General features: G+C 40.6%; 1 protein-coding gene across 6 annotated transcripts; it reads left to right on the top strand.

Moving 5' to 3' along the window:
- The first annotated feature begins 9563 nt into the window (after positions 1 to 9563).
- add3a (adducin 3 (gamma) a) lies at positions 9564 to 114369 on the top strand. Of its 6 annotated transcripts, none has more exons than XM_030743607.1 (16): positions 9564 to 9736; positions 65921 to 66034; positions 79608 to 79850; positions 90938 to 91076; positions 91697 to 91848; positions 92775 to 92855; positions 96925 to 97074; positions 97505 to 97648; positions 98342 to 98440; positions 100232 to 100408; positions 101823 to 102080; positions 102314 to 102418; positions 103580 to 103666; positions 105888 to 106011; positions 108873 to 108965; positions 111330 to 114369. In XM_030743607.1, the coding sequence occupies exons 3-16, from the start codon at positions 79656 to 79658 to the stop codon at positions 111578 to 111580; spliced, it is 2055 nt and encodes a 684-aa protein (XP_030599467.1). In that variant the 5' UTR covers positions 9564 to 9736; positions 65921 to 66034; positions 79608 to 79655; the 3' UTR covers positions 111581 to 114369. The 6 variants fall into 6 exon arrangements, with proteins under 6 accessions (XP_030599467.1, XP_030599475.1, XP_030599458.1 ...); XM_030743598.1 differs by lacking the exon at positions 9564 to 9736 and adding an exon at positions 40275 to 40406; XM_030743615.1 differs by lacking the exons at positions 9564 to 9736; positions 65921 to 66034 and adding an exon at positions 40263 to 40406.
- The last annotated feature ends 13276 nt before the right edge of the window (positions 114370 to 127645 follow it).

Genomic DNA, 127645 nt, shown 5'->3' with positions numbered 1-127645 from the left:
AGGTGGTGTGAGCACACTGTCAAACAAAATCAACAACTTCTTGTCAAGAATCCTCGCTATGTAGCCTTGGATGGCTACCATGAATTTTATTTTTCCAGTTTTTCCTGTAACATCATTTACTGTCACATGTCAGATGATACTTTACAAAAATTGCATTTGGCCACAGTGTTCATCCACGTCAGAGCTTTCTGTATGTGTTTTCTTGCAACACATTTTTGAAACCAGGTTAATTGCAATGTTTATATGCTGTGAGCATTACATTCATGCTTTGTGAGTTTCCAGAAGGATGAGTTGCCCAGCAAGGCTATAGAGGAACCTCACAGTTTAACCTTTCTTGATGCAGGTGGCACAGCTCTTTGAATATGTCTGTAGTTCCATGATCCATTAGTTCCTTTTAGGCAGACTTGAGGGGGAAAAAATGAGAGAAAATGGCAACATCATCTAAGAATAGCAGCCCGATGGCCTGACATTGTGAACGGTGGCAGGCTGTGAGCTCTTTACGTATTTGAAGAGCCTTTGAAGTGGTTCAGGTCCCTCACTTGGCTTGTTTCGATTGCTGATTGCAGCAGGGGCTTGAATCACGACATGGCTGTGTCTCTGTCCTTGCCTGCACAAGGTTTGTCATTTGCACGTCTTGGGTCTGTGACCCAGTCCTTTCTGTCTTGGAAAAATCAAATTCTGTTAATGTCCCTGTTTGATTCATAGTTTATTGTGGTTTTTGCCACAGCGGCTTTTATTGACAGTGGGGAGAGACAGGAAATGGGGAAAGACACCCAGGTAAATTGGCGACAGGCCGGGACGCGAACCTACGCCACCTGCACCGCAGCGCGGCATATGTATGTGGTCGCCGGCTTCAACACTAAGCCACCCAGGCGCCCTTTTTACCCTTTTTTTTTTAAAGTAATTTGATCCTCAGACCTTCTTAGTTTTGTTTTCTGATTTCTGTTTATATGTATTTAATTCATTTCCTTGTGTTCTGTGCATTTATCATGATTAGTCATTTCCTGTTTTATTTTCCTAGTCTCTTGTCTCATGTGCATTGTGTTTAGTTTTGCTTCTCCTTGTCTCATTGGTTTGATTCTGTTCACCTGCCCTCAATTTGCTTTAGTTCTTTGTTGTGGGTTGAGGGTTTGAGCTCATGAGTCCCGTGCTGTTGGAGCCCCCAGAGGGGCCTCACCACCACCACTGACGTCGTCCCCCAGCCAAGCCACCGGACCCTAGCAGGTCTTCATCACCATGCCGACCATCTGAGGTGTCATATCCGCTGATGCCAGCCTTCAGAAAATTTCCTTTGCCATCGTCAGCCTCCAGCCAAGCCACCAGAGGGGTTCTGTTGTTATGGTCAGTTCCCAGAACCATTTTTCTGTTTTTTGGACTCTGGTGCACTTAGTTTGGCTCATTTGGTTCCACTGCTGGTTTACTGGCCAGTCCCCAGGGTTGCCTCATCTCTGCTGCTGGCCACCTGGCTGGCTCCCAGAGTTGTTTAATCTCCTCCTCTTTGAGTCCCCTGGTGGACCCCTGAACTATTCTGTTTCCTCTGTGGGTTTCTTGCTCGACTGCCGGAACTGTTTTGCCTTGTTTGCTGGTCCCATGGGTTAGGGTTAGTTCAGGATATGTTCTGGTTTGTTTTCTGTGAATTAACAGCAGTAAAGTTAAGTTCTGAGTTACAACTTTGCCTCCAGAGTTCTGCATTTGGGTCCACCCTCTGCCTGCCACACAGCCAACACATGACAGCATACTCACACACATGGTTAAATTAAATAGTGGCTGCTAAATATAGGCAAAATGGAAAGAGGGCAATCATAGCGGTTACAGTCATAGTAGCACTGCACAGGATGCATGAGAGTGTAGTAAAAATATTAGAATAGTCAGAATAAAAAGAAGATTTTCTATATCTCTGCTCTCACTTGACTCCATAAACTGTACTTCTGCTTCTATTTAATTGTAAGAAACTTTGGAAGATATTGGCATAAGAGGATATAATGAACAGTTTTTAGTTCACAAACAGCCCACTGATTCTGTGGTAAAGATAAGATCCACATGGACACCCAGGTGGCTCAGTGGTGAAGCAAGCGACCACATGTATATGCTGGTGTTGCGGTGCAGGTTCAAGTCCTGGCCTGTCACCAGCTTGCCTCCCTGTATCCTTTTCCCATTCCTCTCTCCTTCTACTGCCAACAAAAGCTGCTGTGGCTGATAAGTTACCCATGGACAATTTGTTTTAAGGAATTTTAATATTAAAGCACAAAGACCTATAGTGTTATGGTTTGGTTTCAGACATCATTGCCCCATCAAAAATGTCATATTCTGATACATCTAGAATTTATTCCATTGATTAATTGAGTAATCGGATGAGACATACTTTTCTCTCATTAATGAGCAATAATAAATATTCAAAAGAGAAAAACACAGGTCTTTTAAAATAAACTGCTCAATTCAGTTTCTAAAAAAGGGAAACCAATGTTTCCAAACATGGTTCCTATTTGCTTTTGGGATTCCAAGGTACTTGTCACTCTCCTCAATGTCTGCAATGTTGCCTTCTGGTAGTGCAATCCCCTCAGTTCTGACTGCCTTCCCTCCCTCTGCCTTCCCTCTCCCTTTCACTACACTTCTCCAGTCCAAATGATGTTCCAATGTCATTGCTGTAGTGTGTGTGTATATACACTATATTCTCAAAAGTATTCACTTGTCTGCCTTCACATGCATATCAACTTGAATGACATCCCATCCTTAATCCATAAGGTTTAATATGATGTCGGCCCACCCTCTGCAACTTCAACTTTTCTGGGAAGGCTTTCCACAAGGTTTATGAATGTGTTTATGGGAATGTTTGACCAATATTCCAAAAGCGCATTTGTGAGGTCAGACACCAATGCTGGACGAGAAGGCCTGGCTCGCAGTCTCCGCTCTAATTCATCCCAAAGGTGTTCTGTCAGGATGAGATCAGGACTCTGTGCAGGCCAGTCAAGTTCTTCCTCACCAAACTCACTCATCAATGTCTTTATGAATCTTGCTGAACAGATGAGTCATGCTAAACAGGAAGGGGTCATCCCCAAACTGTTCCCACAAAGTTGGGAGCATAAAATGTCCAGTGTCTTGGTATGCAGAAGCATTAAGAGTTCCTTTCACTGGGACTAAGGGGCCCAGCCCAAATCCTTGAGTACAACCCCACACCATTATTCCCCCTTCACCAAATTTTACTCTTGCTCACAGTGCAGTCAGACAAGTACCCTTATGCCAAACCCAGACTCATCCATCAGATTGACAGATGTAGATTTGTGATTTGCCACTCCAGAGAATATGTCTCCGCTACTCTAGAGTGGTGGCGTGCGTTACACCACTGCATCTGACTCTTTACCATGCATTTGGTGATGTAAGGGTTGGATGCAGTTGCTTGGCCATGGCAAGCCATTTAATCAAGCTCTCTGTGCACAGTTCTTGATCTAATCTGAAGACCAGATGAAGTTGGGAGGTCACAATGGTCAGTGAAATAACTTGAAACTGACAAAATTAATATTAAATACAGATTTACTGAAAATTAACCAATGAAAATTCAACATTGCTTTTGAACTGTGGGTCAACAGAATTATAAAAAAAAACAAAAAAAACTAATGAAACTGGTCTAGGCAAAAATGATGAAACCCCTAAAAAAGTTTGAAAATATGTTGGGTATGGGGACATGTAAAACTAATGCGTGTCTTGTAATTAGCATCACAGATGTTTTCTAACTTTAATCAGTCAGTCTGCATAGTTAAATGGTTAAAAGTAGTCATGTGCTGTTTGGTATCATGGTATGTACCACACTGAACATGGACCCCAGAAAGCTAAGGAGAGAACTGTCTCAAGAGATGAGGAAGGCAATTATTGACAAGCATGTAAAAGGTAAAAGCTACAAAACCATCTCCAATCAGCTTGATGTTTCTGTGACTACAGTCGCATATATTATTTAGAAGTTTAAAGTCCATGGGACTGTAGTCAATCTCCCTGGATGTGGCCACAAGAGGAAAATTGATGAAAAATTGAAGATAATACGGATAATATGAATGGTAACCAAAGACCCCGAACAACTTCCAAAGAGAAATCAAGGGACATCAGTGTCAGATCGCACCATCCATCGCTGTTTGAGCCAAAGTGAAGGAGCCACTGTGAACTTAAGATGGTGCAACTTCAGTTTGTAGGTATATAGTGTGTTCTTTATTTGCTATCATTGGTTGTTGTTGTCACTGCTTGTGTAACGCCTTAAATGGCATTACATTTGATGTTAAAAATCCATTTGTTCTGCTGCTCTAGTTAGCTATTGAATGAGGCACTGTGCATGCTCACTAGGACACAGATGTTAGAATTGAAGTGTGGATTAGCGGCAGAACCAAGTGCGGTGTAAAAAGGTTTTTTTGACCGTATTGCAACTGTGATTCAAGATTGATGCTGTTATAATCTGGCTACCATCTACAACGTGGATTATCTTAGGGATATTTTCATGTGTCTGAGCTGAAAGAAGCTCGGATGTATGTGGATGGAAATGTAACCTGGATGAACAAGATGGTGGAAATAAACACTCAAAACTATGACCTGGTTCTTATTTGACTGGAGTAAGAAGTAAGAATGGTGCGTACAAGTCAAGGCCATCATTCTTGCCTGCTCCTAATATCCGTGAGTGGCTTTGAAATTACATTTTAAGTTTGCCACAACAGTGAACTTAATGGAAGACGACCGAGGAGGACACTACTGTTGAAAGCAAATCATAAAAAAAGAAAGACTGGAAATGACCAAAATGCATATTAACATTGAAAATTGATTCGATTACGTGAAACATTCAAGTCTGACAAATATGCAAAAAAACTAAGAATTCAGGAAGGGGCACAAAACTTTTTCACAGCACTGTAAACCCAACCAGGGCCGGCCCGAGACATTGGCGACATGCATAGGGCCCCAGGGGGGCCACCAGGGGGCCCCCAGGCTCACCTACTTTTTTTTTAAACATGTCAATGTCCTAAAAGAAAGAAGAAACTATTGCAGCAATCCAACATTATGCAATTGTAGCAATACTAATAATACTAATACTAATTAATAAGTAGACTACTTGCTGACTGACTTTGTGTGTCAGCGTGCATTTGAGCAGTTTAGGCAGTGCTCTAGGTGACCTGATGGTCTGTCAGTTACAGTCATTTGTGGATGAGGCTACAAAACAGAAATAACATATTTACAGCACTTATAGCAGTGGCCCCAATTGCTGACCATTTGTATTTGATATTATTCCATTGATGCTCAGCAATTCTGTATGCTGAATAATAATTATTTATATATTACAAATGGGTTATTTACTAGTCTGTAATTAGGTGCATTTACATGGTTATGAAAAATATACATCTTTTGGATGAAAACGCATGCCCGACATTTCCAAAAGCAGGTCAAACACCCTAAATCAGATATTTCCTAAAAAGCCTATGCCCTATAGATTGAATATGGCATGTTTTGATACTTGTCCCACCACTCAAAGTCATGGACATGACATAGTTTCACAATGTGTATCATACTGAAATACACTTTTTTTTAATGTATTTATGTACATGGGGCTGAAAAAGCAATATATCCTCCCAAAAAGTATATTCAACTTCAACCCTCCAGCATTAATAATCAAGTGACAATGGAGTATTATGAAGGGGGCCCCAAATCAAATTTTACCTAGGGCCCTATCAAGGCTTTGTGCCAGCCCCAAACTCAAGTGTAAGTTCTGTATATTTCTCGCGCTCCGCTGTGCCTACTCCTGCTGAACGACTCGATATTCCCCGCGAACTGAGAAGGAAGAGACGCGGGAGACGTGCGGGCATAGGTCGTCGTTGCCAGGGGAGAAGGTACAGGCCCGTCATCCCGTCCATCATCATGGGAAACGTGAGATCTCTTCCCAACAAAGTGGACGAGCTGGCGGCGCTAACGCGACATCAAAGGAGCTACCGGGAGAGCAGCCTCATGTGCCTGACGGAGACGTGGCTAACCGAGCTAACCCCGGACTCACACATAAACATGGACGGCTTTCATTTGATCCGTGCCGACAGAACCAAGGAGAGTGGTAAGAAGAGGGGCGGGGGTCTGGCTGTGTTTGTAAACGATAGATGGTGCAACTCCAGACATCTAACCATCAAAGAGACGCTCTGCAGTAAGGACATTGAACTGCTCGCTGTTGGTATGAGACCGCACTATCTTCCTCGGGAGTTTTCACGTTATTGTGATAACTGTGTATGTGCCGCCCTCTGCTAACGCTGCTGCAGCCTGCGATGTCCTCCATGCTACTACCAGCAGACTCCAAACACAGCACCCACAGGCCCTCTTTCTGATCTCAGGGGACTTTAACCACGTCTCCCTGTCCTCCACTCTCCCCACCTTCACCCAGTATGTCACCTGCCACACCAGGAATACCAACACACTGGATCTACTGTATGCCAACATCAAGGAGGCATACAGCTCATCACCTCTGCCTCCCCTGGGGGGCTCGGATCACAACCTGGTTCATCTCCAGCCTGTGTACAAACCCTTGGTACACAGAGAACCAGTTGTGACACACACAGTGAAGAAATGGTCTGAGGAGACTGAAGAAGCTCTGAGAGACTGCTTTAGCTCCACTGTGTGGGAAGAGCTTTGTGCCCCTCATGGGGAGGACATCGACAGCATCACGGACTGCATCACTGATTACATCAATTTCTGCGTGGAAAACACTGTGCCCACCAGGAGGGTACGGTGTTTTTCAAACAACAAACCCTGGATCAACTCTGAAATAAAGGCTCTCCTGAAGGAGAAGAAGAGAGCCTTTAGATCAGGAAATAAGGAGGAGCTGAGAGCCGTGCAGAAGGATCTGAGAAGGAAAATCAGGGATGGAAAAAACATCTACAGGAAGAAGATGGAGGACCAGCTACAGCAGAGCAACATCAGTGGGGTTTGGAGGAGTTTGAACTCAATTTCAGGCCACAAACCAAGCCCTAGGGTTGTGGGAGACTTAGAGTGGGTTAACAACCTGAACCAGTTCTTTAACAGGTTTGACCAGCCACCCACCCCTCCCCCAGCCCAGTCCCCCCTGCTGTCAGCCCCACCATCTTTAATGACTGCCAACCTTTCTTCTTCTTGGGACCTCACACCTCTCAGCTCTCAGCCATCACCCACCCCCTTCACTTCTGAGGACTCCATCTCACAACCCCCATCCCCCACCTCCATCTTGTCCCTCTCAACTCATCATGTGAGGAAGGAGCTACGTAAGATCAAGGTGCGAAAGGCTGCTGGTCCAGACGGCATCAGCTCCAGGCTCCTGAGGTGCTGCGCAGATCAGCTGTGTGGCATCATGGGATACATGTTCAACCTGAGCTTGAAGCTGGGGAAAGTACCACAACTGTGGAAGACCTCCTGTGTGGTACCGGTACCAAAGACCAAACATCCAAAGGATCTTAGCAGCTACAGGCCGGTAGCCCTGACATCGCATCTAATGAAGACCCTCGAGAGGCTGGTCCTCAACCATCTACGCCTCATGGTGTCGTCTTCGTTGGACCCGCTGCAGTTTGCCTACCGGCCTGGCATCGGGGTGGATGACGCCATCATCTACCTCCTGCACCGAGCTCTGACCCACCTGGAGAAGCCTGGAAGCACTGTGAGGATCATGTTCTTTGATTTCTCCAGTGCTTTTAACACCATCCAGCCAGGACTTCTGAGAGACAAGCTGGAACTGTCAGGAGTGGACCACCACATCTCCGAGTGGATACTGGACTACCTCACTGACCGCCCACAGTACGTGAGGACACAGGGCTGTGTCTCTGACAGGCTGGTCTGCAGTACGGGGGCCCCACAGGGAACTGTGCTGGCACCGTTCCTCTTCACCCTCTACACTGCAGACTTCTCCATCAACTCCCCACGCTGCCATCTGCAGAAGTTCTCTGACGACTCTGCCATAGTTGGCCTCATCACAGGTGAGGATGACTCAGAGTACAGACAGTGGACTCAGGACTTTGTGGACTGGTGCCAGCGGAACCACCTCCTGATCAACGCCGCTAAAACCAAGGAGCTGGTGGTGGATTTCCGCAGGCGCAGACCCACCACACGGACACCGGTGAACATCCAGGGAGTGGACATTGAGGTAGTGGACTCTTATAAGTACCTGGGTGTTCACCTAAACAATAAACTGGACTGGACTCATAACACTGATGCGCTCTACAGGAAGGGTCAGAGCAGACTCTACCTGCTGAGAAGGCTGAGGTCTTTTGGAGTGCAGGGGACACTCCTGAAGACCTTCTATGACTCTGTGGTGGCATCAGCCATCTTCTATGCAGCAGTATGTTGGAGCAGCAGCTTGTCTACAACTGAGAGGAAGAGGATAGACAAGCTCATCAGGAAAGCCAGCTCTGTCCTAGGATGTCCTCTCGACTCAGTGCAGGTGGTGGGAGACAGAAGGACTCTGACCAAAATAACATCACTGATGGACAAGGTCTCCCATCCCATGCATGAAACTGTTGCTGAGCTGGAGAGCTCCTTCAGTGACAGACTGCTGCATCCTAAATGCACAAAGGAGCGTTACCGCAGATCCTTCCTCCCAGCAGCTGTAAGACTGTATAACCATCACTGCTCCCAACAAAAACCACAATAGCCTACACAATGTAGGATAATATATAATATACTGTAAATAGTCCGGCACATCATGCACATTGTATATAGTGTTATTATTATTAGTAGTATTAAGGTTAATATTGTTTGTTGATTTTATATATATTCTTTTCTTAATAGTGTGAATTATTATATCTTTATTTATATTTATAATAACTGCGGCTGCTGTTACACCCAAATTTCCCCTCTGTGGGACAATAAAGGCTGTTTCTTCTTTCTTCTTCTGAATTTTCATTCAAAGCAGTTGTTTTACATTTATTTTACCAGCAGATGGAGGCATTGCAGCATGAGTTATGTGCTCTTATTTCTACAGGGGCTACTCAGTCTTGGTTGAACACCTTTTGTTTCTAAACGTCCATGCACGCCGGAGAAAACATGCAAACTCCTGATGGTGGATTCAAACTTTCTTGCAATGGTGCTAACCACAGCCTATCCTGTATTAAACATATCACATTTAACACTCCAATATGAACTGCTGGATGTTTAGTGAGAAAAGCAAACGTAACATCACAGATATCATTCAGACACATCCAGTATATTAAAGAGTAAATAAGTTGCAGTAAGTGTAGCAGAATCCCCACCAGACCTATATTATCTGTTAATGTATTCCTATGCAGTGTGTGATTAATAATTAGTCATTCATAGCATATTTAAAGCGTCCAAAGTCTATTTTAAATTTATGCTCATCCAATTGGCCATATTTAACCTTCAAATTATGAAACAGTGCGTCTTATGCTCAACTTTTGCCTGAATCAAGACAAAACATAAATAATAACAGCGCGCCCGAATCACGTGCGCGCTGTCTCCAGCGAGGGATTTGCGAAAAAATGCACCGCGTACTTCAGCAAACGAGATTTCACTTCCTGCTACATTGTGAGCCGGTGTTGTGTTTCCGCTTTAGCCGGCATATGATCTCTGCACCACGCGTGCTGCTTGCACTACCCGCTGGGAGCGGGTAAACACCACCGTTTACATTCAACGTTAGTGAGTGTTACCGGACATCGTCGTTACAGCTGAAACACTGAACGTTAACCGTGAGTTAGAGACAGAGAAGGTCCGGGACAAGTGTATGCCTGCAGAGCTACTGGCAGCTGCAAACGTGAGTCCTTCTTATAACAGGTATCTGAATGATTTATTCATATGTTTTGGACCACACACTGAATGTAGTATATTTACGGTGGATGCTGCTTTGTAATTGTGCACAGTTGCCTGCGTGCGGGTTACTTAGCCTTTAATTCAGTGAAAGCTGTCCAGTGACAAACATCCGACCTTGGTAGTCCTTTCTTGAGGCTTTATAACTGTGATGTACAACATTTTCTTTCTGAGGTGAGTTTTTTTAAGTTGAAGAAGGTCAAGGTCCGGCTACAGTATAGTATCACCTGCACCTGATAGGCGGTCACTCGGTGTCCTGTTCTGATAGGCTTAAACCAGTTGTGAACCTCTGGACTAAAACCAGTATTTAAATTACAACTTGGCCAATAACTAATTCCATTACCAACATTTTATTTGTTCTCTTTTATTGTTGTTTTTTATGCTGTTTATGACTATCATAAAAGCATTTAGGGCTTTATCCAGCCAGCTTGCAGGTGATGTGACATAAAAGTTAAACAAAACCGGCTACAGGGACCATATGAACTGGAAGGGCAACCAACTTTAACCCTGGGGGCATTTGGCTCAAGTCACATTGCTTATGTTGCAATTTTTTGAGTAGGGTCATGCTTTAAAACCAGCTGCACAAGCTGAAATGACCTCTTTTTAGTTTCATAGAGACATGAGGGATACGTCCCAAAGTCTGACCTACACTGACCCGTCCATACAGTGTTCTCCTCAGGCATGCTGCTTACTGGGTTCTGCAGAAGCACTAAACTACTGTGGATTGAATAACTAAACAGAGCAATAATCTATCACCAATATGGGTATTTACCTTTGTCATTACGAAATTATATGAATTAGTGTAACTTATAGTTGAAGTGTATCAGTAGAATTCAGCTGAGGGGGCACAGTGACGTTACTGGGCAGGCCTGGACCCCCGAGGCCCATCCATAACACACACTGACCTGTTGTCATCAGTCAACGGGGCCGAAACGTGTCATGTGTGGAGCATTCCCAATTTTTATTTATGTCACATGTTAAGGATGGAAGGAGCACAATTTTTGAAGACAACTATTTAATACGTTTATACTCAATTTTAGCATATACTTGTAATAGTCGCTTTTAGGTTGCCCAGTGTCTGGATGTGGTTGTGGGTCATGGGGTTTTGTTTGTGTTTGCTGTTTCAGAATAGGGTGATTTTTTTTTTTTTTTTTCTATTCTATTTCACATCTCAAAATCCAGCATGTATAGGAACTTTAAAAAATAATCTGCCTGAGGAGCTGCTTTTGAAAAAGAGTCGACCCAAAGGAAAATATCACGAGGCCTGTTGTGGCTTTTAGTCCTTTTTTTTTTTTTTTTTAAATTTACAGCATAAAAACACATGAGTTGTTATCAGTTTTTCATAGATCAGTAATTAGTCCAATACTTGTGGTTCAGCAGCAAATCAGCTCTATTTTTCGTGGAAAGCTGGTGACCTTTTGCTCTCCTGATGTCAGTGGAAAACAAGAGAACAGAAAGTTTTAGTTTATTATTACTGGGAGGATCATTTAGTCAACAATAAAGCCTTTTTTTTTTTTTTTTTTTTTTTAATAAAAATGAACAGCTCTTTCTCCTGCAGAAAACACCTCCTGTTGGTAAAAACTTTGTGATATCTGGTTTATTTACCTAAACTCTCTGTAGGGGTTCAAAATAACTGCCCAGATAACTTCCCTAAGCCAAGATGACTGTCAAGTGGTACAACTTGCTTCTTGAAGGACAGTTAAATGATAGCAGCTGACTTTCTGTGCAGGCATCCTTTATAGTTCATCACTTTCTGTTATTTCCTCCATACTCGGAAGCCTGGAAAAGGCCCTCCTCCATCCCTCTCTCCCTTCTCTTGCCCCTTAATGTCACCCCATCTCCTCGGCACCTCTGGCTGTGAGATATTTCGCAACCTGTAATGGCTCTCTAAGGATATCCATTTCCACACCAAAGTCTGGATGTGCGAACTTAAAACAGCCCCAGACAAATATGATAATTGTCTCCAAAATGCCTGTACTCTGACGTGTTTTTGTTTTTTTTTTCTCCTTCATTTTTGTTTCTTCTTTTCCTCCTTTCATTTTGCTCTGCAGAGCTCTCTGAAAAGCTGTGAATGTTCACCATATGGACCTGAAATCGAAAACGGCATTCCCCTCTTTCTCTGATTTACTTGGATTGAAGGGGCCCTTCTTCCAAATTCTTTGGGGACTTCCCATAACTGAGATATTTAACCCAGACCAATGACTGCATAGATTAAAAAAAAAAAAAAAGTGAACATATTCTAAATTTATTTTTACTCCACCACCACACATCCTCCTCGATGTAAACTCCATTTTCTCTTGTGTTTTTTGCTCCAAGTGTTTCATAAGGCCCTCATGAATATTGCAGTTGCTGGAGACTCTAGGGAGGTGAGATGGTGAGGTTTCTGTCTCTTGTTTCTAATGTTAGTTTACTGAAGAAGAGGAATATTACAGATTACTTAAGGTTTAAATTAAAGTTGTTTTAAATGGGATAAAACCGCTTACATTTATCAGTTGTAAAAATCAAAAGTTTATGCAGGTTCATTAATCTAATCCCAGACTTTTTGCAGGCAACTAATGGTTTGCTTTCTGTCATGTTCTCCTGAAATGGTTGTGAAAATTTGTCAGTTGCTGTAATTATATTTTTCCTCCTGTTTCCCATCCTCCAGCATACCTGGCTTTGTTATGATATGGTATTATATTGTGTGGCCTTCCTTGTGCAATATGTTACTGATACAACATGCAGCTGGATTTCCCAACCAGTATGAGTTACTGGGTGTCACTACTTCACGACTCATCTTGGCGGCCCTTATCAAATGAATGTGGGTAAAGTGAGTTAGTTAGTACCACAGTCCAATAAATAACTACATAAATCCTGCGTTTTTGTGGGTATTGTCTTCTTTTCGGTGAACAGACATTTAGATATAATTGTATCAGACCTTTTGTTAATGTGGGAAAAGTTGCAATAATGGGTTGCAACAGTACTACTGAAATATAGTGTAGTATTTCTCTTTTTTATTATTTGCATTTTGGAAAGAGAGCTGACAGAAAACATTGGAACATCCAAGAGAACAGATCACATCGCTTCTTAATGAACCTATAATGTTTACCTGTGTATCGCTCATACAGTTACATTTGCATAAATCAAAACCTTTACGAGCCAAGGAGAGGGGAATCTTTGAGTTCAACACAAAGGCAGTCTTTCTGTCTGAGCTGCTCTCTGTGGTTTCTCCTGATGAATGGTTTTGCAATAACACAAGACGTGATTGAGTTGAGTTAATCTTCAGATGAATGCCCCGGCACAGGAAGTACAGTGTCCACCGTGCCGGGCGACCGGACTGACAGCCTCATAGATTAAGTGACTTAATAACAGAGTGGCAGTGACGGGTTGAGTGGGTGCAGTCTGTAGGGACTGTTAATGAGGCGTGTCCATAGTAAGTCTTGATTGCTTGGGAATGTTTTGTGGAAAAGGGAAGAGAAAAACAAGGAGGCGGATACGAAGACTGAAGGTGATTGATTGATTGACACAGCTCCTTTAGTGAGCCTGTGCTGCTGCACCTTTATTTCCTGATCTTAATACCTCCCACACACCTAAATGTTTTATGCAGCATTTTTACTGTGTAGAACTACACAAAGAAGCACATATGTGTTGGTGAGCCCGAAGCTATTTAAAATGCACACAGCCCAGTGAATTTGAACCTGTCCAGAGGACAGAGATGACTTCATCATTACCTCACCCAGCTCTGCTAGAGGACTTATCAAAAACATGTGGCTCCACTCTCCCTTCTCACTGCAAATTGATTGAGTCTTGGATTCCAGTGTTTTCCTTTTGTTGGGGAATGTGTGTGTGTTTGTGCACATGCTGGCTTCATTTTATTATCTTGGATTTTCTTTTCTCTCTGGGTTTTAACTTCATCTGTCATTCATTTGGCATGTTTCAGCGAGTTGTGCTGGGTTTGGTCAGACAGGCCAGAGGCCTGCAAAGTTGGATGGGATGAAATGCCATGCCTTTAAGCATGTGTATATTATTTACTGTATTATTACGCATGTAAACAAGACAGCTTTTTAGACTTTGAATCTGAAATTTAAGGTTTATTATTTGTGGCTTGTGGCTAGCCCACCTAGCATGGGTAGGATAGTTTGTTGGCTACACAGAAATGGAGACTTACACCCTAGTGCTTTGTTTTATGCTGTTTGCCATCAGTAATACAGTGCCAGCACATTCACTGGTCATATTGATGAAAATTTCCATTGGTGTCTGGATACAAATCTCCACTTTGGCTCAAGACAGGGAAGGAGACAATGCCTTTCTTTTTCTCCCATTAATTTTGGCCATAGTTTACATCTAATGCATCAATGGAAGTGTGTATGTAAGACTGTATATTGATTATGTCTATATTCTGGAACATGTATACTTACCTTTTTAATGTGTGGCCTTTACTTAGACTGTGAAGCACTTTGTAACTGTGTGCTTTAAAGCATGCTATACAAATAAAGTTATTATTAGCAGTTGCACCTTCTAAACCAGGGCTCTTCAACTCCAGGTCTCGAGAGCCCCTGTCCTGCAGGTTTTAGATGTGTCTCTGCTTCAACACACCTGAGTCAAATATAGAAGTCATTAGCAGGATTCTGGAGAACTTGCCTGCATACTGAGGAGGTAATTCAGCCATTTGATTCAGGTGTGTTGGATCAGGGACACATCTAAAACCTGCAGGATAGGGGATCTCGAGGCCTGGAGTTGAAGAGCCCTGTTCTAAACATTTACTGGGTTGCTTCTTAAGGATACAAACCAAGAAAGTAGGAAAGTAAGAAGACTTTATCCATTCTGGACTCTTTGGCCTACCTTTCCATCAAGGGTTAACATAAACAAAATAGCTTCCTTTTGGTCAATTACATTAATTTATTGTCCTACAGTAAGTCCTGTAAATATTTTTATGCACTGACTCCCCTGACTCATGGAATCAGACAGAGCCAAACAGTCCCTTGTTTTATGCTTTTGTGCTTCCACTGTCAGTGTTGTTTGATGAGATACACATGTGGGCTGAGTGTTTAGATTGCACATTTGTTTTGTTGCCAGAGGTCCCAGCGGGGTGGGGTTAGAATAACCTTATTATACACTTGTGGGTGGATGAATTACTCAAAGCATCTGACCCAGCGTGGAGTAGAAATGACTTTATACAGCTTTAGGGAGGGCTGTACGTTCATATTCCAACACACTGTATGTGGATGTGTACTGATATTTACATATGTGTGTTTTGCATTAGTTTCACTGTATATTTGTATACTTGAATGTACAGAGGCCTTTTTTCTGTGTGTGTGTGTGTGTGTGTGTGTGTGTGTGTGTGAGGACAGACCCTGACATAGGGTCAACAATGGTTCTACTGATGCAGTTTGAAGATGTTTGCATAGATATTAGAGTGTAGGAACTATGGCAACAGAGCCAGACAATGACCATGGGTGAAGGAGAGATGCCGGGTTTTGAGCCAAATAAACCTTTGAGGCAGACATTGGCTCTTTTGAGCCCCCCCACCCCCCTGGTGGTCACGTTATTAAAAGTCTCTCTCTACGGGTCAAAAGGTTTCAGATCCTGAAAGGGTGCAGCAGACATTGAAATGTCAACCTGACTAAACAGAGACATTTTTAGTCATGTAGAGTGTTGGTGAAATTACTTCCATGAGGAAACTCTAGTTTTTTAGAATCAAGTGGTAATTATTACACAGCTAAAAGCATTATGTTAATTCTTTAAGAGGCTAGATTCATGATGACTTGAATCCTTGTTCAATCATCAGTATTAACTGTAGGAAAAAGAATCAGTTTGTAGCCAAGAAAGACACTGCTGTTTTGCCTGGGCTGCTTGTGAGTGTGCCCTTTAGTGTGCCCCAAGGTTGAGCATGAATATGGAGATTAGATGAGAAATCTTCCAGGTCACAGAATCTACTCAATTAACAGAGCGTCATTTTGCATATTTACTGGCATAGCAAAAGTATTACATGTGTGATGTGAATCCATTCCTCACTGTGTGTGTGTGTGTGTGTGTGTGTTTTCAGGCATGTGAGTAGCTTCTATGGATGCCTTCGTGCCATCATTATGTGTGTTGATCCCCTTGCTGAGTGGGGATCTAGAAAGGATTCACCACTGCTATTTCTGAGTGTGACTGAAAACCCAAATTGTCTGTGTGTATGCACTGTATGTGAATTCTTGTTCTTCTTAATATCTGGAATTCAGTTTATAAATACATTTATGGTATAAATATATTCATGCTCTTTCAAAGTTAGTCTTTTTCCCAATGCAAAAGGCCAAATAATTATCAAAAAAAGTGCATCCCTATATCTAGTATTCACGCAGTACATACACAGAAAAAGCACACAGTTCAGCCCTGTATTCAGCAGAGGATGATATTTTATTTATAAAGTCAATACTGTGCTGGTGATTAAAAACAAAATACTGTGGCATTTGTTTCCATCTTGGTTGATTTAATGTCAGTTGAGTAATTTTTGAATTTCTGAACCCATTATGAACTTATGTCACTTTGGGCCACTGTATTTGAATCTAGTTGCTTTTTTTGGTTGTTGTATTTGAATATGATATTTTCTTGGCTGAATTTGTGGTTGATTTAAGCTCTGTAACTGTTTTTATTATTCTTTGCTAATTTGTGGATATCCTTTGGCATGATTTCTTTGGTATGGTCAGCTTGTTAAATGTGGTTTATTTTGTCCAATTCTTTGACCTTTGTGTGTGTGTGTGTGTGTGTGTGTGTGTGTGTGTGTGTGTGTGTGTGTGTGTGTGTGTGTGTGTGCGTGCGTGTTCGCGCACGCGTGCAAACTCTGGTTGGCCTTGTTTGTTGAGGAAACACACTTTATTGCCTCTGTGACCAAACAGCTACATTTACCACATCATCTGGCAGGCACACCCTTGGCTCAGTTCCTTCTTTTGGACACACACACAGGCGCACACCATGGTATTGTCACATCACACACTCAGTGTCAAATCACAATAAGAGCACTGAGCTCGGCTAGCTGCTGAAACCTGGTGTTGATGTGAGTATGTACTGTCCTGTGCTCCTCTGTCTTGTCTCTAACTAGGTCAGCTTGTTCATTAAACTGTGCTGCTCAGCTAAAATGCTGTGTCAGCACTGTCAAGCTTGGCCCTGATCTTGTGTTTTGGCAATTATTAGTTGTCCTTAGTCATGCTTTAGTTTGCTATATTTGAATGTGTGGTGTGGTAGGGTTACAAGACATGACATGAATCTGAATGTCATCTTACAAAACAGTGCTGACGTTTATATGGCACACAGTGAGAGTTGTTACTGTTTTGATTTTAATGACACTGAGAATCCCGCACAGTCATCGCTGTGGTTTTCTTGCACCTCTGCTTCCCAGAGATCTCTTATCAATCATTAGTCATTGTTATTTTAAGCATACTGACAAAGCTAGCCTTAGTGAGACGGTGTATTTGAAGGTAACCGGTACTACTAAATGGTCTTGACAGTGAGTGCTGATGACAGGGTCACAGTGGAGCTGGTCCATACTGTAATTCCTCTCATGCTGGATAACAAAGAGCCAGTTCATTTTGTGTGCATTCTGCATCAGTGTTGTAATGTGAATTCAAAAGAGGATGTTTTAAAGTGGCACATGTTTTCAGATTGCTGTACTTTAAATGGTTACATCTTACAATTCAACTGGACTTTTAACTTGCACGTTGTTTTTAAAATGCTACTTAACATTACTAATAATTTCTCATTTACACCACAGTTTTAAATTCTAATTTTGACACAGTTATGCAGAATTGTACTCCAGGATCTGACTGTACGCAGTGACATAACTGTTGGATGTAAGCAGAGGTGCAGCAACCTTGACAACAAACAAGAGAGTGGAATGCTGCTTTTCACTATAGTTTTTTTTTTTTTTTAAGTATGAACTCCAGATAATGTTGCAAGAATCAGGTCAGAACATTGTGTGAAGTTGCCCTTTTTTTCACTTGTAACTCACAGCAGGAGATGGTCCACTTTAGCTTCTGGAAATAGAGCTCGGGAATCACAGTAGATTGTGGGTAGTTGCTGCCATGTTGTTGTTCATGCAAAACCAAAACAAAGATGGACACCAACAGGTAATAAGGAGGCAAGCATGCTAACAAACACTGAAAAAAACAAACAAACAAAAAAAAACCCCACCACACAATGACTTCTGTGTGTCCGAGGTGTAATGATAAAACAGACGAAAACAGGAGCATGATTATTTTCTTTGATTCTAGCTATGCTGCCATGTAGCTACAGACAAGAAAACTGCCACATCTGAGGTAATAGCAACAGCACTCTGATATGTAACTACAACAGTCTAATGTGTCATAATTGTAACTTACCAGTTTGACATTGGGGTGATCACACAAACATAATTTCCAAAACGTTGTTTAAGGTGACATTTTTCCTTCTTCAAACTGCTACCGAAGCCGTGTGTTGTTGGTTCCTTCTTGCTGCTTCCAAGCTGGAAAATGCAAAGAAGTCTTACTCTATTTTCTAAAGTACTCCCATTCCGGTCATACATGCAATTCAGTTTCTAGTGTCCACAATTTAACTTTCAAACCCCAAATCTCTGGATATCTCTGTATATTCCAATATCAGCTCAGACTTTCATGAACAACTGCTCCATAATTGCGCTGCCGTGTACTCAGATTTATTTAGTCGTGGGCAGTTGAGCATGTAGGAGTTACATGTGCTACATCTAATTGTTTGCTGTGAATCCTCTGGGGAGCTACCTGTCCAGCTGCACTCATGTGAAAACAGAACATCATACCAACTACGTGCTAGGGAGCTGGAAGGTTATAGACTGTTTAATTTTAAATCCGACTGCATTAAATATTTGCATTCTCACAGGCAGTGTGTAGAAAAAGTTCCCATGTGTGAAAATGTCTTTTGGCTGAAGTTACTCTTTGAAATTCTGATTGCATTGGTACGATGTGTACAGGTCAGATAGTTATGAAAGTACTGACTGACTGAAATCTAAGGAAGAACACATTTTTGTAAAGTGTTCTGTGTAACTTGATGGAGGAAAAAAAAACCCCAAAACAATTACGTGTACGGAGTCACGTAGCTCATAAACTGGACTCTCGCTTCAGTCTGTTTCTTGAAAGTGAATACTCAGTCAGCTCAGGATATCATTAAAACAGCTTTTAAATTTGCCCCTGATGTTCAACGCGGCCCTGACAGACGGTCAGAGGGTTTCATGTGTGCTTTGAAGTCATCTCTAAAGCTGGGACCGTACCTCATTCTGAACCGTCACCTCAGTCTGGTATTGAGGTCAATGGTTCTGCAAGACAAATCACATTACTGTATGTACAGAAACAGTGTGTTTTTACAGTGTTGTTGTTGTTGTGCTTCTACTTTGCTGGAGGGCTGCTGCATGTTCTGCAGATGCTCCACCCCTCCGAATGTTTCACAGTAGCCTGTGTTCACCTGCATCGTGTGTTTCTTTGCACATTATACACTTGTGTGTATCTATGTGGGGTTCCTTTAAGATTTCCTTGACACATTTTTATGCAAAGTATAAATGTTCTTCTTAAAGGTGGTGTCTGTTGGCGCTTCTTACTTTTTAGGCACTAGCATTACATCTGAAATTTATAGCTTCTCCAGGATTTGTCTTAAAAAATACAAAAGTATTTCTGAAATTGATTAATACTAAGGAAAATCATAAGGGCAAACAGATATATGTATGTTATGTTGCAGCATAGGTACAGCACCATCTGTTTGTTGTAGCTCACTCATCCTCTTAAACTCTGTGCCCGTGTTAGTTTCTCAGTCTTTATAGAGGGAAACCTGCTGAGGCAGAACAGAAATAGATTGCACTGTGTCACAGCCAGTGTTCCCTATGTCTTATGAGTTTCAGTTACTCAAGGAGCAATGTTGCAATATCCTGTTTATTCAGATGGCAACCCTGCTGTTCTATAAAGGAAAGATCCACCCTAAAATGATTACGCAAAGCTTGAGAAAAATGGCACTTGTATTTGAAGGTCTGTTAGGTCATGTAGATGTGTAGATTTAGATTTGTGACTTGCTTTTTTATCACTCATTCACTGAATCTTTTTTTTTTTTTTTTTTTTTTTTTTTTAAATCAGCCCAACAATAAATTGCCAGAATTATTGTGGTGCACCTTCAGTTTAAAAAATTAGGATGACAAGGTACTATTTACATTATACATAAGTACAAATGTGTTTTGCAGTGATACCGTACAAAATCTTAATATACGTTGTAATCGGTGATTCTAGTTCAGAATAGAAGCATGATGATGGTTAAAAGGTGGTTTTATAATTTTAATCCATTATTTATCCTACTCTAGCTACTTTTGGCTGCTCCCTTATTTACAAGGGGTCACCACCGTGGGTAGCTCTGCATGTTTGATTTTTGCCCTGCCTGGCACAGGATACACAAATCTCTCGGGGGTTGCATATCCCAGCTGGAGACTATATTGTAAAAATAAACAGGTTATAGGAGCATTTGCCCATTTTTTAAATTTTTTTTAATTTTCCTGTGGTATAATTAATTGAATAAAGACAGAAAACTGTTTTTCTGAACAGTTTTGTTTTGAAAGGTAGCCCCCAGTAAATTCTAAATTGTCTATATTTCATTAAATTATTTGAATCTTTTTTTCTTTCAAGCATTTGCACAGATTTGCATCAGTTCGCCCTCCTCATGAATGGAGAGAGACACATACACACTCTCACACTCTGTTTCCACTGAGGATGTATCTGTTGAAGTCAAGAAGAGATACACTATCAAATGTGTGTGGTGTTGTGTCACATGTCTTGGACTCTTGTCACAGAATGGGAAGTATGGGAACGCTCGGTTTCCTTTACCTCAGCAGAGGAAATCTCTGGAAGGGACCATCTTTTGTTCTGTCCTTTTCAGGATGGTCACTGATATGTTTTGGGCAGGAGGTTAAACAAACACAACAAGGTCATGTGATACCCACAAACTGTGTGTTTGTGCCCTTTATGGGCTGGTAACACAGTATGGTGTTTCAAGAACGGTTGTTTTTAAGTTGCATGAGTGCCATTTGTCTGGTGCTCAAAGCAGCGCTGCTAAAGGTGTCAATAGTTTGAATCTAAATCTGTTTTTATTGCGCTTGAAAAGTCTGTTTCATGGCCAGTGGAACATAACAGTAAGGGGAAAAGATGACAAATCGATTTGTGACACATCTGTGTGGGCGTGTGTTTGACTTTTCAAGTCCAAAACATTTCCATCGTGGACATAATGAGAGTAGCAATAATTCAGTTGATGCTTGTGGAGATGACTTCCATAAGAATCTAGAAAAGAAATTATATTTGTCTATTTTAATGTAGTATTAAAGTGTTGTGTATTTCTAAAAAAAAAAAAAAGAAAAAAAAAGCTATCTCAAACTGTTAATTTTTCTTTATAATATAATGAAGAACAGCTTAAAAATTTAACAATAACCAGCAGATAAGCTGGTTATTGTTAAGTCTAGGATCTTAATGGGCAATGGAAGTCATAAATCTTTGGATATTTAGCAAAACAGGCTTTGTAAATGTGTGCTGGTATAAATCCAAATTGTTTGGATATATCTGGCGGCACGAGAGAGTAGTCATTCATGTTAGTGTTGAGTTTTATTGGAATTCTTTTAATTGGCAGAGCTTGAAATGCAGCATAACTGCGACAGGAGTCTAAGCTGGTTTAGAAAGATAGGTGTAAGTTTTTCCACAGCCATCTGCAAACTAAAATCAAAACTACATCTGCACACAGGCTGTAAGTAAGTTTAAGTAATTTTGTCAGTCTCTGATTAGAGATGGGTAACATTACAATATCATTAAAAAAAAACTGCACCAGGAAAGGAAAGAAAAGACAGGACAATGTAGAATAGAATTAATAATAATAGATGTGCCAGCTTTTTGGGTCAGCATCAAGACGAATATCTGATCCAGCTATCGGATCAGTGTTTTAACTAGAAACGTGTTTTTCAACTTACTGTTACATGATTAAGCTCTGATTCTGCTTAAATGCTTTTATCAATACATCTTGCTCTTTTGTTTGAATGTATATCAGCTTCAGCTGCTGTATGGCTGAGCTTGACCTCTAATCTACACGAAGAGCAGTGTTTATCTTCTGGGATTAATAGTGTATCACATTTTGAAGTTGTTGTTATTAATAAAATAAACTGTTGTATCCAGGCTAGTTTTGTCATGTACTTCGCCTGAACCCATCATTCAGCAAGACTCTCTTCCTGTTAATACAGCTGTCTAGATGATCTGTTCAGAAAGGCTTTGTAGAGCGTGGCTGAGTGCCAAGACTGAACAAGACAAGATGAACCTGAGAGAGCAGGAGAAGGCTATGACACTGCACAAGAGCAATTGTCAGCATTTAACAATATTACTCTTGAAATGTTATCTTTAAAAAATATGATTAGGACATAGGTCAGTGAGTTTATTTTATTTAATAAATGCTGTTGTCAAGTGTTAAACTGATGAAAAAGATTTCATTTAACACCACATCAGCTGTTACCAGGGTCAAATATGTTTTTGCTTTCATGTGGTGCTGGTGCTCCCCCGAAGCCTGTGTGTTGATGTTGTTCTTCAACATCAGCATTCTTCATTTGATGCCTAATTAATCAAAATCGGTTTGTCTTATTGTTCGTGTCGAAGGGGAACTGTTCCTTTTGTGCGGGGTTCTCAGTTTAAGTATGTGTATTGATGCAAGTCATCCTGCAGGTCACCCTTCATTTTAATAAACCTTATTCACAGAATTCATTTTGACTTTTCACACTATGGAAAGCACAGGTGTAGTATAACTTCACTCCATAGACAATTACTTTTTTTTTTTCGTTGTTGTTGTTGTTGTTTACTATTCAGTGGTATTATAACAAAGTGGAAGCAATTGGGAATGACCGCAACCTTTTGGTACAGAACGACCGCTTGCTAGTGCTAATGGCCGCACTGATAGCTAACTGTAATGATAGCGATCCATTTCGGTAGCTAAAAGCGGAAATTGTCAGCCTGGTGTGACGCTGCCTCGGGTGCTAGATAGAACCCTGGAGACAAGTTATCTGGAGTGGTGAATCACGCTTCTTTGTCTGGCGGATGGACGAGTCTGGGTTTGGTGGTTGCTAGGACAACGGTACTTGTCTGACTGCATTGTGCCAAGTATAAAGTTTGGTGGAGGAGGGATTACGGTGTGGGGCTGTTATTCAGGAGTTGGGCTTGGCACCTTAGTTCCAGTTAAAGGAACTCTTAATGCTTCAGGATAACAAGACATTTTGGATAATGTCATGCTCCCAGCTTTGTGGGAACAGTTTGGGGATGGCCCCTTCCTATTCCAACATGACTGCGCACCAGTGCACAAAGCAGGTCCATAAAGTCATGGATGAGTGAGTTTGGTGTGGAAGAACTTGACTGGCCTCAACCTGTTAGAACACCTTTGGGATGAATTAGAATGGAGACTGCGGGCCAGGCCTTCTCGTTCAACATCGGTGTCTGACCTCTCACATGCGTTTTTGGAAAAATGGTCAAAAATTCCCATAAACATGCTCTTAAACCTTGTGGAAAGCCTTCCCAGAAAAGCTGAAGCTGTTATAGCTGCAAAGGGTATGCAGACATCATATAAACCCTATGGATTAAAAACCCGCTCAAGTTCATATGCATGTGAAGGCAAACGAGTGAATACTTTTGGTAATATAGTGTACTTTGGGGAATTTGTACGTGATAGATCTTTCGACTCGAATGGGTCCATAATTTAAAAAAAAAATTAAAATCATGAAGTCAGTAAGTTGTGAGATGAGGAATTGAGCCATTAAATTCAAAAGGAAAGTATTAAGGTCTCAGCTCAAGGGAGATGAAGAGTTGTTTTCCCATAGACTTCTAAACAACTGGACTTCTATTTGCAGTGAAAAAGTTGCAAACCTATGTGTCTATGCACGTTTAAGGCAATGATTCTGACAAAAGTGTACTTGTACTTGTCAGGAACATTTAAAAGGTGGGTTTCAATAACTACCTGTACTGTATTTTAAGGGCCAAGCATGAGGAGAAGAAGAGGAGTATACAATATACAAGCACTAGATTCTGTGAGCTGCATTAATAGAGTTGGATGAATCTTAGAATGCTTTGTGGTGAATTTTTAAACTTTTCTTTTAGCTTATAGAGATCCCACAAATTATTTGCACAACTGGGGCTTGAAGTATATTTTAATTTATAAATGGCAGTAGTAGCGTAATGGTGGACACATTTATGCACGCACACTCACCCACATCTGTAAAAAGCAGTGTCAACAGTATTAAGCTTAAGGGATTTATAATTTGCAAGGTAGCACAGATAGACTCACATTATCTGACAAACTACTGTCACAATTCAAGAAGAACAAAGAGTGAATGCCAAGAAAGATAAATATATTCTCTCTTTTCTAATCTGATTTCCACTGATTTTAATTTGAAAATTCTGGAAAGTAATCCTGTATACTGTAATTAAGTCAGTAATAGAATCTGTAGAAAAGGTAAAGGCTTTCATACCTTTGTGCAGCCTTATTAGCTGACTGTTGGTCTTGTGTTTATTTGGATAAATGGGTTGATTTTTCACACCTGAATAACATTTTAAAAACTGTCATCTGCTGACTCATCCTGCTGAATGGGCACAGTTCTGATGGTTCGCCTTATCTGCCATCTGTTTTGAGACTGGTGGTGAAGATAAACAAATGCGTGCCAGCATTTGTTTTAGGTTGTCTTCAGAATTTGACAGCTTTTTGCTTTCTTGTGTGTCCCGGTTTCTGGCTGTCTACCCACACTTACTTTTTACTTTTTTAAAATGTCAAAGTCACAGTGTGGACAAACTAGCTCAATAGCAGTGGAAGGAACACCTGTCCTCTTTTGCATGAGTCTGAATTTAAATACTGTCAGACTTCCATTGGGGTTTTCAATCTCTCTCTCTAAACCCATGTGACAAAATTGAGTTGCTGAGGTTGTTGTGTAACTGTTGCAAAACTAACAAGACGACAAGCAAAGTCAACTCTCATCTTGTCCGTGTGCTTTATTTATTTATTTAATTTTTTTAAGTAACACGTTCTCTAGAAGACCTTAAGGAATTTGATGGCCTGGAGGTGCTATCTCTCCGTTTGAAGTGACCTAAGATAAGAACTTTATTAATAACTTCCCCTAATAAGGCTGAAGAACTAAATGGTTGAAAAGTCACACTTAATTTGTCTGGACTTTATGTAATAAGGCTAAAGGGGCCATGCTGCGTGATTGGACAGTCACATCCACCCAATCAGTAGGGCCACCACAGTGGTCAGCAAAATAAGGTTATGTAACTGTCCCTCTGCATCTCACCCAAATAAAAAATGATTAGTGTGTTAAGTGCAGTGCCCGGCTTTGTTAACGACTTGAAGCAGAGTTCTTTCTGGTTGTTCCAGTTTCTCTAATGCAAATTATTCTGCTGACCGTGTGAAACTGAGCAAGCACCATAGCCCAGGAAAATCATTGGCTTCACTGCTTTTCTGGCATGAAAAATGGTTCATAAGATTTGATGGGTATGATGATGGTAAGAGATCACGTCCTCGTCATTGCGCTAGTGATGCCCACTGGTTAGTTTGTCTGTTTGGCAGCAAAAAAAAAGAGGAAGTTGGTCAAGAAACAAAAACGGACCTCATCAGAATGTCATAATGCTGACTAAAGGTGGGTTCTCAAAATATATTTAAGTTGGCCTGGAATCTGTCACTGCACAGGCAGGTCTTGATATCTTTGGTCACTGGAAGGTCTAAACAATGCAGATACTCAGATGAATGTCGAGGTCTGAACAAAGAACCCGAGGTTTTTCTGTCGGATCACTCAGCCAATGAACTCAGTGGTCTGCTGGCTTCTTCTTTACTTTTTATGTAACAAGGGATATCAGAGCTATGAAAGAATACAGACTTCCTCTCAATGGGCTTTGTGCTTCGCACACTTCTCATGTGTGTCCACACCTGAGAACTGGAGGAAAATTCTTTTCTCCACCTCCACTGACAGAAAAAACATTTTGACCAGATTCACCAGGTGGTTTCAATTCCTGTTCTCTCAGCCAACCTGGACAGACGTGTGTTTCCACAACTGCTGTACCATCTGGGGCTTTTTACATTTATACAGCCTCATGCAGCGCTCCAACAACACACATTTCCAGAACCAGCTGACAATTCCAGTCATTGTGTCCACAGTTAGGTAATCTAGACAGCAGGAGCTCCTCTTCTTTTTCTGAGACTGACAGTCCAACATTCATACTCACGTAAGGTAGCGATTGACTGGCTGTATGAATGTAATATTGGATTTATAGTTTGTGTAGTGTTGTTCTTTGGCTGCTTCGAGAGAAACACACTTGCATACAGTCCGCCAAAAAAATTGAATAGCATTTCATCTGAAGGTGATAATGCTGTGCATAGGCCAAAAGCTGATTGGTTTAAACTGAACAGTACAGGGAACAACCAAAACAGAGTTCTCTGAAAAGAGTAAAAGCACAAAAAGAACAAAGAGGGAATATTGAGAAACCCAAACAATGGATGCAGGGGACAGTTTTATATCACGCTGTTTAATTTCACTGCAAAGATGTATATTATGACTATTAAGCTAAAGAATCAACAACTACACAGACAAACAAGTTTGACTCACTGGTGATTCCTTGTATTCTTGACAGTGCTCCCAACTAGTGGTAGACAGAGACAACATATAGACTAGGGTCTATAAACTTATGGGTGTTAACCTAAAACGCAAAGCACCTACAACTTCCATAGACTACCATGTACATAGAAGATGGACTAACAGCTGTGATGTGAACCAATCATTTGAACTCCACATTTTGAATCCTCCAGTTGAAGCTTATGGCCTTCACCTTCTTGACATTTCTGGAGACACAAGTGGCCATATTTAGACTAGAGTGTGGAGCACTAATGCCGCATTTCCATTAGTACCTACTCAGCACGGCTCGACTCGACTTGGCAGCAAAAATAAAATATTAGGATTTCCTTCATCAAAGGTGAAAGACTTCTTGGATGGACTGTATCTCATAGCAGGCAGTATCATTGGTCAGATAATTCCATTATAAATGCTCCAAAAGGTATTCAAAGGTCTATGTTAGTGACTCAAATTAGCGGAGGTGATGCCAAGCAGACAGCAGTTGGCGACAATTTCCTGTCCCGGCTCACCTGTCGGTCAAACCAACCACATCCCCAACTTTGAGTTTTAGTGGTGATGAGTAATACAGAAATTAATCCCATAGTAATTTATTTTGAATTATTTGGTTGAATTAGCCATAGAGACCAAAAACCATTGTGTACCAGGCTGTAAAAATGTTAATTTAATATCTGAAGTTGGCATTTTAGATTTGAGCCTACTTTGAATTTTGAGTTTGCATTTGAAGTGGCCAATAGCAGCTGCTGTTTTTTCACACTTCAGTGGAAAACCACCATACATGGACCTTAAGAAAGAAAGCTGTCTTTGAACTTATGTTTAGCTTTCTACTGTGTTCTTTATAATTCTGCCGCTTTTAATGCATGTGCGGCTCTAAATGTTTTCATTAGTGTCTGGAAAAAGAGACTATCTAAACAGTATTGTTCACCTTGCTGGCATATCAGTTCTCCTTTCAGTGTGACCACTATACACATTTGATCTAAATAAGGATAACAAACCCCCTGGTTGCGAACACTGTTTTCTCACTAATTGTTCCGTATTTATTTAAACACTTTTGTGATGTTTTTGGTGTGATATTTTGGGGCAGTCCCTAAATTCCCAGTAACCAATTATCATTCTAATGGAATTCAGGCGTAGCACCCTCAGCAATAACATATTTCACTTGTTGTCAATGAGTGTTCGTGTTCTTCTATGGTGACCCGTGCTCCCTGGTGTTGACACAGTTGGTGTTTGTGCAGATGACATAGATGGCTATCAAAGGCAGACTGAGTCCCTCAGGCCTCCTGCTGCTTGGTGTAGTTGCGCTTACAGTAGAGGCACAGCCTATTCTCCATGTTGGAAACTGCTGACCGCTGTGACCTAGAACACACACAGTGCAATTGCTCATACATACACTTTAATGAGTTCTAAATGAGCCACATCCAGAGATGGTCAGGGTACTACTGGGAACTACTGGTGAGGGCATAATTAAAGTACACACTTAAATGTTTGAGATAAAGGAAAAAAACATTTAATGTTGCCTTTGTAAGGACGCTGGTTAGTCACAAGGTCAGGTCCTTCTTAGTATGGGTAGGCTGGTTTGTATTTTAAGCTGGGTACTTAAAAAAAGATCCCTAAAGCATGGGAAGTAAAACAGATATCACAGCCAGTCATAATCTTTGTCAGATAATTCAATAAAAAATACTCAAGAGAACAAAAACAGTAGACGGGTCCAGTTCAGTGACTTGAATTAGTGGAGGTGAGGCGTACAGGACAGTAATCTGTCACCTGAAGGAGCCATGTCCCTAAATTTAAGTTGAACAAGTTATCCACTTGGGTGAGTTATAAAGGAAAAAGCACCTCTTCTTGTATTTTATTAACTAGAGACCAAATCCAATTTTAAGCTAGACAATAAATATATTAATTTCAAGGATAAAGTTGGGCATTATAATTGTGAAGTCTATGGGAATCAGTTGGCATTTGAGAGCAGCCTGAAGTGGCCATTTTCAGCTCTGGATGTTACTGCTTGTTGGTAATGCTGCTTCATCTGTGCGCTGTTGGCCAACAGAGAATATATATTTTAATATAAGAACTTGTCACAGAAATGTAATCACATGTTTTGATAGTTTTATGACTAGTTTAAAAAAAAAAAGAAAAAGACCACCCTTGTTCTCCTGATGGAAGTTCATGGGGGATTTCAGATTGTGGCTAACATTAAATGTGGATTTTTGGGAGTGTTTCACATATGTTGATTTACTGAGATGGGATAATGAAAAGGTTTCAGGCTTGAGGACACAAAGTAAACTTTACTGTGAGAGCTATCTACCTTTCATTTTAGGTTTCTGTTTCACTCATTCTTGGCTAATTTGTGGTATTTGTACCTTAGGATTACAAGCTTCACTTACGCACAATGAGTAAATAATATTTAAACCAGTTGCATGCATCTGCTTCTAACGGTGTCAGATATCCTTGCTACAGACACATAATGTGGCTCAGTTTTACTGGACTTGGAGGTAGAAAGTAGAATGTGTTTGTCTATTTTTGTCCTAGTTGGCGAGACGTCATTACCTCAGCCAGTACCCAGAGAGGTAAGAAGTTTGACCTCAGCACGCGCCATTTAAGCTCCTCCTCAAGCTTTTAAAACACCTGCTGACTGCATAAACAGCACAGCTCTGTTTTGAATATAATTTTATAACATAACAGTTGATTGGGAATAAAAAAAAAATAGGGGGAGATCTCAAATGTATTGTTGAGTGCAATGGAAAGTTGTTTTTTTTTGGGTCTGTAGTCCAGATGTTTCCAGCCTCTTCTATGGTTTTGTCAAGGACGTGGGAGGTACATGGAGAGTAATACTGAGCACTTTTTGGAGAGCCTTGAGTTAATGACACAGCTTTGGTCAGTGGTAAACTTCTGGCCAGACTTTTTACGCACTCAGTTATTTTCTGTAGAAAACAGTACAAGGCCAAAGAGCTCAAATTGTAATCACTGCTTAGCATGCTATACTTCCACCTTTGGTAACTGTACAGCTTAAAAAATATATTTTTAAGCCTATTTGTAAATCTGTTGTTTATCTGCTCCATTCAGTACAACTTTTAAGTCAGTATCAGCGTTATAGTGGGGAACCTCTGTTTATTTCACTCCCAGTCATTGAGAATTTGAACATTTTAGAGCTAATGCACATGACTGCATAGGCCACAATGTTAAAGCTTCTTTTCCACTTTTGATAAGTGTTGCTTTTTTTTTTCTTCTTTTTTTAATATAATTCAAATTCACCTGCCTGACTGTCTCTTTCCTAGTTTATCATAGTTTCTCTGTGCATTGTCAATTTTCACTTCCAGTTTTTAGTTGTGTTCATTGCAAATTGTTAGTGATGTTGTATCTATGTTGTATGTTAAACACATGCATGCATAGCTTCTGTAAGGTGTAACTTTGGCTGTGACCAACATCTTTGAATCTTCGATACATGCAGTTTTCCAACAATCCAAAGTCAGGGTCATCATTTTTTTATATACAGCCGTCGGCATCTAGCATATTTTAATGATACTGGATACACATTACAAACTTTTCTGCTTCTGTGCAGATTTTTCAATTCAAATGGAAATGAACCTTGTGGTTTGTGGTTGCCATTCTTCTCTTTTCAAATGTCAGTCCTTATATCCTTGAATTTTGTTCTCATTATCTTGAATAAGCTTTCACTTTCCTTGGAAACTGTAAACCCTTTTCCACTCCAAAATGTTCAATACTTCTTCAGGATGTTTGCCTGTCTTCAGAGTTTGACTCTGCAAGACTCTTCAAGTCTTCTGTTGCAAGCAGAAGTGTCTGTCCTGTAGTTAACTGACATGACTGAATAGGTCCAACCATGATGATTTTTCTCTCTCTCACTGGCTCACTCATTTACTTTCACTGTAATCATGTTTGGTCAGAGACCTTATCTTAGAAGGTTGTTGGTTCGGTGTAACACTTGATGGTAAGCTTTTATTATAGTTATGGTAACATAAGCTATTGTTGTCACTGTGATTAAATATTCTTTTACTTTAGCTCTCTCCTGTCAGCTGCACACCTGTCTGCAGCCATCGTTTACTGACTGTAAACGATGGCTGTAAATAGCAGTAAAACTGTAAAACTTGTAATCTGTACTGCCACTGTTGTGACTGGCTAAATAAGCCATATGCAGAGCACGGATCAGGCTCCACGAATATACTGCAGTGGTATTTTTTTTTAATTGTTAAAGAAACTAGCATTGTGTGGCATTGCTAGTGATGCATGAATAGCTCTACCTTGATGAGGAGCAAAACAAATAGTGAATTTGGGGTTGGCAATGCTGCTCCGACTTCCCGAGTTCAAAGTCCAACTTGTGGGGGCATTCCAGTTGAAATTCCGACATTTTTGTGTTTCTTGTTAAAGGACATTTAAATTACTGTCTTTGTGTTCAGCACTGTAACATTGTTTATACTTAGTGCTTTTGTGACTAAGTGAATTTAGGGAATTCCCATGAGTTTTCATCCCCTAGCCACAGTCGTTCCTATCTGATAAATGAAAGGATCTTCTTCTTTGTTTATAACAGTGGTGTGCTTTGCGTTTTCTGGTTTGGGCTGTAGACATATGAGTGACACAAGAGCTCCCTCCCTCCTCTTTCACTCTCTGTATGTCTTTACTTGATCTGTCTCTCGTTATGCAGCTCTCAGTCTGTCTTATCTTACCCCTGCACTCTCTCTCGCTCTCTCTCTGTCATATATTTTTAAAGGCGCTCTCTCAGATGTAGTTGGGCAGATTTCCCAGGTCCGGGGCTTGCGAGGTCAGAGGAAATCAGTGTAGCTCTGCTTGCTGACGTGTCTCAAAGTGTTGAATACCAATCTTCTGCTGCCGCAGTCTTAAGTGACACTAGTGCGTGTGTCTGGTTCTTTTACTCCTGTATGTGTTTCAGTTCCCACCAAGTTTAGCTGCAGAGTGTTGTCTTCAAGATTGTGTGCATCTCTGATCACTCCTGGAGGTCAGTCTGGCTGATAATATTATCCGCTGTGTGTATTTAGATATCTTATAACTATACACAAAGTGATTAGGAAATTGCTGCTGTGCATGTCTTTCACAGCTGCAGTTTTTATTTTTATTATTTATTATTTTATTGTAACAATTCTCTTGTACAAATTGATTTAGTATTATTATTGATAGGGATTCAGCTCCAGTGGGAATCTGTGGCTGACGGCTTTGTGATTTGGACATGTTTGCCATTTAAAGTGCAAACTGCAGCTAAGCCATCTGGCTAAGCTTCTAATGCTCCATTTATAAATTATAGCACAATAGAAAGTGGATTAACGGCTGTTGATGTAATCCTATAATGAGTTTCATAGTGCTTTCTGCGATTTTAGCTTATCCTGCACTGATAGCAGGGAATTCAGAAGTAATGTACACTATTGAATGGAACTAAGCATCTTTGTTTTTAGCTTGTTGGCATTTAGACGAGAATCAAGTCCAAGTTTTTGTCTTTCCCCGTTATTGAGCGCAGCATTCATTGATATTTTTGGCCCCCAGTGTCAGTGTTTCAAAGTGTAAACACTGGCATATTCATGTCTAATAAATATGGTGCACATGCAGCAAAATTTTACTGCTCTGTGTGTTTTTGTTGCCAAGAAGACATGAGCAAGCATTTGGGTGCCTTTGGAGACGTATTTCTGTCCAATGTTTTATCTATTTATTAACTTTTTAAGTCAAAGGTTTTTAGTGTCTCCCAACTTTGAGTGAAATACACAGCTTTTCCACTCTGCCGTGTTCATTAGCTGTTGCTAATTTTAATTGCTTTTTTTGTATTTCAAATCACTGAGATTTTTAATTCAATTTGCTATGAGGGCAGTGAGACAGTAAAGTAAAGATGCTAAAACACTGCACCACAAACCCTTCGGCCACCTCCTCACACACATGCCGTGACAGCAGAGGAGACAAACTATGACAGATACGAGCACAACTATAAATAAAATCTCTGTAAATGAATCTGTTACTATGAGTAGTTAAAAGTTTAGGAAACCCTTGGGTATCCCCTAATAGTCAAGGTCTGTGTAACTGGGTAAAAACAATAATGGATACTATAAAAACCAAGCTGCCCAGTGTCTACGAGCATGCCAGCACAGACAGGGAGGCTGACGGGTAAGTAGCTTAAAAAAACAAAGCAAGAGATCTGAGATAAAATAAAACCACATGGCTGCAGGAGTGTTTATGGGAAAAGGAACGCTAAGGTCGGAAATTTCCATCTGTCACTTTGTTTCTCTCTAATTTCTTGTTTTACGACCTGCTTGCCACTGCGTATTTGATATTGTTTTCACCTTGTTAGTGTGGATGTGTGCGTTGTCACTGGCAAAATGTCATCCTGGTTGCACCCACTGTAGCAGGAACTACCAAAAGCAGTTTGAAGTACTTTGTCAGGTGTTTGTTTTGTCAGCTCGTCTATCTTTTGACAGGTTTTGTCAATAAAATGGTGTCATTACCACAGAAGATAGCGTCATAAAACTTTACAGATGTAGTGTCATCCTCCCTCTTCCAATTTCTCTCTCTTTTTCTCCTATTTTACATTTCCTTCAGTAAGAGGAGGTGTCATCTATACTGTGGGGCGCTAAAGCGATGTCTTCTTCGTGTTGGGAAAGTCTCCTCACCTTGTGCCTCAGTGTTCAGGCCCATAAATTACCTATAAGCATTGAAATGTTTATAGGTAATTTTGCAGAAGACATGTCAATTCAGTGGCTTACTTGGTTCACGTTTCATGTAAATATTAAGAATATAAATTTAAATACCATGTACTTTTAGGGAAGAGTGGTCTAATCATACCTGATATTAAGTCTTCCTAACTTTTCTGGGTTTTTACCTGCTTAAAACATTTTTCTTGCTATATTTAAAATTCATATATATCGCACACAACTCCACTCCTTAAAGATGGGCACAGTTGAGGAGTTGTGCAACACATCCATTCTTCTGTCTCCCTTCTTCTGTCTTTGCCTCTCACTCACTTTCTCAAAGACAAGTCAAAAAAAAAACATGAGAAAGTTGAGGGAATCTTCAGGATAAAGGAGGTTTGAATTATATAATTTTAACAACATCCTCACTGCAGAGATGACCAGTTTTTACTGGGCACAGACAGGAAATATAAAGCTGCAGGCATTCAACAAAAGATGGATTTTATAGATGGTGGAAATTAAAAACCCATGCAGTTCTTGAACTTTCAGGGAGAGTCTTTGGTGGAAATTACAAAAGGCTGGGCATATCTAACATGGATAATGGTATAATGATGTTCAACCCAGCCCTCCAGCATGGCAGGACTGAGCTTGTTGTGGTGATTTGTGTATTGATGTTTTGGGGAGGGGGGCTGAATAGGCGTTAAAGTTAAAATGAGTAAAATGACATCACAGTAAAAGGCAAGATGTGATTTTTCTGTCCTTTTTTTTTTTTCACCTTGTAACTGGCTGCTCTCTCTGTAGGCACAGGCAGATTTGTGTTGACCACATTTAACAATATTAATCAAAAGTGGTGTTTCCAAGGACCGACACACTGATTTGTAGCTATAAACTGTTTTAATTATAATCAGAATGGGTGTCTCCCTGATGAATAACAGCTGCCTTCTCTGTGACTCATAAGTCCTGACGGCAACCAGAGGAGTTGGTTGTTTTAGTGTGTGTTTGTGCCTGTACCTGATTGTGCATATACTGTATTTGATTTGCTTTACAGCCAAATTTGATATGATTCGATACCCTCTGCTTTTCAGTTGTGTTGCGATGGAAGAAAGGGGGTCCGGCCTGGTCTGGCAGCTGCAAATGATCAGATTTATGGATGTCTGTTTGTGTGCCATGGTTTTGTGGTGCAGATCTTTGGTTTAGAGCCACATGATGGGTGTTGTAATCGTCAGTCACATCCCAATGAAACGCAGACTGGGAGTATGTGGCCACATCTTGACCACATACACAGCTGCACATATGAAATACAAATAGGCTGCAGTCAGTTTCTTTATTATTTTGCTTATTTTGCATACATAAGCACATATTTCGCCAAGGATATAACATATAATGGATAGAGTTGCAAACTGACACAAGTTCTTCGTTCATCACTGGTGGCTTGTGGGCCTTTTGTAGTGCTGAGAGGCAACAAACAACTGCTTTGTGCTTTGCAAGGCTGAGAAAGTAGGACCACACTCACATGCATTTAAAAATGCAAACACACACTCATGTACGTGCACACTCGCACACTGTGGAAGTGTCAAAGCCAGTGCGGAGTTCTGTCTGCACAATAGGCTGATTCATTAGAGCCCCCTCATGACACTAGAGCAGAAAATGGACTTGCAGTAAAGGGCGTATGAGGAGACGGGAGTGTTACAGCTCAGCGCTCTGAGGCTGACATGACCTGACAGTGGTCAAGTCTGTATTAGATAGATGGCTTCACTGACCTGACAGTGGCCCAGTCAGTTTAAAGGAAAAAATACATCATAAAATACCTCCCTTTTTGTGTGTGTGTGTGTGTGTGTGTGTGTGTGTTTTCAGTAAATATTTGTAAGCTGCATTAGCACTACTAGCTTTATTGGCTTATACAAATACAGTGCACTCTGGGCACACTAGGTTCAGTCTTCACTTGACTGTACTTGACTAGGTTCTTGGTAGCTGACGTCTTGTGTAATATTCTGTAATATCCAATGCTTCTAAATCAGGGGCTCCTAAAGTTTTGATGAGTGAAAGCCAATTTAGGCCACCAGCATGTTTAAATTGAGACTAGTTTTTTAATCATTACTTTGGTGGCTGTTGCAGTTCTAGTTGTACAGCTGTATTCACCAGTGTTACAGAAGGTTATTCTGCTGTGGTGGCTAGAACAGAAGAAACCGAGGAGAGATGCCCCCTTGGTCTGCTTCTGTGGCGCTTTTGTATGACATGAATCGTGGGTGGATGAAATGTATAGTACTGCACTTGGTCCTTGTTATGCTGCTGGACTTCTGAGACCCTTGGCTGTAGATCTTGTTTTTCTGGCCTAGTTCTGTTTTGAAGTGGATTGTTAAACAGTCAAAAAGATATTTTATGTAATTTTTGTTTTATTCTTTGCACTAAACAAGCAACTTACCTGGAACTCAAGCAGACAATTACAAATGTTAGAATTTTTTACTGTCTCTGTTGTGGCCCACCACGGCTTACAGGGTCCAAATGTGGAGACTACATAACTACAGTTGGCTATAAAAGTACACCACCAAAACTTTTTTACTAGCTGGTTCATCTAATAGTTCCAAATGTACAAGGTAGTGACAGTCATTATTATACATCGTTATTCACAACAGAGCCACACTATGATTCTAAAATATTTACATTCTCAAGTCATTCTCTCATCATTTGAAAAACCTGAAAATGTCCAATCTATTTTTTTTTTCCAATACCTCATCACCAAATTAATATACAATGTGGGACAGATTTTAAAAAAGAGGTTGTTTTTATTTAATATTGTCATTACTGAATCTGGCAGCTGGCAGTGGAAATGTGCCGTGGAGTGGGTGTTATAAGTAACGATATTTGGCAGTGATCTGTGTTTGTCTCAATCTCTGGATCGCTCCATTGGAGTCAGACTTAAAGCCTGGGCTTCACGGTCTCACAGTCCAAAGCCCACTTCAGTTATGGGTGAGATCTGCTTCATGTCATAACAGCTCCCTCTGGACCGCACTGGGAGATGGAATTGAATTTTAATTTTCTGGCATATATTAGATTACTTATGTTTTTGCTGTAGCTGACTTTTTTTTTTCTTCTTTTTTTTATACAATATTAAAACACTGTTTAATTTATTTGCACAGGAGTAATATGTGTTTAACTTTAAGTTAGTTCTATTAACAATATACCTTTAGTTCTATTCTAAAAAGTCAGTTAAACTGAGGTTCATGCTGTGTACCTCCTAACCTTGTGCCAAACATAGACTTGTTAGTGAATCACCATGCTTACTGCTGTCACATGACATTGGAGTCACCACGGGGAATTAAAGAGAGCCCCCCCAATCCCTACCCTACATAGGCCAAGAGTCTCTACACCCCACACAGGGAGAGAAGGTTGCCTCAGGACACGGGTAGAGTCTGTGAGCAAATAAGGGAAAAAATACATCTGGATGATTAGTAAAGCAGAGTGCCCGAGGCCCCTTTTTGTCAGGTTTAATTATGACAAAAAAAAAGAAGCTATTTTACTAATGAATAATATATTAAAAGCTGTTGACATGACTAGAAAACAATAAACCTTATAGGCTCCTTATGAGATTAAAAAGTAGGAAATGTGTTTTCATTTTTTAAGAGAGTACTTTTGGTGAAATGATTCCACATCCATTTGTAGTGTCAGCCCTTTCTGTGCTATGCTTCATTTTCTTGTCTGGTGAAAACAATCAGACACAAAGGCAATATTCTTCATTGTGGATGGCTGCTTTCTGTATTAATTGCCTGAGTGGTTTGACAACATATGCCTCATATTCTGATACAGCAAACACAATAAATCCATGTAACAGCCATTGCTTCTCTTTTTCTCAGCCATGCTTTATTTCTAATGCTGGATGCAGGCCAATAGACCACTGCAGACTCTGCAGGTGAGTCCTTGCACTTCCTCTGGGTTTTTCAGGGGATTTGAGCTTGCGTCAGCACTTGCATTGCTTTGCTATCCTCTTGGGTTTGCAGGGAGTAGAACGGGTTTATTCACTCCAGTTAAATTCTGGGTAGAGAAATTTTTTTTTTTCTTTTCTTTTTTTTTCCCCCCTTAGCCATTTAATCTGATTTATATGCCTATTTTGTACTTGTTTGAAAAGAATGCATTCTTAAGTTCAAAGAAGAATTTCTTTGTGATGCTCTGTTTCTATGAGGAGTTTGTACTGCTCCTGGCCAAAACTTTGTTGTTTTTGATGAGGAAATGCTGCATTTTAGTCACATTTAGCAGTGGAAAGAACTGATGATCATATCCAAGAATCGTTTATCATGGCTGGAAGATGGAACAAACTGCAAATTGAAGGCCATACAATGTCAATAGTGTACTCAAAAGCAAAGCAGTAGTCCAAATCCTAGGGGATGAAAAATTCTGAGAATGAAGGCTTTAAAAATACTTGTTGCAGACCTCTGATCTTTAAGTTGGCAGAGAAAATAATGCCTGTTTACTTAGACACTATCAGCAGTTTTGTGGCAAAAATGTTAGAAGACATGACTCGGAATGGAGTTCAGTCGTCTCTATTAGGACTGTCTGCTGGATGGAGTCTGCAGTTCTGAGCAGAGCAATATTATGTGTTAAATCAAGATTAATGGACTGATACTGACAGGTAAGCACCGTAGAGTTAGTAGATTTATGTGCACAGATGACAGGTGTGCAAACACAGGTACACACCAGTCTATATTTACACCTTTATTGCCATGTTAGAGCTCATCCTGCTTTACTCCAAGTGCTTATTAACAAAATAGCATTCACACACTATATGCCATTTGTAAAGTGATCTTCGCCATCTTCATTCTTCCCCTATTTAAGGGTTAGTGTTGTAAATGATCTGCACCCAGCAATCCACCCCCATAAATAATCTAGGTGTGCATCCCTTTTTTACCCATTGAGACTGCCAGGCCCTGCACATTGAACTCAAATATCTGCTCATGTTGGACCAAAGTGTTCAGCTCCAGCTATGCTGCAGGAGGACAGAGGGAAAGGTTTATTTTGGGACAGGTATGCCCAGCCTAAGAAACTTGTAAGTACATTGTGAGAATGGATTTGTGAAGACTTCTTGTGAATCGCGTGCTATTTTAACAAATGCATGTTTGAGGTACAGGACAATGGATGCTGACGATGTTAATGCAAACATGAACCATTAGTCTGCTACAGACATTCATAACAAGTCAGAGGATTGCATTTATTCCAGTGCATTTTGAACACACTACTCCTTGAAAATAGTTTCCAGTGTGGGGATTCACTACTTTTAGCCATGAGGGATGGATCCTCTTGTCCTAGGCCTAGTTTGACAAAAGTAAAACCACACTCACCGCACAGACAAGCAGAGCAAGCTGGAAATCCTTGCCACTTAGAGACTGACAGCTGTGTATACAGTAGCTTGACATGGCTGGTTCTTCCATAAATCCCATACTGCTTGAATAATTGATTTCAGATTGATTTATAGACTCAACTGGCTCATTTGCTTCTTGTACTGGGTATGAACACCAACTTGTATTTTTGTTTCCTATAATTATTGTCTGCTTTGGTCTGCCAGCAATAAGGCCAAGGTTTTACCCTCAAAATGGAAGCATTTTCCACAAAAGCACCAATTAAATATTCATTTGGATGTGTTTGTTTCTCTGAGTAACCATAAATTAGACACCTCAACAATTTCCTATACATGATGGAAGTTAAATATCAGGCTATGGCCATTTTAGTTCTGCTGTGCAGTCCTTAGAATATATCTCATTGCTTTTCTACAATATCAATCTCTCCTTTTTAAAAGGGACCTATTAAGTGTTTCCTTATTTGTCATATGACCAAACTTTCAATCAATGAGGTTAGTTTATGTGCAAAAATCCCTAAGCAATCTAAAGCCTAAGCTTAATATAAAATAATGGAGATTTAAAAAAAAAGAAAAAAAAAGAGCACAATGGTTCAATTTAAAGGTGTGTTGCATGCAGGATATGAGAGTGCAAATCCTCAGTGAGACAAAGTTTGTTGAGAGTTATGGAAGTCAGGGTAGTGTGAATGGATGCGTCCTCATCTGAATGTAGCATGGATAACCCTGTCAGGGTAAAGGCAGAAAGTGAGCCTTTCACATCCTAATTTAACATCAGTGCTTACGACACTGAAGCATCATTGTAAATCGGGTCTAATTTTTTTATTTTTTTTTTTTTTTTACAACAATATAATCCCTATAATGTTCATGAACAAGTCGTACTTAAGATTTTACCATTTTTATCCACAGCACTTTTTCCAGTCTTTGTACTGGGCTTAAATTAACACCTGGTAACCCTACAAATGGCTTCATAAATTGCGTACAAAGAGAAAGAGAGATGAAAAGATACTCAATTGTCCAACATGATTAAATATTAAGTATTTTACTTAACTATTCATTTAATAGACAAGGTGTGGTTTAGCTCATCTATGTATTTTGAACCTAAACAGCAATTTCTAAATAAACCGCTCCTTCCTGCTTTCTTCGCATCGTCAAATGCTTTTCCAAAGTCTTTTGTGTCGAAGGAGATTCCTCACATCAGGAGGAAGTTAAGCTGGTATCAGAAAAAGACCTGGATGTCATCTGGAAGAGTAATGAGGAGGAAGGGAGGGACCATGGAGTGGAGGAAGAGAAGGGGAAGGGCGGAAAATTTGGCAATATTAATTGTAAATATAGGAGAAGAGACTTATAAATTAAAAGGTTGGTCTTAAATAAGACATTTCAGGCAAGTTAAATGGGGAACGGGAGGGAAAAATGGAAGGAGTAAGTTTAATTTATTGCACAAACATCTAAAGTTTCTGTCCTCTTTCAGTCTGAATACTCACTTTGTTCTCAAGTTGTGTCCAGTCTATACAAATGTTTAAAGGAAGGACTGGCTAAAAACACCTTTTGAAGGTCTTTTTCCCAAAAGATCTCAAATGACCCCGTCATCTCACTCCTGTGTGTCTGTATTTAAATCAGTTCTACCCCTCCCCCCCCTTTCCATCTTCAACCCCTCCACCACTGTCAGCACCCTGCTGAATCCCCCCACCCTCACCCCGCCACATGCTGGCCAGTCCTCTGCAGCTCTTGCAGCAGATACGCTGTTTTCTACCAGACGTAACAGAGTGCGTCCTGCTGAAGTAGGGAAGCAAGAGCAACTACAGGGGGGGGGAAAAAAAAAGAGAGATGCTGTAGGAGGAGCGTGAAAGAAAGAGGGCAGACGACGCAACAGTTTTGCACTGTTTAGCTTCAATGGGAGAGGCGTGTTAGAGAGAGAGAGAGCGAGCAGTACCGGCAGCATAGTCGCTGTAGTGCAGGTGGATCACAGCCGTCTGAAGAGGAAGATTTGGCGGCAGTACTCTGCTTTGCTTTCCAGCAGGTTTGTACTGCAGATTCTTTACAACTGTAGCCTTTTATTCTATGGTTTGTGCACATCTTTGTGTTTTCTGTGACTGAATAGATGCTGTGTTCCCCTTCATAAGAATGGCTGTATCACTGCTGACCAGTCTTGTGCCATTCCCTAGAGCTGACAGTGCCAAAGAAAAGTTTGTGCATCCGTGTTAAACTGTTTGTTTTTAAGTTGAGGCATGTACTATACTTTTTGGTATCTTATTCACAGAAGTTCATTTGACATAAGGAAGTTTAAAAGAGATTCTGCTTTGGTAGCTTCAGTCTGTCCCGCATGCTAAATGGAACAGCAGAGGTCTGATTCCCTCCTTTCAAATTGAGAGTTCTTTTACTGCGGAGAAGAATAGAGCTGGGAGCTTTGAATGCACCCGAGATGGCTTTCTGTGTGCTTGAGAGGTGCCGCCCTCTCAAGTGTCAGCATGCTTATGGGAAGGTTGCGGGCGGGGGGGAGAGATAGGTTCATGTGCTTGTATTTTGCAGAGGGGGCTGGGATTTCTGCATCTGTGCTGTATTGATAAGACATGAGTTATTATGTGTGTTTAGTCTCTTACGTATTATAAAATGTAAGTTAATGGTTAAGGAGTTATAAAGTTGCTTTTTTTTTTTTTTTTTTTTTTTTTTTTCTTGGTGTGGTTCCTTTATCTCTTGAGAGGAAGGAGTGATACAGTCAAGTGTTCTAGTGAATCTGTCTTTTCATAGGTATCTGTGTACTGTCAACTGAACAGCGATAAGGAGCCATTAGGAGCTGCATGTTTCTATTTCTGTGGTTTTTTTCTGGGTATTCCTGTGAAAGGCCCCCTTTCATGGTTGGATAAATGACAGACTGATGGGAAAAGCTTGTGGTCTTTTTTTTTTTTTAATCCTCCCTGAATTTTCTGCTTATATTTGCTTCACTTCATTAGATTTATAAAGCTTTAGGCATTTTCCGTGACAAAGGCAATGTGTTTTAAGCCTCAAGGTTCTGGATCATTTCTGCTTGTTTTCTTTTTCTTCTCAAGAACTAGCAGAGAAATATGTACACCATTTCAGATCAACCTTCTCATGTTTCAACACAGATTTTTTTTTTTTTTTTTTTTTTTTGCCACAACTGTTTCTCCTCTGCTGTGCAGCTTATCCGAGAGCTCCCACACTGTGTGTGAAGGAGATTTGGGAGCAAACTGAATCATGATTGTGCTGCAGTTCTTTTTTGAGGTGGAGTAAAAATCTCAAGTTGGCTGTAAGCGTTCTACAGTGCAACGAAACGTATGCATATGTGAACTGAGTTGTGATTAGGTTACAAAGCTTAGGGATATCACTTTTATGCCCACATAGATCAGTTACCTTTGTTGAATCTATTTTTTGTCCTACTGCCATCGCTCTGAAAAGCACAGCTGACAACGTCTGGCTTGCTTTCACGTTTGTGTTTCAGTGCTGAAGTAACAAAGTCTGATTTACTTGAGCAACACAGTCACCTGCCTCCACAGTGTTTCTTCATAAAGTCACTGACCCCACATATTGTGTGTACGTTTCTTCACTAGCCTATTCTTGTTGTCTTAACCGTGGTACCCAATGCTTCTATAACAGTGTGCAAATAGTCCTCACAGGTTTGTCTTTGATGGCTGGCTCACCTTTATCATTGTGGCTGAATGCAAAATACTGCACCGCACACACTCGGTGCTGTAGTGTGCACTGTATTGCACAACCTCAACAGATTGTCTGTGTTTTAGAAAAACATACCTTTATAATTTCTACTGCTTGTTATTGTCCAAGCATGTTAAATCTTGCTTCTGATGAAAAGAACATTGTAGTCGCTTTGATTTTTTTTTTTTTCCCTTTAATTAATTGAAATGAATTCCTCTGAAATTTGACAGTCATCTTTTCGGCAAGTCTTAAACCACCATCAAAACACACATTTTGCAACTTTGACTTAAAATCTAACAAATTCTCGATGAGGAAGCCTCCAGTGCACATGTCAGCTGCAATTTTATATACTGTTACTCTTTAACAGAAGCATAAAATGTTCCGCTTTGAGATTCACTTCTTCTGCAGAGCAGATTATTAGTTACGTACACAGTCAACTTGTTGCCATGGTGATGGCCTTGGTGCTCCAACAAATCCTGAAACGTCCAATCAAATATTTGTCCTGAGTTCTTCTGCAGAAAAAGCAATAAAAAGAGGACCCTCGCTGCAGGCTTTGTTTGGTCTCCTCTGAGGTTTCTCATTGTTTCAGGAATGACTTTGTGTGCTGGGCCCTTGAAGGAAATGTTGCTGCTTCAGGGTGAATGATTTACTGTCCTTCTGGCCTTGATTTCCTCTCCCAAGGCATGTTTAGTATGAATTTACACCACATGGTTGCTCTCAGGTCAGGGTTTTGAGATATAACTTAGTGGTGAATTAAGATTGATTTCTTGGTGTTACATCGGATTTATTGAGCTTTAACCATGTAGTTCAATAATATCCAAAGAAGAAGAAGAATTTATTCCCCCCTCATGCTGAGGCTGAGGAGGTGAACACAGAGTACTGTGAGGCTGAAGTATTGTCCCCGTGTCTCAATCAACCCCAGTGACCTCACGGGCTTCACTCCTTATGCTCCCACTATAGGAGAGATAATTAAGTGTGTGTGTGTGTGTGTGTGTGTGTGTGTGTGTGTGTGTGTGTGTGTGTGTGTGTATTAAATAGCTTGGCTATCCTTCCCGCAATTATGTCATACAACATGGTTTCCAGCTGTCTGTGTCAGCTGAACTCAATTTTGCTTTCAAGAAAGTCATCCTTAGCCACAGTCCATGTGTTTGTGTTGTTTTTTTTTTCCTGTGTTTTTGTTCATTTTTGTGCATGTGTGCCTGGTTTGTATTTGTCTGTGTGAAAGTACACACTGAAAGTCTGTGGAGTGTCACCTGTTGGCTTCCTCAGCAAAGAAGATCAGACTGTGAGTAATGAAAGCACTAAAGCTATTCCTTTTTTTTTTTTTTTTGGTCTTTTTGATGATTGTGAATTGGATCTGATTGAATACTGTGGTCCAACTCTAAATTAAACCAAATGTATTTGGGCTGGGTCCCACATAGATGGGCTAACATGTGAGCTGACAAAATGGCTGCACACATTTCAGCATGAATGCAGGTGCTCACGTAGTCACAAAGCAGAAACAACATTTTTGAACCAGAAATGCCAATATTATTATTTTTTTCTTTCAGTCTTGATTATCTAGGAAGCACTGAGGCTTTTCAAAAATTTCTAAAGTATTTACATAGACAAGACTAACTCCTCAATTTTCTCCCAGGCTTGAATTCTGATCTCTCTTTTTTCACATGTTCAGTCATGTTGCAAGCTTGTTATTTAATCAGATTCCCATAAACACCCCCTAAAGAGACGGATTGATGCTGTGTGGTTTGCTGATTTACTGCTGCTATTAATATCGGAGTCATCTATGAGAGACGTCCAAAACAGAAAACTGCACTCACTACCGCCCCTGTGTAATCCCCTGGATAATGATATCAGCTAAGTACCTAAATGGCTTGCTCTTTGCCCAGCAGTGGCTAGACCCTACCAACCTCAGGCTCCCAGTCTGCCCTTACCACACTGAGCTGAGGCTTAAGGGGTGAAACCAATAATGATTTTGAAGTTCTCCCAACACTTTTTTATAGGCTGTGCTGTCCAGGTCAGAGTTCGTGGGAAAGATTTCTGAAACTGACTTTACCAAGCAGCTGTATCTCCTGGCAGGTTTCTTTCATGATTTGTTACTAAAATTAGATCTCATTGTTAAAGGACTGGTGGTTATCATAACATATTTTTCTACAAAGTGTAAATGTGGAAAAAGTAGTCAAACTGATTGAAGGTTTATTTGATGTTACTGCATCTATGATATTCAGTTCTTCTTTTTTTTTTGTATGGTGCATTCCAGTGATGCCTACAGGGAACTGGAAATTCCATTGCAGCTCCATACTTTATAGTTGAAGCTTCAGTAAATCCTTAAGACTTTTGAGAGTTTGAGCCACACTACTGTGCTTATATGTTCTGGGTAGTATTTATTTTAGCCAAACAAGTGCAAGGACAATTTGGAGAGCTATAGGTCTCTTGTGCACTGGCTCAATGGGCGAATCTGAGCACGCCTGCTATTTTGGTTCATTCGTGTGCAAGAGCGGAAAGTGTTAAAAGGTTAGCGGTAATTTAACTTAATAGTTTAATAAATTCACTCTTTGCCAGTAATATTACTGCCTTTACTGTCAGAGCTGACACATAGTATGGCTTTTTATTTAACTTGTACAAATAATAAAAATGTTGCTATTCATATGAGTACATTAATACTTTTACAGTGTCTTTCTTACATTGAAAATAATCTCATCATACCACAAACTTTAATGCAACAGCCTTTATGCATATATGATGGCATATGATGGCTATATGGACAAAAGTACTGGGCTGCCTAGACATTACACCTACACGAGCTGTTCAGCCATGCAAACCATGAAGCTCCCAGCGCACAGTTTTTGTGCAGATTTTAATGCCAGAGGAGGTTTGGAATTCTGTGGTTATTGAGTCAGTAGCGTTGGTGACTTTTATGCACTATACACCTCAGCACTCGGTGACTCCTGCTCCGTAAATTTATGTTGAGTTAATGTAGTTTCCAATCACTAACACTTTGCAATAATACCACTTAATTCCACATGGAATGAGGGAAGAAATTTCACAAACTGACTCAGTGTAACAGTGGCGTCCTATTACTGCACCACACTCAAATTCAGTGAGATCTTTAGAATGATCCTTTCTTTCACAAATATTTGTAAAGATAGACTGCATAGATAGGTGCTTGATTTTATACACCTGCAGCGACGGGACTGCAAACATGTGAATTCAAAGATTAAGAGGTTTGGCTCAGTATTTTTGTCCTTATAAGTCAATGTAGTAGGAAAATCAGTTTGTTTGTTTTTTTTGAATACCATTAAAAATACATTAACTTGCTTGTGGTTGATATAAGACCGAGTTTAAAAGAAAACACAACTAAATTTGTGCTGCCTCATTGAACCTCCCACCTGTTTGTGCTTTGATTTCCTCTGCAGTCTATCTGTGCTTGGCTCCAAAGGACCTCACAGATGTGCAAAGCAGAGTGCAGTTTATGTTTCCCCCCACAGCCTGTGTGGCCTGACACTGTATGTTGTTTGTCTTGTGAACCCGATGCAAAGTGCAAGCATCGCTGCTCCATCCACAACAGTCTGGACCCACTTGAACACTAGACAACACGGGAGTTTAGAGGCTATTGATAGAACATGAAAGACTGTATGCAGTTAAATACTTAAAGAGACTGAATAAAAACACCCTTTTATGTTCTCTTTGTCAGGCTTACATTACACTTACTGACTGTATACGCACTTGTGTACTGCACCTTTGACATGAGATGCCTGATGAACAGTTTGTTTTGTAGCTGTAGTTTTTTTTTTTTTTTCTCATCTGATTAAAAGCAGTCTATACTGATCTTCTATCAAGCAGGAAGCCACCACTTGTTTTGTTTTGTTTTTTTTCTGTAGCCATGGTTGAAGGATTGAAAGGAGTTTCATTGGCTGTTTATAGTAATGTCTTATGTCCTGCTGACTTTCACTATAAGTGTTTACAAATGCCAGGTAATAAGTACTAATTTCCCAACTACCTGGAATAAAATCTCTTCCCAAATTCTCCTTTTATTCTCTTTGAAGCTCTGAGAACAAAGTGTGAATTTCACAGTAAAGGGAAGTGAAAGAATGTTTCTGACAAATATTTGCTTTCCAGATGTGGTGTGTGTGCAGGGATTTATAGCTCAGTGTAATGTGATGTGTGACAGGTTGAGGAGTTAGAGAAGACTGAGAGGAGCTCAGGAAGAAGGATATTGCTTTACTCGTCCTGGCCTTAACATTTCTTCCTAATAACAGCAAACAACCAGTACAAACTTATGAGCAAACTTGTAGCATATCCCTGGGGTATAATGCAGAGACCACACGCAGGACCGACAATTTTATTAATTAGTGGGGAACTTCCCACTGTATCAAAATAAACTAGGGAACCAAAGACATGGATGTTAAGTTAAATGGTGATCCTAAATTGGCTGTAGGTGTGAATGTGAGTGTGAGTGGTTGTCTGTCTGTGTGTTTGCCCTGCGACAGATTGGCCACCTGTCCACGGTGTACCACACCTCTTGCCCTATGACAGCTGGGAAGGCTCTAGCCCAACTGGACCGTTAAATTTGATAAGGGGAGTAAAATGAATGGATTCTCTGTCTTGGTAAATATTAACTCGCATGGTAAGAAGGCTCAGGACACAGCCTTCCCAATTTCCTTGTTAAATCTCTTTACTTTTCTTTCCTTTCCTTTTCTTTTTTCCTGCTTTTCTACTTATTAACTACAGCCTGGAAGTTATTTATAAAATCAGGATGGTGTTCTGCCTGTTCAAAAATGGATATATGAGTAGAGATCAGTGAATAGGGACTAAAGTTTGACGTCCCACACCTCCCATCGAGGGGATTGCATCAGAGTGGAGCTAAAGAGCTCAATACTGGAACCAGCTGCGGGTTGATGTTTGGCTCTAACCAAACCTAGTTGCTAAACCACAGACTGTGTACCAACAACTGGTTCCAGCACTTTTAAACAGTGTGTTCACTAAAGTAAAATAGGTGACGTTTCAGTGACATTGGTGTAGCGACACTGTTCATAATAGCGTAAGGAATTTGAAGCGCAGAGTTCAACTTTGCTTTTGGTTTTCATGCAGTGCGTTATTTAAATAAGGATTTAATTGAAGTTGAAGGATGCTCAGAAGTGGCCAAAAGAAGTTCATTTTATTCCTTTAAACAGTAAATTTGTACAAACTGCAGGCAAGATATTTCAATAGGTGGCTCTTATTTCCTTTTTAAGCAGGTCTTTAATGAATTGATTTTTTATTCACTAATGAAGAAATCCTATTGTATCATTTGCCACCTGCACTCTCCAGAGGGAAAAAAATTCTCAAAGAGCATGTTTCAGTACCAACCATTGTCCTCTTTATATTGTTTGTTCCCATCCTTAGTGAATCCTGTCAGTTATGAATTCATACCTCAGCTGTCAGTTTCTTTCCTCTTATCCATTTTGTTTGTTGTAAATTAAGATTAGGAGATTAATTTATACTATCATTGTACTTATTTATACTGAGTTCCCCTTCTTTGTGACAGCGTCTGCTTTTATGCTCAATTTGTCAGGACATGTTAGGATGTGGGCTGTAACTCAGGAGGTAGAGCGGGTTGTCTGCTAATCAAAAGGTTGGTGGTTCAATCCCCAGGCAAGCTGCTAAACCCCCGATGCATCCAGAATGTGAATGTTAGGTTTAAAGTACTTACGCAAAGATAACAGCATTTCTTGTAGTAAGAAAGCTCTTTGAGTGCTCAAATAGAGTACAAAAGCACTGCAAGTACCGGTCCATTTTACCATTTGAAGTTAGCATTTGCTTGTATTTTTCAAACTGAAATTGAAGGAGCCTGCTTGGATAAAATGCAGTGTCAGGGATTATCAGGAACAGGCTTAACTGCTTAGCAAGTTCTATACACATGCAGAACCTTTTTTAACACATGCAGAACAATGAGGAACAGGGAATTCTTTTGATAACATTGAGGCATAAAGCTCCAATATTACAAGACTGGGGGAGTTTTGGGGGGTCCACACCCCAAAACCTACTAGACTTGAAGACTTAAAGTTAGAAAAGTTAGAGAACACATCCCAGATTCCTTGTGCGTGAGAGAGGATGGGGTCCGGAGAGGGAAATGGGGGGAAGAAACCAAATGTGCATGTGTGTGATTTTTTTTTTTTTTTTTTTTTTTTTTTCCCCTGAGTTTGTGCAACTATCAATTACATGGGTCAAGGGTTGCAAACTTAGAGATGAAACAAGTAGAAGTGCAGATTAAGAAGTGGGGTGGGAGGCTGAACAAGTTATATAGGCAGAAAAAAAAGGCCGCTTTGGCACACACAAAGGGAGAAATGAGTGAGTGAGTTAGGAGCGTGGGTAGGTGGGAGGAGATGTTATGAATCTCCCCTTCTATTGTCATTTCCTCTGCAGCTGGTCCCGGGTTGAGAGGGAAAGAAAAACATAACTTGGAGGATCTGAAATCTAAACAGTGGTCCTGCCAGTGGGCTGGGTGTTCCCCACTTCTGACACATCTGTAATAAAACACATTGTCTGATTTTGTAATGTGGTGTTAATGAAAGTGAAGAACAGGCCCGGCAAACTAAAGATGCACGAATCTAACAAAACATCTGAATACTGAAGAATCTATGTTGTTAAAGGGGGAAAAAAATCCTTTTAACAAACAAGATAGTCTGCTGATTCGATTTTATGTGGGAAAGGAAATTGATAGTCTAGAGTTTCCTCATTTTGCTGAGTTGTTTCATACATGTACCGGCTGTTTTTGCGTTTCTCGCTGTTTTAAATAAGTCTCGGGATTTAGTCTAGGAAGACTGTTTTCTAAGATTTATTGCCCAATCCTAGCCCTCGAAAGAGACCTTCATCAGCCTCTTGTGTCTTCTCAGGTCAGGTCTCTGCAGTTCAACCTGACAGCCTGTGGTCATGGCACATTAAAATCCAGTCATTAGGGATTTTAATCGCCTCACAGTTAGCCTGCAGAGGTCTCTCATAGAAACACACTGATGTACAAATTTGGAATGGTTGTCTATACATAAGAGATCACAGAACTGAATGATTAAAAAAATGGCATTTTCTGAGATACCTGCAGCATGCCAAAAATAACTATAACGGATTGTCCTTCGGTGTTTCGGTGGTTTATCATGCTGGCTATTTCTTTGGGTCCTTTGTAAAACAGAGTTTTTACATAGCGGCTGGCCCATTGTGTGCAAAATGAAAAATGAGCAGCATTCAAATCTCTTCCTCCCCAGCAATCTTTTAATTCTTCATATAACAGTTTCTGTCATTTTTTGTGATTACAAGTGCGGTTATTGCCATAAAACTATGAGAACGTGCTAACCATAAATGTGCTCCAGTATTTCAGTTTGACTTTGACTCTCAAAAGATTCATTTGTTTTGTGCACCAATGTTTGAGGCAGAGTGATGTTGCTGGAGGAGGCTGCAGAAATGAGCTTGAGCATCGGGGGACTTATAGAGGTGTTGTCTACAGTATTATTATTAGCCACAAATGTTGAGTCGACCATTTTAGCATAGTGATGGCGTAGTACAGAGACATACATAATTTGGGGATACTTACAAGTAGGGCCGCTGCATTATGGGTCACTGCATGCTGTGTGCCGCACTCATAAATCCTTGACTTACCGCTGCACATTGAGCAATACACTGGGCCATTTAATATTCCCCTTCCCCTGATCTATTTTCATGCAGTACTTTGTGTATGTTTAGGGAGAAATCTGTTGCAAGGAAGGTGGCATAATGCGACTGTCTTAACTCAAATTTATGGCTACTTTTTCATCTATTCTACAATATACTGTTTCCCACAATTGTCGGACACTGTATATTTTTAGCTCATAGATTTGTCCTTATAACATCTCACTGGACTGGTTTCTTTCAAAGCTCCTTAGTGCTTCAAAGGATACTACTTGGCTCAGGCTCACAAAGCTCGTCATCAGTGCCGCTAAACTGTCTCGTTCAGAGTCTGCTGCTTCCCTCACGCTGCCTGGAGTTTGGCAGGTAAAATGGTCAGAGTTATGGAAGTCATTAAAATTCCTTGGGAACACGTGGACGCTTGTTTATTTTTCCACCCAGGCGGGTGGGCGGAGGGCTGCCAAGATGCTGCACTGTCCATCTCTCAACAAGAACGTGTGAGAGAGAAGAATAACCTGGTGGAAGATGAAGGAGATGAAAGACAGATTAAAGGAAAGGAGACAAGGAGGACACACAGGTGGAGGGACTGAGGGATGGATGGAGAGCAGAAGTGGTTTAAAGAGAAAAATTTAGGAGGGACAGTGAGAGAGAGAGAGAGCAGGGGGCATAGGCCAACACCCTGTACTGGATTCCAAACAAAAGGGTTAAACAAATGAACGCTGAGGCTTCAGTGAGCCGTACAGGATCAGGATTAGAGACGGATGGATTCACACACAGGCTGGAGGCAGAAGAACTAAGACAAAGAGGGATGTAAGAATCCCAAATAATAGCAGAATCCACCAAAGCGACATGTAGAAAAACATATACTTTTCCCCCTCCTTGTCTCTATGATTTATTTTTTGTGAGTTATGGGTGATAAATCCTTTCATTGAATCAATGTCTGCGTGTGTTATTAGGGTGGGAGGACAACTCGGTAAGTTTCTACTTTGCACTTTATCTACTTTGCTAATTCTTTTACAACCCAAAGTAACGTGTTAAGGCTATCCCTCACTTTTTTTTTTTTTTAAATAAAAGTCTGAAAGAGACTATAGCAAACTGTTAACTCTCACAAATCTTAGCTCAGTATAAGGAATAACAGGAATAACTAGAAGTCGCTCCCTTTAATTAGCCCAGAGTATCATGCGATTAAATCATCATGATCCAAATTACCATTACATTTTTACTTTTTTGTCAATCAAATCTGATCCAACTGCATCTACAAGATCCAGATGAAGTAGTTTGTTTTTTTTTGTTTGTTTGGGGAATTTTTGAGATTTAAAAAACATTCACCCTGTGGCATTCTTTGTTTGTCCTCCAAACTCGGATCTTCTACTTGATGTCAGTGGCTTCAATCCTCCTTTGGCCAGCTTCTTATCCCAGCAGGGTATCTGACAACTTCTCCAGTCCGAATGACATTCCAATGTCATTGTTGTAGATCCTGGTGGTGTGGATCAGTGAATCGATATCTCGTTCACTCCATATAGAGGAGGTGGCTGATGTTTGCTCCATTCTGTAGTCAGTATCCGTAGCCAGTCTTGTTGATGATCTGGCTGAGGGGGTTCAGGCCTATGCAGAACAGCAGTGGGGAGAGAGCATCTCCTTGGTAAATCCCGCACTTGATGGCGACTTGTGCAATTGGTTTGAAGTTGGCCTCTAGTGTTGTTCTCCACATCCCCACTGAGTACCTGATGAAGGCTCTTAGGGTCCTGTTAATCTTGTATAGTTCGAGGCATTCCAGGATCCATGTATGAGGCATCAAGTCATTGGCTTTCTTGTAATCAATCCAGGCAGTGCACAGGTTAGTCAGTCTAGTCTTACAGTCTTGAGTGACTGCTCTGTCTACCAGTAGCTGGTGTTTTGCTCCCCTGGTATCTCTGCCAGTTCCTTTCTGGGCCCCACTTATGTTTTGAGCCATGTGCCTGTTTAGGCAGGTTATTAGCTGGTAGTTGGATAAGACTGGTCCCTTCTGGGGATCCTTGGGAATCAGGACTGTCCGGCCTTCAGTCAGCCAATCTGGGTGTGTCTTAGCCTCTAGCAGCTGGTTCATTTGTGCTGCCAGGCGCTCATGGAGTACAGTTAGCTTCTTTAGCCAGTAGGTGTGAATCATGTCAGAGCCTGGTGCTGTCCAGCTCTTCATATTTGAGACTCTTTCTTGGATGTCTGCACAGTGGAGCCTGTTCAGGGAGGTTGCTTTGGTCCAATTGCCACTGAGCATTGGTATTTGTGTTGCATTCTTCTCCCATATGTTCTTCCAGTATTGCTCCATCTCCAGCCTTGGTGGGGGTGCTTTTCTCAAATTGTTCCCCTGCCACTGAGAGTACACCTTGGATGGCTCAGCGGAGAACACGTGGTTTATTCTCCTGGCTTCTATCTCTACTGTATGCCTCTTCAACTGATTAGCCAAGCCTGTGAGTCTTTGTTTGGCAGGTTCTCAGACCTTAGGTATGGACAGCTTGTTGTACTTCTTAGGCACCCCTTACTTCATCATACCTTTCTGCAACTTGGATAGCTTGCTAACTTCCCTCCCTGCTGCCTTGATCTTAACCTCTAGCTGTCTTTTCATGTGGAGGGTACTGCTCCTTGTGGCTGTTCATCTAATAGCCAAGCATCTCAATCAAGGAATCAAGCCTGGGGACCCTTACTGGATGTATGCCCTGAACCCCCATTTATACGCACACAGAGAAATGGCTATAAATTCTGACCAGACCATCAGATTATTTCTCCTTTCAAATTCTGGACTTGTCATTCCACCATTGTCTTCTGTTAAAGCCATACAACATTGTGGGTTGTTAATAAGAGCCCTCAGACGGTGTCTCGTTCTTTGTGACTGGTTAGTTTCTCCATGTGCAATACCCGGTCAGACTTATATCGCCCACCTACCAGTTATAAATCTTCCCTGCCTTCATTTTAAATGTGGAAATATCCTTTCATGGTTGTCTTTAAACACCAGATCCAGGAGGGGCCTGCTGTGCTGGTGGGTGGGTTTTTTTTTTTTTTTGTGATTTGTTAAGCAGAGAGGAAAGATTGAAAGGGATCTTGGTGCAAAGTGTTACTCAAGGATAACTGGCATTGCAATGTGCTGTGAGATAAAAACAGAAATGACCGCTCTGTATGTTCCATCAGGCACCTTGTAAATGGAGTCTTGTCACAGCCTCAGTGGCAATTCTTGTCCAGAGGTGCTACTCTGTTTACTGTCTGGTGTTACAGTAGCTCGATTGTTGAGAAATCTTTCACTGACACCAACTGCTGTATCCAACTGTCTATATTTTAGTCTAATAACCAGTGATGATGTTTAAGGAGATTGGCGGACACCACATGGGGAGAGATGTATCTGCTCTAAGTCTCGGGGGATGAAGCAAAAGAAGGGAGTTGTGGAATTTTTCAGTGCATAGCTGTGGTAATACCCTGTGCAGCTGAAAAATGTATCAAAGTGATTTCTCTCACTGCCAATACTCCCCTCATCACAGGCCAAGAGACAGAATGCAGCAACAGGCCGTCACTGAGGACACTCTCCATCTCCAATTGTCTTTCCCCCCTTTCTCTAACACGGAAAGAAATGTGTCTACCTTCCTGTATTTGTTCAGTTTTAACTGGAACTGACACGGAAATGTGGACCCTAAGGGTGATCCATGCATTTACCTGCCTCACCGACAAATCGTGGCTAATTAAGTTGTACCATGAGAACTTGCCTCCCTCTTGCCTGAATGCTCTTTTCCAGAATGTAGTGGTCTTAGACATAGATCCAAGATTGGAATTACATGTCTGTAATGCCAGTTTAAATTATTACACGGTATGCCTGCAAAACTGACATCACAAGACCTTGGGTCAGTCTCGTTTCTTTATAGTAAAGACATTTAATAGGTTAAAGTTAAGTCTGTTCAATTTTGCTGAGGTTGCCGTGTTGAGAATCCTTCAGGAAATATAAATAAATGATGCAAAGTTAATCTTAGGGTTGTATGCAAGTGATCATCAATGCATCAAGTTTTACCTTGATCATCAGGTATTTCATTGATTTCGATTGTAGTAGGAAAGACAAATCTCTTTGGGTTTGCATCTGTTAACATATGGTTACTTGTACTAATGGTTACAGCCTTAATAAAAAATATTTTGTAGCTCAAAATGACTCTTAATATGGGTCAGAGTTCTTGTGGAGGCAGCATTTAATACCTCTTAGGGAAACTGTGGTGTAAAATTCTTGGATAAGTGAGCCGAACTAACTGAAGTTGATGCTGATGAACAGTGACACTCTGTAGTTCTTGGTAACTATTAGCCCGCAGGAGTTTTTCTAGAATTAATGTTTCAGTAGTCTTTATCCTAGTGGGAAAATAATCAGACATTTAAGTCTTAAGGTTGAAAAGATAATCCCTCCTGCTTTATGATTCACCATTAGTTGTGTAATCCTGCCATTTCCTGCTTTGCTCTTGTTCTGCCATGCTCCCATCTACAGTGGCTTTAAGATGATTGTCATTAGATCCAATGGAATGCACCCTGTCTTTGTCAAGTTGACACTGACACGTGTGGTGTGTTGCAGGCATGCTGCAAGTTGACAGCAGAGAATTTAAAGATCTTCATGGCATGATATGAGGCAGATTTAAAAAAAATAAATAAATAAAAAAAATCAAGGCAGGCACACACACAAATAGCATGGGTAAGCACTACTAAGCAGAACTAGATCTCTTAGTATTTTGCCTTGTTGTTCAAATTTTGGTGGAAATTTTTCAGCTGTACTTATTTTCAAAAGGGCCTTATTTCACAGACAAAAATCTGTACTATTACCCAGAGCAGTCTGAAGCCTGAGTTTTTTAGGGATGCACACATGATGGCTTTATAATTTGAAGCTTTGGTCAAAGTTTAATATGAGCATCCACCATTGTAATGTGTCCTTTAATATTCTTTGCCATTTTAACAGTTCCTGGAACCATGAGGTTTACACTTGGAAAAGTAAGGGGAAACCCTTGGCTGAAAAGGGGTCATTACAGTTGAAGCTGAAATGTTGTGATTCCTTTTCCCATAACATTCCTTTTTTTTCCTTTTCTCTTTTTTTTTCTTTTATATCTTCCTAATCAGTAAACAATATTCACTTAACTACACATGAAACCAAATAAGAGAAATTACCCATGAAAACTGCGGGAGAGCTTGAAACAGTTTGTTTGAAGTCACTATGTGGCACATAGGGAAATAGCAGTTTCACAGAAAATATTTTTCAGCCCTCGCTCACTTCACGTTTGCTCCAAAGTTTTCCTTCCTAATTGGATCACTAGGTTTCAGTCTCCGTGGTGACTATGAGTCATGTAGGACACTGGTTGTCCGGAACAGTTGGATTCTAAAACAATACACTTCTTTTCTTTCAGTATCCTTTATGCTCATTCTGACGGGAAAGGATGGTAGTTTGTGTGTGAACTGGTTTATAATTGGAAGCGTGGAGGGTGTGTGAGGAAACAGCTGGATGGAATTCTGCAAACACAACCAGGGTAACACTCATCTGAATCCATAAAGCTGAAAATGACTGAGGTCATTTCATTTGAGGTCATGCATTTCTGAAGAAAAAAGTATTTTCCCTTAATCTCACCAGCTTAAATGCAAAATGTTAGATGCTAGATTCAACTCATTGTCATTGTGTGCACAGGGCACACAACGAAATGATCGTTCCAGATCATTCATCCAGAGATGAGCATCTGCGGTCATGCAGCCAGAGACCGGTGCTACTGTTGTAGGTAAAATTGGATAAAATTGAAATTCAGTTCCTTAAATTACTACCCTGCTTACTGTGGTCATGTCTCTCTGCCACACTATGACCTGAAAGTATATTTGTGCAAATTAAAAAACATCATATGAAGCTGCTTGGGACATTATGTGATAGTGGAACTGGAAAGATCACATTGTTCTCTTTATAGCCAGAAACCTTAGACTCTATTCTGCTAATTATTTTGTTTCTAAGAAAAGTCTGATTTCATAGTGTGCATTCATCACAAGTCCAATTCGTTGGTGTGTCCTGTGAATATCCCTCTTCCTTCCTCTTCATTTCTTATTTTTCTAAACATTACTTTTTTGATCAATAAAATAATAAATCTTGCGCAGAGCATCACAACTTGTACACTGTTTGCTGTTTTTGTGCAGCTGTGAGAGAGAGAGACAAGCATGAACAACAGTGAAAGGAATTGAAAATACAGTTTGTTGAGATAAAGAGAAGGAGCTTGAAATGAAAACAGTATAGCATAGATGTGAGTGGTAAGGAAGAGAGGGCACCTCTGAGGCCCAAGCTGTGGACTATTTTTCTCCTGCCTTGGTGGTCTAATTATGTGGAGTCCCTATAGACCAGTGAAGCCCTTTGCTATGACTGACTTTCAGGATAGTTGCTGTTAATGGTCATTTTCATGTTTATTTGAAGTTGGCCTAGTAAAGTTTTTATGAATGAAGGCTGTGCTACAGTATGAGCCTGGAATCGCTTTGATTTTTGGTGAAGAATTACTTAATGATCATTGATATAGCTCTAGTGAGACAAAGTATTCTCTGTGGTCAGAGCAATTAGGATGCGGACAATTGCAAATAAATGCATGCACTAGAAGGAGACGCACACGGGTGCACACACAAACCTCGTCGCACTTGGTCTCAGCAGAAAGTTATGACTTCTGGCCATGTGTCGCCGTCCCTCTGCAGGACCCCACATCCTGACAGGAAGTTTGTCCTTCCTACACGCATGCACGCACACACACACACACACACACACACACACACACACACACATGCGATATGTGTGACAGCAAGACAGTGAAAGAGAGAAATACAGTAAAGCACTGCAGGCTACTCACGAGCAGCTGGAAAATGACAGTGATAAGGAAACGGAGATTAAAAGAAGGATGAATAGGTTTAATTACAGACCACAAAAGTGGGAAAATACTGCATGAGTAAAGATAATATCTTCTAAGATTTTTAAACCCATGTTAACCCAAGTTAATTTCAGCGAATCTGTACAAACCGCAGATACTGTTTTTTAAACTTCTTTTATATTTGCTGATCTGATTTGGGTTACAATTTGCAATAACACGCCAGGTTCAATTTAGCAGGGGAATCATACTTCTAAGATTGAGTAAAACAATTATTTTAGCCTCTGTATCACCTTTATTTTAAAAATTGACCAAACCTTATGTGAATTGGTATTATACTATTGTTCAGGATAACTAGTAGATTATTTTTAAATCCAGTAAAACAGCCACTGCTGGAATACCATAAAAAATCATGATTTGATGACTTTTTCCTTTGAAGTACTGGCAACAAGTGCCATCTCTAGTCTAGTTTCCTGTTTAGCACAGACACGCTAGTTCTTGTGACAACTATTGCAACAAAAAGCTTAAAGACCTTTTATCCTCTAAGATAAACTTCTTAAACTTCTCTATTGCCGCTATGCTCAGTAAATTATTTGTTGACAAGACTAGGAAAGGATCCCAGAGGCCTGTGCAGCAAGATGCCTGACCTTCTAGATGTCGTCAGCATCCCTTGCTGCCGCTTTACTTTCCATGATGGATGCTTTTTATGACTTTGTGTCGCAACCCCTGAGGCTCGAGCCTGACAGGCCCGGAAACACGAAGGGACGTGTGGACAAATGCACGCTCCAGAGGCTCTCTTTTTCCTCTGACAAAGTGTTATTGAATCGTTTGATATGTTCACAACATAGTGACAGTGGCTCAACATGAGAAGAACTGCTTGTTTGCTTTCCTGGAGCTCGTTTCATATTATACTTTTAGTCTGAGTCAGATTTTTTTTTAAAAATTTAAGGAGAATATAGTGTCAACCTTATTTATACAGTACAGCCATAAAGCACATATACGTGTGGTCCTCTTGCATTTATTATGCCCTAGGCATGGACAGGTTCAGTCACCCCTAACCTTTCACCAGCAACAACAGAGTAACATGTTCTATGACGGCAGGATGGACTTCCCAAAACATGGGAAAATGCCAAAAGTCCAAGTAGTCAAACTTTTTCTTCTTCTGTTATTTTTTCCACCCAACCAGCAAAACATCTACATGCAGGGATGCTTTTAATCTGCGGATGTGGGTGTTTTCAACCCTGACTGACCTTGGAAGTTGCTAAGCCTCAAGAACTCTTACGCACAAAGCTGCATGTCTATTGTTGGTGTGTTCTTCTTTCGTCTTTCTGGAGTTAAATGAAAATGCCTTTTGGGAGGCTGGTTGAGTTACGGTCTCTGTGTGTTCTGTATTCGACCTGTGTGGTACAATAACATAAAAGGCTTGTGGGATACTCGTGGGATGAGGATGTTTCACAATTCCTCAGTCTTCTTGTGAAACTGAGGCTTTCCAAATGACTTAACAAGAAAATCTGGTTTTAGATGTGGAGCTTTTAAGTATTAAGAGTGGGTTTAGCATTATGAGAATACAGCTTTTATATATAGCATATAGATAGTAAGAGTTTCTTTGATGCTCCTATGAAAGAGCCTTAGGGAAGGCATAAAGTGAAGCATATGTGGTTGCAAATTCACATGTGATGGCCCTTCATTGCTTTCATCTCACTTTCAATCTTACTTTTACTTCTGTTTTTGCTTCTCAGTATTAGTTCCTCCCTCTCTTCTGCTAGGGTGGGGTCACCACATGCACGGACTGTTTGTTTGGAGTTGCCATAGAAACTCATGCGAGCGTGCGCGCGCCTGTTTGTGTGCTCATGCTCAACTGCATGTGTGTTTGTGCTGGTGCGATGGGCCTGCGGTTCTGCTTCATGCATAATGACCTCATCCAGACGCAGACTCTGACATATCAAATCTGTCTGCTTCCTCGGATTGTGTAATGGATAGTCCCCCAGAAACGCACAAACAGAGCAGCTCCCTGGTCGACGCCCACTCGGTGTTTTGCCTCGTTGCTTGACCACGGACGAGTCCTGTGGCCCTCAGCGACAATGGCACAGCTCTCTTTGACAGCAGGAAGGATGTATAATTGCTTGATAATTCGATTTCATATGCTGCATCAGTACGTAATTAGATTTATTTGAATAGAGTTCTGCATCACATCTCTTTAGAAAAGGTGGAACAAAGTTCATGAACTTACAATGAACTCCTGAACTTCACTTATTCTCATATATTATTGTGTATGCTGAATATTAGTGTTTTATTTTTTTACTAAACTGTTTCTACTCCCACTTTATCACCTGGGGTCAAACTCCCGACATTCCACAGCTGTTAATCTCCGACGGTGTGAATATTTGGAACCCAGCCCGAGTGTTGATGTGCATTTATTATAGCTGGGAGTTAAGTCATTGGTAAGAAATCTTTTCCTTGTGGAAAAGAATGCTCCTCTCTGTGAGGGGAAAAGTTCTGCTTCATTTCACAAAGATTTCTGGAAGATGTATTTTCCCCTGAAGCATAAACGTACACACTTATTAAAGGCCTACTTACTGATCTGCCATGTGACTGTGGTCTTCCATGAAAATTCTGTGTACACTGTTCAAAAGAGCTCATTCAGTAGCACTGCTGGGGTGCATTCTCTATATGATGGATTTTTGCTTCTATGTTCAGTTAGTCCTCTTAGTTTTCATCAGTTTTTGACCGTTACCATTTTTGCATAACTGTTTTTAATAAAGCATGGAAAAATAAATCCGCTACAGTTGGATGCACATGATCACAAGTGAGATTCAAAATGTTCAGCTTTTCATATTGGAAAAAATAGCTTGAGTTCTTCTCACCCTACACCCTACATGCATCAACTCTGTCTGTGAAGCACAGAAATCCCCCAAAGTTTCCATTATGCTTGGTGGATAATTTCTATGTTTGTTTCCACATGTTTATTCAGGCAAAGTGTGTTTACTCACCTGGTACAGACAAGGGTTCAATTTAATTCAATTCAAGTCAATTTTATTTATATAGCACCAAATTACAACAATAGTTGTCTCAAGGCGCTTTATATTGTAACAGGAAGAAACCTCCGGCAGAACCAGGCTCAGGGAGGGGCAGTCATCTGCCGACCGGTTGGGGCTGAGGGGAGGGACACAGGACAAAAGACACACTGTGGAAGAGAGCCAGAGATCAATAATAACTCATGATTAAATGCAGAGTGGTGTATAAACACAGTGAAAAGAGGTGAGTGAATAAGAAACATTCAGTGCATCATGGGAACCCCCCAGCAGCCTAGGCCTATTGCAGTGTAACTAAGGGAGGGTTCAGGGTCACGTGATCCAACCCAAACTACACTCCCCTCTGCAGGAAGAGTGAGGCCAATCCCTTTATTTTTGCTGTAGACTGAAAACATTTGGGTTTGACATTAAAAGATGAATATGAGACAAAAGATAAATATTTTAGCTTTTATTTCCAGGTATTTACATCTGGATCTGATGCACAGTTCAGAGGATAACACCTTTTGTCTGAATCCACCCATTTTTCTTGAGAGCAAAAATATTGGAACGTGTGATTGACAGGTGTGTTTTGTTGCTCGGGTATGCCCTTTTACATTAATTATTCAAATAGTAAATAGTGCTGAATGTCTACGCTCAGTTTTGCATTTATAGTTAGAGGAGCCACTAACATGAAAACCAGGGAGCTGTCTGTGGGTGAAAAACAAGCAATTGTGAAGATGAGAGAAGATGGAAAATCAATCAGAGCCATTGCACAAACATTGGCCATAGTCAGTACAACTGTCTTACTGAACGTCCTAAAGAAGAAAGTCGTCACTGGTGTGTTAAGTAACAGATGTTGAACAGGTAGACCAAGGAAAACAACATTTGATGACAGAAGCATTCTAAGTGCTATAAAGAAAGACCCTAAAACAACTGGTCGTGACCTCAGCAACAACATCCAGTGGGCAGGAGTGAGGGGATCCGAATCTACTGTTTACAGAAGACTCTATGAACATAAGTACAGAGGCTTCACCAGAGGATGCAAACCACTAATTAACAAGAAAAACAGGTAGGCCAGGCTGGGATTTGCCAAGAAGTACAGAGATAAGCCTCAGAAATTCTGGGACAAAGTTTTATGGACCGATGAGACAAAGATTAAACTTTACTAAGGTGAGAGAAAGAAAGAATCTGCTAATTATCCCAAACATACGAGCTCATCTGTCAAACACAATGAAGGTAATGTGCTTTTCATGGAGTTTTTAGAACAACCTGATAATAATGAATAAATGCATGAACTAGTTTTTCAGCATCACTCTGAGACAGGATGTTTCTAATTTTATAGATATTGTGCAAATACAAAAAAAAGCAGTGTTATTTTCACAAGTACTATGTATTTGTTTAATATGTGCATTGAAGGACATATCCTGGTCAAAAGCGATTCCTCACAGTGTTACTAGAGGCCAAAATAATGTCAAGTATGTGGTTAGTATCTGGTTAGACAGCATGTTTATAATATTTGTAGGGCCGAGTACAATAATCTCAGTTTTATCCAAATTTAGAAGCAGGAAATTAGAGGTCATCCGGGCCTTTATGTCTTTAAGACATTCATGCAGTTTAACTAATTGGTGTGTCATTTGGCTTCATGGGCAGATAAAGCTGAGTATGATCTAGATGGCAAAGAAAATATATGCTATATATATATGCCCCATCCCATGCAGTGCCTTCTAATAATACTGCCAGGGGGAAGCATGTATAATGTAAATAAAATTGGTCCTAGCACAGAACTCTGTGGAACTCCATAATTAACCTTACTGTGTGAAGAAGACTCCCCATTTACATGAACAAATTGGAGTCTATTAGATAAATAGGATTCAAACCACTGCAGTGCAGCATGTTTAATACCTACAGCATGCTGTCATCTGTGTAATAAAATATTATGGTCACCAGTATCGAATGCTGCCCTGAGGTCGAGCCAGACAAGCACAGAGATGAGTCCACTGTCAGAGGCCATAAGAAGATCGTTTGTAACCTTCACTAATGCTGTTTCTGTACTGTGATGAATTCTGAAACCTGACTGAAACTCTTTAAATAAACCGTTCCTCTGCAGATGATCAGTTAGCTGTTTTACAACTACTCTTTCAAGAATTTTTTAAATAAAAGGAAGGTTGGCGATTTTCCTATAATTAGCTAAGACACCTGGGTCAGTGATAGCTTTTTAAGTAGTGGTTTAATTACTTCCACCTTAAAGGTCTGTGGTATAAAGCCCATTAATAGAGAGAGGTTAGTGTGGAGTGATTGGCTTAAAAAAAAAATTGCTCACTTTTATGGCATGACCGCCATGATTCCTTAAAGCTGTGGTTTTCTGATTTCCATTGTCTGCTAAGGGACATCAGTGACAAATTCCCTTTTATTTTAAAGGACATCCCTTGTATTGATTTATTTTGTCATGCTGATGTCAGTGACTGCTGCCAGTGTTACTGTGATATTGACACAGTCCCGCTCAGTGTTTCCTCTGAGACTGCCTCTTCAAAAAATAGCTTAATTGTCTGACTGAAATTCAGGACATGAGTATATTCTTGTCTTCTGCAAGGAAATCTACGTAAGCTACTGTAGCATAGAAGAAAATCCCTCACGATGCTGTAAATATTACAGGAAAAATAAAAGAGACAAGTTTTTTTTTTTTTCTCATCCAAGTTTTGTTTTTATTGCAGTTTTCCAGTTTCCATTTTGAAAACTCTTTATTGAAAGGATCAGTTTTTCCATGATATTACAAGATTATACTACAGCTATTTTCATGCTTTTAGACCTTATCCCGCAGGAATTTATTTAAGAACTCAAATGTTCAGTGTAGTCATACCAAATATTAAAGACACTTTAACCTGCCAGTTCTGTAGGACAAGGTCTGTGTTATGGCAGGTTATTGCAATGTGAGGGCAGCATGACGGTGCAATAGTTAGTGATGTTGCCTCACAGCAAGAAGCAAGAAGGTCCTCTGTTTGAAGACTGGGGGCTTTCTGTGTGTGTTCTCCTCGTGTCTGTGTGGGTTTTCTCTGGGTACTCTGTTTTCTTCCTACAGTCCGAATACATGTATGGATATAGGTTAACTGATTATCCGAAATGGTTGTCTGTCTCTGTGTGTTAACACCTGCGACAGGTTGGCGACCTGTCCAGGGCGTAACCTGCTAGGATAGGCTTCAGCCCTCCCGTGACTCTGAATTGGATAAGCAGAAGAAAATGGATGGATAGAGAATTTGAATTCATACTGAGCAAGTGAGCATCTTATTTTGCCTTCTACCAATGTGTGGCACACATACTACCTCAATGAACCAGAGTATTTCTAGTAGTAAGGACTTGTCTTTTCTCACAGCAGGAAATAGAAAACTTCAGACAGTATGTAAACCTGATTTTTCCAATCCTGTCTGGAGTTTGTATGTGCAGACAGCTTTGTGAACAGTAGAGCTAAGTCAATTAACAGTTTTGCTCTGTTTTCTTTTAGAATTGTTCTTAACCTTGGCTTCCCTCAACAATTACAAAAACCAATGCAACATTCACACAAATGTAGTAGTTGGCACTAGGCATAAGCCAAGTGCAAGGTTGCAAAGTGGAAAGCTTGCTTTTAGCTTATACTGTATATAAGATTTATCAACTGTGTTCGGTAAGTTGGAAAAATAAAAAGAGGCCCACATTGGAAGTGTTATTTTCACAAAGTTAACTTTAGTTTTCTGTAAAACTAAAAGGCAGCTGCACCCTTGAGCAAAACATTTAGGTGAAATGTGAATGGTGCTCATAAGTGGTCATAGTCCGCTGATGGAGCTGAAGCTTTGTGTACAGAGACTCAGTGAATACTGTGATTTGAATCCTAAGCAGGGGCCATTAAAAAAAAATAAAATAAAATTTTTTTCTAAAGTGAATTTTGTTTTCTAAGCGAATCAGGAGGTAGAATCAGAACGACAATCCAAATGGTTTTGCCAGTCTCCTTAAGTCAGGCATTGATGCCAGCAAAAGCTTTGAGAAAATGTCAAGTAATTCACACCAAAACTAATGCAGTACACAGCTTGTGTTGTGTAGCCATGGAGCAGCTTAGGCCACTGCTGCTTAGTCTCTACCCAACGATAAAGCCAGTGTCTGGTGGTGAGGACATACGGTTGCAGTTAGCAGCTGAGACGCCCGGCCTTGGATTGTTATTGTTTGTGTGGGTGAAGCAACAGGGGCCTGTTAAAGAGTGTCTATAGCTCTCTCATTACCAGCTATAATTACAGGGTGATTAGCAGCCAGCTGTGCGTGCGTGTGTGTGTGTGTGTGTGTGTTGGTCTTGCGTTATGGATGACCTTAATTTGGCATGTGATCTGTTTTTCAGAGGAACTGTACAACACCATCCAGATTGTATCATTAACTAAATGAACGCCAAACTTTTCTTCTACACATGAACCAGTAAAAGTTTGGCACTGGTTGCGACACAGCTGCGATGATGTTCATCGACTGCACTACGCATCACGCATCTCATATAATGACTTGTTTTGTAAACAGAAGTCATTATGGCTGAAAGATAATAATGGCACATGGGTGGCAAATGTCTTGAAAGAAGCAGTGGAAATGTGTTTGGAAATCGTAACTTTAGGCAGAAAATTTAATAAACAAAAAAAATGTTAAATTTTATTTGCTGAGTGAAAATCTTTAATCACACTGTCACAAGACTGCTAAATGGTATTGACTGCTAATTGTTATGATGTCACATAGTGCTTGAGGACATGCCTACACATAGCGACATACACTGTATTGCCAAGTTTTTGCTCGCCTGCCTTTACATGCATATGAACTTGAGTGACATCACATTCTTAAGCCACAGGATTTAATATGATTTTGGCTCGGCCAAGCCCAACTCCTGAAAAACAACCCCACACCATAATCCCCCCCCCCCCCCCCCCCCCCCCCACCGAACTTTACACTTGGCACACAGTAGTCAGACAAGTACTGTTCTCCTGGCAACTGTCAAACCCAGAAAAGTCCATCAGATTGCCAGAGGGACAAGTGTGATTCATCACTCCAGAGAACTTGTCTCCACTGCTTTAGCGTCCAATGGCGGCATGTTTTACACCACTGCATCCGACGCTTTGCATTGCGCTTGGATGCAGCTGCTCGGCCTTGGAAACCCATTCCATGAACCTCTCTGTGCACTTCTCGTGAGCGAATCTGAAGGTCACATGAAGTTTGGAGGTCTGTAGCGATTGACTCTGCAGAAAGTTGGTGACCTCTGCGCACTATGCGCCTTAACATCTACTGACCCGGCTCTGTGATTTTATGTGGCCTACCACTTTGTTGCTGTCGTTTGTAATCACTTCCACTTTATAATACCACTAACAGTTGATTGTGAAATATTTAGCAACAAGGAAATTTCATGACTGGATTTGTGGGCTTCCTGTCACGGTACCACGCTGGAATTGACTGAGCTCCTGAGAGCGACCCATTCTTTCCAAATGTTTGTAGAAGCAACTTACCTGCATACCTAGGTGCTTGAGTTTTTATACTCAAGAATACTTTTGGCAATATAGTGTTAATATATTTTAACTGGCAATCCTCTTTTTGTTGGACCATGTGTAACATTAAGTTGGGCCTATTTGTTTGCAGTGTTGGGATCATGAGGGAGAAAATAAAGATAACTTTAGTGGAAATAATGTGATTTTTTTTTTTTTTTTTTCCTCCCCATTTTTAATATCATGAAATAAATGCATTAACTGATTAAGAGCCTGCTGAACTTAAGTACACTATTTGAACAAAAATATTGGGTCACGCCTCTTAATTTTTGAATTCTGGTGTTTTTAGTCTCGTGGCCACAGGTGTATAAAATCAAGCACCTAGTCATGCAGTCTGCCTGTACACACATTTGTGAAAAAGTGGGTTGTTCTAAAGAGCTCACTGAATTTGAACACGGTACTGTAACTGGATGCAACTGTTGCATCAACTCAGTTTGTAAAATTTCTTCCTTCATAGCTATTCCGTGATCATCTGTAAGTGGTATTATTGCAAATTGGAGGGGTTTAGGAACCACAGCAACTCAGCCATGAAGTCGCAGACCACGTAAAGTTACAGAGCGGGGTCACTGAGTGCTGAGGCGAGTCGTGCGTAAAAGTTGTAAATGCTCTGACTCAATAACTGTGTTCCAAGCCTCCTCTGGCATTGACAGGGGAGCATATAAATTGTGTGCTGGGAGCTTCTTGGCATGGGTTTCCATGGCATGTAGCCCCTGTAGGTGCTATGTGTACGTGGCTCAGTACTTTTGTCCATGTAGTGTATGTGAAAGCCCATATTTGTGAAAAGAGGAAGTCATATTATTGGTAACATTTTTTTTTTTTCTCGTGTAGTGTGGACTCAAGGCGTGTATGGCATTTTGTCAACAAGGAGTGGAACAAGTTCATTTGTGTGGATTTGAGGTCATCTGATATTCTGTGACTGTTAAGAGCAACGACACCACACAGGTATGATATTCTCTGTGCCTCCGCACTTGTGATTTAAAAACTACATGTAAAGACATTACAGTGCACTAGATCATCAGCTGGAAACTCAACAAATGTTTAGGTTACCAATAAACCTAAACATTATGAATTCCTAATAAATTCAAACTCCAAAATATTTGAAGTCTTCCTTATTGTTTAGGTTTCAATGCAGAAACCCCAGAAATGCTGAGGCATTGAAAGCACTGTTTACTGATAGTAAGGTTCACTAAAGTATCTACACAATCTCTCTACACTGACAGTGAAACAAGAATTACTTTAAAATCAAACATAAGCTGTACTCAAAAATAAGAACAAACATTATTAGTTAATTGAAGAAATAGCCTAAATGTTCACAGTAGCTAAAGTGGCAATGGACTTGGGTTTTTCCTTTGACTTATTATTCTATGGTCAAGTCATTGTGCAAGTTATTTCATAATGATGATGCAATCTTTTTTTTCAGTTAAGGTCATAAATATTTTGCAGATGACGCTGATAGTTCATTTTGAATTCTAGGTGAGCATCTGTGAGCAGAGACATTATCGTATCTGTGTTTGAAACTTCCTCCAGACAAACACTGTAGCTCCTAAACACTCGAGTGTTTCTGCCATCGACCTGAAATAGCACATTTGACCAAGATCATGCCTGGGTGGTGACTTCCCATTGTTGCCCCTAGGCCACATTTTATCTCTGTCAATGGAGGAAACAAACTTCTTAAAATACACACACACATGCACACTGCTTCTTTGCTCACTCCCTGTGCCTCCACAGAAGTTTATTATCTCTACCTGAACTTTGAGGCAGAGGCAGGCTTCCCTGTTCACGCTTGAGTAGATTCATGCGTTGGTCTCTGCTTTTTTTTTAAATTTTCCTTTCTCTGCGCTAAATAACACAGCTGTTCAGACAGCGACAGCTTTGTTACCAGCGAGCACTCCATGAAGTGAATCTGAATGTGTCTCTCTGCGTTAAACATTAGCTGAGCTCTAAATGCCCATTTAGCCCTCAAATATGGAGTACTGGCTACTTAGTATGACTCCCATACAAGTGTAAAACTAGACAGGCTTTTTAGAGCTGCATAAATATGAGAACTTTACAGGTTTGTTTGTGTTTGACATGTACACCAGATGACATCGTTTTTTTTGTTTGTTTGTTTGTTTGTTTGTTTTTTGGTTTAGTTTTTTTCCTCGGCCTGCAGGGTGATCAAGATTAAAGTGTACTTCCTGGCAACTCTCACTACCAAAAGGCTGTGATTTGGGTTGTTTTTCTGAACATCACCCACTGCTTGTACTCGGTTGTGGTTATTTATACCCCCCCCCCCCCCCCCCCCCCCCCCCCTGTTATCTGCTCTTACTCTGGATAAGAAGCTGAATGTTTGCAATACTGTATAAAGGACTGTAAATTACTACATTTAATTTAAAATTGATGACTGTAATAATAACATTGTCACATTAGGCTCACTCTTAGTGAAGAGGAGAGGATGACCTGAATCTACAGTTTGCCTCATCCTGATTTGTGGGCTTGTTTGTCAAACTCTTTCTTTTCAAGATGTATAGCTGATGTTTCATATGAGCTGACAAGCAGTAACCATGCAGTAGTTGGATGTTGTCCTGTGGCTTTTTACTTCCCTTGTGGGATAAACTTGACCTCCCTGACATGTGGGCAAATAGCATTTGAAGTTAAATTCAGTGGGGTTTCCTCACAACCATTAACTCTGCTGGTTTTATTATCTTAAGAAATTCCACATCCATCAGTTTCCCATTGAGGAGTCTCCACATCAGGCCATTTCTTTTCTTTTTTTTTTTTTTTTTTCGTTCCCGGACATGAGTTCAAATGTTTGTACATTCCCAATAGTTAACATCAGTGAAAGTGCCCCTCTGCTGCTCTCCTGTTACTGCTCGGCGTTTGGTGGGAAATGCTGACAGACCGCTGATAGCAGGCCTTTGGCTGTAAATGGATACCAGCATGCGGACGGTCAGGCCCTCGCCTCTGTTGTTTTCTGTTTTTGTCCACAGCTTATCACAGGGTTCAAGGAGTGGATAACTTCAACAATAATGTGGGATTACTTGAGTACTGTAGTGTGCAAAGGACTCATTAATCTTTAAACTTAATAACAGTTGTGTAGGGAGTGTGTTAGAGCATTAATCAGGCATTTTGATGTATGGGATTAGTAGAGCCTTGTTTGTCATGTGTCAAATGACTCAACCTAAGGAAATAACAGTAATTTTGGTTTCCACACAGCCATAATTAGCTGTTGTTCAGAGACAAGACTGCTCTCATCAGCCAGTGAGCTATATGTAGGTGCTTGGGCACAGTCTTGAGACTCTCCCACCCGGTTGGGTTCCCTTTCGCATTAGTGCTCTTTTGCACTCACTGTGATGGCAAAACAAAAGCTGCTTTCACACATGCACTGCAGCCCTGAACTTTATTACCCAGTGGAACTTTATGTGAGAACACAAATGTCCAAACAGCACAAAACAGTCTCCAAATGAACCTATGTGCTCTGCTCAGTGCAGTTTTGCAACAGGAGTATTACTAGACTTGTTGCATAAATCTGAACTGTATGGACACACATTACTAGATAGGCAGGCACGTGATTGCAACCCCTGGCAGCTAAATAACCAAGAAAGAAGTTAAGCATCAGCAGACTTCCCTGGACCTTTTCAGGCTTTTAGCAGATTTTGTTGAAAGTGAGGCTGTCTCCATGCAGGATCAGAGGGAATATGAGGACAAGGATCGCAGAGATGGTAGGGTATGAGCATGTTGACGGGCGACACTAATGGAAATGTGGAAATCCCTTATATGTTTATTACTAGCACTGTGTCCAATTTTGCCACAATTATTTTTGTTATCTGCATTCTGTCCACATAACAGAAAGCTGATGAGATTGTTGAAGCCAGCAGTCACATCTTTGTAAAGTTTGTTAGTTGTTTTGTGGTTCATCTTGGGTAGTTATATATTGTTGTGTTAGAACCCTGCCAGATATTTGCAGATAGTGTGCAAATATTATAGTTCAGATATTATATTCCATAGTGGTTGTTTGAAACTGTCCAAAAAGCGTCAACGGCTGAGTCACTTGTAACCCTCTAGTAAACTGCAGATGTCTCAAAATATCTCACAGTCTGTGGTACACTGCTATCGTCCTACAGTTAACTGTTTGGGGTCAGTGTGGAAGTGGCTTTATTCAGCATTATACACAGAACACTTTTTTTTTTTTTTCCCTCTTCTCACCCCGAGTCAGCTGTATGCGTGTCTGTGTGTGTGGAGTCTGAAAAAGTGCTGAGTGATGCACCAATGCCGAGAAGGAGGCATTGAGAGTGATCCCTTCTGTGCCCGTCTGCACTTGGCACATTTACCGCACTGCAGAAGAGAATGCCGTCTAGACACAGATCTTGGCAATATGAATAAACCTAATATTGTACAAACTGCAGCAATCAGTACAGAGTAACTACACACAGAAAAAGTGCAAGGAAAAAGATTGGCGTGAGCTCCTTGATAAGGAAAGAAAAGGCCATTTTAATTAAGCTTCAGTTGTTTTGTTTTGTTTTTTTTCTAGATGTGATGTGAAAAAAATGAGCAGTGTTGCAACACAAAAATTGATTGTTTATGAATCATGCATTTAACAGAGTATAACACAGATCATAAATGTTTAATATAGTTGCCTTAAAGGCTTTACAATGTACAGCGCTGCACGAGGAGGGGCATGACTGGTCCTAAGATTTTAAATTGCTGCACTATTGATTGTTTGCAGATTTTTGTGCTGCATTATTCCTGTCTTAGGTTGGTGAAACAAAATTGTGAGTTCTCCACTTCCACTATACACTATAAATCCCTGGGTGTTTATTACACTTTCTTTTGGATGAGCTGTGAAGCATTACTATTAGTCAAAAATAAAAAGTCCCCTCCAGCTGCTTCATACCAATAAAGGTCTTTTCTGTAAGCATTCTTCATAATGTTATTTCATAGGTGAGCAGTGCAACTATTCCCCAGAATACATTATTGTTCTTCTTTCAGTAGAGGATGTAGTTTGTTGGAAAAGACAGTTGGTCATGTGATGTCTGCAAGATGATGGCTGCTTGTTTGTTGGTGCAGGCCAGCTGCAACCTCCTGAGCAAATGCTCTACTGATTTCTTCCACATGCATCTGATGCCATTTAAGGGAATCTGCCTATTATTACATGGCAAACAGCACCCAGACTGTCTAAGGAATACCTATCAGAGGGGAGGGCAATTAATTTTCCCCAAGGCACCACTTGAGAAACTGAGAGTATTGTGGATGGCCAATAAGCTGAACTCAATACTGATCAATATTAATTTTATCTTTTTCTAAACCTCTTCTGGTAAGAATAGGCATAGTAAAATGTCAACATTTTAACACTATTTAATCAATATTTCCCAAAACAACTGTGAACAAAATGTGCATGTTTTTGCAAAATTTCTGACATTTAACTTTTATAAAAAAGTACTTTGGCTATTTTTGCTATGTTTAATTACTTTGATGTGCATTAAAGTTGGGTTCAGTGTCTGAGGTCAAAATCCAAATGACAGGTGATCATCATTTAGAAGGGATCTGTATCTGCACACACAGGCCTTTCCAAGCACACAGCTACCTCCGTGAATTAATCACTCAATGTCCCTTTCATTGAGCACATCCAGAGACAAGGAGAAGGGCAGTATTGTCCGCTTTGCTTTTCAACGGAAGCTCCATATTTCCAACAATGTCTTTGATCCATCTTGTTACCGCTGACATGGAAAGAAGCTCATTTTTTTCTCTGGGCTTATTAGTGCAGCAGAGTCCACCAAACACTCTAGGGGGCTGGAGCTTGTCACAGGGTGAGAGGCAGGTACACTCTGGAAGTGTCGCCAAGCTCCTGCAGCATTCAACATCAATCTTTCTTTTTTTTTTTTAAATCTGAGCTTCCGGGGCTAGCAAGCTTACAACTCTCATAAACGTTGGTTCCAACACATTTACAGTAAGGCCGCATTCGCTTTCACACACATACCTATGTAAATAAAAAAACAAGTTGCCTTCAAAATAGATAGCAACAAAGTTCTGTTGTGATTTCGCACAAAATCAAAAAAGACTGATGGGGTGTTTATTATGGCTGAAATGGGACAAAGTGCACGATACTTATTTACATCTGAATCCTACTTTTCCATTGATCTCATGCGGGCTGGTCAGGAACAACCAAAGGGCTGGATCTGGCCCGCGCCCAGGTCTGACCTGTGAGAATGTGAGTGTATACACAAGGAGCTTTTACTGACATGCCAGTGACATCACAGTGTCATTAGGATTATGGTGCATACAATAACAAACACAAGAATTTTTTTTTTTAGCCTCTTTTAAAAATAATCTTGACAATTTTATCTCCTTGTATTGCCATAAAAATAATTATATAGAGCCTTTCAAATCCTGAAAACCTTATGATGTTACACTAAGGAATAACACAGTATTGCACCTGCCATCTTTGCTTTAAACTAAACAGTAATTTGTTCAGATGCTTGCAGTGTGTTATAGTCTTACTCCTTTACCATTTTTATTAACTTCTACACATTTGGCACATTAAAATTCTTGTCTGTGTTCTTTAGCGAACACATTTACATGTTGTACAAACCAAACAAGTACCACACTTTCATCACTTTGTGCTGTGGTAGGCAAAAATTATGCCCTAAATAGAAGCTGGTTTAAACTAATGAGAGAGGAAATTCAGACTCACATGTCACAAAATAATGCGGGGCTTTGATGAAGTTCTCTTGTGGCTGGTTTTCAGCTTCACTATGTGTTATCAAGTGGGTTTGGCTTGGCGCCTGTTGCAGCAGTGTTATTACCATTACTCAGGCAGGAGCCTAAACAAAAACTCTGTATCATCTAAGCCGTCAGGATAACAACCAATGTGTATTGTAGCTCTTTGTTACTCTACCCTAGGGTTTTCAGATGGAAACCTCAAGATATTTTGCATTATGTGAAAGTTATGATAGTAACACACATTTACAAGATGCTGTTGGTACTTCATGTGCCAGAAATGTACCTTGAATATGAGCCAGGAAAGTGAGGACTTAAGTGGGATTTATGATTGAGCAGGGAGGGTGAGTTTGCAGTCCACTGGCAGTCCAGGTCTACCTGTAGAGAGCTAAATGGTAAATGGACTGTTTCATACACAGCGCTTTTCTACTCTACATGATCACTCAAAGCACTTTATACAGCATATCTCATTCACCCATTCATTCATACAAGCACTTTCTACATCTAAGTGCTTTCTATCTAACATTCATACACACAGTCACACGTTTGTGGATGCATTAGGACACTTTGGCATGCAGACTGGAGTGGCCAGGGATCGAGCCACCAACCTTAGTAGATGATCTGATCTACCTCCTGAGCCACAGCCCTCTGTTGTTGGTGGAGACAGTGTACAAAGTATGTGGTAAAACTGGTATGTGGGCCACTTTTGCTTGTGCTGTTGTTTATCTGTCAGCCAGCTGTGGAGAAGAGCATAGTTATAACATACAAAGAGCTGAAGTGAAACCAAATGTTAAAAACAACTAAAAGTGTCCACTTCAGACACCGTCTCTGCTTTTCATACTGTTTTTTTTTTTGATCTTTGAATTTTTTTTTTCTTTTTTCGCATTTCTCCTTTTCCCTGTGAATTTCCCTATTCCAGCCCACTTGTCAACCAGTCAGTATTTTAGCAGACATATAGGTCAACCGCGTCCAGCGACACACAGTTGGGATTTTGGAGGACTGCACGGGACCGCGTCTGCAGTGGGTGAAAACCCCTCTCCACTTGCTATCCGAACAGAAACGTGTACACAGACAGACACGTTTGCTCGACCATAAATCACACTCTATGGTCTGCCCCTCCCTGAGCCTGGTTCTGCCGAAGGTTTCTTCCTGTTTAAAGAGACTTTTTCCTTCCCACTGTTGCCAAGTGCTTGCTCATAGGGGGTCATTTGCACTGTTGTGATATATAATTATTGTAGGGTGTTTCCCTTACAATATAAAGGCGACTGTTTGTTGTGATTTGGCGCTATATAAATAAAATAAAATTGAATTGAATTATATTTAAAGGTTTATCAGGAATAAAGATAAAGTTGTGATGCTTTACAAAATAATGTTGTCAGCAGTTTATATTAATTGGCTAACAACATGCAAAGTGCAGCAACTTGTAGATTGAGATTGTCTAAATATTCTGTATCCCAGAATGATTCCATGATGTTGAGCTCTGTGGGGGCCGTGCCATCTGTTGCAGGACGTCTTGTTCTTATCTTGAGGATATGTTACTATGACCCTGACTATATGTTTTGGATCACTATAGTACCGCTGAACGACACCTTCCTGAAGGAGCACATAAAGTGGCCAGAACTTTTGCACAGTTTCTGTATATTTCAGACATTTTAAACGTTTAGCTTTAAATGCATGATTTTAATTATACATACCTGATGTTCACTCTCCTAGCTTATAGGCATCATCACTGTGCACGATCTTTCATTGTTAAATCCAGAGTAATATGAAAATGTGTAGTGTGTGTGTGAGAGATCCATATGCAAATTTGCACTTGATATGAGGCATTAACCATTTAAACACAAACAGTGGAATTAATGACCTGGCTGACAGGTTGTTGGCATCTTGGTGGCTGCCTGGATTGTTTGTTTGCCTTCTGCATGGATGACTAGGATTGGACCACATTCAGCTATTGCAAGAGGAAATATGTGCCATGTGTTTCTCTGGTGGTTTAGTCATCTGTGGCTCAGCTTATTCCCCACTGGGGGGGCTTCAGTTTGCAGACTGTTTTTGCAGTTGTACAGCTTTAGTTTATTTCCTGCTTTGATGGCTCAACAGGTACAGAGGCACGAGATACTCCTTAAACTAGAGCCAATGCCAACATTCTCACTGTATATCCTGTTAATGTGTTGTGAAAGGCAAGATTTGTCTGTTTTCTTTACCATTTAAAACACATCTTTTTCCCATTTTGCTAATCACTTTTCATTCACATGCTTAGCAGTTGTTTTAAGGACAGATTGAAACGTTGCCCTATAAATACAGAATTTTCTATTTTGTGGAAAGAAAACATGCTTCGAGTGTTTTTAGTCAGTTTAAGGAATGTAGAAAAACTAGGTGTATGTCACAATAGCTGCAGAAAATACAATGAACAGAAACAAGTATGATAAAAATGTACAGGGGGAAATGAGTATGGTCTTAAACAAGTCACTGATTTGTAGAGAGTTGTCATGTGACAGCTTGGATCATTATGGCATTAAATCTTACTTTTATCAACGTCCTTTTGTAAGGCAATTGGTATTTCATTTAATCATATCAGCAGATAACATTGACTCAGTGGGGCAGAAGCGCCAGTAAAAGGCGAGCAGTTTCTGCTGCAGCAGGTTGTGTGGCTGTAGTTATACTGCTGCCAACCAAACTAATAAAGACTGACCTTTAGTACAGTCGCCCAGAGAGGGGGGCAGGATAGCTGTGGGTGTGAATGAGAGACATAAAAAGAAAGAGAGAGAGAGAGGATAGTGGAATGTGAGGGATGTGAATGGATCAAAGAAAAAAGAGAAGAAAAAAAAAAGGCTAGACTAGACAGAGAGAGAGAGAGAGAGAAGGCAATGGAGGAGGGGAGGTGTGATTAGTGTGTGAGCCTGAGCTCTGATTGGTCTAAAAGCCTGTATGTGTGCCTTTGCCTGATTCTGTGTGTGTGTGTGTGTGTGTGTGTGTGTGTGTGTGTGTACTTCTAGCCAGTGGGCGGGGGATTAAGCTTGCATCACGTGGTCCCTTTAGCTTCTTTTCCACACAAACACACACCTTCATTCGCTGAGGGCACACACACACACACACAGAGATCCTCTCACATACACACTCACAGCTGTTGATACTTTTCTCTCTGATGAACACTGGGGCAGCCGAGTAGAGGAGACTGCAAGGATCCGGGAGAATCAGCTGTCTGCTGGCAGATTGATCGAGGAGCATCTGTATGGAAAATCTGCACGGACGAGTGGACAGACTGGTTTTCTGAACGCCGCTCGGCTCGCACTTTCTGTTATTCATATCCCGCTCTTTCTCTCGTCTCTCCCGGCTTCTCTCTGGGACTCACTGGTGGAATTTGTGCACAGACACCAAGCAGCAGTGAAAAACAGAGACATGTGTTTTGCCTCAGCTGCCTACTACTACTGCCTCTTCGCTCCCATTCACTGACCGAATAGGAAATAAACACAAGGTTGGTTGTGTTTGCATTATGTTTTTGTGTTGGCTGCTTGTGTCAGTGCACCTGGTGGCCCATTTGAAATGTAGTTCCTCTGGCTTAACGGCATATATGTTTGTTTGTGTCCTTGTGAGATTCATTCATTTCCAAAAGGAAGCTAAATCGTAATCTGTTTTTGTTCCCGCCAGCAGCGTGCGCATGACTCCAAAGATTACTATCCCAATAACTGATTTGCAATTTTTGGGGAATTCCGTGTCAGTATGGCTGCCAGGGCACACACACGGACACACACACACACACACACACACACACCTCTGCACTGTAAACACGCCTCGCAGCAATAGTGCACTGAGTGTGTGCACCAGAGAAGATTAGCTCTTGAATGTGTACTGCAGTGGAGGCTTTCTGTGAAGGAATACGCAACCGAGTATTTTAGAGTCTCTGTAGATACAAGAAAAATATAATTGTCAACATGTATTTGCAAGTTAGAACGCACCCACATTAACTTTTGGAATAAGAAACAAGAAGCCTAAACAGACAGTCAGGCATTGCCTTGTGTCAGGGGTAACACTTGCTGCTGGCACAGTCATGGGTTTGAGAGGAGCTTTCCTCATCTCATAGCAAAGCCGCTGGAGGATCATGTAAGCTGCTGAGCTTTTGGCTCAAACATTGTCCTTCAATTTCACTGCTGGAGCTCTCGTGCAGGCGTGTTTGGACAGGGAGCACACCTACTCGCCTGCCTCTGTGTGTTTGGGTGTGTGCATTAACAAAGTTTACACTATGGGTCACTGTGTGCGTTCTGCCTTTTGCAGCACGTGTAGGTATAATTCACGGCGCACAGATTCTTTCCTGGTATTGTTGCTATTAGGGTTGTAACACAACCCAAAAGGCGGTTTGTCTATTTTTAGGGGCAGCAGAGATGCAGGCAGGCTTGCTTTGAAGCCCGCCCGCCCCAGTGTGATAAAGACAAGAGCTGTGTGCATGTGTGTGAGTGGAGCGGCTGAGCAGTGTCAGAGTGTCAGTGGGTAACCATTTTAGGGAGTTTATGTGAGTATTTGTTTACTTCTGTTTTTTTTTTGTTTTGTTTTGTTTTGTTTGCACTGTTCTAGTAAGTTTGCATATTGTAGGTATGTTTACACAATTCTTATAGATTAACAGGTGAAGGGAGAGAAAACCTCAGAGGGAGATGGATTGAAGTGGAACAGAGCAGAGTTACAGGACCAGACAGAGATACAGCAGCAGATGCATGGGTCTGTGTAGGTTTCTAGATTATCTGGCTGTCATCAGATGAAGATCTTGTCTGAGGCACTTGCTCTCCATCTCCAGATGTCAGTATTGGTGTATTATGGATGAGTCCTCTGTCTTAGAGATATCTACAGCAAGGTCCATTAATAGAGGTAGAGGTAGTTTATTAGCTTTGTTTAAACTCCTTTGTTTCTGTTTTCTTAAAGTTGTTCGTTTATGCCTGACCAGTATATTGCATTAAAAAAAAACAAAAAACTTATCTTTTGAGTATTTCATCATTACTGCAAGAAATGCTTATTTGTACCTAATAGTTAAGGCCAAGCTCAATTGAACATAAACACCCTTTACTCATACTCATACAGTTATTATCCAAGTATCCAAAATCACATTGTGTATCCTTTGGTTTATAGCAGTGGCTGGCTTTATGGCACTGTTTCAGTGATTGTTTATAGATGGGAACTTTTTTTCATGGACAGCGTGCCCTCAGATGAAGACAGTTTGTCTGCTGGAGATGCTAAATGTGCAGATAGAGATGGAGAGGGAGGGTCACTAAAGGTCTCAAGGTGAGAGGTTGCCTGGGGCTGCAGTCACAGTCTAGTGCACATCAGTAAACACAGCCCATCTCATTTATCAGCCAGAAATTTGTGAAGCTCAAGTCAGTCGCAAGACAGTGCAGTTGTGTAGTACCACACTTAGATGGGCGTTGTCTTTTGTAATTTCCCCTGTTTCACTGAACAAAGCTTGGTGTAAACTGGCATCTTCAGCCATGGAGCATGAAATTTAGATTGTAAATGTTACTGGTATAATGTGAGGATCAGTCCTCATTCTTACTCAGATTAATTGTGCACTCTCTGAAACACACACACACACACTCTCCAAAACGGTCGATCTCTCTGGATGTGAACAGACTGAGATGATTCGAGATGAGGACAATGATCTATTGACAGAGACTGGGGGAGGTGGGGGTGGGGCGGTGGAAGTTCATGCTGGGGACTGCTGAAGTTGTGACAGAGCAGGGATGAGTTGATGTATTCATGCATGTGAGTGTGAGCTGGGGGGTGGGTAGTCGTTTTATTTTGGTGAAACTACAGCTGTTGCATTCAGCCGTGTGGGATTCTAGTCAGCAAATTTCAGGCATGAGCTTCTACTGTCAATCACACCTACCTTAAATCAATTTACTGTTTACTCTTCAGTCTGCTTCAGTTATGTTTTTAGCACTGGGCATTGCTCAAATAACTCCAGCAGAAGAGCAAGTAGGAGAAGTTGAGGATATAAAGCACAAAATAGGACAGTACAGCAAATACATCTGTAAGTCTTTATATTAGAATCCTGCTCTCAAAACCTTTTGTCTTGGGCCTCGGTTTATCCTACTCTGTCCTGTGTACAACTGTTCAGTAAGCAAAACAGTACAGGCAGGAGAATGAATTCGGTATCATGTTACATAACTCTGTGCTGCCCAGCTGCCTTCAGTTAAAGAGGATTTAATTTTTTGGGAGGCTTTTATTTGTTTTCATAGTATAAATCACAGCTGCGGCAGGGGGATCAGGTAGAGAGTGAGTGGTTTCCTGTGTTCCCAGTGGATTCTTAGAGGTAAAGACACATAGGAAATACTGGTTGCTTAAATGGGTATTTGGGTAAACTCACGAATTAAGCATGTTTTATTTCAGCCTAGAGGGTTAAGGTTCTTCCTCCTGAAGATAGAGGGGAAAAGACAGATCTGCAGAGAGGGTTTTCAGCAGTTCAGAATAACCAGTGGAGAAAATTTAGGCATGACAAGCTAGTCCACCAAAAAAACAAGAAAAAAAACTGGGCACCCCCACTAACATGGTGTTATGCAAGACGTTTAATATAGTGACTCCTTGTAGAAGCAGCACGGGGGCCTTTAATGTGGTAAACCCAAAGTTAAAGCAACCTGTTGAGATATTTCACTTGTAAACCATAATTAAAGGGTTTCAGTCACACGGTGAGCAATAGGTAAGGAAACTGTTGTTTAATTTGCCATCCATGTGTGAGGATTTCTTTTAACTTTGTTTTGTGTGAGTGTGACTCCTCTATACATTGAGCTGTGTGTGTCTCAACTAATCTCAACCACCTTTTTAATTGGCGTTTGACCTGAATGAGTGGCTTACTGGCATGTGTCAATCCAAATCAGTTCGCGAACCCCGCTGTTTCTCACAGTATTCAGCTAGTTTGACAACACTGAAGTTGAAATGCAGGGGAAGGACTCACTGGTGGCAGAGAAACCTCAAAATTTTCATCCTGTCAGTGATGTCAAATGATCAAGTTTTTTTTTTTTCTTTTTGTTTTGTTTTTTAATCTTGGGATCCTTTTCCTAAACTCTTTCTTGATGTCATTCCTCTGTTGTCCAAGCCAAGACACCATCTGGTAGCAATCCTATAAGCTCCACCTCTTCATAATACACCAGCATTTTACCCTTCAGCACCATAACTATAGCTGCATATCTGCCAAGGGCTCCTGGAAGATGCAGTTTGTGTATTTTTAATCTCTGCTGCTTCTATTTTTTTTTCCTTCACAAATTATGAGATCCCATGTGTTTGTCTGTTAGTATTTTGTTTTGTCTTTATTGGCTTTGGCCCTTGGCTTGACAGCAAAGCACTGAGGTCATTCTCTATTGTTGCATTTACTGTACCAATTCCTGCATCCTGCTAAATGCTTGTTGTCATGCCAGATGACCTGAGAGTGAACGGTGGGAGTAAACCACCTCAGCAGTCAAGGCCTTGAGTGTTCACACAACACCCTCTTCCTGTTTGATGACAGTGTGTTTTAAATTAATCTAGAAAGTAAGATATTACTTTTAGCTGACATTCAGTTGACTTTCATCACAAAAATATTTCAGTTCAAGAGAGATAAAAGTATAAATCTTGTGATCTTTACGTGGCACATTTCAGCTTTTGCCTTTTACAGGCTAATCTGCTTTACATCTTGATGCCTGTTTTATTTGCATGCAAACAGTTTTCCTGGTACATTACCACACTCCTGTACTGAGAAACTGCAAACCACCTGAGCATGTTATTTTAAGGTACATGGTAAACTCGCTTCTTTGCCTTTAACTACATGATACATGTCATTTAACATGTCGACCTCTGTACTTCTCAGGTGAGTCAGCGTGGCAGCCATAGAGCAGACAAGTGAGGTGAAGCAGGCATGAGTGCAGACAGCCATCAGGGGGTGGTGACCACTCCTCCCCCGCCTAGTGGAGGGACTAAGGAGCGCTACTTCGACCGAGTCAACGTGAATGATCCGGAGTACATCAGGGCCCGAAACATGTCGCCCGACCTCCGGCAGGACTTCAACGTTTTGGAGCAGAAAAAACGTGTCACACAGATACTACAGAGCCCTGTAAGTTAAGAGGAACTTCCTCCTATCCAGAAAACATTCATTGCCTTTTTTCCTTTACTTTTTCAATTTTTATTTTATTTTATTTTTAACATGTTGAGGTTTTGAAGACATCAGCAGTGCACACACCGAGGGACACTGCCTATAGGGGAACAACATCTAAATGTTGGTTAACAACCTGCTTGGTGGCCAAATCCTCCCTTTACCCCCTGCAAAGCAAATGGGGTGACCAGCACATGAATAAGTTTTGTGTACAGCCCCAGTGCATATTTCCTACACAGATAATACATTATGGGTTGCTCACTTACAGATGGGCCGTCTTAGAGCATGATGATTACAAATAAAGTTTGTAGTGGAGGAAGATTTAGGTTGCAGGTTCGAGCATAGAGGAGTAACCCCCATGGAGAACATGAGTATGAATTATAGACTGTATATAAAATTTGGAGGTAGCTAATGTGACATCACCCGTTGTTTTGTAATGCCTCAATGTTAGCATTTAGGCTGCTGCCTAAGTGAACATGTTTAACAAATAAAACTGGAAGTGACTTGAATTTCACATCCTGAAATTAACATCAGTACAGTTAATTGCACAGCCATCTTTTGGCCTCCAAGCGGCTTTAGCACCATAAACATGGGAGGTCCAACTTGTCTTGCCTGCTTCTGCATCCGCCTGTCAGACGAATGCGAACACATTCCCACGCAGTTGTTTTTCTGTTGTAAAGTTGGGCATTTTAACATGGCAGTCTATGGGGGACTGAGTCACGTCTAGAGCCGGCCTGAAGTGCTATTTTTAATTCCTGGAGATTAACGTTTGATTTGAATCCATTGACTGGAAAATGTTTTCTTTGTGGTACTTTGAATGCCCTGCCCATATCGGCATTGTTCTCTCTCATTTTTTTTTTTCCCAGATTCCCTGAGTGCGCTGGCTGCTTGTCTCTAACTATAAACGTGAAAGTAAATGTCAGTCTGTTCATATTTCTTTGGCCCCTGATAAAGCAGCTATCTGTTGTACCTTCTCAGTGCTTGCTGGAATATCCTCTAGCCTCTCACAACTGTGAACAACATAAACAGATTCATCAAAAGTCTGTTATTTTGCCAAAAAAAAAGGGTGTGTAATGCCTTTTCACATTTAATGGAGAACATTTCACCTCACTGATTAAACACTTGGGTAATCAGTTCCCATTTTCTGCTTTGTGTCAGTTATTATTCCCTAATCAAGGGGTTTCAAAATATGTTACAGCAGTGAATGCATCACATGTGCTTGTGTGTTCATGCTTGTCTTGGTATTATGACACTGGCCAAAGAATCACAGCAGTCAGCGGCTGGCTAAAGCCTTAATATAACCAGAAGCTACCACACCCTCTTTCAGGGTTACCGCTGAATCTCTTCGATTGCCCGCCCACAAAGAATACTCATGTCAGGTCAGGTTTTTTTTTTAAGTGAACAACTCCTTGAGACACATTTCAGCTAACACAACTAAATCTCTCTTTTGCTTTCCCTGGAGGTCTGCATCCTTAAGAATTACTGTTCTACAGTGCAGTTAGAGGTTTGATCCCCTTGGCATCCCCACATGCTATTTTTTTTTTTTTAAATAATTGCTCATTGTTCCACAAAGGTAAAGTACTGTGATATCTTATCTGAGCTGTACTTTATTGTTAGCTTCAAGTTCAAAATGCAGGGTAAAGACTGTGCAAGAAAAAAGAACTGTTCAAAAATCTCACAAAGTTAAGAGTCACAGAGGAAGAATCACATGCTTTGAGATCTGTTTTGCATGCATAGATTATAATGTGCATTTTTCACCGCCAAAGTTTGTATTTGATGTTGACTTCTGGCAATAATCTCACCATTGTCCTCATTGAGATAACTCTAGTTCTTGTAAAGAGAACACTGTGTTGTCCTATCTTGCTGTCTGTATTGTGCCCTTTGAACAGTTGCATCACTTTGTGTAGACATTTTACAACAGGGCCTCTGCCTTTCAGCTTGTATACTAGCATTATTTACTCTGCCCTGTTGACTCAAGGCTGCTCTCTTGCGTCACGCTGTTTATGATGGGATGCAGGTGCATTGTGTGTGAATATCTCTATATGCATTTGTATTTCAAAATACTGTGCTGATTAAAGAGAGAGCAGGAACAGATTATCCTGTACCCAGCTTTACCATTAATGTTAGACATCGCATATGCATCTGCAAAGGATGCAAAACAACCTTCTATTCAAGTAGAGCGATACTGTAAAATCCAGGAAGTGTCTGTGTGGGTGACTGACATTGGGTAGTAGCTGCTTGGTGGTTTGACCCATCCTTTTTTTAAGCGTTAAATGTGATCCACATTCTGCACATACCCAGAGTGGTTTTCTTGCCGTGTTGTACTTTATGCCAGATGTCTGGAAGGGCAGGGGTATCATGCTGCTGATGCAGGTTTCCACTTGATCCTCTGCTGGTATCTGTGAATGTGTGTGTGTGAGCGAGGGAGTACCACAAGTAAGCTGTAGGAGAGAAAATGACTGCATTTAAGGCAGGGCACTGTCGATCCAGATTCAAATGCTTCAGGCCTGATTGTCATTGATAATTTTTGTGGTATATCTATAGTTTCAGTGCAGCCTTATCAGCAGTGATTTCAGTCAGTAGGACAGAGCTGCCTGACTCACCTCTGAGCCTTGTGAGTCAGTGATTTCATAAGCAAAACACCACAGCCTTGTGACACCAGTGAAAAATTAACTTCTATAGTAATCTACCTTATTGAAATTTGTATTTTGAGTCTATAAAGGGTTAATTATAATTTTCTGCTGCTATTTTTCGCATGCTTACATTTTTACACTAAATACCTTCAGTGTTAGCTTAGAAAAGGCAGATTTATTCTCAGCTGTAGTAACTTTTGTGTCAACAGCTGGACATCACAAGTTAGCCTTCACTATTATTCACACCTGCATCTAACTGTGTGTGTATTCACTTTGCCTGTCTGCTACAATATGTATGTACAGTATTCCTGCTTTATGTGGTTTTTAATGTGAGCCCAAACAGCTCTCTATCAGCAGCGACAGGTGGCTCCATGTGGCTTGCATAGTGTTTGCAGTCCCTACGAGAGGGCAATTAGGCTTTCAGTGCTGCTTTATGCATATTCAGCTATAACGAGAATAACAAGTGTGTGGCACCAGCTGGACACAGACTTATCTCCATTTCTATCTGCTTTCTTTCTCAGTTCAGTGCTTTCTTATTCAACTACAGCTGGATACACTTTTTTTTCTTGCTTTTTTCCGTTCTCTTTCCATCTCTCTTTCTCCTTTCTCTATTTGTTTTCATTCCTGTGTTATGGGTAAAGTGGCTGCTCCAGATTACATGTTTCTGTTGCTCCGATGGCAGGTTGTATTTAAAGCTGGACCAATATAGACCATGCAGGCCTGAATCAACTCAGCTGACTTGATCTGCTCACCTCATTCACGCAGCTGTGTTTACATTTAAAAGTCAAAGTCTAAAGTCAAGCCTTGAGCTGTTCAGTGGCATTTTAACCCACCCAGCTATTTAATGTTAGCTCTACAGCAGTGATTTTGCTTGTATGCAACAATGACATGCATACCAGCAGCGTGACAAAACAAAGAGGGGGAAAAATAAAGACTGGACAAGTAAAAAGTACGTGCAGTCACGTCATCTCTTGTGTGCAAGTGTCTTTGCCATAAACAGTGATCACATTTTCTACTTTCATTTCTTCTATGTGGATGTAGTTCATGATGTGATACTGTTTAGCCTCAAGATAAACAGTATCACATGTTTTTCAGCTATAGAAGTCAGCCAGTCAAATAAAGAAAAAAGAAAGAGAAGGCTATTTTAGTATCCTGGTTTACAAAGTGTTTTCTATGATATGCAATGATTAGAATTTGCCCTGAGGTGGTCTGCGAGGCACTCTGGGTTGGTTTTCGGTTACATGTCCGTGCAAGAAGGATGTTTGATTTTTGGCTGCAAATCCAAGCCTCATGTTGTCATCATGGCGGCAAAGCCTTTCTGTGTTTGCCTCTAACTGCTGGGAACTAAGTTGCTATGGTTTGATTTGCCACTGTTAGTCCAAAAAGTTAAACACCATCAGAGTTCTGAATTAAATCAGATGAAATCTGAGTTGTGCTTCCACATGCTGCTTCTATTTTCAGCATCTCCACTCGTCTTGTTTTCTCTTGTGTTAATACTTCTCCCTCTCTCCTCATCTTCCCTGCACTCAACCATCTTGTGGCACAGACTGTTCATCATCTGCAGAAATGATTTACTGATGCCAAGTGGTAAATTTACTCAGCCTTATTTGCACTTGTTCTGTGGTTTGCAGAGGAAGTGCAACCCCCTACACACACTTTCCAGAAAACACAAGTGGATAATTTATGGTGCTTTAGGTTCTGCTGAGAACCCCCTCATGTGAGGCAAATGTCACGCCTGCTCTCTATTAGGTTTTCCCTTTTTCAAGTCCTGAAGGTCTCATTTGATAGAACATTAGTGGCTGAACTCACTCCAGAGACTCTTTTTAAAAACCACTGCCTTTCCTCTCGGAGTCAGAGCTTGGCAGCTGTGTTTCAGTTTGGCATTTCACAATATCTCTTGGGTCTCGAACTTAGCAAAACTTCCAGCCATGAAGCAGTGCCCTCAGGACTATAGAGCTACATGCTGAAATGTTACTATGTCCGCTTTGTGGAGCCTCAAAAAGACCGAGCAAAAATCAAATAAATCCTTTGGGTATAATCAAGCTTTATACTAGTTTATCCATATGGCAACTTAAATCAATATATTTTTGGATTCAAAATCAGTGATAGAAATGTTTTAGTCACTATCCAAAATCCATCCATCCATCTGATATTTTTTACTTGCTAAAACAAGTGCATGATCCTATTTGAGACTAGAGATGTGCCGCTCCAATATGTCAGTCCCCATAGTGACCTTGTGAAGCTGAATAAAAGTGGACCTATTATGTAAAAAAAAATTTACTCTAAATGCTCAAATAATTTTTTGAGACTTTGGCCATTTTTGAGATGAGCATTTAACCACTGTAGCAGCAGATGTGACAGAAAATAAGGAACAACAGAACAACAGCTGGTCTTTACATGAAAACAATTGCAGTGAGTTACATCCTTTGTGGTATTTTACATTCAGGTGGATGATATTATGTGTTTCAGCACCTGTCTTAAAATGATATGGCACTGTAGGTTTTATCAAAGTAAAAGTTGGATTGGTACATAGAGCCCCATCTACAGGTCTCTGTACTATATTTAAAAAAATCAAACAGGGTTTATGGTTGTTTTCATACACTGATACACCAATCTAAGAAGGAGGTTTATTTCCTCTTCCCAGTGTTTATTGTGTTGGCTGCTCGGTGTATCATCCAAGAAAAAAAGCAAAGAGTTTATGCAGAGCAGAGAGATGTTGCTGCTGTGGCTGCTGCTGCTGTTGGGGACAAATTTTACTGATGCAGACTCAGAGGTTAGATGAGGGAGAATCAATAGCATTGGCAAGCTTGCAGGCAGGCAGCTGTATACTTTGTAATATTGTCACGTTGGTGGCTTGAAGGAACAACATAGTGCTGACATAACTGAGAAGGCTCTGTCTGAAATTACAGGCCTCACCTGGCCTTTGTGTGTGTTTGCTTTTTTTTTTCTTTTTTTTTTTTTGTATAGGAAGATGCAGTTTATTGCCAGCAACCCTAAAATTGCAGGTCAGTGTGTTCTATCAGTTTAACTATATGGCAAGGCTTTTTCTTTCTTTCTTTCTTCTTTCTTTCTGAATGAGAATGTACTCCTAACCTGCGACAAGAAATTATCCCAAAACGCAATGTTTGTGATTAATATAATACACTACACAACTTGACATTTAATGTTCAGCTTCTAAAGTTTGCACTTTGCCTAATTCAAGCTATTTGCGGCTGTTTTCGGTGCTGGTTTGCTATGTGAACCTACACAATTGTTTCATATTGCACTCAGTTAAACTGCTGCAATCAGTCATAGCTAACTGTGATTTTACATGAAGACATGAATGTTTGTGTGTGTGAGGTAATTGTGAAACAACACATATTTCTTTGATGAGCACAAGCACAGACGTGCAAGATCGGCTTCGCTCCAGCACAGTCATTAAAAAGTCCTGCCTGTATTTTCTGCAGGATGACATCAACGGTTTAAGCATCTGCACCGCTAGTTTTAGCAGAAACAGTGGAATAACAACAAAAAGAAACTTCTCTGCTATTCTGAACACGCACACACGCACACACACACACACACACACACACATACAACCCGACTTCCTGTTTAAACAAGAAGAAAAAAAACCCAGAACTATCCCAGGAGATTGTGGTTCAGCCAATCTGCTGGAGTGTGTATATAAAAATGTATTTTGTTCAACAACTAACAATTAGTTCAGCCAATATTAGTTCAAACAATATTTCTTCCAAGAGCTATCACTGATTTTGTCAATGCGGCTATCAATGGGGGATTTTTGGGCTGGTTTCTGTAGATAATTCATCCTTTTTGTGCTAGTGACACAAAGAAATCCTCACTGTAATGAACTACTTTTAAGTCTTTGGACAGTGCATCCACTGGATGCCACTTAATGGGATCTTTTTGCAAATTGACACATGGAAGTCAACAAGGATGATATCAACCAATAATGGTCATTGACTAATATGAAATATTGGTTGAGAGAACCACTAAATTAACATAAGAGACTATGCTATAAATATCTGAATGGAAATTAGCTCTAAGCTAACTCGGGTACAATGCATCAAATGGCAACATTGATGTTAATTCTGTACATAAATCTGAAACTCCGTTCATGCATTTTACTGCGGATAGAATTTTTTTTTTCTTTTCAAAATCTACTTTTATCTCTCACCAGCCTCAGGCTTTTACCTTTCCACTGAAAAGCTGGCCGAGCTCCAGGCATCATATCAACATTAAATTCTCATGAGCACTGCAGTTCCATTTTTGAAAGATTGGCTTTTGGCATTTTGGAACAGTTGTGGATATGACTCCTCATTTCTCTGATTGGATCATATATTTTCCTCCAGTAAGTGGAGAGACCTGCTTAGCCTGGTTGTCTGTTGGTGAGTTCTTTCCACTCCTGAGTGAATTCACTGTAGCAAATATAATCTCACTTTTTTTTTTTTTTTTTGGCCCCCCCGCCAGTCTTTGGGTCAAAGTGTAAGCTGTAGTTAGCAGGTGCAACACTAGCCCCCCCCAAAAAAAAGACACATGAAATGTGATGTTTTTGTTGTTGCAGATGTGGAGGGTTTGCTGAATATTAATGATACAATCCACTTTTGGGCACTGGATTATTCTGTTTAGATGATGGGAATCAAATCCCTGCTGTCATAATCTTCTTGGGAAAGCACAAACAAATTGTAGAGCAGATGTGTGTGTGGGTGTGTGCATGTGTGTGTGTTGCTATGCCCATGTGCTATGTAATGGGTTTTCCTGGCATCTTGAGTGTTGCAAAAGTTTGTTGTCTGAATCCACTGAACAGCTAATTCTGCTTGTGTTGTAAATCTTTCTATTAGCAATGAATAGCACGATGACTTGTTTATGAAGAAGGTCTTTCTCTGTGGTTCTGTGGTTTCTTTGTGGTTCCCCTAAGCTCCGTGAAGCTTTTCTGGTCCTGCAGTTCTCTCGTGTCTCTCTTGTTTCACTGTGCTCATTGCATTGGTTGACATTGCTGAGCATAGTGGAGCATTCAGCTGCTTGACGAGCCAGACAGACGTTTTTCAAATTAAAAGAAAAACTTGAACCCTCAACTCCTTCAGTGTGTTGATCTAGTGGGTCTGTTATGATGTGGGAGACATTTTGCTGGAATGGTTTGGGTCTATAAGTCCATTTAGAGAAAACAGGTTCCTGCAAAGCATTGCCGAGTTAGAGTGATCACCTTTATTCTTTGATGAAAGGATTATATCCTGTTGGGAGGGTCTCATTCAGTATGGCAAGATCCCTGTCCAAAGGGCAAAAGGGACAACTAAATAGACTGCATGATCACGAACATGAATGAATGTGAATCATATGCTCTGCCCTTAAACTGTGTCCACACTGGGAGCAATTCACAGTGACATGGTCACCAGAGACCATAGAAAGTGAATAACATTCTGCGACCAGTCAGTCTTCAACCCAAAATGGCAAGACCTGAGATAAACTTTACTCAACTTGCAGGCAAGCGATTGAAGCGACTACCAATGAGAGTGCAGGATACAGTTAATTGACATATGACCTGGCGGTAAATGTATTAGAGGGCCACCCAGGGAACTGGAGCCAAGTGACTTGCCATCAGCTTCAGTGATGTGCAACGAGTAAATCGCTTCCAGTGTGGATGCAGCTTTATAGTCATTAGAATCAGCTCAGTTGTTTTGAAGCTGTTCTGACTGTAGCTTGTGGTCCAACATCTTAATCTTAAATATACTATATATTTTTTTTTAATTTGTTATGCATCTCTGTATTCCTCAGTACTTGGTAAGAGAGAGAGTCAAAAATAATATATATTGGACTTACTTTTGAGTGTCCAGACACTTAAATAGCTAAATTTTAGCAATTTCTAAAGGACTGTAAAATGTCAGTGTCAAAGGTTTAACTCTACCAAATGATGGGATTTCTGCTCACGCTCTGTCATCAGTTTCACGAGAACAACCACTGACACGCTCACAGTATGAGATGAGTGAGAAATTTCAGTCACAGACTGAAACAAAGTAACTTTTTAGTTGAGTCAGGAACACACATTCTGCTTGAGTGGTAAGTGTGTGTGCCATGGCTTTAATTTACTGTGACTTTAGCGCCGTGACTCTAATGTCAGTCTGATTGCACAACACTCTGTAAAGTACTGACACACAGAACAACAGCAACAACAACTTAAAAAAAAAAAGACCCACCACTGTCAGACATCCGCAGCAGACCAGTTGCCCCAGCAACCTCACCACCAGGGATGGAGGAATGTCTGGCTGGAGTTCAGAACCGGCAGTGTTGTGATGTGGGGGGGTTGATCCATATTTAACAAAAAACATTCGCATAACACTAATGGACACGTCCCAGTGTGGTGACTGGAGGGAAGAGGGGAAGTTAAGTGTCAGTGATGTTTTTGTGGACTAACGCAGCTCCACTGGGAGTGTGTTAACCTGTTGCGCAAGTACTGAAATAAAGGTCTTAGTATTGGAGGCTTTCTTACTGGAACTGTCATTGCTTGGAAAAAGCTTAGTGACCTAATTAAGCTCTCCCGCGGTGCTGATTTTGCCCAAGATTTCTATCACTGGTGTTAAATTTCCATCACGAATATGATGTGGGATCATAGTTTTTAGTTATTGTCGGCTAGAGACAAGACTGGATTTTAATCCCTTAACTCCTGCTTAACTCCAGCTTGATGCTTATATTCATATATTAGTAACATTATTTGCAATTCACCAAAATACCTTATTGAGAGGGGTATTTTGATCACCAGACTACTACTAAAGTACTGTGTTATATATCATATGAGGAGCACGTGTCTGTTTGTATGCTGAAACTCGCATGTACTGGTCACAGCTTTAATAACATTAGCAGAAAGAGAGGTTATAAATGTTACGTCAGGCTGAATGGATAACAGCACTTATCTGAATAAATATTATCTGCAATTTAAACGCCACTATATTTCAGACTGACGTTGGTATCTTCTGTTTGTGTATAATTCCGTTCAATTCAATTTTATTTATATAACGCCAAATCACAACATCAGTCGCTTCAGGCACTTTATTTTGTAAGTAAAGACCCTGCAGAGAAAACCCCAACAATCATAACAACCACCTATGAGCAAGCACCTGGCGACAGTGGGATGGAAAAACTTCCTTTTAACAGGAAGAAACCTCCAGCAGAACCAGGCTCAGGGAGGGGCGGCCATCTGGTGCAACCGGTTGGAGGTGAGGAGAAGGAGACAAGTGCCAGGTATTCCAGGCGGTCTCCCAACCAAGTAGTAACCAGGCCTGACCCTGCTAAGCTTCCGAGATCAGAGGAGATCGGGTGTGATCAGGGTGGTATGGCCCTAAGCCAATGATTAAATACAGAGTGGTGTATATACACTTAGAGAGTGAAAAGAGGTGAGTGAAGAAGAAACACTCAGTGCATCATGGGAACCCCCCAGCAGCCTAGGCCTATTGCAGCGTCAGAGGGTTTTTCTGAGTTGAGAGATATTGTGCAAATGCAAGAAAGCAGTCCTACATATTTGTTTAATATGTGCATTGAAGGACATATCACGGTCAAAAAATACTCCAAGAGGTCCTCGCAGTGTTACTGGAGGCCATACTGAGAAGTTTTATGATTTGTGAGCATTGTGAGAAAACTGCGTTCCCAGTACTCTGTATTATGTCACTCAACCAGCTGTGGGTTTATGTGGTCTTGCATAAGAGCTTGTTAGCATATACTGCATTGTGTCTCTGGATGCAACAGATGACAGTGTAGTCTGGACAAGAGGATTAGCTACACACGCACTCTCTCCCAGTTAGACCAGGCAGCCAATCAAAGCGCAAGCAGTTAGCTAAATAGACGACCAACCTTGCCACAGCTTGTTGTGCGGCTAGCCAATCCGGACCCAGCTTCATAGAGCGCTCTTAGGATGATTCAGATTGACACCTGAGTAGGATGTATAATCTGTGATTAGCACGTCTCCCACGATCTTCCTGTCTTTACTCGCATTCTTCCTGCCTCTTTGAATGTTCCCACATCTTTTTGCTCTTTTATCTCTCTGTCACCACTAATCCCCTCTTTTCTCCTCCCCCCACCTTTAACTGTCTCCCCATCGTCTCTTAGTTTTCTTTGTAAAATTGCCTCACTTTGACATTGTAAATTCAGCTGAAGGTCCACCGTGCAAGTGAAATGTTTTCTCCCTGTTTAAGCTGTGTAACACCTGATTGAAGCCCCCTGTCTTGAAAATAAAGGCTCAATTTCATGTATAGAATAAGGAAGATTTGTAAAACACATAATGTACTAAAATTCCCAACATGAAGATTAACCGGTATCCTTTTTACTGTTGCTTTTCTTAATTTGAGAGTTAGATTTGTAGTTCTTCGACACATTACTTTACAGTTGGCTCAGTTCCTCTCTCGACCTTTTGTCTCTCCCAATCTTTCTCAGGCTTTCAAGGAGGAATTGGAGAGTCTGATCCAAGAGCAGCAACGGAAAGGGAACAACCCCACTGGCCTGCTGGCCCTCAGGCAGATCGCAGACTTCTTTATGGCCAGCACAGTGGCCGGTTTCAACACTTCCCCTCTCAGTAAGTGGTCACTGTGCTCGTTACCCCAGACAACCAGACACCAGCACATGCCATCCTTGCCCCGGGCGCAATCGCTTTGAACTGCACCGACAAACAAAAACACAGCATCAGTATTGGAATATAGGAGATCCATACACAAATATCAGCTTTGTTTCCTTAAGGGCATAAATACTCTTAGACAAGCGAACCCCAGACTCCGGAAGAGCCGTGCATATTTCCATGGGTTTTGATCCGTTGTGATTTCTGTCCAAGAGTCCATATGTGAAATCTGCTTCCAATCAAAGCCCTGGAATGCACAACTAATGCTAGATTAGATGTCAGAAACTATATAGCCATTTGGTTTAGCTCGGTCTTAAAATATGCTCATACGTCCTTAAAGACAAAATAAAGCATTAAAGGATGGAGAGCTGTTTGCATCATCTCACTGTGTAAATTAGGATTCTGATGTGGAGTCAGAGACATCATTAGATAAACATCCAGAAGCTAGATACAGATGTCTGGTTCCGAGTGGCTGTCACTGATATTATTACCGCCTGATCCACAGTCAGCATTTTTAACATTCCTGTTTGTTTTTGTTTGTTTCTTTGTTTTCCCTCCTCTCATCATCCATGATCATTTAGGCCTAGGGATGGTCACTCCCATCAATGACTTGTATGGAGTGGAATCCACCACGATGGTGAAAGGCGAGAAGCTGACGCGCTGTAAACTGGCCAGCCTCTACAGACTGGTGGATCTGTTCAGCTGGGCACACTTCGCCAACTCCTACATCACAGTAAGACACCGCTCCAAGAGCACGCACCGGAAAATTCCCTATTTACTATCTAGTTAACAAATATTACTGCCTTCCATGTTGTTTCAGTGTCCACAATCTGACATTTAGGGGTCTCTGTCCACAGAAAGCTTTCACTCAAACATGAATTATTTCTAGGTTACAAAAAACATCTTTGTTGATTTTAGATCTCAAATACCCGGCCTGTCATTGACAACTCAGATTAATTTATCCTTTTGGATTGGTTGGCAGCGTTTATATTGTAAAATCTACCTATTTCTGGACTGGTCAGTGCAGGGGAAGTGACACTGATGGAAGCTGCAGTTTCACCAACGTTAAATTATTTCCAACTGCAGGTGTAGCAGGAAACAAACAGACTGACATCGAAGGATTTCTACAGAAAACAGATACAGTGGTTCAGAAACCGTTGACACAGAAGGTCATATGTAGCAGTATGTAGTAGCGTATTACAACTGTATTACCACTATATTGTTTTTACAATCCCACAGTACATTTTGCAAGATTTTATTAATGAGAAAATAAAACTGATGTATAAAGGGCTTGCATCTGTTTTTTTTACTAAATCAAGCATAGTGTTTGTCCAGGGAGGCCACAGAGTTGAGCTCAGTCACAATCTTCACAGATCTCAGTGCTTTCCCACGTCAGCTGACGGCTCAGCTGATACAAGGTGTACTGTTTAATTTCATGCTGTGTCTGACACCCTGTTGTCCATTCTGTATAAAAGCACGGAGAGGTTGCCATTAATTGCAAATGGAAATATCAGTCTTTTTTGAACTATTCAATGATTTTACCCAAATTCTCATGCAGTCCTTACTCAGACCTGTTTGTTTTTTGTTTTTTTCCAAATGGTAACCATTAGTTCTAAATCAGTGTTATTCCTCAGTTTGTATGACCTCCTTTTCTCCTAGGGCCGAGTCAGTAAAGAGCAAGATCACATCCTCATCATCCCCAGAGGACTGTCATTTGCTGAGGCGTCTGCTTCAAACCTGGTAAGAAACATGAGCCACTGTGTTCTCATCCCAACAGTGTTTAACTACAAGCTCTGCCTGCTAATTTCATTTCTTGCAGCACATGAAATGGGTTGTAAAGGCCTGTGTCAGTGTCCTTCTCTGTGTATGTGTGTATCAACATTACATGGGGTAGTAAAGGTTTTCCCTTCGCTGGACTCGACTAATGCGTTCCCACTTGGCTTAATCAGCCATTCATTTCCCTTTCTCTGAAGGGGAAAGTAGCAGATGAACTTCACCTCAGTGTTTTTTGGTCTTCTCTGTTCACAAGACACCCCCCCGACTTTCTGTCTTGTGTACATGTGTTTGTTGTGTTCAGTGTCACTGGCACCTCTCTTATTGACATTAGCCTCTCTGTCTCTCTGTCAGCAAACACGGTTGTTGGTTCAGTTTGTTTGTCTCTGTGTACACACGTTATGCTCAGCATACCATGGCATATTATGTGCAATAATGTGTATAATAGCCTGTTGGCAAGCCTGTTTCCTCCCTCTGTATGCTTCAACTCCCTTTAATTCAGTTTCTATTTCAGTTTGTCTCTGTTTGTTTTTCTCTTTCTGTTGCTCTTGTTAAGATGTCTCATCCTGATTGTCTAACTGACTTCCGTTTATTTCTGCTTATTCCGTTTGGCAAGTTTAAATTCATGGAGAAAAAAAACAAAACAAAAAACCTGTGTTCAAAACAGAACATAAGTTTGTGTAAAGGTCAGTAGAAAACTGAATCATATCTTTGTCTTTTCTTTCCTCTTTGCTTTGTTGTACTCTCCTACTTTCTCTTCAACACCTGTGCAAACAGATAAAATCCGGTGTAATGCACTGCAGGTGTGCGTCTGCAGCTAGATAGTGAACTCTGTCAGCGCCTGGCTGCCAAGCTGATTTCACTTTCTGACCTGCCAGAGTGGTTGGAAGGCACTGATGTAAATCTCAGGTTCTAACCTGCTGCTTCCTGATAGTAAAGCCCTGTGGGTGGTCGAGCGGTTTTAACTTGTCCTCAAAATGATTTTTTTGAGTCTGTTTTTAATTTTGTAGGGGTTTGTTTGTGACGTATTATTGACTTGGTTTTGATTTTAGTTAAGTTGTGTTATTAGAAAAAGGAGAACTATAATCTTTGTGAAGAAGAAAACTCAAGCAGGAGCATCATGTTAGTCTTTTAGTTTAAGCTAAATGTTCTGTAGCAGATGATGCATTTACCTTGAGCCACTGACAAAAATCATATAACTACTAAAAACACCTTAATTATGTGTTGATTATGTGTTGTCCTTGATTACAAACTCAATCAAACTTGCTAGCCACAACTTTTAGTACAAATCCTTGAGGCCTTAAATACAGTATATGGCAAAATCATTCAGCTATGAGTATTTTTAGTTTGCCTCGACCGCATCCATCCTCGCTGTGGTTCAGCAGTAAAGTTGACCACAACACTGCGTACGCTGAAAAACAGAACAAACTTGTGTAGCCTAGCACTTCCAGATTTCTCTTACTGTTTGTATTTTGATGTCAGTCTTTCACTCCATCTGTTTAATCTCCTCCCCATCTTCCTCTCCTCTTTCAGCCTGGTTTGACCTAGTAAGCTCAAAAGTTAAATGACTGAGTTCAAGTGTTTAGAGAGGCAGAGAGATTGATTAAGAGGAAGTCATCCGGAATAAAGAGTGTCAAAGGTTGTGTTGGGGTCCGCTGGCTGTAGCCTCTAAGAAAAGCTGGGGTGCAGTTGGCTCTGATTAGTATGCATCTGTGACTGCTGGTCAGTATTTCTCTTTGAGCTTCAAGGTGAAGGTGAGGTCAGTTTGAGTTTGGAGGGGAAAAAAATGCTGTTTGGTCCAACTTGTTTTTGTTTAGTCTGAAGTCACAGCAGAGTTTATTTCATGTCTCCAAACTTCTTCTGAGAAATTATTGAAGACTAACTTCATATGACAGTCAAAAGGTGAAAGTCAAGCCCTTGGATTTGCTTAACCTGAATTAAGCAACCTTGAACCCTTAAAGGAATTCAGGGATCTCCTTATCAGTTTCAGCTGCCTGCTCCTGGCCCCACTCTCCTTATCACTTTCTAATCACCTCTCTGCCATGTAGCTGCATCGCATTTCAGATTCTTTCTGACGCGTCCTTTGACTTATTTTTAAAATTAGAGCTGCTACATCGGTCATAAGGGCCTCTCAGTTGAAGTGCTGTTTGACTTACAGAGTTTGTGAGCTGCATTTTGAAGGACGTGACAGGGTGATCCGATACTGCACTGGACATGTGATGTAACAGTGTTCGATTGGATGACAGCTGGCTTTGGCTGTTGGGAGAGGGTGTGTGGAGACATAGATGGGGGTAGTTACTTACGCTTAGCCGGTGCCATTCACTTTCCTCTGCTGGAAAGATCAATAAAGTCATCTGCCCAAACATCCATATGCCTTTTAAAAGTAATTGGTAATTGCTCAGTCATTTCATTGCACCTGTGCGAGCTGCAGCCTGTGCAGTATGGTAAATTTTGGACTGTATTTTAGGCTGTTTTCTGAAGATAAATATAATCTTTTACAGCATCTTTCTTATTGATTCTTGATTCTAAAGTTATGTACAATGATTTGGTCCTAAATTGATTCTAAATTTATGTACAGCACTTTGGTCAACTGTTGTTGTGTTAAATGTGCTATATAAATAAACGTGACTTGACTTGACTTGAATGAACAAACTACTAGTTACCAGACCTTTTATGGTAACAATTAAAAAAAAAAAAAAACCTAAAAGGAAATATACTATAAAATCTATTTAAAAATCATAATTTCATTAGAAGTATAATTAGGATCTGAGAAGTTATAAGCATCTAAGAATAACAAATTAAAATAAGATTATTTTCTGGTATTATTCACTCAAAATTTTCAGGACTAGAAAATATCAAGTGGAAGAATATACAGAAAATCTGATTTTGTATTGTTATGAAAATTGGTGTTTGTACATAAAGTAACCATTAAAAGTACAGTTTATTTAGCATTTAATGCAGTTTTGTTTGTTATTTAACTGTTGCATACTAATCCCCAAATAAAAATAATCACTTGCTACCAAAGATAATGATAGAGAGACATGGTTCTCTATAGCTTAATGATTGATGGAGTGCTGGAGGGGAAGGGTGCTTTTTAGTTTTATTCCTCATACCCATAATACTAAAACCCCTTCAAACTCTTCTCCTAATTTGTTTTTTAATGTAATTCCTGCCTTTTAATTTTGGAAGGAAGTAGTTTCCTGCTCCACGCACATTTTAAGTACAGAACCACACACTTTTGAGCTGGCTCACTTTTGAACTGGGTGTGTTTCATGAGCCTCAGACTGCGTGATGGATGCCCCATTCCTGTTGCGATAACACACACTTGGACCTTGCGGTGTGGGGAAAAGAAGTGCAAGCAGGCTCCTTCTGGCTTGTATCACAGAACAACATGTGGTTAGAGTGATGCCAGTCTTGAACAGGGTCTGTAGGCAAAGCTGTGTTTTCAGTTTGTTATTAGGTTTTAATGTGAGAACTGACATCTGCACTTGGTTTTACTATCCTATACTATCAGTCTTCCCCCCTTTTTTTTTCTCCTGTATCAGACTCCAGTTCCCTCTAGGTCCTCTATCTGTCTTTGCTTCTAATGGTTTTCTCTCCTGTCATGTAATCAAATAACTGCTAACTGGCTGGTAATGAAGTTGTCATAGTGAAGGATGGCATGTCCACTCCTTTACGCTGTTATGTTTCCTGGTAAAGCTCAAATTTATTTCCTGGAATTCTTCCCGTTCCTACAGAGAGGAAGAATTGTTTGTCATCACACTCAGCAATTTTGTCTTGTCTTTAAGGCTGCTTGGTTAATGTTGCAGTGCTATTAATGGTGCTTGTGAGTAAAGGGGCAGACCTAGTTTTGTGTCAGTCTGGTCTCTAGTGCCTGATTGATTTCACTGATTTTGGAATGGTTTTTCACTGTGTCTCCATGTGCTCTCTAAAGCCTTGTTATAGTCCGGTGCTTTCCTCTCATGCTTGTATTGCTTGAGTTTTTTTAGGCATTGAAGGCAGATATCCTTAAAGCACTCTGTCCTTGTCCCACCAGGTTAAAGTCAACATCATCGGGGACGTGATCGACCAGGGCTCCACCAACCTGAGAATCGACCCAGCAGGTTTCAGCCCCCATGCTGCCATCTACTCCATGCGTCCAGACATCCGCTGCATCATACATGTGCACACTCCTGCCACAGCAGCTGTAAGTTCATTTTACTACACATCATATCAGACCCAACTTGCTGGCAAATGGTTGTCAAGCTTGTCCATACTAATTTTCCTGCAGACTGGTTTGTTTTTAAGAGGGGTGTGATGTTGCATTTTGAGACGAGTTATTTCAGGGAGGTTGATACATTTAAATGGTGTAGTGATATCCCTTGAACTTACCTTGACACCTCAAGAGAAAGGGAATAATTACCTTCAAATGATTCTACAGTACAGAGATGAAAGTGTGTTTTATAACACTAAAAAGGCTCTTCACTGCAGTCAACAGAGGGCTCCAGAGTTTCAAAGCTTTCTTCACACAGAAGAACGCAAGAGACACGTCTGCTGAGGACTGTGATGCACCTGTTAACATTTCTCATTTCTGCCATGTCTCTGCTGTCTTCTTGTCACCTTTCCTCCTGCTTTAGGTGTCATCTATGAAGTGTGGTATCCTGCCCATTTCCCAAGAGGCGTTGATCTTAGGTGATATTGCCTACTTCAACTACCAGGGCAGTCTGGATGACCAGGATGAGCGCATAGAGCTACAGAAGGCCCTGGGACCCACAGCAAAGGTAGGAGAAGCAAGGAAATGACATACTGCACATCTTATTGGAGTAGTTTAAAACTAAAATCAAGGAAAAGCCTGTTCTATATTAACCCAAGACAGGAAAATGATTCAGTTATCAGGGTGCATTTTGAATAGAGAGCGGTAGTGCATCCTGTTGAAACATTGGCTATGCTTTAGTTACCTTCTGCACTCCTTTATTTTGTGTCTGCATTCACCTTCCATGTGAATGTCTTGCTCTTCAGTAGAATTTAAAGTGGAGAACATTCAGGGAATTCAAGGGAGTTTCCACTGCTTGTCTGTTGCCAGGTCCTGATGTCATCACCCAGTGGCCCTTGTTGATGCACAAAAACATAATTATTTTAACCTTTATTCAACCAAAATAAAACTCTTGAAGCTCTTTTGTCTCCTGGGCCAGCATTAAGCTAAAGTGTTTTTTTTTTTTTTTTTTTAAAAAAAGGACTAGAGAAACTGGAGCTTCTGGCCATGGAGTAAATCCACATAAGCACAAGCAGACTCCACATAGAAGGGCCCTCCTGTGGTTCAAACCCAGGACACTCTTGCTGTCAAGCAGCAGTGCTTGGTTGCTTGTTAATTAAAGGACCTATAAGATCATCAGTCTCATGGAAGACAAGTTAGAGACATTTTCGATCTAACTCTTCTGATGTTTACAATGACTGCGTCTGTGTGTGTGCTCCAGGTTTTGGTGCTGAGGAATCACGGCGTCGTTGCTCTCGGGGAGACCATTGAAGAGGCCTTTCACTACATCTATAACGCTCACTATGCCTGTGAAATCCAGGTACATGTTGATGCAGAGCCAACTGCTGCTGTTTTGGGTACCCAGCACATTCCTGCCCCTCTTAGCTTCCAAACACACGCATTAGTCCAGCAGGGCGGCAGCAGCTTTCCTGCTAAATCTAATCTCCACAGCTGCTTTTACATTTCTCACTCTCTATTTTAAGAACACTCTAACTTGTAATCGCTCACTATGTGGAAAATGTTGGCCAAACACAGCTTTGTAATAAGGCTATTAGGAGTCTGATGAAGGGAGCAACAATCTGATGTGTTGTTGTTGATGCTTGTCCAAAGTAGCATTTAGAGAGGGGTGTTGTTCTTCCTTTTCTTTTCTTTTTTTAAATTAAGAAAGCTGAACAGAAGGTGGTAGAGAAGATTTCAAGGGGTGAGAATCAGGCATGAGGAATGAACGATTATTGATTAACTGTGCTTTAATTTCGAGTTTAAGCTTTATATTCGTGTTTCATGTAATGTGTTGGAATGTGTAATCTCTTCTGATAAGACGGTGACAAGCCCGGAGAGGGCCAGGAACTGTGGATTAGCTGAACTTAACCGCATTTGAAACAGAAAGCGAAAATTATTTTTAAAAATGTCTCAATAGTCATTCGGCTACTTTTGACTACCGTGTATTGCTCTTAAGATGAGATGCGTCTCTTACCTACCACTGTTACTGCATGCATCACAATAAGATAAATAGTGATTATTTTGAACAGTGAATATTGAGAGGGTACTGTGGTCGAGTTAATAAATAAAAGCTGTAAATGAGCATGATATGGCCACATTAATGGATACATGTTTGACACAGCCCAAGAAACATTTGAAGGTCAGTTCTATAAATAATGTTATAATATAAATAATCTTGTGTTAAATGAGATGCTGCTTAGGAGGGTTTATAAGAGTTTATATCGCTCTGTTCTCGTCCATTGGCACATTGCCGTGGGACCTCTGTAAGTGTCCTTTGGTGTACAATAGCAGATTTGGGTCCCGTGGGTTGCAGGATGGTCCCTCTGTGGCTCACACTCTGCTCTGCCGTATCGGGGTTTGGAGGCTGCGTAGTTTTACCGGTGGGTGTTGGAGTGCATTGCTGGTGGAGGCTGCTTCTGTTGGCAAGTGGCATTTTGGAGTGTTTGCTTGGTTTGCAACATTAGGTGGGTGATGTGTGTTAAAATGACATCAACATGAATGGCAGTACCGAAGGTTTCCTAGCAGAATGTCACATTGTCACAAGTTGATAAATGTCGCTCACTTTCCTTGCCGGTAGTTTTATTGCTGTGGCTGACTGGTGCACAGCTGTAGCAGTAGATATGAAAGATGTAGCTGTCTTGAATTTCTGTTTTGTTTTTTGTTCTAGCATGCCTTTGTGTTCAGTGGTAAATATGGTGGATTTTAGAGATGAACGGTTGTGGCCCCCCTCCACTGTAACAGCATACCAAATCTCCTGATTGACTCTCCCTGGTCAAGCAAAAGAAAACATTAATCCATCCTGCAAAGCCCGGCTTAATTTCTAGAAATAAATCCCCTCAGGCATGTTTGCATGTCATCTACTGTAAACTCAGTGCCATGGTAGCGTTAGATGGAAGGGTTTCTCATTTTGGTTTTGCTAAATGACGCTTTTAGTGAGCAGGGGAAATCGGAAATTTGTTCCTACTTATTCTCCTTTTTTGAGCTAGATGATCTAATCCCACACATGTATGATGAGGGGTGGAGGGGGATGGGGGGGCTTTTTGTTTATTTTTGTGTTGAAAAAGCCACCAGTCATCAATAGAAGCTCACATGGTTCTCCCTCTGTCCTTAGGTTAATGCCATCTCTTGTGCTGGAGGTGTGGACAACCTTATAGTGCTAGACCAGGAGAAGTACAAATCACGAGTGTTTGGCGTAGCCTCAGCGGCCAGTGTCAACATGGGCGGGCAATACAAATGGAAGGTCGGCGAGCTGGAGTTTGAATCCCTGATGAGAATGCTGGATAATCTGGTAAGTGTATAAACATCAAAAGTGAAAGTTTGATCAACTTATTACCCCCCCGCCCTCTCAAAAGTCAGAAAAAAAAATTATATATATATATATAAAATATGGTATTGTATTTGTCCATCCTGAGAGGTGGGGATAATCAAGGTGCTACCAGTGGTGGGTGAACAGAATTAGAGAAGGGCGCCACCTACAGTAACAAAAACAGTTAACATTTAATGCAAAGACAGCAGTACTGGGAGCTGTTAAAACTCACAAGTCATCTTTGGAAAGCACAGTAATTTAAACTTAAAGGACGTAAAGCTGCATTTTGTGAGGGCAGCTGTAGCTGTTCAGGCCTCGATGGTAAAGTGTATCTCTGTTCCTCCCTGTCTCAGATTCTCATGCTTTTTGCCCTCCTTTCATCTCTATCCGTGTTTGTGTCTCTTGCCTACTTCACCCCACACTTTTCATCTTTCCCCCTATGCTTCCCTCCCACCTTTCTTTCTTCTTCTGCTCTTTTCTTTCTCAATGAATCGCTGCCTCTCAGCCTGTTGAAACTTTGAATAGCTCATCTTTATCTTTCCTCCTTTCCTACTTCCCCCCCTTTTCACACACTTCATAAACAGTGCATTTGTGTCAGATAAGTTCTTGGATTCAGCACAGGACCAGGGTACAATGGTGAGAAAGAGAGGGAAGAAAATTAAGTAGTTATACTTTTTTTCAATAGCTAATATAAAAATGTAGAAAGCTGCCAAGCTGTGAATGTGTAGAGATGTCTGAATATAAAGCAGAATTTTGCAGGAAAAGATTGCGCCAGCTCAGTCAAGTTGAAAGGTCACTGTTGACCGAGGGGTTGAGATGAAAAGAAAAGGGCGAAAGAGAAAAGAACGGAACTTCGCTGTCAAGCCTGGCGTGGAAAACTGTCTGAAAACCAGCTGGATTAAAAGTGTGAACTGAGGGACGGGGAACGTGAGAGAAAAGGATAGATGAGGATAAAGTGGAGAGAGCGAGGAAGAGGAGGGGTACGGAGGGAAAGAGGTGAGAGAAAAAAGGGGTCAGACAGGAAATGACTATCTGACGCTGTCCTCTGTGTTGCCAGAAACCCTGCAGTCACAGCACTGTGTCTCATTCTTTTCCATGTGACTAACTATGAAATTGGCAGCTCAGCCAGCATTACAGCAAGGAAAAGTCCAAGAACGGAACCTCATTTCTGTTATTCGTTTACTAAAAATGAAATTGAGCAACATTTATTCATCCATTTTGTATAAAAATATCAGCTGTGAAATCATTTTCATCATATAAAACAAATTCCGGAGCAGTAGTCATGGATGGAGGAACTACATAAACATATGACAAGGCCTCTATAAATGTATAACTCAGCCACAAACCAGGTAAAAGAAAACAAACCCTACATGTGATTGTCTATATTGCATTTCAGGGATACAGGACAGGCTATGCATACCGACACCCCATTATCAGGGAGAAACCGAGGCACAAGAGCGACGTGGAGATCCCGGCCACCGTTACAGCATTCATGTTCGAGGAGGACGGGGATAGTGGCGCAACACGGCTGCCCTTCAAGTTTCTGCAGCAGAGGCAGCAGAGGGAGAAGACACGCTGGCTCAATTCACCCAACAGCTACACCAAGGTCAGCGTGGAAGGTGGAGAGGAGCGCTACAACAGCCGGACAACCACGGTGAGCAGTGTGCAGTAGAAATCTCTACGTCGCTATGTTCATAACTGCAGTTACTGTGGACTGCTGTGTTTGGGGCTGGAGCTGTGTCCCAGCACTAGGACAAAAAAAAAAAAAGATACTAGATCACCACCTAGTGGCTGAATTGTGTACTACAAGGATTCAGCTGCATCACTTATTTACTTTGACTCAAAAAGTTTTCCCCCCATGAGTTTTCACTTGTCTTCTGTTTACAGTGGATGAAGGCAGATGACCCTGGAACCCCAATTCGTATCGAGGATCCCAATCAGTTTGTCCCTCTCAACACAGATCCCAGTGAAGTGCTGGAGAAGAGGAACAAAGTAAGTTTTAACACTTGACTTTTAGAATGATGAGACATTACTCTGGTATTTTGTGCTGGGTTCTGTTTGAAAAATGTAAGGTTGCTCTTATTTACTGGGGGATATTCCCACTTGGCACATAATTAAGGATTAAACAAATCTCTATAGGCTATATATATGTTTTAGAAGGATGTGGCCATCATGATTGTTGATTTTGTAAACCTCATTTTTGTTTTTTCCCTTTTCTTTTTGTTTTGTTTTTTTTTGGGGGGGGGGGGGGGCAGAAGGCTGGCCAACTAATGCTTGGTTAGCATGTTGCATCCATAAACTGTAAACTGGGTGAAATGCAGAGACACACAGACATGCTAACTTGTACTATGTAACAAGACTGCAAAAGTACTAGAATTTCATTAAAGATGATCTAAAATAAAATGCACTGAACAGAAAAGTAGAAAGCACAGTGCAATTCAGTGATTCAAATTAACAGAGGTGAGGCCTTGCATACACCCATGAATTAAAGCAGCTACACCCCTAACTTTAACCCTTTATAGGATCCAAATAGATATATTATTAAAAATAATTATCTACTGTACAGTTGTTATCAAGAGGGAAACCATCCATAAAGAGCAAAGCCTTTTTTTTCCCATTTCGTACCAGCCTATAAACATACATCTTGATGCTGTTTGCATGGGGACTGACTGCCTTTTAGAGCTGGCTCAGATGTATTTCTGCAAACCCAAAAATGTGCTGTCATTTGATGAGCTGTGTGAATCACTTCAGTCATTGTTTCAATTCTTGAGAGAACTGCAAGCTGCAGTTACACAATAATGTTTTAAGCTGGTATTGCACAAAGAGCATCTTACAAAAAAAAATCAGTACTAAGAAAATAAACTGCAAAGCAGTGGTCTTTTACCTGATGAGTGTAGGCACAAAAATGCCTGGCTGTAAGAGGCCTGTTATCCTGAGTCCTAGCAGAGGTTGTGTTCACGTGTTCGGGTTATTAGAGCATGTTTTGTTTTGTCAGCATAAAGTAAGTCATATGGGCATTTAAAGAGGTCTTCAGTGGCATTTCCGTGTGGCCACTCCTTAATTCCTTAACTCTTTTGAGAGTAGCTTCTAATCTGTTCCATTCACTGTTAACGCTACCAGTTGGTGTGATTGTGTGTTTTTGTCCTGTCACAGATCAGAGAGCAGAACCGGCTCGATATGATGTCGTCAGGGCCGCGCTCTCAGCACCTTGCAGGCATCCCTGTTGATGAACCGCGAAAGGTGAGGATTTCTTTTCTCTGACGTTCTGGCCTCGCGTGTTCTGTCGAAACCCTCGTTTCAGAGAGTTTCTTCAAAGAAGAAGAAAGCGTCTGACGAGATCTGTGTGTTGTTGCGTGGCCTCTGGCACCAAGGACAGATATTTGAAGAAAACCTATAATAGTGGCGGGTAATAATATTATAAAAAATATATATAGATTTAAATTTTAACAATTTTTATGAGGTTTTGAATGTCACAGTACATGACAGAATAGCATAAGTGACAGCATAGTGTCAGTTCCAAGATGTTTGCCTCATATTTGGGTTTTAGGTTTGCAGCAGATGTGTTGATATACTCGGCCTCCTCTCTGCAATACAGGAATATCAACAATAAAGATTACTGTAACTCTTTATTATGGAGTAACTTAAAGGTGTTCTCAGTTGCTCTGGCTGATTGGAAATCTGCTTTGCTTGTGATATAACAGAGCTTCCTAATCCTAATGACTGAGTAAAAACATTACAGGAGGAGGAGAGCCATAAAGATGGCATACAGGCACGTTCTACAGATTATGAGTATAGTTTAAATTGTACAAACAAAAAAACAAAACAATAAAAACATCGTTGGATGACTTCAGACTGCCACTTTAATGACATCTCTTGAACACTAGGTGGAGACAAGTAAATGCATCATTAACAGACAAAATGAACCTGCTGCACTTTAATAGGACGGCAAAAGCTAGAAATGAAAATGATAAAGACACACAACAAGTGAAGTAAAAATGTCTAACCTGGTTGGTGTTTTGTCAGGATCCGGTGCAGATAAACATTCTGGTAAATATCTACAAATGTTTTCCTGTTTGTGGTTGTTTTTCTTTGTTTTTAACACTTTAGCCATTTGTCCATTCGAAACAGAAAACACTGCATGTGTTTGTTGGAGTTTCGCGTTAAGATTGACAACCGTTTTGAATGTAGTTTAAACTAGGGATGCGCCGATCCGATATTCAGTACCCTGAAATCCACCCTGTTTCACACAGGGAAAAACTGCAGTACGGAAGTTAAAATATGCAAGTTAAAATAAAAAGTATTTCTTATCCAGTTACTTGGGTAATCAATATAAATAGAATACACAATTGCTAAAATAATCGATAGTTGCAGCCCTAATGAAATTTGCAACATGCTTCTCACACAGAAGCAACAGGATTCAGGTGATAGTTATTGTTGTAAGTAAAGTTTATTTATATAGCGTTTTTCACAGACAGAAAAGCACTGTACAATAATTAAAACACAATATCACACCCCCCCACCCCCACCCCCAGAAAACACTATGTTAAAAACATAACATTACCATATTAAAAGAAAAAGAATAAAAATAAAGTCAGAAACCAGAAAGCCTGGTTAAACAGAAAAGTTTTCAACTATTTTTTAAATGACGCCACAGAGTCAGCTAAATGGAGCTGGAGTGGTAAATAGTTCCAGAGCTTTGGTGCCACTGCCTAAAAAGCTCTGCCCGCCCTGGTCCTTAGTCTTGTATGTGGGACAACTAAAAGACTTTGATTTTGTTGTGTGAGAGACTGTTGACTTCTTTTTTTTTTTTTTTTTTTTTAATGTTTTTAAATGCCTTGATCAATTTTAAATATCGGATTTATATCAGTATCGGCCGATATCCAAATGTAAAATATCGGTATCGGTATCAGACATAAAAAAGTGGTATCGTGCCATCCCTAGTTTAAACAATACTGTACATGTTTGTGTGAGCTGTTGAATTGTGATGATTTGTTGGCGCATGACTGTCTGTGTGACATTTTTAGACACAAATCTTAGCAGACAGTTAAGATCTTAAGTGTGCTGTGTGTGCATGAGTGTGAGTTTCCACAACACTTTTCTCTGGAGTGTCTTATAAGCACACGTTGTGCGGAGTTGATTAGATGTGCACTCTGTGATGTGGTTTTGTCTTTACAAGAGCTGCCTTAGTCATCCTCTAATGAATGATTGTCATCCTCCTACACAATGGGCGTTTATGCCCTTTATTTCTATTAAGTCAGTGAGTGCTTACATGACTAAAAAGGGAGCATTTTGTGTGTGTTCATGTATTTATGGTATGTATACTTTTCGGTGTGTATGTGTGTGGTTGTGTGTTTAGTTTATGGTTTGTTTTTTGAATTTCAGACTGTGTATGCATGTGCCTCCTGACTCTTCTCTGCATACGTGTTTCCCATGCTCACCCCTCTGCCTGTCTCCTCCCCAGCCATACGTGCCCACAGAGGAAGAGCAGATGGCTCCCCTGCCTCCCAACCCTTTCAGTGAGTTGTCAGAGAAAGAGCTGGAAGAGTATCGCAAGAACGTGGAGAGGAGGCAACTGGGCCTCAGCGGTACGACACAAACCCTCACAAATACACTTCTTTTAACAAACTTCAAAGCTCGTGCACACAACGGCAAGATGTACTTGAATCCAAAGATTTGTTTCTCGCGGTTAGCTGCAGATGACCTCACCAATCTGTGGAGGTTCATTAAACAACAAAATATTGAGCCAGCTTGAAACAAATTGTATCAATAATCAATATGCAAGCCACAATTTGAGAGCACACACGGAGAGATTAGTTTGAGCCTGCAAGAGGAATTGTCATCTGCTTAGCTGTGCGCTGTCATCAGTTTGAGCAGTTTACTGCGGTGCAGTACATGACATAGACAGTGCTTTCTTTAAAAAAAAAAGATCATTTAAATTGTTGTTTTGAAAAATTATTTAGAGTAAATCGTATTCGTTTGTTTTTTCTGTTTCAGAATTCTTGTTTTGTTAACCATCACTGTGGTCTTTAGTAACCCTGATGGAAAAACTAAAAAGACCTTAAGGAATCTTGAATTTAGATTACTTTGGCTCCACTTTGTATCTCTTGAGAGCTGAGTGAAATCTGTTTATGTTGCTCCCGGATTAAAAGCTCATCAACATCTCCAACTAGTCTTGGTGTATGTGTCACGAAGGTTTTTTTTTTTTTTTTTTTTTCCCCCACATTTTAACAGATTTTTAAACAGGTTCTTATTTTTTTCTCCTCTAACAGCCAGATATTTACAAGTACTCAGAATAAACAGCTGGAGCAGATTTCAACTTGAGCTTAAAACTAATCAGGATTTCTTAAAGTTGGTTCTGCAATTACAAATCGGTCCCCTTGGAGAGTGATTAGTAAACAGCTCAAATTTTCTTTGTGCCCTCTCAGCACTCTAGTGGTAACAAAAGATTCAAATAATCTCAGTCTGTAGCGTTACACAATACCAAGGGTAACACACACACTCACACACACATGTCCATATACCTTTATAAGCATGGGAGATTGCTCCCACAGGCTCTATGGCTGCTTTCAACTGTGTTAACACACACACACACACACACACACACACGCGCGATAGTCAATGCTAATCATATTAGCCTTCTGTCCTATTATCTTTTTAGAGAGCCAGAGGAAAAATCAATAATGAATCAATAGTTGGAGGACGTTCTGTCACACTGGAACACACTGAAATGTGTATTTGTATGTTGGTGTATATTGAGTAAGGGCATGTGTACGGATGGTTCCAAACGTTCTTCTGTGCATATGATACATGGTGTGCCTGTATGTGTGTGAGGGGCCAGTATGACTAAGATGGCAGACCGAACAGACAGCAGGTCTTCACACCCGCCACATGAGCAGAGCCCGTTGCTATGACACTTTTGCCCCCACAGCCCCATGAATCCCCGGTGACCAATCTGGAGACAAGCTGGAGACCGTCTGGAAAGGCCTGATACATGCTCGGCCTGGACACACACACACAAACACACACGTTTATAGGCTTAGCCTGTGATCAGCTGTGTCGTACACATTAAATATATTGATTATTTAAAAACCAAATTGGTTATATTATGCATCATATAAGAAAACTGTTGAAAGTGATCAGTACATGCTGTGTAAAAAATATACATGTGTATATATGTATACACATGTATACACATGTGTATACATATATACACATGTATATATGTGTATATATGTATAGATGCACATTATGTGCTGTATGTTTTGCGAGAGGTAGATGTTCATGTCACGCAGTGACTGAGATCTGTTGGCTTGTGTGTACCCCTTTTTATCTTCATATATACAGAACACAAAGTACTATCACTGCACAAATCAGGCTGTTGTGCAAACACGGCCTATACGCTGTGCTCGAAGGAGTTGTGAATGACTGTGACAACTGCCAGCTGAATGTGTAACCCTGAACATGTTAAAGTGATCTGGGAATGTCTTTCTTTCAGACTAATCAGTGTTTAAAATGAACTGAAGCTACTACAGCTGAGCTACATTGTAACATTGGTCAAGTGTTTAGAGCATCATGAAGCCTGAGGCTCACTGGGATTATGTGCGCTTACATCACTTTTTGAAACTTTGGCCATGTTTAATATGAGCATCCACCAATGTAACAGTACATATATGACAAAAAAGCATAATAGGTTCCCCTTAAGATGACTGGGGGTATATTTCATAATATCAATAATATTACAAAGAGGATTTTCAATAATAATATTTATGTCTGTCTATACAGTATCACAGTTTATGAAACTGCTTGCAAAATTACATAAAGATGAAGCAATTAATGCCCAATTCAAAGCTCCATATTCACATAAATTTCAAAATCATGTAGTCACAATTTGGTTTCAGTATATGATTTTTTTTTTTTCATATAATGTCCTTAATTTATGTAAATGTGTCTCAGAAATAAGTTTCTTTCATGCCCCTTGCCATCATTTTTATCCTGTATTTGAATGTTTTACAGATCAAATATTTAAATTTATGAGAGCATCAATTGTTAGCAACTCCTAAAAGGACATTGTAACTTCTAGCTGACCGTCAACCACAAGTTGCCATCGAGAGCATCTGCCATGTTAAGGCTTAGCAAAATGTAACAGTGCACCCACAGGAAAGGAGAGAATGATGACACTTTGATAGCCGGGTGATCAGCAGACAAGGATTTTGTAAATTTTGTTGAAAAACAGCTGTGCATGGCCTGATTCTAACATGTGTGTGTTACCACTAATCTCCCCACACCCCATCCCACTCCCTCTGGACCCTTGATCCCAAATCCATCCAACCTCTCATCCCACTCACCCCTGCTGTCTTCCCTCTATTTCCACCCCCTACACCCTGCTGCAATTCTCTCATCCAACCATCACAACACCCACCTGGGCCCCTCCCCACCCTCCCTGCAGATGGCGAGCACGAGCTAACCTCTGACGATGGCTCCACTCTCTCTCAGTCTCTGTCTGTCACCCAGTCTCCGCAAAGCACTCCAGCTAAAGAAGGTATCGCTCACTCAGAGATGGATTTCTTTCAGAATGAGCTTCATTGTCTTGCTGTTTGCCTTTAATGTCAGACGTGTGAGCACGAGGATGTAAATTTAACAGAAATAGACTAAATGCTTATTATGCATTGCTTAAACTAGTTTATGCTGTATTAACAATTCTTTCATTAAAAACGTGATCATCTAAATCAGTGAAACTACAACAGTGTGCCCCATCACCATATTTAATACCTCTTTGGCTTCTTTTTACAATACTTATCTGCACTGGGTTATGAAAATGTATCCTTACCTTCAAGCTATGAATTCATATTTAATGCACTTATTATTATTTTACCATCCAGGGGGGTGTTTCCATTTCAGAGCAATGTGAGAAACCATTTTTAAAGACTTTTTTTAAAGTCCTGCAACCTTGTGGTGCATTCAGAGTTGCCAGAGAGTAATTTTGGCAAGAAATGCCATAGATTTTGGCATAACTAATGCAAATAGGCAATGTTTGCTTGTTGTTGACTTGCTTTGATCTTAAAGGTATAATTAGCCAATCTGTGTGCAGATCCAGGGCATGAAAGGAGGTTTAAAAAAGCTGAGTCTGAAACATTTTTACACTAACAAAAGCAAAATTAATAGTTTGTGGTTTTACACTGAGATACATAGTGAAACTGTTTCATGATCACAATTTTTGTTTTTATCTACCCAGCTCTGCTCTCTTTTTGCTGAGATAAACTAAACCTCTCCTGTTAGAATCCCAATACTTCCATCTGTCCATCCATTTTCTGCCACTTATCTGGGTGTGGTACAAGGGGGCAGCAGTCTAAGCAGTGCTGTCCATACCTCCCTCTCCCCAGACAATGCCTCCAGCTCTTCTGGGGGGATACAATGTGTTCACACTGAGCGACGTAATCTGTCTAGCATGTCCCAGATCTGCCCTGAGGTCTCCTCCCAGTTGGACGTGCCTGAAACACCTTGCCTCGTAGGCATCCTAGTCAGATACCCACGCCACCTCGACTGGTTCCTTTTGATGTAGAGGAGCAGCAGCTGTCCTCTGAGCTGCTCACCCCTATCTCTCGAGATCCTTTGAAGAAAGCTCATTTCCCCCGCTTATATATTCTTTTGGTCACTACTTACAACTTGTGGCCGTAGGTGAGGGTAGGAACATAGATCAGCCAGTAAATTGAGAGCTTCGTCACTTCCTAATGACAGATGTAAGACCAGTGTTGATTTGCTTACCTAGCTTCTTGCACATTGAATATTTTTCTCAAAGCGTTGGGTTTTGGAGCAACCTTAGATGCATCATTATAAAGACTTATCAAGCATAAATCTTCATTCGGTGTTAAACATCACAACTCTGATGGATCGGTGATGTTAAGTGCCATGTCACATGATTTTTCGCCTCTTGCTGGCATTTTGAATGCACACTATTTCATCCGTTAACACGCAAGTCTGACATTTGAAGCCATTTGGTTTACCGCCAAGAAATGCCAGGATCATAGAGGTCTCTCTACAAGTTGTAAATAATGGCACTATGGGATTGGCTTCCTGTCCACATCCTTCCAGCACAAACACGTAAAGCCACACAATAACAATTAACCTACGACAGTGCGTCGGCTCAGGGGACCTATATTTTCCTACGCCGTCACCATGAAGTCAGCCATTTATTGTGTTGAAACCAGGTTGATAGACGTACAGCTGGCTTTTTTTTTTTTTTTTTTAAATACAAGCTTATGGTTTTTGTTCTATGATGAAAATAACTTGAGAGGACATGTTTAGTGTGCAACATGACACCAGTGCCCTGGATTGCCTAACCTGCATTTGCAGCGCGGAGAAAGGGGATGTGACACTACCCAGGCTGTTATGTGAACACTGATTAAGGCAGTGTGCGTAGTGTGCTGTTCAAAGCTCCTGTTTTGTTGGGTTGAAAGGAGGCCAGACTCTCTGGGCTATCAGGTCACTGGGGTTTTTACGCAGGGATATTATGAAATATGTAGAGCACGGGGACTCTTGAGTGTGCATGTTCATTTTGATACAGTTAAATAGAAATGGTGATTAGTACATCCAACAGCAGAGAGGTCAGTGTGAGACACAATAACATGAATAAGATATAGACATATAAGATATAAGACATAGTCCATCTGAGAAAATATTCTAGCAAAACATACCACTTTTTTTCAAAGTTTTATGTTGCTTTAATCAGCCATTCTTGCACCTCAGGTGAGAGTAGATTATTTCACTAATGATGCTCCACCAATAGAAAGAATCCAAGAAGTACTGTGATTATACATCAGTTGTGGGAGAATTTGTCATATCGTGCAGATGTTGTGCCCCTTAATTTCCCCTATAACTTGTCTTTCACTGATTCCCCTTCCTTCAGAGAACCACACGGGCCTGATGAACGGCAAAAATGACCACGGCGACGTGGACGAGGAGCTGTCAAAGCGTGTCAGCCAGCTGACTACCAGTGTGGAGAGCGTGGAGATCACTGTGCGCTCCGGCGAGAAAATCGAAGAGGCCCTCTCCCCCGAGAGCTCTCCCTCCAAGTCGCCCAACACCAAGAAGAAGAAGAAGTTCCGCACCCCATCCTTCCTGAAGAAAAACAAGAAGAAAGAGAAGACGGAGGCCTGAGAGCAAGCGGGCAGCAGGGGCGAGGCAGGCGGGAAGACCATCTGCGTAGAGAAAGAATGAGGGGCAAGCAACCCCCCCTTTTTTGTTTAATAATGTCTGTGTTTTTATTTTGTTTTAAAAATGTCCTTTTATGTTTTTAATTTTATTATTTTTTTAACAAAAGGTTTTATGTGCAAAAGGCAGAGGAAACGAATTAACAAAAAAAAAAAAAAAAATCCGTTTGTAACAAAAAAAGAAAAGGTTTGTCCTTCTGCAGAAGGACAAGACAGTTTGAAAGATCGGGGCGGGGAAATAAAACAAATTAAAACTGCAACAGATGTGGGGTGACCAAGGAAGGTGGTGGTGTGTCTGCACACCTGACCTCCTATGCAGTACTTTAACAGGGCTCCATTTGAGGCTGTTTAGATCCTGAGTTACTGGCTCCTCCTGTGATTATTCCTGGGCTGAAAATGGAACTTGAAACCACATTTATGTTTTTTTTCTGGTTTAAAATCCAATTTTATGAAAAAAAAAAAAGAATTGGATTATAGACTGAGTGTTGTAAAACTGCACAAGTTCAAAACAAACCTTTTTTTTAAGAGCTCTCGACCCTTTTTCCTTCTCTTTCGCTGTTTTTTTTTTTTTTTTTTAACATCCTGCTCACCTGACTCTGCATAGGGAATTGAGAGGCCACATAAAATTTGAAGTCACACTGGAAAACTGGTCTCTCAAAAAAGAAAAAGAAAAAAAAAAAGCAGCCACAGGGTTTGTGTTGATTTATTTACTGTGAGAGAGGTTCTCGTATGCTCTTCAAGCTACTGTAGGCACAGGCTTCTGACAAAAACTTTCTCTTCCACTGGTTGTGGTTGAACTACAGATGAGTTTAAGGGTTAGTAGAGTAGAGACAGTGAGGATGAAGGCTGGCAGTCAATCACAACTTTTATCTGAGAATATTTATGTAGCATTTTTCATCTTGTCCTTTTCATCTCAGTGTTTTTTGTTTTTTTTTGCCAAACTAAGTGGGAGAATAGTAGGGGGGGGCATTTTAAGCAAGCATCTCTGTTTATTTTGAGTTTGTCATCTCATTTTTACTGAATGCAAATTTGGTATTAGTCAACTCTGTTTCGTACTCATTTCTAAGCTTTTACAGAGAATGCAGATGTTATGCATGTTTCCTCTTTTTTGCGAGAACTGAATTTATTTGGCTATGTTCTGTAGTGATGCCTGATTTTCTTTTTTTCAAATTATATTCTAATCTTCAGAGTACGCAAAGTTACTATATAACACAGATATATAAAAACTGGATATGTTGGCTATAGATATTTTTTTTTTAGCTATATATTTTTTATTTCATGGTGCAGCACTTTTCTTGTGGTATATAACACATTCTAGTTGCAAGTGGTCTCACCAGTGAAGGGGATTGTGAAGTATTTGATAAAGTTGTGCAAGTAGCAAGCGAGGCATGGTGTCAGGGAATGGTCAGGACCCAGAAAGTGAGCTGAATGAAGACAGAATAATCTTTCATTGGTGTCACACATGAGAAAAGATTACTGCTCTCAACCAGTGTTTCTGAAGAAATGCTATGTCCAACTATCAGCGGTCGCCAGCTGAACAGAGAATCATGGGTCATGGAGAGCAGAGCGGTGACGTCTTTTGTTTGGTGTGTTTGTGCGTGTGTGTGTTTTAATCCATATTGTAATTTCTTTTTCTTCCATTATTTTAATAAGACAAGGGTTGTGATTCTTATCTGCCTGCTCAGGCATCATAGACCCTAACAAGACCTCTGTTAAATCACCCCAGTGACTGCATTGACACCCCTCAGGCGCCCGAAAACTCACCCCCCCCCACCCCCACTGGCTACATTCACAGTAGCTATGTCTCCTTGCTTAATTTGCTGTTTTATTTCCTCCAAGAACTGGAACATCATAAGGAGGTCATATGGACATTCTATTTTATTTTTATGATCCTTTTCCAAGCCCGGTCATTATTTCGGCTTCTAAAGCCTTCCTTCCTGTAATTTCTCTTGTAAACACGATCCCGTTGTAACTGGCGGATGACCCATAGTTGAACTCAGCAAAGCCAAAGTGTGATGGGTTGCCGCATATTCCCCCCACCCTTGCAGTTTAAGCAGATGTACCAATATCCCAGCTAGCAATGTGAAGTATTGGATTTGGAGGGAGTGCGGGAGGGTTTTAGGGGCATCTTTAGCTGTGTTAAACGATAGCTTTTGGCTCCGGGCGAAGAGCTGAGGTCACACAACTGAAAGATGGAGAAGAGAGGTGTGAGTTTGGAAATGCAAGTGCTTACGTGTGTGTAGTAGACAGGAGCAGGGGAAAAGGACAACCTGATACTAACACACCATGTTTTTATCGCTCAGATTGTTTCTTTTTTTTTCTTTGATACATCGCTCCTCCTGGAAATGTCTTTTTTTTTTTTCCATCCTCCATTTGTATTGCAGTACGCTTTATTTTTCTTCTAGTTTGCAGAGAGCACTAGGCTTTTTTCTTTTTCTTTTTATTAACCATTTTATGAGCATAATTGATCCCAGATGAACTGAATGTACATTGCATCCTTTTTATTTTCTCATCTCTTTCCGACTGTTTGCACCTTGCTTTACTAATGTCTCCACCTCTTTTTTTTTTCTGTTAAAAAAACAAAAACAAAAAAACAAGTTTTGCTTTGGCATGCCAGAATGAGCCAAGCTACTTTGTGACCTGTGAAAATCCTATATAAATGGTTATCTAATGGAGTTGCTTTTAGATGTATTGCTAATCTGTGTAAATTCACAAATAAAACTGTATTTTAAGAAATCAATGCTCATTTTTTTCATCTTTGTGCTTCATAGTCCATGCCATTCAACTTAAGTTCAACATAAATCATACACTTTCATTTTACTTTACCATTTTCATGAACTGAGTAGTTATATGATAAGCTTAATGCAGCATTTTCATGAGGTTTCAGTATTGCAGAACAGCCTCGTGCGGAGGGGCCTGTGCTGCCATACAGGACTCTGTGTTGAGTGAGCATGAAAGAAAAAAAACTGGTGCCTTTGTTATCTTTATTCACTGGGTGAGCATGAGAATGTATATAGTCTGTGTGTGAATAGTTCAAACACAAAAATATGGCACTGATTAAATGCACTTGCAATGTGATAATCATTGACAGACCCAGGAAATCCACAAGGACAGAAATCATGTGGAGAGTGAGCACATATGCATTGAGTCATGATCCTATGGCAATATGAACAGGCATATTGTAAGGATTGGATGTAAGAGAGTCTTTCCATTCAAGGTGGAGGATGCTACAAATTGCCAGAAATGACCTGTTTGTTTTGACATGGCATATGTTGTTGTAGTGTGCTAATAATAATAATCCTTTTCATTTTTTTTTACACGTGAAGTCTTATTACAGTGGATTTTTTTAAGCCTGTTGTTCCCAACCTAAGGGCCAGGAAATCTATTTTTTCTTTAGGTTTTTGACAACATTTCACCTCTCATCCACGAGGCTTCTTTAGGTCCAAAACCAACAGGTGAAGAGTCCCAGGTATTTAAATCATGGTGGGGGTTTTCCCCTTTGGAGGTGGTCATTGACCCATTGTTGATCATGTGCATCATCACATGAGCCAAGGTGTTACCTGCAATTAAAGGCAATACTGTTGGAGAGTTTAACGCAGCCCTAGCCCATTTTTTTCCTCAATATACAAACTTGTGGTCTTCAGTCCCAACCCTACAGCACTGAATGCAAGATGTGGTCCTTTGGCACAGAGCCTTCAGTGCTGCTGCTTCCACTCTGTAGATCCACAGTGCCTCCTCTCTGGGCATTCTCAAAAAGCAGTTGAAATGTCACCATTCACTGAAGCCTTTGGCTCTTTGGCTTTTTGTGTGTGTGTGTGTGTGTGTGTGTGTGTGTGTGTGTGTGTGTGTGTGTGTGTGTGTGTGTAAACCAACCTTGGGTCCTTGAAAGGTGCTATATAAATCAAAGTTATTATTATTATTATACAAAAACCAGTTTAAACCTGCATTCTTTCCAGTGGCCAGCAGTGGGTGAGCACTTGCCCTTACAGCACAGTGCTCATATTGTAAATAATTTTCAGAATAACATAGACAGTGAAGTAGGGTATTATTTAGGGTGGGCCTACATTGGGATTGACAAGTCCTGAGACTCAGTGAAACTGGTCATGATGTGTGGTTTCAGAAACACCAAACCAGAGCGGAGTGGGTGATGTCATGTGGCTACATCCATCTTTTATATACAGGCTGTAGCTGTTTTCACACCTGAGCTCATTTGGGGAGATTTTTCCTTCATGTATCACACAGCATGAGATAATTTGTGTCAGCTGCATTATCATTACTGGACATACTCAGTGTTCTTTAGGTGATGGCATTATCTGCAGATGGGGGGGGGGGCAAATGTAAAGTCTCCAAATAAATTTCCTTAGCTATTCTTATAATGGTGCAATTTTGGATTTGTACTGAGGAACTTGGATGTTAAAAGATCATTTAATGTCTGACTGTGCCTGTTTCTGACATGTGTTGTCATATGCACCTCCTTTGAATGATAACATTTCAGAGCTGCACTGATTTTTTTTGAAAATTAATCTTTTCCGACTGTTTTTCACTAGTTCTGCATTTGGCTAGGGTCAGTATCACTACTGGTAGCATGAGACGATGCCTGGACCCTACAGAGGTTGCACAGGTAGTCCAACTCCTCCAGGATGGCACATCAATATGTGCCATTGCCAGAAGGTTTCCTGTGTCTCCCAGCACAGTCTCAAGAGCATGGAGGAGATTCCAGGAGACAGGCAGTTACTCTAAGAGAGCTGGACAGGGCTGTAGAAGGTCCTTAAACCCATCAGCAGGACCAGTGTCAGCTCCTTTCAGTCAGAATCAGAAACACACTTCGTCCTCTAGTGGGCCCTGCGGTTACTGTCTGGCACTGTGGACCCCAATTGATATTTGCCAATCAGATTGGCAGATCCACCACTGGCACCTTGTGCTTTTCACAGATATGAGCAGGTTCACCCTGAGCACATATGACAGACGTGAAAGGGTCTGGAGAAGCCCTGGAGAACGTTATGCTGACTGTAACATGGTCTGGAGAGGTATATCCATGGAGGTATGCGCAGACTTTTACAGGCTATGCACTGGCACCCTGACTGTCATTAGGTACCATGATGACATCCTTGGACCCATTGTCAGACCCTGTGCTGGTGCAGTGGGTCCTGGGTTCCTCCTAGTGCACAACAGTGTCTGGCCTCATGTGGCGAGAATATGCAGGCAGTTCCTGGAAGATAAAAGAAATGATACTATTGATTAACCCCAACACTCACCTGACCTATATCCAATAGGACACCTCTGGGACATTATGTTTCAGTCCAGCTGATGCCGCCAGGTAGCACCTCAGACTGTCCAGGACCTCAGTGATGCCCTCGTCCAGGTCTGGGGGGGAAATCCCCCAGGATATCATCCATCGTCTCATTAGCAGCATGCCCCGACATTGTCAGTCAAGCATACAGGCAAGTAGGGGCTGTCCAAACTACTGAGTACTATTTTGAGGTGCTGCAATAAAATGTGGTATCCTCTTGTTCCAAACACATTACCCATTCCATATCAGTACAGATATCCAGTATGATTTTTTCCCCATTGAGAGCTGATGTGTTTTCAAAGTTTTCCTTTAATGTTTTTGAGCAATGTATAAAATCTCACCCATAACTCCACAGTGCAGTGGTCTACACATTTGCTAAACAAGCGATAGGTTGCTGGTTCAGTTCCAACTGGAAACAAATCCCCTTTGAGATTGCATCAGGAAGGTCATCTGGTGCAAAACTCTACCAATTCAACCTGCTGTGGTGACCCCTTGTGACAAGGGAGCACTTGAAAGTAGAATCTATATATGAGGTCTCACTCAGGTCCCATATCCTGTAAACTGACTTAAATATGTTAAAAATTGTTTCTTTTTGAAAAGTAAAAAAGGTTGGGAACCACTGCTTTAAAAATTCTTCTGTGTTCTAGTACTTCAAGTGTATGTATCTAGGTATGAGTGTTTCTTTTGTTTAGGTTTATTTGTTGTGTCCACAGATCCTCATTTTACTGTCAGAAAGTCTGCTTGACACTTAAAGCCCAACTGGACTTTTCAGCGACAAAAAGCCTTTAACGTTGGAGCGAATCAGTCACTAAACAGCACGGACTGTCAAAGCCTCTGGGAAGGTGTGTGCACATGAGCAGCCACTGTGCCTTGACAGCATTTATATCTCAAGATGCAAACCAAAATATGCAAAACTAGCATCATGATAGTGTGTGCTAACTTCCCCCAAGGATGTCTCTCACAGGTTTTTAAAAACCTGCCAACTGACTGAATATTAACATCTTTGTGTAATTGCAGCAGAACTTTTTCCACTTCTTTTTCACTTTTTTTTTTTTTTTTTTTTTTTTGCTGCAACCTCAAATGGAGGGGAACTTTATCATTTTGATGCTAAGCTGCTATAGATTTTGGTGGGGATGTCCATTGTGGGCTGCCCATCACTAATTATGATGTCTCTTTAGAAATGTAAACAACAATTTTTCTTTCAGCACTTTGCCGGGTTTGTATCAGCAACTTGAACCTCTCTGGGGAAAACAGTACTTAAATATACAATTGTGATCTGGGCTGGATTACAATTGTATATTTGAGCTAGTTAACCAGATAGTTCAGTTTGGCACTTTAATGAATGTTTGAATGTTTCAAAAGAAAATCAGTTTAATATCATTTCAGTGATGGGGGGACTTTTGGGGGTTAACCTCAAAATTAAAACTCATCGTGAACTGAATCTTTGTATCCAGAGAGGCCCAAAAAGACACCAGTAAAGGAGTGGCTTGGTGGATGAAGAGAATGAGATGAGTGAAACCGGATGGACCATATTTTCTATTATCTCACTTTCTTTGTCATTATCTGGTTTCATTTATATTCTACATATTGCTGGCTTCCATAAACAGCATGGGAACCACTGTAACCCTGTCTTGGTGTCAGTATACAGCACTTTATCTGGCAACGTTCCTGTTGTAAACAATAAATCTGTACGAGCGATCGCGTGACAGTGTGCATTTTGTGTGTCTCATGGCAGAGATGACAACATCGACTCTCTCCGGAGTGATTCACTGTGATAAATTCTCTTGTAGAAGACGTCAAGTGCTGATTCTGAGGTAATTTGACGTCTCTTTGTTTATTCTTTAGTTCTCTACAGCCAGTATAAGTGATGAACCCGCTGATTTTTTTTTTTCCTATAAAACTTTCATCTCATTTTTCTCATTATAATACGTAGAACATGTATGCTTATTTTACTAATATAGAGAGTTTACTTCCTGGATTTCATGGCATAGTGCCGTTTCTAACAGCACAGCATTATAAATTAAGTGTAAGAAAAAGAAACTAGAGCACTGATTACAGTAATGTAGAAAATTGACTGGGTCTATGTCTATGAGACACTGTATTGACACAGCATGAGGACGAGATGAGAGGATAGGATAGGAGGTGTTCAACAGTTTATTTTTTCTTGAAAAAATTTCCAGAGTATTCCCACTCACACAGCTGAGCTTAAAGCCAAAATGAAAACAATCAATAAACATGACTCCTCTAATAAATCAAATAAAGGCCCTAAAAAAGCCCTATCAGCAAATGAACAAGATAACATACACGTCAACATGCTGCAGCAAACAAAGGAGATGGACTGAATACGTCTGATCCAGGCCTTCGGTTCAGTTCATGTGTGGCCTGAATGAGATGAGGCTCATTCCCCCTGCTGTAGTTTCAATAATTAAGATTTTTAATTTATTTTAAAATAATCAGTAATACTTTTAAGTTTTAGGGTTTTTTTTTTAATGTTCTGCAAACCAGCATGGACACACGCACACACACACTCATACATTATACACAGACCGATCCTACTGCATCATGTTCAACACAGTTAAAGAGGTGAAGAGGGCTTCTCCTCTCCTCTCCAGACTGCATCCTGCTGTGAGTGTCAAAACAATGAGCCTGCTTGCATCCAGATGGATGCTCTGCTAGGGGAGTGTGGTAACCATGATATGCCTTTTTTGGGAGGGCAGCCTCCATACACACACACACACACACACACACACACACACACACACACACACACACACACACACACACACAGACACAGGCATCCACCCCACCCCAGTATACCAGCTAGACACCCTACCCCTTAAAGCTTCACAGTGACCACAGACTTTAGTGGTACGCAGATGCCAGTGGGATGATAAATAGGGACTGATAAACAACATAAGGGGTCAGTTAGGGTTGAGTGCAAATGCACACCCCTTGGGACCACCCACCCACAGAAACACATGCAGACTCATATAGTTTCTGCAGGCCGGCGTTACATTTTCTCATGCAAGATATGTGTAAGAAAATATGTTGACCTTAACTTGCTGAAAAATGAGAATAACATCATCATTCTTTATTCTGCAGCCTTTTCTTGATATAAACTCTTTCTATGCTGGAAAATGATGATGTCTCTTTAGCAGGGGAGCTCAACTCTGAATTAGGGGACATGTTTATTTGGGAATAGTTTTGTTGGTTTTCACACCGTGAGTAAGAGGAAAAGACTGAGCCACTCTAATGTCTCTCTGTTCAGTATAACTTTAGGATCATATCTGCTTGTGGTCACCATAGATGGGTAGCTAGTCTGACTAATTTCAAGTCTACTTGAAAAATGCATAATGGTATTTGGTGCCCTTTTAGTGTCTGTGCAGGTGAAGTCTGCTCTGTCACATTAAATGTCAGTGTCATATTTTGGAGTCCATGCGCATGCAGGGGTCCACTTGGGTGAAAGTGACATAAATGCTGTCGTCAGTGGATGAACTTGAATCTGTTGTTATATTATACGTGCATCCTCCAAGCAGATATATGAAGAATAAGAAGAACAGGAGGTGCAGCTGTCCCCATCCTGGTCCTCGAGTAAATCTGGGCCAATTCCAATCCGGCCCCTGCCCCCTCTGTTTTTGCTTATGAAGGCCACATGAGTTCTTCTGAAACAGTTTTACACACTTATCCAGTGTAAACGACTGAATGAAACTGAATGAAAAAAAAAAAATGGACTGTTGGAAATGATCACAGTACATCTGACAGCAGTAAAAATCACTGCAGATGCTGATTGGAAATTCCTGCTTCTCTTGATGTAAGTTAAAGGAGTGCATACCCTGACCCTTAATTCCAAGACCCGTATCAACAACGAGTGTGCCTTCAGTGAGTGGGAGTGGGGGTGGGGTGATAGGAGACAGATCGGAATTGGTCTTATATTCCAGGCCCAGGAGGAGATATAGGCTGTTTGCTAAGAGCCTCTCATTCACCCTCTGATTACAAAATTTATATCACTCAGACACAAAGGATCCTCACTCACAGATACAGAAAGTATAGCACTTACTCTAAATTCACCACAAGTGACGGAAGGAAGTCACTACACATGGTCAAGACAATCTGGGACATAACCCCCACCCAAAACCACAAATTGTTGTGTTTACATTTAATCTTTTTAAACAAACAAGATATAATGTATTCATAGTGAGATAACAACAACAAAAAAAAAAGGCTGGTAGGCTGAGTTTGTTTCAACTGATTCAGATATGTTTCCTCTCTTTCCAGACTTTATTCCACACCATCACTTATCTTAAAATGGGATTATATATGCTGTTATTTACGCTGTCAGAAACAAAAAGTTTATTCAGCCACGAATCAAAGTGAAAAGTACTTCTGAAACATCTACAATAACAGTTCAAGAAGAAAGTTTCCTGAGAGACAGTCATGACACCAAAGTACTACTGACCTCTCATTGTGGCATTTTTGTTGGTCTTTACGGCTGCTGCAACATCATCCTCCTACTCCTCTTTTCTTTTCATTAACTGCACTCGACTGCCACAGTGATAAATAAAGTTGATTTACTAACAGTGTGCTAAGTTATATATAAATTGCCGTCAGTTTGTTCCAGTAATTACCTGCCAAGACCAGCGCAAGTGGCTTAAAAACCACTCAAGTCCTAACAAAAATAATACTCAGCGAGCTCAGGTTTTACATGTGCTTTTCTCGGAAAACAGTGTGGCAATTAAGATAAATGACAGAAGGCTAAGGAGCATCAATATGTTTATGATATAAGGGATAACTCTTCTGGAACTGCTGGAGTTGGTGTGCAGTCCTGATGACTGGCTCAGGTGGATGCCAGGATATTTCTAGAGGATTGCTGCATTATTATAAACCATGTAAACCAGAAATCTGAGTGTAACAGCTGACCTGAAGAACAGCAGGCATCATTCAGATTCCATATTTTTCTTTTGTTTGTTTGTTTTGTTTTTGTTTTGTAGGCTATGTGAGGTTTCAGGTACTTATTAAAGTCAGTATTACATAGCTTAAGAGTCAGACATTAGTCTGACACAGTAACACAGTTCCGTACACACCACAGCACGGTGTGTGTGGCTCTGATAGAGAGAAGTAGGGCTAAAAAAAACCCCATCTCTGTGCGGAAATGTGATTAAAAATCTGAAACACAGTTCTGCTTGGTTTCAATAGAATACTTGTATTAGTGAGGTGCAGAAAGGGATTCAGCCATCAGCACTCAGCATGAAGACTGAGTGAAGAGCTGCAGGACAGAACCAAAGTTTTGGCGCTGCGCTCACAGCTTTGAGTCATCCACCTGTCACAGTTACACACTCTTTCTGATCTCCCCCCCATTCCAAATAAATGGAACCTCCAACAGTCACAAATCCCAAAACCAGAGTAACATACGCGTTTTTTCAGTGTTGAATGTAGCATTAGACTGTGTGCTGCAAACCTTAGGAAGTTATGATTCTATGATTCATTTATTCTCATCATTCTCAGTTTTGTGCTGTAAAAGGGAAACTCCAACAAATACATATGCAGTCCACACCTTTCAGTCGGAAAACTGACGCTGCACATCTTCATTAAATCCTGACAGTAGCTTTTGCTGCGGTGCAGAGCGTTAGTAAAACTGGCTCATAGAAAAACACAAACTTTCATGTAGTTTGTGTTTCTTCTTCTCTCAGATCTGTAATATACAAAACTGAAACATGGCAAAATGCTACAATTAAAGGGACTCTGTCATGATCCTGGGCCGGTGGCCCAGTGTTTTGAGTTCTATTTATGAAGTTCTGCTTTGTTCTATTTCTAGTTTTGGTTATAGTTTAGTATTAGGATTGTAGTTTGCCTTTGTTTAGTTCTCCATGTTAGTCCTGGTCTTCCCTGTGCTCCTGTGTGCTGTCTGTCTTGGCCCTTCTCTGTGTTTCGTTATCTTCCCATTGTTTCCTTGTACATGGTATTTAGGTTCCCTCTGTGTTAAGTTTACATACGTGTCATGTTTAGTCACTTCCTGTTTTATTTTGACAACTTTGTGTTCATTGTGCTTTGTGTTTAGGTTTACTTCCCCTTGTCTCGTTAGTGTATTTCATTCACCTGTGCTGTCACCTGTTTCCTTTTCCCTCGTTATGCCTTTGTGTATTTAGGGTCTCTGTGCTGTTTAGTTCCTTGTTGCGTTGTCAGTTATTCGTTGGATTTTCCCTGCTGTGTGCTTTATGCCATGTCCATGTTTATGCCACGTTCATGTTTATGCTACGTTCCAGTATTTTGGATTAAAGATTTAAGTTATGGTTATATTCCTTGTCTGAGTCCTGCATTGGGGTCCTCTACCACGCTGGCCACAGCCCCAAAACCTGACAGACTCAGAAAGACCGGAAGCATCTTAGATTAATGTCTGAATCTTCCAGTATATGGTACTGGCTTTAGGAAATACAAACATCACATGGCAAACAGGAAAAAAAACAAAACAATGGTTTGTGCACGTGACACAGTTACTGTCTAACTTCAATATGTGGGCAGGTCAAGCAGATCTTATCAGGCAAGTATTCCACAGGAAAGACTGAAATAAAGAGAGAAGCACATCCAGGGCTTGAGAGCTGTGAGCAGCATGTAAGAACTGATGACAGATCAGACAGATGGCTTTTTGTTTTTATGTTCAGTCTGACATTTGATCACTTTTGCTCAATTGTAGCTGAATCATGTATGTAAACGTGCCACTGTGGAGAAATGGCCTTAGAATCAAATAACTCAAAAGTGAGTGTGCATGCAACTGATGCACTCCAGCACTAAAACAAATAGCATGACACCTCTGATTAAGATGGCTATGACCTTTAATGAACTCCTTCTGCAAGCACAGATTCACTGTGATATGAACAGTCCCAATGGCCTCTGATCAACAGAAGTAATAATCTATTTTTCTCTACAGAACTGGGCTAGCTAACTAATCAGGGCTCCAGCAAAAGCATCCCGTGAGCAGCTACTAGATATCTCGATGAATTATACTGTAATTATATTACTGTGTTATTTAGCTTTTGGATTGAGTGCATGCACTAATGGTCCCCCCGTAACAATGTCTTCCATCAGTGAGAAGGTTAAAAGTGCAAATCTGTGTGTGTGTGTGTGTATTGTGTGCATGTTTGTTTATTAAAGAGGTGATTATTTTGTGAAGTCACTGTTATTGATCAGCTTCTCTGTCAAATCCTTGAAGATGGATTATGTGCATTTTGCGCTATGAAGCAGCACAGATCTCACTTATAGCCCCCTAATCTTCAGTTCACTGAGCCTTTGGACAGACGTTATAAATGTTGTTTGTGGAAAGCTAGAAAAGAAAATCTGCTGAGCAGCATTATCTCGGTGTTTTATCATTGCTCATCCAACAGGCAACCCAGTGCCATTTTTACTATCATCATTCAAGAGTATGAGACACAATGGAGTCCTTGACAGTGGTGTGATGGTTAGAGACACAAGCTTCTGTGGTGATTGATATGTTAATGATCTGAATTACCTAAACTAGCTTGAGCAGTAAGGTTCTCCTTTCAGACTGAGCAACATGATTTAAGCTCCAGAGGCTCTGTTTTGGTCCCCATCAACTCTTGAGAGAAGTAAAACTGCATGACAAAAATCAAGGGAAAAATGTATTGGACCGTCACATGTCCCCAGAAGCTTCGATTCACCTTACATGCTCCCGTGGGTGTTCAACTAGGTTGAAATATAGAGACTGTGACGGCCACAGCAAATGAATCTCATCATTTTAATGCTCAAATCATTCACAGATCCTTTGTGCCCTATCGATGGAGGAACTCTCATCTTGGAAGTGACCACTACCATTAAAATAGAAATGTTTCAGCAGACTTGTGATCACTCAAAACAATACTGTATTGATTTTCAGCAACCCTTCCCTCATGCTTGCTACTGGATCCATTCACTGTAGGGGTCAAAAGTTCATGTTTTCCTTTAATTTGTCTGTTTCAGACTCATTAGCTGCCAAATGCTCTTATTATTTTTTTTTTCACCACCTAGTCATCAGTGGAGGATAGTGAGGATAGAGTGCCCAAAATAGATGTTTATTGTCTTTTTTTTTTAATCTATGTATGAAGCTGATTGAACTGATGCAAGCCTAACAAAACAGTTAAATTAATATTTTGACTGTAAACTGAAACAGTGAGCAGAATGCCAGCTAAGAGAAACAATTTTTCTGAAATACATAATTGAACATGGCTTAACTCTATAATTTTTTGTGATGTATTTTCTCCATATGCCCAGAGAGGCCAGCTGCTGAAATAAGGTCAGAGCATGTCTGCTATCCTGAATTCCATTGAAAGCCGATGAAGGGAAGAAAGAATAGGGATGATATGTGATTGTCAGCAAGAGTAGCCAGCAAAGAAGGAAAGTGGATACATGTGTGAGCCATCTAACAGGAATGGACTTATGTGCATGCAGCAGATCCTGCTGAATTCAGCACTGGAAATGGATGAAAAGCTGCTTTATGCTGTCTCAAAATTAAAAAGACCCATGTGGCAAATTTGGAATTTAAGGGAAGAATTTGTGTATGGACTGAATTTAGCCATCATATCAGTGGTACTGCTATCTTGTGACTCCCTGCTATAGGTGCTATTAAGGTCACTCTGTTATAGGCTCCTCCCATTTTGCTTTGAGATCTATATCCTACTGGAAATCTAATCTTTCACTCGACATCAATAGCATCCTATTTCCTCTTTGCTTGTCAAAGATTCAATAGAATAGTAGCATGGGCTGGACTTCTGATCAGTATTTTGTTAAATTCAATTTTTATTTGATACCAAAAACACATCATTGGTTTACTTTAAAGAGCATATAGTATTTCTATTAATTTGGTTGTGTGCTGACCTCTGAGTATATTGATTAGTGTCAGTGCTATGCACTCAGCCATTTGTTAAAATTGCTATAAAGATCAATGTACTTTTACAAATGAGGGGTATGTTTGTGCATCTTCAGCAAAAAAAAAAATAAAATAAAGGAAGGCGTAGGGATACTCATTCTGATCTATAGTCCCTTGTCAACTACATACACCCATTATATAACAGCCTTATCACCAGAAACCAGGGATACAGGAAGGAAGAAAAATGTGCTGATCTCGGCTTGGCTTTGTAGAGTGTTGCTTCGTCATGTAAGTGAAGATGAGGAGATCAAGAATATCCAAACTTAACTGCGCTGCACTGCTGGATTGGACAGAAGTGAGATAAAGCAAGCTCAGCTGTGTTGGGTCTGACAATCCTGAGAGCGCACTGGACTGGACTAAATGCAGTTTAACTAGGATGGACTAGACGGGACTGCTGGACTGGGAATAAAGAACCCACTACACTGAAAAGGTGAATCTTTCGATAGATAAGGATAAATATGAATATGTTCAAAGTTATATTCATTAAGATTTTTATTAAATCACACGACCACTTTCTTTTGCTTTGCCTTTCTTATTCAGGAGTACTGATGAACCCAGAACTTTGACATTTGTTGTTTAATAATAATGCACTTTCTAATAACTAATTTAACACATTTTTTCCAAATAAAAATTGGATAGAGATAAACAAGATTATCTACAATTCTTTCTTTTCTCTCTTTTTTAAAAAGATTCTCTTAAAATTCATATCACAAATGCAGCTTCTTAAATCCGGCTATCTGTGGAGTGTAATAAAGAGGGGCGCATTTGAAAGAAATGATACGTAAGCAACATAGTATCTGTGTTGCAAATAGCACAGATATTGTTTTTAATACTTCTATTCATTTGTAAAAATGGCTCTTAATATACAGTTAAAGGTTTATAGCTTTCAGGTTCTTGCCCTTAATGACTGTTCTTGGAAATTAGATTAAGAAAGTTGACTTTAAACTGTTTGACTTTCCAACATTCCAGCCTAGGGTTAAACATACTCCAGATCTATATACAATGCTGACATAAAATCTCCACAAACTCAAAGTTTTTGAACTTCTTGTTAAAGGAAATTTCCCCCTACAGGAATTTTGTGTGGATTAACTGGATTTTACTTTTATATTCTGTTTCCACCCCTTCTCTCTCTCTTCATACTCAGATATCCAGGAATTACCCAGCTCTTCCTAGAAGATATGAACATGTGCAGCGTGTATGTTGTTGCTCTATGGGCATATCTCATCTCCGTGGTGAACATCAGGGTTAAAAGGCATCCTGGAAAGACTGTGATATACTACATGTTCCTGACAATGCCTTAATAGAGACACTGCATCATTTTCTTTTTGTCCTCCCTTTTCTCTCTCTTTCTTCTCTATGTGCCACACCCCAGTGAAAAAAAGGGTATGGGGGAGGAAAGGAAGACAACTACAGACAGACGCGTAGGTCCTCTATATAAAGGGATGCATCTTCCCATAGAGAAGGTCAATAAGGTGCAACCAGGCTACTGTGAGTTGTGTCTTGTGGCCTGATCCTCCTCCTTTGTGTCAGCTACTATCTCCACAATGGAGTGCTAATGGGAGGCTTGGATTTCCCTAAGTGACACTGATTAATAGCTGAGAAAGCAGGCACAGATCCTTCTCTCCTTTATCAGTATGAGCCCATACTTATCTAGCCTTGAAGTATGAAGTGAAGTGTGCCTTACGAGAATGTTTTGACTTTTTGGAGGTTGAGGAAAACGGGCTGTAAACATGCATTGCTGCCCTGTGAGGTTTTTTTTTTAGTAGTGAATCTGAGAGCAAATTTACACACTGAACAGCATTAAAGCA

The sequence above is a fragment of the Archocentrus centrarchus genome, chromosome 1 (genome assembly GCF_007364275.1).
Source record: "Archocentrus centrarchus isolate MPI-CPG fArcCen1 chromosome 1, fArcCen1, whole genome shotgun sequence".
Taxonomy (NCBI): Eukaryota; Metazoa; Chordata; class Actinopteri; order Cichliformes; family Cichlidae; genus Archocentrus; species Archocentrus centrarchus.
The sequence above is the reverse complement of the archived record's forward strand: the minus strand, read 5'-3'. Positions and strand labels throughout refer to the sequence as shown.

What these genes read in the sequence shown, in the direction of transcription:
- add3a (XM_030743607.1), top strand. Translation starts at nt 79,656, where the DNA reads ATGAGTGCAGACAGCCATCAGGGGGTGGTGACCACTCCTCCCCCGCCT. An exon ending in CCCTGGGACCCACAGCAAAG is followed by an intron (nt 97,649 to 98,341) that starts GTAGGAGAAGCA and finishes TGTGTGCTCCAG; the next exon opens with GTTTTGGTGCTGAGGAATCA. An exon ending in CTGTTGATGAACCGCGAAAG is followed by an intron (nt 103,667 to 105,887) that starts GTGAGGATTTCT and finishes TCTCCTCCCCAG; the next exon opens with CCATACGTGCCCACAGAGGA.